At 45.3% G+C, this 142,910-nt stretch overlaps 7 protein-coding genes across 20 annotated transcripts in view; 3 read left to right on the top strand and 4 right to left on the bottom strand.

Moving 5' to 3' along the window:
• Positions 1–28,840, top strand: part of dachd (dachshund d) — a 138,556-nt gene extending 109,716 nt beyond the window's left edge. For both annotated transcript variants that reach the window (XM_047337255.1, XM_047337253.1), the window contains exon 13: positions 28,797–28,840. In XM_047337255.1, coding sequence (XP_047193211.1) covers positions 28,797–28,825 — 29 coding nt within the window. In that variant the 3' untranslated portion in view covers positions 28,826–28,840. The remainder of the gene's footprint in view (positions 1–28,796) is intronic.
• Positions 7,679–10,068, bottom strand: gpr18 (G protein-coupled receptor 18). 5 transcript variants are annotated; one of them, XM_035650990.2, is made up of 3 exons: positions 9,856–10,068; positions 9,274–9,298; positions 7,679–9,137 (listed from the first exon to the last, which is right to left on the bottom strand). In XM_035650990.2, the coding sequence occupies exon 3, from the start codon at positions 9,089–9,091 to the stop codon at positions 8,015–8,017; it is 1,077 nt and encodes a 358-aa protein (XP_035506883.1). In that variant the 5' UTR covers positions 9,092–9,137; positions 9,274–9,298; positions 9,856–10,068; the 3' UTR covers positions 7,679–8,014. The 5 variants fall into 5 exon arrangements, with proteins under 5 accessions (XP_035506883.1, XP_035506885.1, XP_035506882.1 ...); XM_035650992.2 differs by having other exon boundaries at positions 7,679–9,041; XM_035650989.2 differs by lacking the exon at positions 9,274–9,298.
• gpr183a (G protein-coupled receptor 183a) lies at positions 11,678–16,853 on the bottom strand. 6 transcript variants are annotated; one of them, XM_035650984.2, is made up of 4 exons: positions 16,469–16,853; positions 15,969–16,100; positions 14,748–14,846; positions 11,678–14,182 (listed from the first exon to the last, which is right to left on the bottom strand). In XM_035650984.2, the coding sequence occupies exon 4, from the start codon at positions 14,157–14,159 to the stop codon at positions 13,008–13,010; it is 1,152 nt and encodes a 383-aa protein (XP_035506877.2). In that variant the 5' UTR covers positions 14,160–14,182; positions 14,748–14,846; positions 15,969–16,100; positions 16,469–16,853; the 3' UTR covers positions 11,678–13,007. The 6 variants fall into 6 exon arrangements, with proteins under 6 accessions (XP_035506877.2, XP_035506876.2, XP_035506880.2 ...); XM_035650983.2 differs by having other exon boundaries at positions 16,547–16,853; XM_035650987.2 differs by lacking the exon at positions 16,469–16,853 and having other exon boundaries at positions 14,748–14,871; positions 15,969–16,193.
• Positions 19,730–22,443, bottom strand: si:ch211-184m13.4 (uncharacterized protein LOC798560 homolog). Of its 2 annotated transcripts, XM_035650975.2 has the most exons (4): positions 22,282–22,443; positions 21,833–22,193; positions 20,964–21,478; positions 19,730–20,884 (listed from the first exon to the last, which is right to left on the bottom strand). In XM_035650975.2, exons 1-4 carry the CDS (start codon positions 22,429–22,431, stop codon positions 20,720–20,722), a joined length of 1,191 nt encoding a protein of 396 aa, XP_035506868.1. In that variant the 5' UTR covers positions 22,432–22,443; the 3' UTR covers positions 19,730–20,719. The 2 variants fall into 2 exon arrangements, with proteins under 2 accessions (XP_035506868.1, XP_035506867.1); XM_035650974.2 differs by having other exon boundaries at positions 19,730–21,478.
• Positions 28,841–36,858: 8,018 nt separating the features above from the next.
• On the top strand, positions 36,859–90,355 carry clybl (citrate lyase beta like). Of its 3 annotated transcripts, XR_004796376.2 has the most exons (9): positions 36,859–36,955; positions 65,131–65,344; positions 75,978–76,166; positions 80,514–80,615; positions 82,309–82,402; positions 82,495–82,662; positions 86,807–86,931; positions 88,478–89,918; positions 90,065–90,355. XR_004796376.2 is itself a non-coding variant. In XM_035651670.2 (8 exons), the coding sequence occupies exons 1-8, from the start codon at positions 36,912–36,914 to the stop codon at positions 88,571–88,573; spliced, it is 1,032 nt and encodes a 343-aa protein (XP_035507563.1). In that variant the 5' UTR covers positions 36,859–36,911; the 3' UTR covers positions 88,574–90,355. The 3 variants fall into 3 exon arrangements, 2 of the variants coding, with proteins under 2 accessions (XP_035507563.1, XP_035507564.1); XM_035651670.2 differs by having other exon boundaries at positions 88,478–90,355; XM_035651671.2 differs by lacking the exon at positions 36,859–36,955 and adding an exon at positions 59,149–59,183 and having other exon boundaries at positions 88,478–90,355.
• A 12,152-nt stretch (positions 90,356–102,507) lies between these two features.
• On the bottom strand, positions 102,508–107,104 carry zic5 (zic family member 5 (odd-paired homolog, Drosophila)). Its single transcript, XM_035651668.2, has 2 exons — positions 105,884–107,104; positions 102,508–104,436 (listed from the first exon to the last, which is right to left on the bottom strand). Exons 1-2 carry the CDS (start codon positions 106,926–106,928, stop codon positions 103,973–103,975), a joined length of 1,509 nt encoding a protein of 502 aa, XP_035507561.1. The 5' UTR covers positions 106,929–107,104; the 3' UTR covers positions 102,508–103,972.
• Positions 107,105–111,636: 4,532 nt separating this feature from the next.
• zic2a (zic family member 2 (odd-paired homolog, Drosophila), a) lies at positions 111,637–115,368 on the top strand. Its single transcript, XM_035651669.2, has 3 exons — positions 111,637–113,323; positions 114,492–114,655; positions 114,873–115,368. Exons 1-3 carry the CDS (start codon positions 112,351–112,353, stop codon positions 115,065–115,067), a joined length of 1,332 nt encoding a protein of 443 aa, XP_035507562.1. The 5' UTR covers positions 111,637–112,350; the 3' UTR covers positions 115,068–115,368.
• The last annotated feature ends 27,542 nt before the right edge of the window (positions 115,369–142,910 follow it).

Genomic DNA, 142,910 nt, shown 5'->3' with positions numbered 1-142,910 from the left:
TTTCACGTATGCTGCTAATGTTGATCCCTATGGAAGGTGACAAGCTGCAGCTGAGGGGATAATGTTCTAACAGCAGGCGCGATGGCGGTGATAAGACAAATATATGCATACATGCTGTGCATTAGGTATATATACGTATATATACACACAGTATATAGCAGTCGGATATGTATACAGGCTGCAGAGACAGAGCTACATTGATCAACATTGACTGATTGTTGTCTTACTGGACACCTGATGAGTCAAAGCCCTTTTTGCTCTGATTTTGGTCTCCACCCACTCCTCATGGGGGAAACGTCTGTCTCTTAAGCCGCTAAATGTTCCACTGTGTTCACCGGCAGCTGTACAGTAACTTTCGGTGGATTTTAAGCAGGGTTTTGTTTGTTTTTTAAACTGGAAACAGCCACCTGCTGCAGCTGAAAATGACGCCATGACAGTGCTGAGAATGAACCACAACGGTAACAATGCAGGCCGTAAATCCCAGACAATGAATGAAAGATGTTTTCATCGCTTCTCAGTGGAACTGAGGGGGGCGGCCGTCGAATGCCGGGTTCAGTGCTACAAGCTGGCGGTGGTGCAAATAACTGTATGATCCATAATAGAGGAGTTTACAATTTGGAACTGTTCCTTATTCAGAATGACCTTTTCATTTGTATTGATCCAACATCAGAAAAAGGGAGTAAACACATAGATCAACAAAATCCAAACCCCCCAAAAAATTGCATTGTCAATTGCTCTCACTGTCGCGACACATCACCACAACGTTAGACGTTGAAGTCGCCTCGTATCTGAGGATCGGCGTCTGCGAGCTCCATCGCAAAATTACTCCCAGCCAGAGAGTATCCAAATCACCCGGGTTGGTTATATTAAGTCAATTACATTTTTTACAATTGTGAGCGAGGGATGGTTAATTTAGTTTGACCCAGGAGCCCCCCCCCCCGACACTCCCCCAGATAGCAGATGGATGAGAAGAGTGACCACAGGCGCGAGGGAGTGTGTGTCTGAGTGTGTGTGAGCCCGTTGGATTAGTCTTCATTTGGCGCCTCTGTCATGAGGGAGGGGAAGAATGAACACTGTGTGGCAGAGCAAAGGAAGCACACAGGGTCAGGCAAACACACACAAACACAAGCGTGCAGCCATTAACCCCCCCCCCCCCACACACACACACACACACCACTCCCTTTCAGCTCATCAACTTTATTTTGCAATCTTCCCTCAGAACCATTAGAATACCCTGAAGAAATGACTTTCCAATTAAAGGGGATCTAGAAGAAGAAGAAGGTTTCTTTTCTTTTTTTTATCTCTGGCTCCTGGAGTTCTTCATTCCAATAATTTAAATTGGAATTGATTTTTCAATTTACCCGCTGACTGCTATGGACACAGAGCAAGGGATAGAGCTGCATTCCCGGAATATTTGTCATGACGGCGAGATGCATGTAGATCTGCACAAGCCTTTACTAAATGGCCATATATTTAACGCCGCGAGCACAATCGGCCGGGACAACGAAATGCTGTCCTCGAGGTTCGTTCACAGATTATTCAGCAGCAGCAGGTATTTATCTCTGACTTTATCGCGTGTCGCCGATCTTCTCCTAATTGGTGTCCGCTAATCAGTCTTTTTTTTTATTCATCCATGAGAACAAACATACACCAACGCGCCGTGTCACATTAAATGGGCTCAGATAGGTAATCCGTTCAACAGACAGTCTGCTGGTGGATTTAGTGCTCAGGAGGCCGAGGCCATCACTCAGGCCAGAGACGAACTATTACACAGCGTCTCCACATGTTCTCGTGGAGCGGGAGGAAAACGGTAGTCCGCCCCAGACAGGGAGCCCGGAGCCGCGCGCGTTGGACAAACCGTACGTATATGAACTCTGCAACCGCAGCAGTTCCAGCTGCGTTCTAATGAGCATTTATTGCGTCTCGACTGCAGCGAGCGCGTTGCAGGGCCCTGGCTTCACAGCCGGCCCCCACTCCCTTTTCCCGGGCTGCTCTACAGATGCGTCTCGCAAATCCGAGGCTGTTCTTCTGTGGACGGATGGTTCTGTCTTTGGCTCCTGACAGCTGCGCGGGCTTGTTGTTCGCTCTCTCCTGAGTTGTTTTAATAAAGTTGTGCTGCAGGAGTAGTGAGGGAAGATTAATGGACGCACAGGAAGTGTGGCAGTTGTGAGAGGATGCAGGACAGAGCGGGCCAGCAGCCATCTGTTCCCTCTCCTTTACAGCTCTCTTAATGGAGAGGCAAACCAAACAACATGGATCTGAGCCCTGCAGACAGACACGCACACACGCACGCACACACACACACACACACGCACACACACACACACACACACACACACACACACCTCAGTTGCACACGCTAAACACAAAACATCACTTTATGTGACAGAGATGAGAGCTAGGCTTTTGTCATTGTATTCCCTTGTTGGATGTGTGTGTGCTAGTGTGTGCTAGTGTGTGTGTGTGTGTGTATGTGTGTGCGCGCGCTTTTTTTCCCTCTCTCTCTCTACCTTTCAGCGAAATAAAGTTGGGCGCGAGCCACGGCTGTGAGATTTAGATGAAAGACAGCCTGGACGGAACGTGATTAAGAGATATGTTCTCGAGGCAAAACAGGACTTGGCATTCGCTGAGACAAAACCTAATCAAATTAAAGCAAAGCACGGCCATTGTTGTGGAGCGTGTTCTCCGCCTGTGTCACGTTTGAAACGGAACGCCGCGAAGCAGATACGGGCCCGTCGCCGTGGTCGTCGTAGTCATCATGGTCGTCGTGGTCGTGGTCGTCGTGGTCGTCGTGGTCGTCGTAGTCATCATGGTCGTCGTGGTCGTGGTCGTGGTCGTGGTCGTGGTCGTCGTCGTGGTGCAGCATCTCAAGCACAATGGTTTTATTCCGATTTCGCACACGGGCACTGACTAATGACGATGGTGCCCAATGATGCCTGAAGCACTTTATGGAGCTGTCGGGGTTATAAAAAATGTTTACTGTGATGGAGCTGAACGGCTACACTGAGAGAGTATCACTGTTTCCAAGTTATTGTTTTCTAGATTAATTCACTCGGCAGAATTGTTAAACCGCCCTGTCCAACGGGCGTGACCACCTCCAGTCCGGTCGAGAGGGATCCGCCGCCACTTCCCGCTCTTAACCGCCGCTCCGCATTTATCGGTGGCCCTGTAATGAAATCCCAAAGTCCAACTGTTTCTCATTCGGTTTGTTTTGAACGAGCGCAGACCATGTCACGTTAAATGACAAGACGCCTCGCCCCCCCCCCCCTTCCTCCCAGTGAAGACATCTGTACGACATGATGAAGTTTCCTCTCTGAGTATCAATCCTGTAATTGAGCTCAGGGAGAGGAGACGTGATGTGCACACAGAGGAAGTGAAAGCCCTCGCTCGCTCTTCTTCGCTTCCCGTCCCTCCTCCTCTCTCTCTCTCTCTCTCTCTCTCTCTCTCTCTCTCTGTATCTCATGCACACACAGGTTAAACTCTGTGTCTTGCTTTGTCGTCCCCCCCCCCTCCCTCATCATCACACAACTCTTCCTGCTTTTTACATTCCATTGGTGCGTCAGCTCTCTTTAGATGCACATTACAGTAGCTACCACAATATATCGCTCGCCGTCCGGGGCACACTGGTCCTCGGGGGCCCAGGCCTCTCAGGCCCGAGAACAGAGACGCGAGTGGAATCTCCCGACAGCGTCTTCCCGGGCGAGACAGCAGCCCGGGGCTACGTGTCTCTTTACCCGCCTCGCGATGTTGCCCTGCCATCCCGCGTCGCCGGAATCCCGCGGATCATGAAGGAAACCGAAGTGAGACCGGATTAAATATTAACCTGTCACGGACCCCCACCGGAGCTCCTTCCCTGTGTACGCCACTTCACATGATACCATAAAATAGAGAATAAAGTGGGTGAGTGGGACGACTTCATGGAGACCACGCTGCTTCACGGGACCCTAAAATAAATCTCACATTAATCTACGGAGGACCCGACGAGGAGGAGGCCAAGGTTTCCATGCAGCCACTTAGCTGAGTAAGAAAAAGGAAGCAGAGAGCTGAGGGGCCTTACATTATTAATACGTGCTAATGGTGGCCGACTGTGTGCGAGCACGCGCGAATCAGCAACAGAACAATCTGCTAAAATAGACACACAGCTGTAATCAAGGCCTTGTGCATTTCCTCTTCTTCTTCTTCTTCTTCTTCTTCTTCTTCTTCTTCCCCTCCTGTTCTAACCGCCGGAGTCAATTGGAGTCAGTTCAGCAGCATTTGAATCTCTCGCGGTAGATTATCTCCTTTTAATGGAGACGGAAGACAACGCGGGAGTAGACTGCCATTGCCGAAGGAACAGATTACACCCCTGTAAAAAAAAAGGATTCCTGTACTGCACGTATCACTCGTACCACAGATAAGAACAATAGCACGTGTGCGCTGCCGAGTTTTCGTCCGCAAAAGGAGCCCATTAGTCTCATTGTGCGGCCCTGAAGCTCGGCATCGCGCGGGGGGGGCGGGGGCGACCCACTGCTACATCCACACACATGTGCCTCTCATTTCCTACAGCGGTCCAGGAGTATCCTCCAACATCCCATTGTAAAGTTTACCAGGGGAGAGATTGGGGCGTATTAAACGTGCCCAGAGAGAAACGCTAAGTGATGTAAACGCACGCAGCTGCTCGCTGCTAATGCCGTACAGTAGACAAAAGAGGCCCCGGCGAGGCTGGACGTGTACAGTATGTACGCAGCATCACGGGCGCCGCTTTCATCCCCTCGCGCTCTCCTAATTGGAACAACATGAAGACTGATGGTACGGTTGAAAAAAGTGTCGGGGAGCCGCGCTTCCATCCAAGCGCCGGCGACGTTTCCCGCTCCCGCCCGCCGCTTCGAAACCCGACAAACGCGTTCGCGGGCCGGGTGTTTGTTTTATTTTCAGATCCTCCCGTAAGCTTCTGCTAAATCGGGTCACGTGAAAATAGCAGGCCTATAGGCCAGAGCTTCCCCCTTCTAAGCATCCCTCCACTCTCACCACCTATTATGTTCCAAATATGTCCATTTGAATTGATTCCAAATATGTAAAATCACGCCGTGATATTTAATCATACGGTGTCATTTGTCATTGTTTGCATTTGTACTTTTTCTTTTGTACTATTTCATTGGACGGAGAAGTTATATATTCGAGAAGTCTAAATTCTATTCGGCCAACTGTTTCAGCCATTTATTCATCGGGAAACTATTTCAACCATTATTTCTACAACTATTTTGCCTTAATACCACTTGGCTGTTACTTAATATCGATTTCAAATATTAATATGTGACCGGTGGCTATCTATTTCAACCATTAATCTACAACTTTTAAGCCTTTCCACCAATTTCGTATTTGATAAATGGCGCACACAGTCGGTTACTTTTGCCTAACTCTCTCTCTCTCCACACACACACACACACACACACACACACACACACACACACACACACACACACAGTAACAAACTCTTGAGAGCCACGTTTAACGGTAAAGATGAATAGTCCAACTCGACATCATTTAGAAAAGCAAACACAACAACCCCCGTCCCTGATTATTATTTGATACTGTACTGACACGCAAACTCTATTAAGCCGTCTTCAAATATGCAAAAAAAATGATATGATTTTACAATGATTACATATTCACTTCCCCAGCTGGCTGGCTCCGAGCGTCTCCATTTGTCATCGACTATTGTGTCCAATTATATGATTAGCTTTGAACACTCCAGCACTTCGAGAGCTCTCGTGTGTTCCGCGGCGCAGAGTGATTCACAAACAAAGTCATTACAACATGTATTCACACATATCAAATAACAAAACAGATGGCCACTGTGCTCGCCGCCTGATTTGTTTTCCACACGAGTGGTATGAAAGAAGAAAAAAAAAGGGAAAAAGTATTTTGTCTGAGCTGTGCTTAATGCTGACTGTTTTTTATTCCCCAAGAAGAGCAGCTGTCTGCCGCGCTGTGAGATCAGCTCCTATGAAAGACAATCTTGTTTTCATTAATTTCCCTACAACAAAGGCACTTGTTGGGAAGATTTAGAATTACAGCTGGTAAAGCTTCCGGATAATTCATCACAGGGACTTGACAGCGAACTTAATTGTTTTAAATGCCAGTTGCTGTGAGCGAGCGCGGCCGGTCTCCCACTGATGTCAAACAGGTGGGACGGATAGATGACCCTCTGATGTTTCGTCCGACCTTTGACCCCCCCGGTTATGAATCCACTCGTAGCCCACCGGCCAGTGAAGCCATCACCGCGTGATGAACTGCAGCGTGAGACGGCCAACAGTCGGCGTCTGCCTCCTCTCGTCACGCACAGTGTAAATCTACCACTTGGCCGCTTCTTGTTGTGCGAAGCAGTCGAGAGCCGGATGGACTCTCGGTGCACTCCATCCTCTTTTTTCTTCTTTTTTTTTTTTACCACCGACTAAGCTCAGGGGGAATTCAACTGGGTTTTTTGCTCACGAAGACGCGAACAGAACGTCAACATCTCTGAGGAGATCGCTCAGTTTATACGTTAGTGTTTGCGACTGGTCCGCCGATACGATGGCAACTCGCCCCCAAAAAATTTGCTCTGGTGGACGTGCTCACACCGCGGGCGAAGGGTGCGCCGCCTGTCTAATTGCATGAGACACTACATAGTCACTCAGCCACACTGACTCACTGTCTAATCCGGTTAAAACGGTGTCGGCGTGACAGACACACTAGGTTGATTGTTTTAGCGATTTGGCAACACCAAATCAATTCTCAGCGCGGCTGATGTTTGTGCCTGACACCCGTCAAAACCGTCACGTTCAAACACACAGTTGCTCCCCCCCCTTCATTTAAATGAAATCAGTCCCCCTCACAGAGATGGAACTGTCACACATTCGGTCCGTTCTGACTCATCATCTGTCATTTGAGGGGATAAAATCCAGGATAAATTGCCGGGATCTTGCAAACATGGCGCCTGGCGCGCGCGGCAGGAGGCCTGACGTTAAAGCATCCCCGAGCAGGAAAGGTTCCCTCTCTTAAGGTTAAGGTTGCTTTAAATCTAGTAAATAGCCTCCCTGACATCTCTTGAGGATGTTACTGTAAATGCACTTCAAGTGACTGAATCATTTAACAGCTAATCAATATGATTCGCATTGCACCATAAACACACTTCAGTCCTGGTTTGGGGGGGGGCTGTAACGAGCGTAGTTAACTTCCCCATGAGGAGGTGGAATTATTATTTCGCGGCGTGAAAAAACGGAAACGTTTGCCCTTATAAAGCCGGTTGAAATATCGTATTATGCAGGAAACAGGAGAAAAGTGTGAGGAACTGCACGGGAGCGACACAGGGGTCTGGCCACATCCATCTTGCTCTGGCAGATACAGTAGATGCGATCTAGCTGCGCCATGCTGCCATCACCTGGTCAATACATGTTCGGCATCTCTCAATACGTTTGTGTTGCCTGCTATAATTACATCTTTTGTCTGTCGCCTTCACTCGGTCACGATGATCGCGAACACCGAGGTGCTGCCGAGGCGAGGTTGCACGTTGTGAAACAAGAGCAGCGACCTCGAAGAGCCCACCGTTTCCTGTCAGGCCCGTCATGGTTGTCGGGGGCGACGGAGTGAGAAGCCTGAGAGGCGTTTCAATGTCTATATTCATATGCGACAACAAAACAAACACCCAGATACCGTGAGCTATTTCTCAAATGATTACCAGCTTTATTTTCCGCCTGCATTTGTTACACCTGAGCCCAACAGACACCGGCGCCGTGTCCGCCAGAGCAAAGAAACGGAGACAAAACAAAACATCTCAAGTCTCCTGGGTGAGTCAATCAGCTCTGAACACAGATGTTTTTGCCACAACAGCAGCACGCCCATGCTGCCAGTGCAAATTACACCTCGGAAATTAATTGCAAGTTTTGGATCCTCCGGATAATGAACTATATCCGGAGTTACATTTTCAGCGTTACATTGGTGCCAAAGCGCTGCAGAGCACATACTGTACATACACGGGGGTTTGACGGTTGCCGTCTCATGTCATTGCGCTGGTCAGGTTGCTCATCGAGCGAAAGCTGCCCGTGCGCGTGTGCCTGCTCTTCCGCCTCACGCTCCGCAGATAGTTCCTGTACAGAATCACGCTGATCACCCTGTCCTGGAACTGCTTGGAGACAATGTAGTACAGGACGATGTCCAACACTGTGCTCATGTTCATCAGGAACGTGGTGAAGACCGCCCCCGTGCTGAACCCCCCGTCCCTGCCCTGCCCCATCAAGCGGAGGACCAGAAACACGTGGAAGGGCACGAAGCACACCAACACTTGGACAATGAGGGTGATGATGATCCGGATCGACTTCTGCTTCACTTTGGGCTTGAGTTTGGAGGTGCGCCCGTGGATCAGGTTGTCCACTATGACCGCGTAGCAGCCGATCATGATGCATATGGGAACCAGGAAAAAGAAGAGGAGCCGCACGATGTTGACGGCGTTGTCGTGGCGCAGGTAGACGATGTCTTGCATCTTGATGCAGGTGGTGAAGTTGGAGGTGCGATCGGGGTCGTGCTCGGTGAAGAGCAGGGACACGGTGCTGCCCAGAGTCATGAGCCACACGCCCAGACTCGCCACCACGGCCTTGGGGACATTCCTCAGCTCCTTGCCGTGCTTGGGCTGGACAATGGCCATGTAGCGGTCAGCGCTGATCAGCGCAAACAGCCAAAGGGCTATGCAGGGGTAGAAGATGGTGAGCGCGGCCATGAGCCGGCAGAACAGGTCCCCAAAGGGCCAGTGGTCCTGCTGGTGGTAAACCATCCTGAAGGGGAGCAGCAGGATGAAGGTGAGATCCACCACCGCCACGTTGATCATGTAGACGGTGACGGAGTTCTTCTTCTTGGTGGTGAGCGCGAATACCCACAGGGCGGTGAAATTGACGACGACTCCTATGACGAAGACGAAGCAGTAGAAGATCAGGCCTGCCATCCGGTACTCCACCGGGCCCTGCTCTGGCCTGACGGCGCCGGGCTCCACGGACATGTTGGAGCTGTTCACATCCAGCTTCATACTGAAACTTACAGCAGAGAGAGCGTTGTTTTTGTTAATCGTTGGATCGCATGACATCGCTGTCTGTTTCCGGCCGGGCTGTCTGACCAAAGCAGTCCCGTAACTTCATACCGGATAAAGAAAATGGCACAAAAAAAGAGAGAAGGTTAAAGGTGTCTTTGATTCAATTTCTGACTGAAATGTTTTCGTAAGATTTCAAGCTGAACAAATTGTCCGAGGAGAAAGAACAGGCAACTTACTTTTGAACATTATATGGAAATAATCCTTCATTTGTCCATGTGAGAAACAAAAAACAACAACAAAACATTGAAAAACAACTTAAAACTACACTTGTTTTTTCTTCTACAATATACACAGTACTATAAACAAGATGTATTTATGCATGTATATATATATATATATAAACATACATACAAACATTCATAATTCAATGTCAAAAAAGTTGTTGTTACTGTAAAAGTTTCCCTAAATATGTGGAAGTGCGATTTTTACTCCTAAAACAAAACTGTGTCTGTGTCTCGAAGAGAAATCATGTGACTTCTGTATTTTCTCCCACTGCACTGTCACTCTTGTCAGTGGGTGATCATCAAGAAACCCCCCCCCCCAAAAAAAAATCACCTATAAAACTGTGGAATAAAACAAACCAGGGGGTTAAAAAAAACCAAACACGTGTCAATACACACACACACACACACACACACACACACATACAGCAAGTGGCCATACAACACGACATCCAACATGTCTTGTTCCCCTCCGTCTCACAGGGTCAAACCGATCCGGCGCAGCTCTGCCAGGACAAATGAAAAGACTACACTTACCGCAGAAATCAAACCAACATCTTGTCAGGCGTTCCACCGACAGGTCTACGGAGCGGCACTGCGTTTCATCTGAGCGCTTTGCTCTCGCAGCCCAAAGAACAGGGAAGTGAGCGCTTTTTCTCAAAAGGGGCAACGTGATGGAAACGGTCGGCGGCCCCCATCACTTCCTGTGTCGTGCCGCGGCCTGTGTGTAGCTGTTCTGCACGCGAGATTCCTTTACAGTGTCTGCGGAGGCGCGACACAAAGGGCTACAGCTTTCCACAGTCTGCAATTACACCCCCTTAAAGAAAATGATGTGCCATTAGAAGTGGGAGTGTGTTTGGCAGGCAGAGAGATGGCAGATTTAGGGCGAGTTATTGATTGGAAAAGTGGGGTCTGTCACAGCACATTAGTTCTCAGGGGAGTAATCCACAGCAGGTTGCTGTGAGAAGCATCTGCTGCTGGAGAGAAGTAATTAAAAACAGGATGTTGAGGCAGTTGCCATATAAACAGGAAATAAGACGGTGGTAATAGACACTTCACGCTGACGCCGTGAGATGGTTTTACACGGCGTCGACTTAATGGATGCAAAGCGCATGGCTCAGGTGAAACGCTCAAGGTCAGCCTGGACCCCGGATTGAATACAGATGAATGTGTGTGTGTGTGTGTGTGTGTGTGTGTGTGAGTTGGTAACAGCGATGAATTAGGAAAGTTTGGCTCAGAGAACGTTGTGCAATCAAAACTTCTCCGTCCCCCACCCCCAGATCTCACAACTGGTAGTTTTTTAAATCTCCTTATGAGATCGTATTGATAAGGAAGTAAATCACACTTTCCCACGACTTGTTCCATTTCCTCTTTGTGTCGTCTGACTGCTCGTCTGTTTGACCTCGCACAAGTGCTGTTCTGGGTCAGTTGTGATTTGCCATCTGCTCTGACACTTTTTTTTTTTTTTTTTACATGATCGCTACACCATGTGTATTTTCAGAACAATGCTCACACCTGAAGCTGCTTGTTCAGTCGAATTCATATTCCTGGGATGATGATCATCCATCGGCCTGTCCTCTCGATGCGTCTTCAAAAAATCTCACGGCAGATGGTTCTTTGTGTTCTTTGCAATATGTTGTTATGACAACAGTCTGTGTGATGTTTTCCTCTCCCTAATACTTGTCATGTGGCTGCCTCAGTAAGTCCCTTGCTCCATATTAAATATTTTATTATTTACTTGTACCATAAACAATATAAGTGCATTTTAGATATCTGGAAAACGTTGAGTTCATTGGGTCATATTTTGTCTTTGTCATCCCTGAAATGATTTTTTTTGTCAAAGAGAAAAAAAGAAGAAATTCAAGAAAAGGAGAAATGTATCTCCCCCTCGTCTCGTTTGTCAATATTAAGATTATGTGTATGATGCCTCTCAAAAGCTTATTTTACTTCCTTTACTGTCACTTCTTTACCCTGATTTACACTGCCCTCTTGAGGTTGGAAAGAAATACTACAGAAACTGAATTTGTGCCCAATAACTGTTTTGGTCTTTGGATCAATCAATTTCTAAAAACTACATTATGGATTTATTATTTACAGGTAAAATGTTGTATCTGCTGCAGACAACAACCTCATATTATAACAAAATTAAAAGTCTCAGCGAGGGTCACGTCAGTAAAAATTATAAATTGTAAAAATTCAATTGCATTGAAATTTTGAGTTTTCTCAACTTTACCTTGTTTTTGAAGAAAATAAAGATAAAAAAATAAAGATAAAAAAATAAAGATAAATGTTAAATCTGAAGAAAGAAAAGACAACTGTACAGTGACCCTATACTACACACACACTTCTTTGAATAACACACATTTTAGATTTTTTTATTTATTAGAACATGTCGAACTTCAGAGCAAATATGGACAATAAAAACATCAAATTTCATGACATTATTCAAATGTATACAGAGCATATTAACAGTTTCACTTACAGTGTCTCTAACTCCTCAACATCTCTCAGAGCTCGAATGGTTTTGTAAAGGTCGGAGGTGAGGAGGCGGAGACTGAAGAGCAGAGTACGATCCAGAGGTATCTATCAAAAACACGGTTAAAAAAAATACTGGATATGTTTTTGATGAATTTCAGTATAAGGATCCCAAACACTTTTCCACACAGATCCCATGCCCCGTCACCGTCGAAACTACACCATCACACAGGATTATTTTAGATTACATCCGTTTCACTGCAGTTTTGCACTGAACACTTAGCTTCATGATATTTTTGGTTTGTCGTATCATTATTTCCGTCTTCTGGAGATTACCACCGACCGTACTCACATGTTGAAGCAGGATCTTGCACGTTGCCGTCATAAGTGTGAATCACAGGGCATTAAAAACCCAGGAAACACATGAAAATGTTGGCTGGTTTGTACAAACGAAAAACTATTGGGTATGTAAACAGATCCAGCATTCTCGACAAATGGAATGACACCGGATTTAAAATATGCGTTCATGTTGAAACGTTAACTGATCTAAAAGTAAAACTGACGTCAAACTGTTGCAACCACAACCAACCAGACTCGCTTATTAGTCATGTCCAGTTGTATCCTGAGAAAAAGAAAAAAATCTCAAGCGACCGAGATAATGATGAGATTTGACAGGTGATGACATGATGTGAACCGGCAGATTGTCGCTTTTCCTGAGATTTTACGACTTTGTGCTGAAACGAATGGTTTGTCTAGATTGTGAGTCTGATGTCATTTTGGAGTGAAACTCATGTCTACCTCCACCGAAACAACTCAGTTCCTTTGAGCTACGCTGTGAGGATGGGTTCTGAGGTCTGACAATTTTTCGTTTTTCTTTTTGGTGACTGAATTGCTCGAAGGAATATACCTGTAGATGTTCATCAATGTCCCTGTCTCAGTCGATTGTCCACCTTCAACGTGCTCTGCTTGGTAACGCCTCCTTTCTCACCTTGGATACATAATAAGCCTTCCGCTTGAGAAATGTGTAAACAGCTTTCTGTTCCTTATTAAACTCTTGATGTTGATGTCCTTCCCTTGTGTGAACGAATCTGGTCCGGTGCAGATGAATTCCTATGGATCCAGAGGCCGAGTCCATGATGACACGACTCCATTCCGATCAGTTTGTCTGAGTCACTGTCCTGGCTGAAATAGTCCCGCTGAGACTCGAGCATTTCTCATATCCTCTGCGATCCTCGGTGGCTCAGCGCTTCAGTTTCCTCAGGCCTGTGCAGTCTCCGCTCACTGGTTCCACCTGTCGCAGAGGTGTTGAGTTGGATCTTGTTGCCATCGATGATGTCCTTGGAGGAGCCCTCGGGCGACGTCCTCACCACGCTGGAGAAGGACATGCTCACCTGCAGCCTCAGCAGCTTCTTGAGTTTCCTCTTGTAGCCCTTGCAGGCAAAGAAGTAGATGAACGGATCCAAGCAGGAGTTGAGGTTCATCAGACACACGGTGACGTGCAGCGACACTTGAAAGGCCGTGAGGTCGGCGCAGTCGGGGCTCGACACCAGCTTGCGGATCATGTACTGCAGGATGTCGATGTGGTAGGGGCTGAAGCAGACGACGAACACCAGCGACACGCAGCAGATCACGCCGATGACCTTGCGGCTGCGCCCGGACTTCTCTGTCAAGTGGTTGGTCTTGGCTGTTGAGTGGAGCTTGGAGCACAGGACACAGTAACACACCAGGATGGTGATCACAGGGATGACGTAGCCCAGGAAGACGGCGCCGATCAGCGTGGTGGCGATGTGGTCGACCGTCTCAAAGTTGGGGTATTCCATGCAGGTGACGTAGCCGCCATCCTCCGAGTTCGTCATGGGCATGCCGAGGAGGGGGAGCGTCTGTGCCAGGACCAGCAGCCAAACGCCGGCGCAAATGTAGCGCACGTTGCTGACCTTCCTGAGTCGGGCGAAGCGCAGCGGCAGGACCACGGCGATGAAGCGGTCCACGCTGAGGCAGGTCATGAAGTTGACCCCCGCGTAGGTGTTGATGTAGAAGATGAGGCCCGAGATCTTACACAGCGCCTCGCCCAGAGGCCAGTGGAATCCCAGCGCGTAGTAGACAATCCTCACAGGCAGAGACAGGGTGAAGAGGATGTCGGAGATGACCAGGTTGAGGGAGTACAAGGTGGTGGAGTTCATTTTCTTCATATTGGGACGGATGACGTGGAGGGCGAGGCAGTTGCCGAGCAGGCCCACGACGAATACGATGCAATAGAAAATAGGCATGAGGACCCTGGCGTAGTCCCGGTGGTCGTACAGGGTGTTACAGACGGAGCCGTTGTTGGCGGGCGAGGTGAGAGCCACAGGCGCAGGGGTGGAGCCCATCGTGATGTTTCAGGAACCAGTAACTGCAAAAGGGAAAAAAAAAAAAAAAGCACCAGTGTTTTGATCAAAACCCTCGGATTTACATCTCGTTTTTGTTCTCTGTTGTTTTCCATGTGCATTAGGTAAAAAGGAAACAAAATCAGACACGTCAAATGCGATGAATGTTGAAATGAAACTCGCGCGTGCAGGTTGAAGACCTGGCTTTCAAAAAGGAAGTTGCAGTATTTTTGCATTACTCCTTCGCACACAACTTGTGATTTTAAACAGATGTTTCCTGATGTTTTCCAGAAGCTTTTGTGTGCACTAACATGTGCAGTAAGGGTTGGACAGCTCCGCGAAAGAACAATGGGACAGTATCAACATGATGGTTTATTGGTAATATGAAATCATAAAAAACAAACATAAATCGGATGCTTTTGTCATATAATTCCAATGAAAAGATTCCGCAACACAACAAGATGCAGTTATTTTAGTTGCATGTGTTTTACCCCCCGTCGACCAAACCAAGCCCGTGTCACTTTATGACAAGAGCCAGTGACTCACTCTGTGCTGTCTAACAGGAGTTGTTTTTGTGGTGTGTGACGCCACCTTGTGGTTGTTTTGAAGCCTGGCAGAGAGGAAACTCCACCTCGACCTTGGCCTCGGCTGCACTCGCCGTGGTTTGCAGAGTCAAGCCTCCAATTGGTCCTTTAAAGAAAAGGTTAAACTCAATCTAAAGAAAAAAACAACAATAGAGATTTCATCCACTGGGACCTGACTGAAGCTCCGGCCTTTTTATTTCTCCTTTTAAAATGAGGCAAATATAAATGTCACTCTGTCATCCTGTAGTTTGATGTACGAACATCATTAAATCAAAACAGTTCTGATTATTTTCAACTTGACATCACAGGAAGACAACAGTGGAAAACGGAGCCGATGTGTTAACCACATTTTTTTCAACCTGAAGAAAATGTGCTTCACTATTAGCACATCCAATCCACCGACAGGACATGGACGGTTTGGGGTTGTTGGTTTTTTTTTTCAACCTAAAAGTGAGATGAAGGAAGTGAATGAACAACAACACAGCTTCACTGCGATACTGAATGCAGCTGCAACACTCTCACACTCACACTGCAGAGAGAAGAAGGGAAAAAAGCTCGGCGTTGAGAGACGTCCTTGCGAAATGAGGAAGTCTGCTTCCCCAGGGTGCCCTGCTTTACAATAATGGTTGGCAGTTTGGAAAGTCACATTGTTTGAGCCAAAAATCAGAACCCATCTCCTCGTGCAGCGGTGGGGGCGCAACACATTTCCTGCGGCTATTTGGGGAAAAACGCGTGAAAAACTGATTTTTCAAAAGCCATTCTCGTCCAAACAAAAAGGACGTTACAGTCATAAATTAAGCAACTGGAAAAATAGTCATTTTTTAGGCGTGTGTGTCGATAACATACTTTTTTTCACTCTTCCCATTGTAGCTCAAACTGTCATCAAGGTGGTTTGATTCAAACTGTGGGTGTCGCGACTTTCACGCGGGTACTAATAGGAATTTTAGCCCTGAAATCATCTCGTAAAAGTCCCTAATTTCTTATCTTTCAAACTATTTTAAACAATTTTAGTTCTATTTTTTTCTATTTTTTTAAAAGGTGCCAGTGCCATGCTGTACAGTGGATACAATTTAGATACAATTTAAGGTCTTTCTCTGTAAAAAAATATACAGCACATTTCCACAAAGCGTCCCAGGTCAAAGGCCACGCACACGTGTGTGTGTGTGTGTGTGTGTGTGTGTGTGTAACGATCCAAACACGTTTCTCACTTAGAGTAAAGGAGACTTACCTCACGGAAGGGAACCGGCTGATTTCCACTGATTCCCCGGAGCCCACTGGATCCAGTGGAACATGAACCTTGATGTGCAGAGTTGATCTCGACTGTCGGAGGTTGTCCTGGCGGCACTGTGACCACACCACGCTGAACAAGAACAGCATGACATTCAGAAATCAAGATCCGTATCGGCCGCCTGTAACCATAGTGACAAAATATCCTGTTGTGGCTCTCTCTCTCTCTCTCTCTCTCTGTCTGTGTGTGTGCTTATGTCTCTCTCCCACCCTCCCTCCCTCCCTCTTTTTTAATATCTCTCTCTCTCTCTCTCTCTGTCTGTGTGTGTGTGTGTGTGTGTGTGCTTATGTCTCTCTACCGCTCGACGCTTTTTGCTTCACCTTTCAAACTCTCAATCTCTCAGTGCACACTTTTGAAACACGGCGGTGACACTGAACAGACGCGCTCACTGTTCACTGTGTGGATTGTGGTTTGATAAAGCTGCGGCGGGGGAGACATACCTTTGGGAGAGTGAAATTCGAGGGTTTCAAAAACAGCGCCCTTTGCCACGGCGGGACGTGGCCTGAGCTGCCACTCACCTCGTCGTGTTCTTGTGAAGACACTTATGTTGTCCAACGCCACCGTCCCTGGCTCAAAGTCTGACTCCCTCTCTTTTCGGTGTCTGAAATTTCCCCTCCCTCGTGGCAGAATGAGAGACCGCAACGACATGTGGAGCTTCCCCCTTTGCTCCAGAAAGCACCTTTTGCGTGGGCCTTTTCGAGCTCCGAAAAAAAAAGGCCAGGAAAATGAGATCCTCAGCTTTTGGCCCCGCGCAAAGATTTTTGTCTGAGGTCGCCGTTCAAGAGATGGGTGCCGCGTGTGTCACAGAGGTTTCAGTGGCGATTGAAAGTGCAGCTTGGTTTCAGTGCCCAAAGGCGGCTGTAAGCAAATGAAGGTCGTATGGTTTTGAGGTGTAGTGGCAGAGACATGCTATAAAAAAGAAAAAAACACTGAACACATCTGCTTTTGAGTGAGAGATCAGACACGGGTTCAAATGCGATGTGTGGTCGAACCTTGGCAGAAGAAACAGACACCAAAGGGAACGTGGCACTCTCATTCATGTTTTCTTAAATCCAGCAATTATTCAAGTGTCTTTGCTTTGGCACTATTACACCAGGGGTTCTTATTCATGTACATTGCAAACACACACATGTGATCTGCACCAACTGTTACCCTGCGGTTTTCACACCTTTGAGCTGCCTGTCAGCTCATGGGCAGCCTTCTGCTTTCCACACTGACTCAAACATATTTCAGCTATGGGACACACACTGTTCTGTGATAAAACCGGCGTCAACATCCAATCGCGCCACTGATTCATCTAAATGAATGCATATACCTTTTTTTCTTTCTTTTCCCCCCCCCTTTTCCCAGTGCCAAATGCTTCGGAGCACAAATCAATATATATCCAGAAGAATTCTAGTCTGGGTATTTAGTTTTTTACCCCGACCTTCCTCTGTTCAAAACAAGCAGAGGAAGCACTGTGTAACTTCCTCATGGCCCGGCCTTGTGGGTCTGACTCACTGGGCCTCAGACGGCCAGGTCACACCCATCGCTGACGGACGACAGGCATGGTGCTCTGCCACCGGGGCTATTCATGGAAGACAATGGGGCTGAACACCGGGAAACAAAGACACTCTGCTCTCCTGGATATTGGGCTAATTTCAACAAATATGCCAACCGATTAAATCATAACAATCATCATAATCATCCTAGTCACAGTGATCATAATCGTCCGAGCAGCAGAAAACTCAAGACTGAGGAGTCTAGAACTTCTCAGTTAAGCCTATCAGAGCTTTGTACATCCTGTGCCGAAGGAAGTTATGAGAGAGAAATGTCAAAAAGGAAATTCTCTTTTTTTTTAGCTGTTTCTGTTGAAAAATATATTTCTGCCATAACCTCAAACCGGTGCCCTTGTTTGTTTGCTGCTTGTGAGGTGTTCATATGTGAGGTGGAGGATATGGAAATCAGCTCTGAAGCGCTGTTACGCTTTGGTATGTAGCCACAAAACATCATATTCTACTGTTTTTTCCCCTCCCTTGTGTATTCAGGTTACTCTTATTAATATTTACAGTTCCATCGCTGTGTGACACTGCTGATGTCAGCGATGTCGTTGCTTCGAGGTACCAGTATGAAAATGTGTGGTTATTAGAAGTAAGGCCAATAATTCACCACGCAGACTCCTCTCAGGTCACAAACACACAATTAGACTTGTCTCCTCACGTCAACCTTGTAAATTTGAACCAAACATGGCACGAGTGTGCGTTGACTGCACGGTGATCGCAGGCCTCCCCGGTGTTTTCTGACAGGCGGTCGGAATCAGATTGCATGAGTGTGTGAAAGAAACTTCTGTGGTTGATCGTTGTCTTCAGAAAGAAAAACAACAACTCTGGTTGTGTAACAACAAACCAAGTTTAGTTTTGAAATCATTTGGTTTCCTAGAATTTGACTTTTTGCAGACACGGAATTAAAACAAAAACATAAAATCTTATGTTTGGAATCTTTTTTACACCAATATGATCGCATTGTAAAAAGAAATACCCTTTTTGATTATAACTTCTTTTCATATTTTACTACACATTTTCACCTTCGCTCTGTTTTGGTTGCATTCGATGAGCTGTGCAGAGATTGAATTGTGGCCCGTGTCTCCTAAAAGAGCTATGAAATCCCCACCGACACACACTACAACAGTCAGCGCTTCAACCTCGTGATGATGCTTTCGCTTCCAAAAACAGAAAACTGCGTGTTGGCGCATGGACCCAAACAATGACAAACAACTGCACTGCGACTGTGTCAGAGTTCATGTGTCTGCAGTGACCTCTCGGGGGTCAGTGCCAACCAGCTCCACGCGCGGCAGAGGATGTGCCGCGATGAGTCGAGGCCGCAATTCCACTTAATGCTGCTATAAGAAATGTGTCGAAAACTCTACTTGCTCATCACGATTAATTATCATTCTTAATCATAACCCCCCACAGCTACTTGAAGAGTTTCGCCTGGTGTGTGCATTCGAAATGTCGAAATATCCCCATCATCATCCTCAACGCAGAACTTTTCAAATCATTCTGATGTAAAACCAGGCGCCTCTCTCTCGGATGGACAGTTCTCTCTTCTGGTCAGAGAGGGGTACTGCAGCTGGCAGTGATCAAATGTTTGCATTTGACGCCTGTTAAGACAGAGACTTTGTGTCGTGGCTTCAGTAAGTCGCAGGATGGCAGCGCTGGCTGCGCTGGCAGAAGAAAAATACTAAGACATCGCTGCAGAGAAATATTATGAGCCCGATAGATTATCTGCAACTGCGGCCAGCGACATGTTTGACTTCTGGAATAGAATGTTGTACAATTTTAAATCGCAGGGGAATTTTTGGGAGGCATGTTGACAATAATAGAAATACTGAACAACATCACAGATGTGTTTTCATAGGTTACTGCAATGTCCTGCAATAGAGCTCATGGCTTCAGCTCTTATCTGATGCCCTTGGATCCACGTCGAAGGCAGATCATATTTTGAGATGATACTTATAATATGTAAAGCTAATGGGAGGTCCTTTACAGTCTACCTAGCAGATTTCATCGGCTCTTCCCGTCCACTTTGCATGATTGAGACCCAAGGACGGGGTTATTTCTGTCACAGTCGTTCCACCGTGGACATTTAATGTATATTATTTTCTGTTATTGACTCATTTAGAGACATTTAGGGACGCATAAAAGAATAATTCACATCATTAGTTGTATTTACATGTTTTTTTTTAATATTCAGAGCCCCGACAAACAAATTGCAGAATAAAATCTAAATACACGGGTCTACTTTAAAACCCGTTCAACTCTGCTTCAGGACACTGTTAATGAATGCTACTCTCTACTCTACTTCTTGCAAGATCATAGGGTTAGCTTTTCCAGCAACCCAGGAAATGTTAAAAGGGTTCAATTTAAATATGTGACTCTGCGCTATAAACAGACAACCTGCACCTGTAACACACGCACACGCACACACACACACACACGCACACACACACACACACACACACACACACACACACGCACACACGCACACACACACACACACACACACACACACACACACACACACACACACACACACACACACACACACAGCAGCTCCACCACGAGACCCAGGAGGAATGAGGCCTTTGAGGGGGAGCAGGAAAGGTGGGTGAGGAAGTGGTGCTGCTATTTATCTGTACACTCCCACGCAGAAGTCAGATGTGGGTAGGAAAAGTGTAGATGCACAACTTGTTCTCATTTTGGCAAAGTTCTTTCTAAAATTGCGAAAATGCGTTACACACCGTGCGGGGGAATAACGTTTTTTGCTAGTAGGAGAGCAGGACTACTGACTTTTACACACGCTGCTGGATTCACATTTGTGGTTCTCTACATAAAGGAAGTAAAAGTTGCTGTTGCAGCACATCGATGCCCACAACCTTTGTTACACACACAGATAAAAAAAAAAAACGTAGCATAGTTTTCACACCACTGTCACTGAATGGCACACATGTGATCAAGACAGGAAAAACTATAAAGGCAGTAAGATACAGCATCATGTATAAGAAATGGGTGGGGGGCTTTTTTGGTTTTATTTTTCTGCATTTTAAAGGACATCTACTGCATCTGTGTACATAGATAAACAGAGATAACTGTCGGTCTTCTCTGTGAAAGCTATTGTTGGCACATTTCTCGTAAACTCAGCTGTGGTTTCGCTCAGGTGTTGCTGCTACTATTCTCAGCTGTCATTTTGGTGGAGGCGCCGGAAGTGTAAAGATAGTCCCTGAAGAGGCTCATCACCCGCCTCTTGTAGGTCTTGATGGCGAAGAAGTAGATGACTGGATCCAAGCAGCAGTTGAAGTTCATCATTGAAACTGTGATCTGCGGGGAGAGGACGGATCATGAAAAGGAAAAAAAGGATGGAGGACTTTTGCAAAATCAACAAAACTACAGCTCCTACCTGTAAGGAACTCTTGAAGGCCCTCAATTCTTCACAGGATGGCTGGTGGTTTATCTTCCTGGACATGAACTGCATGACGTTGAGGTGGTAAGGGCTGAAGCATGTGATGAAAGTGAGCAGGATGAGGAGGATAACGGTGTTGGCCCTGTGGTTCCTCGTCGATCGGCCGGTCACCGAGCTCTGCCTGGCCGCGGCCCGCAGCTTCAGGTTGATCTTGGCGTAGCAAGCCACGATGGCGACGAGCGGACACCAGAAGGAGATGGCACAGGCCAGGAGCAGGAGGTACGGGGTGAAGCGGGAGCCCTCGAAGTCAAAGTACTCCATGCAGGTCCGCCTCTCCTGGCGCTCGCGCAGCATGCTGCGGAACAGCAGGGGGGCCACCTCCAGGGAGACCAGAGCCCAGACCAGGCAGCAGACCCGGCGGACAACCCTCACACTCCGTAAACACTGCAGCTGGTGCGGATGCACCATGGCCAGATATCTGTCCAAGCTGATGCAGGTCATGAACCCAATACCTGGGTGGAAGCGTATTGGATGTGCAAGAGAGTTTATGCTGAACACATTTGGAGCAACCGGGCGAAACAAATGAAAAAGTCCACACATAATATTCAAAGGTGGAGATCATGAACACGAGGCTAGTGGGCTATGAGAAGATGTTTTCCCTAGTCCCATTCATTCCAATTTTTGTATGTCATTTACTAAGGAATAAAAACTGTTATCTTGTGTAACCATGGATGTCTTTTTTTCACACATACAGTGGCTCCGAATGGAAGAGTCAAGTCCTGATTTAGAGGTGGTTGCAGCTATGCAGCTAAAGACACAATCAAAGGTACGGTAGCGTATCAGCAACAGCAGCCCCTTGATATTACCTGCATAGGTATTTGCAAAGAAGAGGAGCGTGGTCAGTCTGCAGAGGAAGTCGCCAAAGGGCCAGTCAAAGTGACGGATGTAGTAGGTGATTCTGCCCGGCAACGCCAGTGTGAAGAGGGTGTCGGAGAGCGCGAGGTTGACCAGGTAGACGGAGGTGGAGTTGAACTTGTGCTTCCTCTGGCAGATCACGTAGAGGACCAAGGTGTTGCCGCACACGCTGATGACGAAAACCGCAGAGTAGAAAATGGGAAAGAGGACCACGGCGGCTCTCTGGTAGACGAACACATCGCAGCCGCTCCGGTTTGGAGCGTTTAAAGCTGAGACCTGGGTGATGTTATCAACAGCCATCCCACCTGTCGGCTTGAGAAAAAAAAAAGGGTCACACGTCGTGACATTATGTCACGCAGCAAAGAAGCGCGCACAGATCATCGCAGTCTGAGATACTTACGAGAAAGAGAGACGAAGGCCGAGTTAAGTTTCCTCCCGAAGCTGCCGAGTCGTCTGAGTTGTGGCTGTCAAGGGAGCCGCGATTCTTATAAATCCCTCTGAGAAAAGTCGCATGAGGAGTTGAGATCCCACCTCTCCTTTTTGACATCATGTGTCTGTCAAATGTTGTCCTGCTGTAACCCTCCTATTGTTCATTGATGCCCTGAGCACAGCAAGCTCTTTTTGAGCTTCGTGCATTGACACAAATGTACAAATAGACCCCCCAATTTTTTTTAACATATACTATGTTATCTAAATAAATATAATAAATAGGCAAAAATAACGTGTACATGTTTCATGAGAAAATATTGTGTTTTTACCTCAATTTTTTCACTTTTTTATCACATTGCTATATCCTCTCTTTAATCATCATTAGCTTGTCATTCAAAGAACTTCAAATAGCACGAACGAAAGCTGCTACAAAAATAGAATTTGATTGATTCGTGCAACGATTTCATTACATACGAATATTGCATATATATATATATATTAAATACTGTTTTATCTTGTCATATGTTCGATTGATGCTGTTGCTGACATGCACACACCAACTCACAGCCACAAGTTGTTCTTACTTAGGAGGATTTTGGACAATACTAACCAGAAAGAATGTCAACACTCTGTGTGTGTGTGTGTGTGTGTGTGTGTGTGTGTGTTTGTGTGTGTGTGTGTGTATGTGTGTGTGTGTGTGTGTGTGTGTGTTTGTGTGGGTGGGTGCGTGCAAGACAGAGATAGAGAGAGAATAAGACAGTATGGATTGTGTTCATGTGTCTTTTCTACATACTTATATTTTCTAATTCACTGTGGTTGCTGTTTAGCACATGCTCATGTGTGATGACATCCAAATAGTGATGATCTGGATTCAAACTCTGCTCCTACACAGGTTAAATGCACGGAATAAAAAAAAAGGCAAGTTGCTTTTGAAGGCGGCATCCAGAGTGTGATACCACAGTGGCTACAGTTCAAAACCCTTACATGTATTTGCACTCCTGCTTGCAATGGGCGCAGCATGTTATATGAGATAGGCTGAGGTTTTATAATTTCGTTCCTGCCGCTGAGGTTTCTCAAGTTTTTTGCTATGAGGCAGAGGTGAAGGCAGGGGAGGCAGGGCCGAGATGGAACTGATGGAAGATGTAGGAGGAAGTTGAAGTATATTGCTGGCACTTGTATAAAGGGAAAAAAAACAAAACCTGTCATGATGCTATGAGGAGTGGATGAATCACCAACAGTTTCAAGAATGTCACATCTTTTATCAAGCATATCTCAACCATCAAAAAACATTAACTACGTGAACAATGTCAACTGAAAAAAACCCCAATGTGTAGCGTTAGATTCTGAGAAAAGACGTGGTGGTTAAAATGTGGCAATACAAGTCTGCTTCTACAGCAAAGGATATTGCAGCAGCTTCAACAAACTTATTTGCATGTTGCAAACTGCTTAAATTGCAGCCTGAAAATTACAATGACAATATTTTACTATCTACAGCTCCCAAAAAGTTACTAACTGAATACCGACCGTGTACAAGGACGGAAGAACATGGTAAAGAGCAGGGTAGAACATGTACGTTCAAGGGAAACATAGAAATAAAGTACTCTCTTACCAAGTACAGGTTAAATAATTACAGGGCACAAGACAGAAGCTTTCATAAATAGGTTTTGTCATGAAAAGGAACTAACAAATGACAAATATAACAGCCACAGAAAGATTTTCCTCCATGATAATGATTCACAGTAAAAGAACACTAGGTAATGCACAACCTAAATGGTGCTGCATGGCGGTGCAGCGGTCAGCGCTGTCACCTCACAGGAGAAAGGTCCTTCAGTCGAATCCCAGCTCAAACCAACCAGGGTCTTCTCCGTGTGGAGTTCGCATGTTCTCCCCGCGTCTGCGTGGGTTTTTCTCCCCGGCTTCCTCCCACGGTCCAAACACATGCAGATTGGAGTTTTACGTTACCCTGCGGTAAGTTGGCGACCTGTCCAGGGGGCACCCCGCCTCTCGCCCAATCTCAGCTGGGATTGGCTCTACGTCCCCCTGCCACCCATTAAAGGATAAAGCGGTATAGATGGATGGATGGATGGATGGACAACCCTACATGGCCTCTAGCGTTGAAAGAGTCTAACTTTTTGGATGGGAGGATTCTAGCTGTGTTGTTAGTGAGCGCCATGCCGGAGACCCAAGGCTGGATGGATGTGTCACAATTTGTTTAGTCCATTGACTTTTATTGTAATGCTAGACATTATGGACAAAAGGAAGCGCTCAAGATTTCTCACTGACAAAGAAGATAATAAATGAAAAAAATAAAAGCGATGATGCTTTAATGTTATTATCACTTAATCATTTCACACAACACACGTTCCGGTGGTACGTTGACGTGAAGGAGTGTACGACCGGCAGCCGGGTTTGTTTTGCCAGGCTCACAGTCTGGGTACAGTGGCGGAGCACTGGCTACAGTGGCTCATCGCCGTTGCACGCCAAAGCCTCCCAGGTTGGTGTAATTGAAATGGATGGCTGCTGGAAAGGCAAAAGGTCAGTAATTGTCACCAGTCAAATGTGGTTATAACACCGCTCGCTTGGGTCACAATAAGGCCTTCACGGAGACGGTGTCACCTGCGGGTTAGGAGCCTGCTGCACTTCGGGCCTTGCATTTCATGCTCCATTAATTTTTGTGCACCGAGTTAAACATCTCGTCCCGTCTGACCGGTGTGCCGGGAAAAGGAAAAGACAGTTGTTTGTTGAGCGCTCGCTGGGCGTCCTCAGGCTCTCTCAGCGTTGAATACGGCAGGAGCGCAGGGGGACATGGAAAGAAGGCGATGATCACTTCTGCTCATGTTTACCCTACCACCACCCCCCCCCCCCCCGCCCCCATGTCCAGCAATGTCCACCCATGTAGTGGACTCAATCTGTGAATATCATCCTGTTTTAAAGAGTCAAAACAGTAAAGAGCATTATACGTCTTCATGACAGCAGTCGAGTTCATACTGCACATCCCACCGGCACCGGGGAGAGTTGGAATGGCACACATGGCTGTGTGTGGTAGTGTGTTTGTAGTTTTCTGGGTTGACGGCTGTGTGACATGAAAGGTCTTAGGAAATTGAAAGTGACGACCCAGCGTGGAACATGCATGGAAGTCACTTCTCAGAAATGTGACCTTTTTCTGGTTGTTGAGTCAGGGGTGGGCTAAAAAAAAGAAAAGAAAAAAAGGTGGGTGGGTGGATGGATGGAGGAGAAGGAGGGGGAACAAACTGATTTCAGGAGAATTATACAATCTTCAATGGTGCGGCTGCAGAAACACCCCAGAAGGCATATCGTTTTAAAAGGCACCCTCATGGTGGTGGGACACCAGCGGTGTGTTGGTGAGACAAACTGAGGATGACTTCTGGTGTCCACAACGTGTGTGGAATAGCCAGCGTGGGCCCACAAATAGTGCCTGACCAAATTTGAGATGTGTTTTTGCTGCCAAAATGAATTGTGTATGAAACTTCCCCCACGCAGTTTGGATTTGAGTCTAGTTCATCGGGTCAACTTCACCTGCGCTGCCATCGACCCACTCAGCAGCAAAATAAAAGCAGCGATAGTGATGAGCACTGATGGACAATGATCTTTTAGTAGTATTTTTGTATATTATATTCATATATATGAATATATATACTTATTTATGTACAGATATATATATATATATATAGGGAGAGGGAGTTAACTGCTATAAAACATAACGCCACTAGAGGGTGTGCAATGATTACAAATGAAAAACAGAAAAATTATCCAGCACTCAAGAGTGAGGAAATTCATTTGAGCAAAAATGTTTCAGGGTTGTTGTTTTAAAAAAAATCCAAAACATTTTACATCCATGTGTTACATTTTTGCATCATGCAATTTTTCAAGTCAGTTCAGCAATAGCAAAATTGCATCTGTGTGTGAGTGTGTGTGTGTGTGTGTGTGTGTGTGTGTGTGTGTGTGTGTGTGTGTGTGTGTGTGTGTGTGTAGTGAGTATGTACACGGCTGGACATACCGCAGGGGACTCCTGCATTGTCAGGGGGCCTCATGTGGCTCGTGTCTGTTCTCATCATCACCATCACCACCGGCTCCTCCACCACCCCACACCCCCCGATGCACCAGCCGCCGCCGCCGCCGCCGCCTGCCCTGCTCATGGCCTGTCCCTTGCTCCACCACGCTCGCGTGAAGACTCTGCCGTTCACACTTTGCTTCACGCTTGTCACCGTTACCAGTGATGAGCTACTTGTTGTTTTGCAGCTAACACCTTTGAGCCCCATTTTGCACCGCTGCTCCACCCTGCATGCCTCATTTGGTACATCATATATGTGAAAGTATAAAAAAAAAGAGTGCAATGACACGAAGGAGGGGGGGACTGGGCGAGTGTGAAGACGCATCATTATATGTTGTCACAGTTGTCTGTGGACAGTATCTTAAAGGTTGCATGTTCGGCCTTTCATTCCATAAATAGTTGCTCATGTGTCTGGCTGGTTTGTGAACAACACGCACCAGCTCAGTGGGCCCGGTGTCCTTTTGAACTCTCCATGACTTCACACCCAATGACCGTGCCGTGACTTCCATCCTTCTCCTGCATTGAAGAACATCTCAGGCTACGTAAACTCATCAGTGTAATGGGCTCATCACGCACGCAGACACCTCACAGGAGCGCCCACAGATGGTGAGCTCTGATTGCCCATAAAAGATAGAGTTCGGCGACTTTTACTGTTCTGATCATTGGTGCCAGAAGCATCGTGTTTCCAGCGCCTCAGAAGGTGCTCCTGGGTTCGGGGCATTTTATCAAAAAAAAAAACAACGGGACAGGAAACAAAGCTTTGTTGTAACTTCAGACAAAAACAAAAAGGCTCAGTGAAACACACATCATTCGAAGCACCCGTCTCAACACAAAGCAGTACAGTGAAAACATGAAGAGCAGTGTTTTTACAAATATCCTTTCAAAGCCTTGTGGTGTCAAAAAAAAAATGTTTTTAATTTTGCCTTTGCTTTCAGAAGAAGTATGAGTACAGCAGGTGTGCTACACATCACGTATTTCCTCTGAGCCAACAGGACAACAGAACAAAACATGGACATAGAGAAAGACGGTATACTCGATGCAGCACTCTGCTACTCTAGGTGAGCTGTGAGCTAATGTACGGGCACTTTTTACTTGATTCACATCCACAGCGCTACAGTAGCTAGGAATTTTAGGTGTGAAACAAAACATTTTAAACGGTAAAACAAAATGAACTGTAATGCTACGTGCACGGGTAGTTTACGGTGCTTTCCAAATAAGTGAACTACTAAGACTACACATGCAGCATTTTGAGTTTTAAGTCCAGATATTAATCTTACTGAGAAAAACACACACACACACACACACACACACACATATATATATATATATACATGGATGTAAAAACATGCACATACTGACACACTAAATACAAATCATCAACTTCATCAGTTTTAGATTGATTATTGAAAAATAATGTGCTGCTTTATTGATTGTCCTGTCAACTCGCCCCCTCCAAAGGTGAACCAGAGGTCAGAAGTCAGTGCAGCACCCCTGTGGCTGTCAGGCATTCAGTGTGGGTTCAGGGACTAGCAGGTTTTCAGGGGAACCTGCTATGACAGCTTCTGAAACCAGTGGACCAGGAGGTTTCACAAAACTGTCCTGTCGTGGTAGTGTCGTTCGGGGTGTTCACTTTTTTTCTGCCGAAATTAAGATTCTGCTTTTAGAATCTGGAAGAGAAAAAAAAAATAGAAATCCAAATAATCCTTCCTGGTCTAGGCTCTGACCTTTGGCCTTTGCTGTTTTCCATGGCCTTTGTTTCACCCTTTGTATTGTCCTCAAGCTTTTTGTTAATGTTAATGTTTCACTGTATATATATGACTTCTGTTCCTCCGTGTGCTTTGCAGCTGTCTGTTTTGAATGGGTGATGCGTACATCTTCAAACCAGATGAATGTTCAACCCTGTTTTCGCACTTGTCGAAGCTTAAAGTGCCGCAAATTTGTCAACACGTTGCTTCGTGACCACAGTGTGTAAAGATCAAACCTCGTGAACATAAGGTCAAACAATGGCTGTCCCAACAACTGATGTGTTTGGTCACTGTTCCCCTTCACTGATGTTACCCCAATATGTACGTACTGCACTTAAACAAAGCCCGTATTCATCTGTGGCCAGTGACTCGGGCTGCGTTTGAAGACGCGGCCTTGTCCCGCAGTCCGTGCCGTGGCAGGTTTTTCAGGTCATCCGAGGCGACGTGCATACTTTGAATGTCATCTCTGCCGCCGCATTATTGTTTTATTCACAGGGCATGGACTAATTATTTCAGCAGCTCTCTTCATCGGGGAGCAGACTGACAGTTGCCGTCATCGGAGTGATCAGTCTGTTTTCTCGGACTCGGCCGCGGCTATTTGATGTATATTAACAATAATTGGTGCCACCGCCACAATGATGTTTAGTAAACCTTTGTGCTATTTTCCAGGAGGGTGCCCACGAGGAATTCATGTGTAGCTGCTTGGTCGGCGGAGACGCCCCCAGAGTCAGGACAGATGGGAGGACCGCTGTCCTCCGCGGATCAGAGACACCACGACCCTAATCATCATTATCACCTTAAAGGACATACAGTCTGTCTCAGTGTCTCGTTGTCTCCTCTGATCTACCCACAGCCTCATATCCACCTCATACACTCCAGTTTTATTACTGTGACATTTCAGATATTGAATTAAACACAATGCGGCATTTCTTATCATAAACGATTGTAAGAAACTATGGGGTGTCATCTGAGTTACGAATTTACCCATCATGTAAATGTGATGTGCACGAGTCATATTCATCAACACAATAGGTGTAATGACTATGAAGGCCATAAAAAATATTTTATTAAGGGAAATGTGTTTTTTTGTATAATAAATTGTATGATTTGTTTACAATTGCAAACAAACAAATGCTGGTAAATTCAAATAGAGGTGTTATGGAAACATTTATGAATACATGATTAACAGGAGTCTCAGAAGACATATGCCAGACAAATATTATGGCACTTTTATCCATTAAAAAAAGTTCTCATAATGCAGTTGTACCTTAGTCGTCTAACTTTATTTTTTTCTGCTTCTTGTCAACCATATCAATTCTCGTCACGCTTGGTCACTCTAGGTGGATGACAAGTCACGACTCAAAATGGGTTTGTGTTTGTTGTCGTGTTTGTTTCTGTGGTTTTCGAGAACGAGGGTTCCATCCTAATCTGCCAGCCGCGGCTGATGCAGCGAGGTGTCTCGGGTTCCAGCATCTCGCAGTGACTCCAGCAGGTTTTGAGTCTGCCAGATTCTACAAGTGAATGAGAGGCAGATGTGTGGTGACAGCGCAACGCTCATTAGGCCGAATCAGTGTCACACTGTGACAACTGGCCAAGTTGAGGCTTCTCTCGTCACTCAGTGCTCACTCCACTCAGGCGAGGACCAGCCTCCGACTCTCTGAGACCTCATTTAAAACTATTAACTGTTCTGGCTCCTCTATTTTGCCAAAAACAGGACCCTTTCCGTAAGGTCAGGTGTCTGCCACGCTGATAAACTCTGATAATCTCTCCAGCCAAAAAAACCCCATTCCTCTAAATCTTTAACCGACTCCTTCACCTATGATCCCAGTGGTATCCCTGACGCTGACCACTGGTCAACCCCTGCCCCCTCAATCTCAGCTGCCTGGTCACCGCTGGCCCCTCGGGGGCCTCCGTCCCTCGGCTGAAGTTGTTATATCTATTTCAGTCCACTAGAGACCAGGCAGCCGCCACCGTGGCTCCAGAGAATTCCCCGTCCAGCGATTAGGGATGGTAGCACTCCGTTCATATGCTTTAGCATCTCCTGTGTCCAAACTGCTTAGCATCTGACGGGTCGCTCTAAGCCATTAAGGCCAGTTTGCAATTATAGATGTGTGGCTGCTGGACACAGAAACAGATGTGCTTTGATCTATTTACGGTACGGTGGATGTGTGTGTGTGTGTGGGGGGGGGGGGGTTCATAACAGCTTATTTTCTTGCGTGGGTCAAATCACGCACCTCTGACATCCCTTGTCTCTCAGTTCACTTGACATGCACTTGTGTTTTTCAATCACGGAAAAAGTTTTGTGATGAATGGGCATAAAGGAGAGAACAGCGATAGCAGCTGCTCTGTGTGTGTGTGTGTGTGTGTGTGTAGACGTACGTGTCAGCACACATACATGATCGAGCACGTGTGTGAACGCCCTGCCCGTGTGTTTGTGCCTTTAATATGCATGTGCCAACCACGACCAAGCATGTGCGGAAGTAAGAGCTTGTTGAATGGAAATTCCGGTAATCCTGTTGCACCAAAAAAAAGGGAACCAATTCAGGCCCCATCTGCTCGAGCACCTAAATTCACCAAGGGGCAAAAGAGTTAATGTTGTAGTACATTTTTAACGCCTTGTCTCCTTCCCCCCCCCCCCCCCGCTCAACTTGAAGTGCTTTGGGTGGTGAAAAATGGAAAACAAATGTTCCGTTGACAGCTTTCCTATGCCCAGGGTGTGTGAGTATTTATATCATAAAGGTGCCAACACACCCTGGATTTACAGGCTGACCATCGCTGGGGGGGGGGGGGGGGGGGGGGGGGGGGGATTGGTCATCCTTTAGCTCATTCTGGTAATGACTAGATCAGAGGTGACTAGGCCTTGATAAGCCTGTGAGAAATTAGCTCACGACTAACTAAGTCTGCTGTGGTGTGAAGTTCATATTAACCGCAACAGAATTTAGCTTGATAATACAAGTAGCCTGCATCAATACCGAGGTCGTGGCAGGACATAGTGCAGCTCCTGTGCTGATTGAGGCTCAGCGATAACGGGACTCCACCCAAAGTTTTGAGTGGGGTACGCCTCGGTAATATTCAGCTCCGCTGCCTTTTTTCTTCCTTGTCACTTGTCTTATTGTCGCCACTTTGCTTGTATTAAAAATTCACGGGTCACTTAGCGCTTGCCTCCAGTGTACGGCACGCCCGCGCGCTAACTAGTCAAATGTGACCACTTTTCGCAGCGGCAAATGCGATTTCATAATGTTTATGGTGTCAGCGGCGGAGCCTGATGGGGAAATGGTAATAACTCCACGCTGCCAACATGAATAATGAATGAACTCATATCATTTCATAAATCAGATGGGATTCGGCAACATATGGAAATAAGATTTTCTCGCTGCTGAGTTTCGGTGTAAAGACGATAAACACTGGATTTCAAACAGCTGTTACTGCTGTAATACTTCCCGTCCTATACGATAGCCTGCAGCACGCCATGAGAACACTGTCTGCTGTACCATCAGAGAGGTGCGACGGGGTGCACAGGGGGAGATCAACGTTGACGTCGCGCTGCAAGCAGCTCTGTCCTGAGGTGAACCGAGTGTACACAGCTTTAGGTCCTCTCTGATGTAGGTGTTCCCTCGGTCGGCCAGCGTTGTGTTACGAGGCCACCGTCCCACTGTGCTTGTTCCTGCACGTCAGTGTGCTGAGAGGAGTTCTACGGGAACAGCCATCCATGAACTCACGTCCAGCAAACCACTCGCATTGGGCTCCCAGACCCTGAAAATTCAAATAGCTTGGGCTCATATTTTATCGATGGAATAAAATCAAAGTCAATGTGTACATTTATTGTTTAAAATTTCCAGACAATCAGTGAACAGCAAAAGCTCAGTCCGCCAGCAACATAACAGACGCCCAAGATGTTAATATTCTGAGGTCTGGCTGGACCTGCTCATTAATTCAGTTAAATGAAGTGAGAGAGGGGGAATCAGAGTGAACCGAACAGGAAAAAAGCCCTTAAAACCATTTCCTCTGATTTGGGTAACATGCAGAAAACTCAGAGGCACCGTATTTGTCTTCCCTTCTCTTGTTCCCGGCTCTCCTGGCACCGTGAATTGGTATTCATCTTGTTTTTCTCACTTTGGTCTTTCTTTGCATAGCTCCTTTCCCCTCTCTCTCTCTCCCTCTCTCTGATTCTCTCATGATTACTGGGTCAGTAACCGGGTGGATTGGGTCAGGGGGCTCAGTCGGGTTTTGTCCACCAGCTTCGGGCTGTAAAGGTTAATGCCTCCTGACACTCTCAGCTCCATCAGTCCCGGCCGCATCATTCTAGTAATGCAGAAGTCATCGGGGCCTGGGATTGCGTGAGGGCTCTCATCTGGAAACCCAGACAACCTTAACCTCATTGAATTCCTGTTGAAGAATGCAAAAAGAAATAATTATTGGATTAAGCTACTTCGTCTTATTGGATTACACCTTATTGTCTGGGACTAATGTGTTTTTTGGAGAAATCTCTGAAAATGTTTCCACATCAGATCAAGGTATTGCAGAAGAGAGATAAAGAATATTCCAATACATTTGCTCACGTTAAAGTCCGTAAACATACACTACTGAGCCAGTTAAAGGGATGTTGTAATTTCTGTTCAGGGGCCAAAGTTTAATCTGGATTGTGTGGCCTCTTTAGCTGGTGTGCTGGTCTTTTCCAACCATACTCCACTTCCTTTACAGGCACTCAACTGAATTGTTGCTTAACCTGCGCAGTGACCCTGCCACATGCTATCTTCGTCCCTCTACCCCAGATCCACCAGCGCACTATTGCCCTCGTAGGCGAGGATTTTGCAAAGCGTCAACCAGAGACACGGACTTGTGAAGAGAAACCTATAAACCTTGTGTTGGGGCAGAGAAAAAAAAAAAAAAGTCAGCACCAGTGCTTACTCATCTGTTAAAAACGGAGTGATCTGCAAAGTTTGTATGAGAGGGTTTTTGACGGTGCCCTGCTGCTTTGTCAGTGCAGCACATGCTGCAGGCACTGGCATCCCCTATTGCCTTCCAGGTCATTGGCCAGGCCCAGCAGGCGGTGGGCTTCTAGCCCCATGACACGTCCCTGATTCACAGCTGGATCCGTAACAAGGTATCATAGCAAATGAGTCGGTAAAACATCACTGGTTTGAAGAGCGTGAAAAATTGTCATGATATCATTTGTAATTCCTGATCTGGACTGCCGTTGGTAGGAGAAGGCGCAGTAGAGAGGGAGAGAGAGCGAGATCTGGTAATGAAGGGGGTTTTATTCCTCTTCACCATCCCCACCAGCCTCGGCCCCCTCTACTCCCCACCACCCCACGGCCTCACCCCCAATCTGATGCCCGAGGGGGGAAATCCAAGGTAATGTAAGGAGGCAATAATTAAACATCTCGTGATCCTCAGCCAAGTGGCTCATAGGTGTTGCACCCTTAACATGAGGGCTTTATGACACATTGTCCCGTTCTTGACTGTGGATCTTGCTCTTCATTGCACATGACTCATGAGCGGTCGGGAAGTGTCAGATTGGGCCTGTCCTGGCGCGTTGCAGCGATGGTGATGATGTTTGGGGAGGGAGTATACAGGATATGTACGGAGTTAGTCAGATGTCGTCAGGATCCAAGCACCGTCGCATTGGAAGTAATACAGCTCGTAAACATGCAATGAAGAGCAGGGTTCTTTTGACAATTTGTTTTTACAAAATAAAAGCTAAAGTATGAATATAAAGTAAATTGTATCAATTGTAATCTCATTATGATGAGCAATCGTACACTCAATCGTAGACATTATTTTTTTTTTTTGCTGTCTAAAATAGTTTACAAGGTAAAAATTTAAAAAACTTAAGTTATCTGAAACCATTGGACACATTGTGTCATTGTCTTTAACAAAAATCTTTATTATATGTGTACAGTCAATTCCTAATATTTTAGATTGAATTTTTTTTAACTCTTATTTATTGTGTAATAATAATCCAGACAGAAAATGAAGGTGCTATCATAAAAAAGTGTATATACACATAATGTATTATGTAATAAAATTAGTAGATTAAACCCTTGTGATCTTTAACCTTTCTGCGCCGAAAGTACAGTCGACTGTGAGGCCATGTGCAAGTTTGATGGATGCAAAGAATGGACAAACATCAGCTCCCTCTAAAACCACAATGGAGACCTTGGATCTAAATGTCATGGTTTCATAACGGATACACTGACATTTGTGTGATGGGATTTAGCCATGGGTTAATATAGCCATTGCTGGCACACCGCATTGATGTCCATCTCACTCGGGCTGTGAAGTCTATCTCACCATTTTTTTTGTGTTTTTTTGGTGCCCTCACAAAGGTTTCTTTCAAACGGATGAATTTGATTCTATGCTGGTTAAAGCCAATTATTTTAACAGAAAAAAAAGATGTTTGATATGTAGGTTTGTTTTATATGATGCTAATGCGCCTCAGGAGCTGTTCAGATCATTCTTTTTTCGGTGAGTGTTGGGCCGCGGGTGGGGGCTGTTCAGGAAGGCAGGCGATCAGCATTAAAATCAGAGCCATGTAAATCTAATCAATTATACAGTTTTTCAGATAAAATGTTGGTAAATCAAAACACATTTTCCAAAAGTCACAGTATAATGAGAAATTTAAATTGGAAACAGAAACCATTTGTTTATTATAAATGCCAGGGTAAGGTGGTGACTTGCCATCCATAAATTTCGTTATCCTTTCATATTCCTTTTATCTATGACTACAGCTTTGGCACTCGTTCAAGATTTTAATGAACCCAGACTTCTGAGGCATCAAGGCCTAGTGATGCATTGTCCATTTGGATCAGGGAGTACAGAGGGGGGACAAAGGCAAAAGGCCTGTGCCTTTGACATAATATTTTAAATTCTATTGGCTTACAGGGGGGTCATTAGGTGACTGCAACATTTAACAACATAACAGATTGACAAGAATAAACACATATTCAGCATACATTTGGAATTAAAAACCAGACTGTGTCTGTGTGTGCGTGTGTGCGTGTGCGTGTTTGTATGTGCGTGTGGCAAGGGGCGACTGGAATCAAAAAATAATTTTCTGTGCTTTATGAGGACACAGAGAACCCCCCTGCTCTGGCGCGACCTGGTGTCGGCTGCTTTCTTGGGCTCAGAGGTTCCTAGGGGAGACCAGAATGGAAGTTGAGCATCTTGCTGTGATCCAAAGAAAGTGTGCCAAATGCTATCAAAACTGGATTAGTAGACAACAATTGTGTTCGATGAACAGAAGGGGGAGGGAACAATGTAGTTTCCAAGTAACCCATGGATGGAATTTTTCGACTCCATTGCATTTTTTTTTATTCCATGTATGAATTGATGTCCACATAAGCTCCCTTTGTTTAGGGGGAAAGTCTATATTGAAAAAGTCCATGCTTTCTTACCTGATCATGGAGAAGCAGCAAGCACACACAGACATATTTCTAACTTACTGTCTACAAACCAGTGACCTCTTTATATGTGTAGGTCATTTCAGATATTATGCTCCATAAGGATCACTCACGTCTCTTTTAGTTGAGATGAAATATGTTTTTCATGTGTTGGTTCTTTGGAAGAGAGAAGGAAGAATGTCTATTAAGAGTAACGCTTGTCCAATAAAAATTGCCCTGGACTGTAAATAATACCAAATAGTCACATTAGTGGTTCCAACATTTTTGTCTTGTGACACTTAAAAGTGACATTACAGGTTGCGAGCACTTCAACCACAAAGACAGATGTTTCCCTTCTCAGATAGTTTTAAATTAAGCATTTTTAAAAGCCATTCTTCAGTAATTCAAAATGAAGACCAAAAACTTGTTAAGTACAACCCCATGTATTTACCCTGTGATCCCAGAAACACTGCGTTAAACTTACAGGTATATTTCGAAGTGAGGAAATTACAGTTTCTTTAATTGACTATTGACTGAGATTTCGTTTAATTTGATCTGTAATGTCAATGTCAAGGCAGCGAGAACAACAAATGTCATCATGGACTTAACACTTTTCCTCTTTTATTTTTAATACTCAAGGTCATGCCACCAAATACCTTTGACTCCACAACACACTTCACAAAGTACGGCCAAGTCCGGCAGCACATGCACATTTAAATACACCCTCCTCCGAATGCTGACATTTGGAGCAAATCCCCTGCTGACTTAATCATGGCAAATATTGCGTGTCATTTGTGCACCACACTTGGACCTGGCTGATGGTAGTGGTAGTAATTCACCACTGCTGTGAGAGGGAGCCCCTGGGGTGACGTGCCTTGTGCTCAAATCTCCCTTCTCTCTCTTCTCTCCTTTGATTTCCTCCCCGTTCTCTCTCTCTCTCTCTCTCTTTCGCTCTCTCTGTCGCAAGCTTCCGCCTGTCCCCGTCCCTTCTGTCTCGTGGAGCAGAAGGACACCAGCGTCATTGTAGACAGAGGCCATCTGTGACACCCCCCCAAAAAAGAAGGAAAAAAAATCTCTAGAATAAAGCAACCACACAGATATAGTAATTTTAGCTTTTATTTTATGGAATTTCTATTAATTCTTTTGAATTATCTTTTGAAATAAATAAATCACAGTGTATCATTACACTTGTTTTACCCCTTTCCCCTCCTTCCTCTCACTGCACCACCGCCCCTCTGCTTCTCTCTTCTGTTTACCTTCCCATGTGCTTGGAAGTCTCCTGCCAGAGCCCGCCCCCTTTTTCCTCCACGCGCTGACCAATGACACGGCTCGGTTTGGGAAATCGGGAACTACTTATCCGGCCAATCGCCGCTTGCGCTTTTGGCGCGTCATCAAAAGAAAAATGGCGGCGCGCATAAGCAGAGCCATCAAACGACTTGTTCCGAGGTAAGTTCTGTTTAATAACTTCTCCCTTGTTCTTCAACGTGCTCTGTGTCTCTCGGGAGGTTCACGACGTGAAACGCGCACGATATTTACTTCCTGTTGGTGTAAAATGTGGTTTGTTCCGTGTGTCTTGGGGCGGAAGCAGGTACCCACAGCTGCTGGCAGCAGCAGCGGTGTTGTCGCCTGTCTGTTCGTCCTTTCTGTTGTGACCGGACGTGTTTGTTTTTTTGTTTGTTTGTTTGTTTGTTTGTTTGTCATTGAGTGACTATAGAAATGTGACGAAGTGTAACACACTGCTGTGGTTCACTCACAGACTGCTGCTGTTCCATTGGCGCTCGTTTTAACTCAGTTGGTTGTCATGGGTTCATGCCTAAATCTCTTCCCAACGTTTCTGGTGGATACAGGTGAATTGGCGGGTGTTTGTTTTAAAAAATGAAAAAATACATATGGGCTATGTGTTAATTAATTATGAAAGTAGACGTTGTGGTCTACAATGCTGTTTACCACAGATCACATGGACAAGACTAGCTGAGATTAAACACTTCTCCTTTACACGCCTAGTCACTGTGAATACATTTAAATGCAGCTCAAAGTGACCAGATGGCTTTTCTTCCATTGACTTCATTCTTTTATGAATATATTTTTTATAAATATATATTTTGGCAGAATGTTAAATGCCAGACACATGGAGTAGATGCAGGGGTCGAGTAAACTGAGATTGTTTGTTGAGCACATTTGAGTGCCCAACAGAGAGATTAGATAATGAGATTATGTGATTGATGAACACAATTAAAACAATAAAATGAATAGACACTTATATTAACAAGAATATATCATGTTCAGTTACAGGTTTTCCCTAATCTAAGCTGCTGGCTGATTGCTTTGGCCTATTTTCTTCCTTTAAAAAGGAAAGAACAAATAATTTATATGGCACTTTTCAATCTTGAACACAATTTTTTTTCCAGGTTAAAAAAAAAGAGTAGAAATTAAAATCAGAAACTCATTAAACAGTCCTTGCTCATGAAACAGACATACACATTTTGGAACATGAAAGCATATATATATATATATGAATGAAACCATGCTCACTTCCTATGACAGTTTGTGGTTTAAGGGGTTTGCGTTCTGTAACTATTTTCTTTTCTCCCGCTACAGTATTTCTGTGCAGTGCATCTCTAGTTGTAGTTTTGGTTGCCTGGCAACGTCGCTGCGATGCCAAGATTTCTGACAGCATGATGCGATATCGCTGGAGAAACTACGACACCTTATGGTGTCCGTTTTACTCATTTCAAGCATTGGGGTCTTTCAAAGTGTCCGGCAGAAACTTCTGTGGTTTTCTGTTTGACTATTTTTTTTTTCTTTATGGTAATTTTGCTGGTTGAAGTTGGTGCTGTAAAACTGTATTGCTTTATGCTCAGCATAGTGTTGCTAATATTTAACCTACCCTCCCTGGTTATAATGGTGTGGCCGAATATTAGATCCACCTCTCTAGTAAAGAATTTACTAAACCATCAAAAGTGCTCATTCTGAAGAGTTGTCAATTCTATCCTCAGATTAAAATGTTCTTTACACATTAATATAATTTGTATATTTATCAGTTTTAAATTTCTTTTATGATTAATACTTTTGGTTATAATCATATTTTTGAGAGTAGTGGCGGCCTATAATGGCAGCAACTCTGCACACACACACATTTCCAGCTATCTAACCTGGGAATGTTAGATGTCAATGTTTGTGACTTTTTCTTTTCATATCAATTGAACAAACACTTAATAGAATTATGGTAATGAGGGATGTTAGTGTTGCTTACGGTGATTTGAACCAAAGCCAATATTAAACAGACATATGGACATTACATGAGTGACGTCTGTAACTTGAAGCAAAGGTCAGATTGACTCATAAAGGACTATGAGTAATTGCAATACTAAATTGCTGGATTTCCCCTTTTAAGAATACTAAGAAACACATATACTTGCATTCATATTCGTCTTGTCTACGTTTCTGCTACTTTAGGTCATGAGATTCAGTGACAGATGGTTAGCAGTCAGAGTGTTGCCTCATGCTCTTCTCCTTTTTGTAAATTATAACACACGTCTCATAGGAACTTGTATAATTAGAAACTTCAAACGGTCTGAGTGCCAGTTACAAAGAACTTAATATTCTGGTGATGTGTCTGTGCTGGTCAACAACGTTGTGACATGTGGCTCTAATTCAAGGCGCATGAATTTCCAGAGGCACAAAGCTGATGATCCTGCCAAATTAGAGTGTGAAGTGACTGTCGTGTGTGTGTGTGTGTGTGTGTGTGTGTGTGTGTGTGTGTGTGTGTGTGTGTGTGTGTGTGTGTGTGTGTGTGTGTGTGTGTGTGTGTGTGTGTGTGTGTGTGTGTGTGTGTGTGTGTGTGTGTGTGTGTGTGTGTGTGTGTGTGTGTGTGTGTGTGTGTGTGTGTGTGTGTGTGTGTGTGTGTGCGTGCGTGCGTGCGTGCGTGCGTGCGTGCGTGCGTGCGTGCGTGCGTGCGTGCGTGCGTGCGTGCGTGCGTGCGTGCGTGCGTGCGTGCGTGCGTGCGTGCGTGCGTGCGTGCGTGCGTGCGTGCGTGCGTGCGTGCGTGCGTGCGTGCGTGGTGATCACCTGAACAGTTTAGAGATACTATTTTCTAATTGTCAGTACTCCCTTTTTTTTTTACTTAGCATTTTCTTGTAGTATTTTACAGTGATTAAAAAGTGAAAGTCACAATATTTAGAAAAGATTTATGATATGTGATGTCTGCACTTGTTTGCAGCATTAGCATATATAATCTACCATTCTAATGAGATTCATATTCAATTTAGAGCGGTGTTTTTTGGGCAGGCAGAGCCTTCATGGTTAAATGCAGCCCTCTCAGATGGCTGGAGCGAAGGGAGGAATGTGTGCACGCTCATTTTTATGGACAGCCTAGAGCCCTCGCCCTGGCATTGGCGGCAGACTGCTCTTTGTCACAAACACCCCTGTGTCAAAGATGCAACGGCATCCTGGAGGAAGCATTGGCTGCCGCTATGAAGTCGACAAGTGATGAAAGTAGCCTAGAGGTTGTCAATTAAGCGAGCCGAGGCCTGGACCTTATAAGTTAATGGGCAGTTTCCCCTCTCAGGGCCTGCCAGGGCTTTATAGCACAAGCTTATAAAGCCCCCGAGTGTAATGCACCCCTATAATGTTTTCAATTAAGAGAAGGGGCATAAAGCAGCGCAGACGCCTGGCAGTCGAGCTAGAATGTTCATAAAGTGGCATTTGGCATAAATTGCAAGGGGGGATTTTCAATTGCTCCAGTTGTTTTAAAGCAGCAGCTACTGTGCAGGAATTTTATTTTGATGGCACTTCATGCTGACTGGAAGCATTACGGACTTCCTGGTGTCTTCCTATTACCAGTTCCTTTTAGCTTGGTCATATGGACGCACAGCCTGACGTTCAAAAGCTCCGTCTTCTCAGTTGTTGAAAGAGATTAGAAATCAAGACAATATACAATTCTTATATTAAACACTCTTAATATTGGTACTAAGTGTCATTAAAAAAAGCATTAGTTTGGCTAATTTGCATTTACAACTGTACCGTAATATAAGAGGAATTAAAATGTAATGTGCTTAGAGGAAATGAAATAAAGCTGAGCTGATTATTATAATTATAAGTTGACACAATTAGCTTTTGTACACAAGTTGTAATGCTACTAGAAATAAGCAGAGTTTTAAAAAAGAAAATCCCCTCACTCATCTGGTGTCTTCTGTGGTCGAACTGGCTTTCGACTCCTGTAAGAAAAATAAATGAGGGTTGAATAAACACCGGCGTGTTGACACCTCACTTCCTTGTTGATTGGTGGTGGAAGCCGAGCTTGAGGTGTGTGTGGCCATAATCCAATCAAGCAAGAAAACAACCATGCGAACTGTGTAACTAAATTCTGCAGCTATGGGGGGGGGCAAGCAAGTGACCACTAACCTGAGGCTCTATGCTTTTCTTGAGCTATTTAATCGTTCTGTTCTTTGCGATTGCTTCATGCTGAACTTTTTAAAAGAGCTTCTCCCTCTTCTCCCCTCATGGGACATGAAGTCTCCGACGTGGTTTGTCGGTCAAGCTGAATTAAACAACACGAGCAAATAGCGGGTAGGTGATATACCGGTTTCGTCATGTTTTAATGACGGCATTGCAAAATCCATTTTGTGGCAAAACACACTCGTACACATTCTTGTTGTAAGGGCGCACACAAGGGAGATCTACTCCAGTCCACACACAACACCTGATGAACTATGTCACAGCCATGGGTTACCTCCAGGCAACGGGCTCATTCCACTTAATGACGTGATGCATGCTGATTAGAAATGTTGTCGTGCTTTCGCTGCTGCTGCGGAAAGTCCCCAGCAAAACTTGTTGGTTCTTTTGAGTGTGGTGTAATTCCCAGTTCGGCATGGTTAAGATCACAAATGATGTGGCGTCTTTTATTTTGCAGGTGAAGCAACTTTGAAATGATAAAACGACCAATGTGGAAAACCAACATTTTTTTTACCCCCAAATATTCTTTATTGCAGAGATCCAAGTTGCTTAACGATACAGTTCGCTCCGCTCAAAACAACAGCATGGTTGTTGCACAATCGCATTAATTACTAATTAACCTACATTATGGGACAGGCTATTACTCCCAGAACAACAAAGAGCGGGTCTTTATATTAGCTTTTGTCTTTTTTGAGCCATTCAACAAATCAGATTTTTTCGTATAAGTTTCTCTGTTAGTGTTCTTTCTCTTACTATCCCTTTTAATTTTGTTATACAGTGATATCATATGACCTCAGAAAAAAAAAAGATATACGTTTTAGGCCACTTCGCCCACCCACCTTGGCCATCAACTAATGCCTGTGGATCTCTTTACTTAGTGCCTCCCCGACTTACTTTTTTGGCACATTGCCTTTTTTTTTTCTTTTAGAGCCAGTGAATCAATAAATCGCTCCGTTACCTGTTGTTGACCCAGCTAATCTTGTCTTTGAAATCTGTTACAGAGCATTAAGTCAACACATGTTGCTGTGTGAAAACAAAACTCTGGTAACTGGCGTGGGGCCCAGCTGAGTAAACGTGGCCGAGGGGGAGCAGTGTGGGGTGGCAGGAGAGGAGAGAGGCCTACACTTGTCCCAGCGCTGACCAAGGTGGATCCATACGGCCAACAGATGGATATGTTACCCCGTATCCCCATAGAAGAAAAAAAAAACAACCAAAACAAGTGTCCCTGCTCTAGCGCCGAGGCCTTTGATCAACATCACGTCTTCGGCTTCAGAGTGGGACTTCTTAGGACCCCCCGAGTGCACATGGGATCGCATCTGTATAAACACGGCACCGGGTGGAATGTGTGAACAATGCAACCAAAGAATTCTGTTCTAGAAATGCGGGGTTGGACTTGGCTAACGGGTGGTTCATGTGGTTTGGAGTTTGAGCGCGATGGTCGGATCGAATGAGGAGCTGGGGAAACGCTCTCTGTTTTTAATGATAACAAAAGTGGGAAACTTGTGTTTCTCTGCTTCTCTGCTTTTTTTCCAGATGTAGGCTCGTACAAGTGCTGTGCTGATGAAATGATTAGTGCACGATGACCTGTTCTTGTTGTGGTCATGGGTTTCTGCGGCGTAGTTGTCAAATGAATCTGTTATACATATGATGAGCTATAATGTGTTTGGTCAGTGAGAGACCACTCAATATTCTCTTGATTGACAAGTTACAGCCTGTGTTGATGTATTTGTTGAGTACACGCTGTATAGGAATAACTAATAATTTCTAAATAAAGTCTTATCTAATAAATAGATAAAGATTTGAGTTCAGTTTTACACGTAAGAAAACCTGTAGGAGCATAATTTTCCTCAGTTACTATGGGGAAATGATGTTCTGTCCTGTTCCCCTTTTTCCTCCGCTGCTGCAACGGTGTTCTGGTCTTCTCACGGCACCGAGGTTGGCTCATTGCCATGGTGATGGTCGGCTAGTTCCAGGGCGATGAGGTGTAATTTAACCAGCATTTCCTGTCTGATACACAGCATCCTAATGAGTAAGAGTCCTGCTTTTAAAGCAGAGTGTCAGTTAACCAGGCACAGCAGGTGGGGGGTGTATGTGTGTGTGTGTGGGTGGGTGGATGGATGCAATTTGGTGTGTGTGCGTGCGTGTATGCTTCCCTTGGCTTTTCTGCCCTAGCATGTTTGTTTTAAGTTCATGTACGCCTATAGGTGCGACCATCTCTAATAGTTCATGAGTCTGTGCTGCGGCCACGTGGCTGCAGTTCTTGGTTTGACCCCTCGGTGTCAGTGTTGACAGTTTGCCTTGTGATAAGGTCTCTGAGAGCAACTGATGATGCCTGTTCTACCAACTCAAGCTTCATCTTATGCATTTTCCTCATTGAAAAACACTTGTCACTGACTGACTACATCTTGTCACCTGGGAAAACGTGTAGTATTAATAATATGTGATATTATTATTATTAGTAGGAGAACTATAGAAGCATTATTACTGGTAAAAGGAAGTGGTGTTGTAACGATAAGCTTAGGTTAACATCTAACTAATATGAGGCCGCCTGACTTTTATTACATGACTTCTAACACATATTTGTTAACAGCTGCTCAGTTATGATGTTTCCTCTTCATATCTTCTGTAAATCAAATGTCTCAGTTTATTGGATGCCAACGCCTGGGCAGTTTTAACATATATAATTTATATTCATCAGCAGCAGCCCTCATTGGCTATTGGGATGAATTCAGTTGACGCTTGACATTTAGTGTTTTTTCAATGATCTAATTGCAGCTGTCACAAATATGATTGATGTATATTATTTGCTGCTGAAACAAATAGCTTAAAAAAAAAAAACGACCATAGCAACTGGGCTCTTGTAAATGATGAGGCCAAATTTCCCCTTGGTGACACGGAGGATGCTTTTAATGTGTGCGTGTGTCCTGTTATAGTTGTATAGTGTAAGTGATCTTGACATATTTCTCCAGTGTTTTGCAGCATCTGTACAGTAAAACAAAAAGAAAAACCTTTCATTGATCAGCCCACATTAGGCAGCTAGTTGATAATTGATAGCACAACCCTCGATTGAAAGCCTTCTCTCTGAACCCCCCCCCCCTCCATCATGTTTATGATTTGTCTGGGCTCGCAGAGAACAGCCGGCCGGTTGCTTTCGGTGTGTTGCCCATATTCGGAAGTGTCTTTTATAACTTCCCATCACATCACTGGCACAAGTCGCAGACAGGCAGCCTCCTGTTAGCGAGCGCACTTCATTAGAACCAGGTTCCAGAGGTACCACACGCATTCAAACAGCAGGTCCATCTCCCTGGCATCAAAGGGGATTTTATTAGAAAGGGTTGTCTCCATGTCCGTCTTCCCATCAGTCTCCGCTAATGATGCATGCCGCACACATTCGTAACATTGACACCCTCCGGTCCTCTATCACTCATTCACACTCTCAATCACTGCTTCCATTTCTCCCTCTCTCCTTCTGCCGTTCGCGGTGTTTGTTTGGCTGCTGGGTTTTGTTTATTTATTGTTTCCAGATGGCAGATGCAGACTTCATATGTGTGGCTTTCAAGTTCCCAGAGAGCTTTTTACTGCCTTGGCTCAAGCGCTTATCCTGTTTCCTCTAGCCAGGCTTTATGATGGGCCCTTTTATATGTAGCAACTGGAAACAACTGTCACTAGCAGTCTGCGTCAGGGAGGAAAGGAGAAAGCCCATAGAGAAAGTGTCTTTTTTTGGTGTGCGCCCCCCATCTGAGCATCTTCATTTGTGGCAGAGCGGTTGAACCACAGATGAGGACAATGTTTATTTGATTTTTTTTCACCAAGGGTGAGAAAAACTTTTGTGGCCACATGCAATGCCCTTGATGCTGTTTACTACTCCGCAGTTCATCTGCATCATTAAAGAAATGGGCTGAAATATGCAAAACAATTTTTTGTTGTTGTTGACATGACATGCTCACAGTAGTGATGGAGGTGGTGCTATGTTTTTTTTTTTTTGGGGGGGGGGGGCTCCTAGTCTGGGCATCATTAAGTGCCGTGACATCACCTATTTACAGGAACCCAGGAGAGCGACTCACCCAGTAAACGTGGGGGAGGAGGACCAGTGCATGTATTTACTCATCGGATGCGGTTTTGAGATGGAGCAGTAATCAAAGCTCTCAGCTACATAAAACGCTGCTCCCTTTTCCTTAAGGAGGCCTTTTCTTCTGGCTGCTGCTTGAATGAGTGATTCCATATACTGGAATAATCCAATTTCTTGCGGTGGTCGAGGCTTGCCCCCCGAAAACTAGTCACTGGTCGGGAAAGTCCACCTGTTAGTTGCGTCACATTTCTGTCACACTCACAATGAATGGGCCGAGCAAGCAGACACATTTTCTCAGTTCAAAGCCGTTCGGCGGATTTCAGGATGCCAGCTTGTATCACTGTCCCATTCAACTCATAGCACGCGTCTTGCATGACGTCACCTCTAATCACAGGGATACTTGTGTGTTTGTTTACTATCTGTCAGGGTCCGACGGCGTGTGCCAAGATGGAGGTAGTACTGCCACATAAGTCGGGGGAACGGCGGCACAGTCATTACACTAACCCGCTCGTGACCCTGCACAAGGGAATCTGAGCTGAAGTGTGAGGGGATCTGACTTTAATGTTCACGTAATCAGTGGTGTTTGTGTTTTACCACCACTGAGCGCCTGGCTGGCCGGCTAATCTCATCAGGTTTTGGGCTCTGGCGACGGGGTGAGCGAGAGGACAGCCCAGAATGACCCATATCTCCATGCCAGGGTGGCGGCGACGCTGCGGCTCTGCTGTGCACTTCCATCAGAGTTTACTATGAGGTCCTTTGCCATGGTGTTTACTACTGAACTGTCTGGCACAACAAGATAAAGCCTGCGCTAATGCCCTCTAAGGACACAGCCACTCTCACTGTAAACGCGTCCATGCTTTGCAACTATGTAATAACAGTGTGGAGCAAAAAAGATTGATATATGGACTGGGTTTTGCATTGTAACAGCTGTTCATGGTCATTTAACAAACTTTATTTTTGTCATCAAGTAACTGGAAGAAGAAGAAAAGGGTGTGAAAGAAGCAGGAGAGGATTTTGGATGCTTGTTATTAGATCAGAATTTAGATTTTCTTATCTTTTTAACTTAATGTCACCGTCCATTAGACAGCCTCACTGTACGTTGCAACTTTTCTCTAAAGCCTTAAGCAGCTTTTTGGATTTGTTTATTTTGTCAGTTGCATGGTAACATTTTACCATTTTACTTTTTTTACACTCTTTTTCATGCATGATGCCACATGGCTACAGATGCTTAGACCATATGCGTGGAGTGACATCACTGGCATTCCTTTTTATATATGCAGTCCATTTCAAGACCATTCCTATCTGAGTTGAATCATCTTCTTTCTCGCTATGTGAATCGTGACTCAACATTATACACTTAACATAAATATTTATTGCAGTGAACTTGGATTGCATGTGGTTATACAATAGTTCTGGTAAAGCAAGTGTGTATATAGCTGTGGTTGCTCTACGTACGAAGTTTGTGTCCAGTCACCCAGTAATCTGAATCAATTGGCTTTTAATCCGCGCCGACAGTTCTGCGACATGATTAAGGCTGTAGTCAGACTGAATGAGCTCCATGTGGAAACCCCCCCCCCCCCCCCCCTTGCGATTGAGAGGACAGATGAAATAATGCTGCCGTTACACTCTGTGTGCTTGTTATTGTGACTATAGTCCAAATTCAACTATAGAAATTTGAATTTATACCCAACTGATTATTATCATCATTCTCAGATGTGAAATACCCACTGTTACACACATTTTTGTTATAGCGAGCTGACTCCTTCTCAGTCCTTTCCTTTCTTTCAACTCGCCATCCATCCAATACACGCGCGCAAGCACGTGTTCTAGTTGAACCAGTGGATATTTTTGAGCCCTTTCAATCCCCCTGACGTCTCTGTGCGTGCATGTGAGGACACGGGGGCGTGATAAAGGAAGTTCCATTATGCGAGGGATGGATAGTTTTCCTATTTTGCCATCACGATAATATTCTAAATATTTATTTTTCCCCCATAGTCATTGATATGGATGCCAGGAATTGGGCCGCACCGCCCTTTTTTGTGAGCACCTCTTGATCTGCAGTTCACATTCCCTCATGTTTCATCAGCCTCGCTGGGCCCCGAGTAAAGCACACGGTCAGTATATCTATTCCACTGCATGTTGAATAATCTGAATCTGCAGAGGTTTGATTGGGCCCTTGATTTTTAAATAATAATCTATGCAGAGTACATCCACATGGGAACATGTGTTCAGATCAAAGAAAACCTTTTAAAACTGTTAAAATTCTCGCCTAGGCCTAATTATCACCTTACAGCTGATGTGGCAACAAACAAGTCATTATTATCTCTTTTGCTTCCATTAGCCCGGCCCATGAATGGAGGCACCTCTGCGTATTTTAGTAAAGGGTTTGTCTTGATGGAAATTGTCCCTGGGCGCTAAATGCTTTTACATTTATTTTACATTTTTCCTTGATTCTTCCCAACTTAAGAATTTAGGTCATTTTTGCTGTTCGCTGTATTTTCTCTCCCATATTCACCAGTAAGACATAATTTTGATAGAGTTTGTTTATTAGAAAATGCATGAGTTGTAATAAAATATTCTTCACAGAAACTTAGGTCATCTGCTTGACTTTAAACTCTATTATCTATTCATCAAACACATCAGCCTTTTCGACTGAAGGTGCATCACCTATACACTAACAACTGGTACATTGTGTTTATCCAGTGGCTTGCATTACCGAAGCTTATTAAATCAATAGATTAAAAAACAGGCCTTTGCTTTGACGTTAAAGACTGGAATACGGACATGCACACATAGACACACAAACACGAGCAGCGTGATACGGAAGCTCATCTTTGATGTGCACCGATTTGACAAAGAGACTCCCACCTATCAAAGGATTACAAAATAAACGCCATTGAAAAGACTTGTGGCACAAAAGGTGGCCTTTTCTGTTTGTGTTTGTTTGAAATAAGGGCTGTTATGAATTTGTAGTTTGTGTTTCTGCTTTTGATCTAAATGCACCACATGTCCTTTACGTTGGAATTCGTTTTTAAAGATTTCCTCCCAGTTTAAGGCGTTGAAAGTGGTGTTTTGTAATTTGGGCTTATATTCACCATGAAAAGTGGACTATGCACTGAGTCAGACGGCAGCGTAGGCCAGACCAGAAGCAAACGGCCATGCCGTTTTAGTCCCGTCTTCGATGATGCGGTACTTCCTCGGGCTTTTGTCTCCAGTTTGGGGCACAGCTGTCAGGGCTAGGTGCTATCGACGCTCCCCTCCCAGAAACCTCAGGCCACGCGCCACTGCACCCCACACACTAAATAGGAGCATTAGACACACCATGTTAAGGCTGCTGGTGTTTGAGCTGTGGCTGTGGGTGCGTGTCTTGTCCCATGGCCAGAGACATGCGCATTATCTCACACACACACACACACACACACACACACACACACACTGCAAAAGGTATCCTCTTCTCAGCACTCCTCTATAAGACAACAGATTTATTCTTTTGTGTTAAATGTCCCATTGTCCTATCGCTGACTTCTGTGTCGTCTGTTGGACGTTTACCCCTTTCTCTCTCTCTGTGCTTTTAATTTCCCCCCGCCCAGCTACAGATCTGCACTGAAAATACCCACATGGCCTTTCTGCCCATATGTAGTGTTGCAGGTTTTGATTATGCACCACCGACATCACACCTCAGCAGGGTATATCCAAACATGAAAATTAATTCACAGCTAAATGCTGCTATATGCAGTCCGAGAGGGAGCAGGGAGGAGAAATCAAACACAGGTTTACACTAGTGAACTGCTCTGGCATTAAGGAAGAGAGCCTAAAGGCAGGCAGAGGAGGCAGCGCTCATTAATGTGCAAAGTAAATGGAACAGTTACACCAACCCCAACCCCCAAAGACACACACACATGCACACACACACACACACACACACACACACACACACACACACACACACACACACACACACACACACACACACACACACACACACATATATATGTATGCAATGGTCATTTCAATGCCCTTTTGATTGTGGGGAATTTCAACGGGCAAATAAAATTGACCTAAATGAATTAGATGCTAAATATTCCTGGAGCTGCTTAAAAAGTCAAGTTAAAGAAAAAGAAGAATAAAATCAGCATAATGAGCTGAAGCTGTAAACAGAGTCAAGCACTCAAAGGATAGTCCCATCGATCAGTCTGAAATGAGAAAGTCTGGCCAAACTACTTGCCTGTGTGTCTATATAAAGCAAACTTGTGAGCTTTACAGCTATAGGGAATGTTCTCCCAACAACTAACTTCAAAAGTTATTTTTTCAGGTTCCCTTCTCTCTTATACATTTGTAAAGAAAGTTGGATCATAGATTGGCTGAATGTATTATGTAGTTGTCTATAGCTGTAGCTATAGTGTCCTTTCAGAATGCTCTGCTAGGAACTTTAGCATGAAAGTACTTGGGCATGACTTTGTCGCAGAGCAATGCAAATGGAATTGCCCCCTGATGGTTTGGAATGCACCCAGCTGGCCTTTAAAAGGTGATAATTGGAAAATACAGGATGAAGCCACAGTCAAAGTTGGGACCTTGTGTTAGTCTGAGCTTCAGCCATAGCAAAGATGGAGAAGGAACAGTAGAGATGAACAAAAAGACATGGAGAGGAAGAAATTAATACCTAACTTCTCTATTTGAATGTATTCTCCTTGTATTTTATTTCCATTGTCTGTGATATGCGGTCAGAATTCAAAACATGCTTCCTCCATGTCGAGTTTCTTCGTATTCCCAACAATGCAAATTCTTTCAAGAGAAATGCTGTGTAGAAATATTTCAAACGAACATGAGGAATAGGTTGAACGCAAACTGTGTCCAGTGATACCTTTAAAAATTTTTTTTATAGTATGTCGCATATCAAAATGGTTGCCAGTTTTACGTTTGGACAGTTGACTCAACCAACTACAGCAGCAATAGGGAATATGAAATTAGAATTCAATATAGGAAATGCAGACATTGCCAGTTAAGATAAAAACTACAACAATATATAGAGAAACAAACAACAGTTTAACCAATTGTTATGGCTAAAAAAAAGCTGACCTTAAATTGAGTTTAATTTTTTTTTACTTTATCACAGCAATCTAAACTGGATGTTGTAATTGCTTTTTACTTTTAATCTTTGTTTTACAGTTTAAGATAGTGGTTTGTGCGTGGTAGAAATTCTGATGAAAATATCCCCTTTTAGAAATCACAGAGCGGAAAGCTAAGATTCATGTCCTTACTAATTTCTAAAACCTGACGCAGCATTCCTTAACTTCTCGGGAAGGAAGTGAAGTGGGAAGGTCAGGAGGCCTGTACGGGAGCTCTTCCCTTTACAAGGCAACATTCAAAGCGTTTCTTCACTCCTCCTTGTGTTGGTCTATCCTAGCGTAAGCCGTTGCATCCGGTCTCCATTACTGCGCTCTCTTCCGAGACAACGTGACGGCGATGAGGCTCTTTTGAAGTCCTGCTTTACTACTGGCCGTCCACAGAGAGACAAAGCCAGTGGCCATGGGCTAAAGTAAGAAGGAGAACTGCCATCTGACCAAAAATGGTTTGATATTTTTTAACCACATGATTCAGAATCCCCTCCATCCTGTTTTTATTTATTCATCTGTGCAATAATACAAATTTCCATAAGAGCATTTTTGAAAAAGCAAGGCATTAGGCTACACTCCAGTCAAAACAGTCTGCAGCATGTCGACCACATGCCCCGTGTCAATCAGCAGACATTTCCACCCACAATTTGCCAACACCCATTGTGCATTCTGTTCAGGAAACCTCTTACAAACTCCAAATGGAATCTTCTTAATGACTTCCTGTACCTGATGCCTACCGTTGCTAACTAATTTCAGCAATATTAGGCCAGTTTGACTGTACTCCTGACTTTTGACCTTGACATTGCATTTTTGTTGCGTTCGTGACCACTGAAAATAATGTAAATGCTAATGATCAGGTCAGCTCAATGGGTGAGTGAACCCCCATTTAACTCGCATCTGATGCTTCATCCACATTTCTACATTTTAGTTTCAAAATGCATAACTGTTGCTACGTTTACACTACTCCTGAGTTTTGGAGCGTACGAAATGGTGAAGATTAGAAACGTTGCTGTGTTCGTTTTGATAAACTACTACTTAATCTTGATTGCCAGGCTGGTGGCAGTACATTCATGTTTTATTTTTATTTATTTTTTCAGGCTAGTCCTGAAATGAGTTTGTGTCAAACAAGCTGAAAATGTGACACAGTTAAGTTTCCATGATCCTCCCAGAAAGGGAAGGAAGGGGCACTGGCTGCCCGCCCCACCTCCACCACACCCAGTATAGGCCAAGGTAGGGTCCTGCTCTTTCCCTGTCACTTTCCACCATGTGATCATGTCTATGTTTATATTCCTGGATGTTTCATCCACCAACAACACCATCATTAGGTTTGCTACATCAGCTGTTACAGGCACTCTTAACAGACTCACATCAACATTTGACAACCATTGTCTCCTACTACAACTAACACAGAGAAGTTTGTGGAATTTAACTTTCATCATCTGTTGTGTAGAATGATAGTGTTGGTAGTATCTGTGATTGTTTTCATAGAAATGGTATGCACAAATTAGTTTTTTAGTTACAGTCACAAATGACTTAATATTTGGGTGGAAAGTGATTTGCTCGCCTTCAACTAAGCTGTTGCAGTTTCCCAAGAGCCCTGGATTAAATACTACCTTTTAAGGCAAATGATAATCATATTTGAATTAAATTTTGTCATGGATTTTTTATTTTTATTGAAATTAATAATAATTTTCTTGCTAGTTTAACAAGCATCTCCTGTGAAGGTTCCGATCTGAGAGGACCCGAAGGACTGTAAATACCATAATGTTGTTACAGTAATTCTATGGCTGACTGAAATTACCCAGACCCTCATTGGGCCCAGGTTGGGAGAAGGGTCGTGAACCCATTGACATCAGTGGCAAATGGGTTTTAATTTTTTTAGAAAAGAAATGTGTTGTGTGATTGGGTGAAGACATAAGGGATGTCACCTTTTAATGATGAGTTTGAATGATGTCCTTTTTTTGCAGTACCCCATAGATGTTGTAATTGTGTGCATCATATTGTGCGAGTGTTGTCGTTCATTGTGTCCACACCTGGAGCCAACGCTTGAATGGTTGGCAGGATTTCTCCTCCAGCAGATCAGAGTCTTAACTCCTCTCCTCTCAGCTTCAACAACTCACCTCTCTCCTAGTACGTGTCCAAGCCCTTCAGGTTGCCACGTGGAATCTTTTGTCATGCTGTGAAGAGTCGGATTAGTTTGTCTTAAATTTGCATCCACTTGGCGACTCGGCGATATACTTAAAATCACCTTTAAACAAGATTTTATGTAAAAAAAGATTAAGCTACGAAAAGAATTCACACATTGGTTTTATATTTTGCATACTATTTGTGAAACATTGAGTAACAATATCAAACAATTGTGGTTCAGGAGAATCCCAGATCACCACAGAGTGGTGAATACATGCTGTGTTGCGGTGAAAGCTAATACAAGAATTCTCTCCATGTGGTGCAAAACACCCACAGCACAGAGCTCTGACAATCTGACAATCCCAGCTTCCCATTTGCATTACTGCTTTTGCTACAGGAAATGTGTTGTTGATTCAAAGTGCCTATAATATGCTTTTTTTTTTTCCCCCCATTTCCTTTAGTGTGTCATATAGCTTTTGTGCATGCAGAAGTTCTACAAAGCTACAGCGGATTATGTCCATGGCAAAGGGAGCCCTTCGCTCACACTGAAAACACAGCTGCCTGAAATGCTTTGTTTGCATTTCAGTTTTTTTGTCTTCAGTAAAGCATCGACGTCCCCAGGTAAAGTCCCTGCCTACATATAGTTTTTACTGTCACATATGAAATATAAGAACCACAAAACAAAACAACTTTCAACATTAAAATGCATTCAGTCTTGTTTGCGACGGTGTGCCAGGTCTTGTTCATAATGACTTCCAGCATCTTTTTTGTTGTTGCCCTTTTTTATTTCATGGACCCCCTGACAGAGCCACAACAAAGGTTTGAAACTGGGATACACCCAAATACTGTTGTCAGTGCATTTTGTGGCATACGCTTAGTGCAAATATACAGACATTATACTTTGTCATAATGTTATAATAATACCACAAAACTTCTGTTAATGTGTGCTGACAAGAAACACGCCCGATGTGCAGAATGTTTAGGCATAACTCAAATCGTATAAGGTCCCTTGGGCTAACTGGACGGGCTTTCAGCTTACAAATCTTTTCATGTGGCATGTGGGTAGGGGCTGTCGGCTTCTATGGGGGGTTGTGGCCTATATAATACTTCCATGGTCAGATATTCAAGAAACTTCCTGGTGTGTCAGGATCAATCGGGCTTAAGCCAGTCTTAATTAAAGGCTTGGGGCTGGGCAGAAGTCGAGGGCAAAAGGCATCCCTGTTGGTTAAAAGAATGAAGCGTCTGTCATTAAAACACTACAGGGAGCATCAGCTTTATTATTTAAAATTCGTAATTAATAACTCTTACTGTTCTGTTGTTTAGCTATATCTTTGGTTTTCCCCCAGTAGAAATTAGAGGGGAAAGTGACAGTAGTGGGGAGTAAATGCCACTTCATATTTTTTATTGTTTATGTGGTATGTACTTCCAACAATCAACAGAACAGAGGAACATCTAACGTCAAGAAAAGTGATGATTAGCATGCTTCAAATGATAAATTATTTTGTAAGTCACACAAATTGACAGATTTGATCGTTGTGCATCCAGGAGTACCTGTATTCACAATGGGTACCATTCACATTTGAACAAATATGGTACCAGTAGCGGCACCTGGAAATCAGTGCAGGTACCCAATGGTACCTTTATTTTTGGTAGTCTACTCTTTATGTAATAAGAAAATTATATTTAAGTTGCAACACTTTAGTAATTTTTAGTTAGTTCAAACTTCTCAATTTGTAAGTTGTTTAGAAAAAATGTAGACACCCACACAACAAACCCCTCCCTCTCCCCTTCCAAACCCCTCCCTACAACCTCCAGCCTGTCAGTCTTTCAGCATGTTGGTATGGAATTCAGAACAGTGTTTTGGCTAGTAACACTAAACATGCTATGTTAACGTCAACCAAAACCAGTGGGTTTTGTCTTTTTAAACTCTCAAAAATTGTATCCACACTTTGGGCTCGCCATTGCCCTCACTCACTGTTGCTTGGAACAAGATGTAGGGGTCACAATGTAGTTATATTGTGTTTCTTTATCCTCTCAGGTACCACAATTTGGCTCTGTAGTATCAGTTCTCTGTAGTGCCGAGATAATCTGGTTGATACTCCTAAAAGTTCTTTGCTATGTTAATGTTTGAATCACAGAAGAATTTTGCAGTGCACCATCATGAAGCCCTCCTTCATTTACAATCACCTCCTTTACATCAGTTTGTTAAAGAGTATTGTGGTACAAGAAGGTTAGAGGTTTGAAACTAGAAGTAGATTTTACAGTACATGAATGAGTTTTCAATCGCCTTGGCTACTGAAGCATGGTGGTTCCACAAGTTTCAAACGGATGCATTTGTAAAGCAGGTGCAGTTATCATATTCAACCACTTGGGGGCACAGGCAACTTACAGGGAGAGACGAGGAGTTATGAGCAGGAGTGTGAATGTTGTGTGTTTGTTGGGGGTTCATTAATTGAATGGAATATGATCCAAAGGACTCTGCTCACTCGTGACACATCATGTCCCACCAGAGAGGAAAAACGACAAAAGTCGCAGATGTCCCTTTTTTCTCCGTCCTGTTTTCCTCTTGTTGTAGTTTTCCTCCAAATCCAAACGGTGGACAGACAGACAGTGCCGTAGTACGTCTCGGTCTCCCGAGTGGATCTTTCCAGTAGACCCATCTGTCGGACTTTTTTTCCGAGGTCTGAGGAGGGGTACGGGGGGAATGTTTGTGTCTGGGCTCAGATTGGTTGTACGAGTGGGGGCAACAGGCCAGACGTAGTACATATCACATCGTAGGCCAAAATATCCAATGGTCTGATCTACCGACTGATCCAATGTTCCAGTCTTATCCATATCCAGGGTGCTTCCAGGCACATCCCGGCTCAGATCGTCCCATGCAGACAATATTATGAGACCATTTTCTTTTTAGCTTGCCCATGCAATCAAGCCTTTCCCTTCCTTGTTTGTGCTCTCCTTTCCTCCCCTCCTCTGACCAAACCAGTGTTCTATCCTTCCGCAGCTGCCCCCTTCATTATTCTCCACCCCTTCTTTCCTTTCATTTGTTACCCCTTGAGATGACCCTTGACACCTGTGGGGTCAACCACGTGTCAACCACTTTAACTCCAAATCTTAGTTGAGTATATGATTTTTTTTTTTTGGTATTCAGTTTAGATGCTGTACCATGGCCACCTTGCATTTGTTTTTACTTGAGATAAATAACTTAATGGAAGTTGGTTGACATCCTGCGGCAACATTATCTGTTCAGTAAATGTGAGGTGGTATTGTTTGTGAGCAGTGAAAGAGAGGGGTTTTCACCCGCAGAACTAATACTGGTAATGCATTCATATCATGGAGGGTTATGTAACTGTGCTGGCTGAGATGGAGAGGGCAGCCACCTTGCCAGTCTTAATGCATTCAAGCTCCACAGTGTCAGATGGCCCCGTTGATCCAGGGGGCTCAAGATGGGAATGCTGTTGTACAGTCCCGATATGTGTGTGTGTGTCTGTGTGGAGGCCAGAAAATGTATTGTATGTGTGTGTGCGCGCTGCAGTGTTTGTTAGATTAGGCTCTGCTGTGTTATTCCATATGGTTTGGTGGTGACACATTTAAATCCTTCCGGCCTTTTGCCAATTGTGTGTAATAGATATTTTGTGTGTGTGCATGTGTCTTCATACTGAACCCTTCACAACCTTGAGTGTCTTTTTTGATGTGGAGTTTACATCCAAATAAGCCTATTTTCGTGATGCGAGTTGTGTATGGTCATGTGACTGTATATATATATATATATATATATATATATATATATATGACCAGAGTGTGTATCAGTATCCATTATCGGTGTGGGTTGATTTTGTGCAACTGTCAAGGGAGGATTGTCCTTGTGAACGCTGGTCTCTTTGCGTTTTCATTGGTTGAGAGACTGCTTAAAAAAAAGAAGTAAACACCCATCAATCCTCCCTGGCTCCCTGTCTCTTCTCCCCCCCTCCCACCCCCCTTTGCTGCCATCACTGAGAGACCCGATGACATGAGTTGTGGGGAAAGCTCCCCTCCTCTCCTCCGCCTCCTTTCTCCCGTGCACTGTAATCCTGACACCGAATACCGCCCCTCAGAGAACAAGTGTCAGCCTCAGAATAGAGCGTGCAGTCAGTCACCCCCCCTTCCCTTTTTTCCCCCCTCTGGTAAGCATGTTAGAGAGTGCTAATGTTGATGGAGGTGACAATTAACTATACAATGATCACAGCGATGGCGCTTGTACCGCCGCCTCACAGCCTTGCTAAAGAGATAAGTGACTGATCTCAACACAACTGGGACCGGGCACATGACAGATAAGCACATAAAGGGACAGTTACTTTGGTGAGCATAGTGTAAAGCTTGCCTACCAGATGTTCTGCAAAGCATCCTGCTGCATATTTGACTTGCTAATATCAGAAGGCCTATTTATAGTTCTTGTCGAAGCTTTGAACCCTAATGGAGCCCCAGTCATTTGTATATATGATAATAATCACACATCGTATATATGTACAATGATGTTGCTCTTTGAATACAACATTTAAGGTGTTACCCTGGAAAAAACACGTCTTTGAAGAAATGCCATGAGTTGTGTTGTGAGGATAGGGGACTCGCCTTATTTGTGCCTCAGACTGGTACAAGCGCACAAGTGCACTTCGCTGCTCCTTGTTCTCACTGCTGCTGATGACTCCTTTGCCAGGCACCCGTGGCTGACTCTGAAAAACAGGGGAAATGTTTTGGAGACACAACCTGAGATAATGACCACCTTGCAACCCCCACTGTCAGGCTGTGAAACGGCCCAGAGATATTTGCATGAAATAAATGAGAATCTTCCTCGCGTCCGGCCCTGCCACGGCCAAAGGTTTACTGTCGCAGATGCATGCTCCATCTGGCCCTGTTCTCCTCCATTTTTTTTTTTTTTTTACCGTTTGGATACACAATCACGGTTTGTTCTTGATTACGGATGATATTTGTTAGAGGTGTCATATTATAATTTTTAACTTTAGCATCTTGTGTTAAGTATAGCAGAGCAAACTATTTTAAAATCATTATCAAGTGTGCAGCATGATTCCAAAGTGTGTGTGACACCATCTTCAAAGTGAGCCATACCTCTTGGTTTGTCCTGCCTGGGATTTCGGGGGAATACAGGACTGATGAGGGTCAAGTGGTCCTCTCTCCTGAGCAAACATGGACACGGTGACAGCCGCTCGGACAACAAACCATCACGAGAACCAGGCTGTCCTGCCAACATCCCCCCGCCTCTCCACTACCAGCACAGCCCCCCACCCCCACCGCCCCTCAGCCCAGAGCTGTGTGATCCTGCATAGCCGGTATAATGAAGCCATATAAGCCTGTTATTTGCTGCTTTACGGCTTGTTTTATGAAGGTGAGCCGACAAGCAGCTCCCAGAATGGTTCCTGTCACTTTAACAGACAGCATTACCAAGAGAAAAGGAGCGTCGGGGAGGGAGGGCAGGGCAGGCTAGAGAATGGGCCGGGGCCTTTATGTTAGTCCTGCCAGGGCTTTGATGGGTAGAGGTCTGGCTGGAGGCTCTCACCGGTACATTTTACGTCTTCCACCTTTTGTCGGGCGACATTATTGACGTTTGACCTATGTTCTCATTCCCACCTCCCTCTTCACTAATCAATTACCACATCGATCCATTAATCAGACGGGGTGATGACCAGTTAAAGGGCCTGTGGGTATGTGTGAAGAATGGTGGGATAGGCCTCGGGCTATCGTGGAGGAGGGCCTTTACCTGTGGAGTGCACTGTTCAGCATGCGACTTAACATCTAGTCCTAGCCCGTACTTTAAAGGTATGTGTAGATCTTTATTCACAAGAATGGTCATTTTTCTCCTTTTGCACGAAGACTAACCATCGTTTAAAAAGTATCACGCCTGCGGACGCACAAATAAAAATATTTTTTCCCAGGCTAGAAGAGAACGGGGCAAAGATCGGCAGGAAGTGTTCTTGTTAGCAAACTGTTACTTAGTATGACTTTTGAAACTTTGGCTCAAATATGGGCACTGTCACTAAAAAACAAGGATGCTTTTTGAATAACTGAAAAAACATGTTTTTGTTCGTCCGACTGTTTCCATGGAGGTTTATTCAGTGGCATAATTGTGTTTAGGGCACAAACAGAAACAGATCAGACGCGCAGACAGCCAACAGATCAAGACGGAAGCTGCGGGAGCGGAACCCACCACGCTTTGATTTGGTCTGGTTTTGGTTTGGTGTGTTGCGGACTAAAGCCATCACCCCAGTCCATCTTTGCCCTTGCCAAGTTGTTTGCCAAAACGGGGGAACAATTTGGGAATGAAAGTTGGAGAGAGAAAAGCTGTGGGCTGTTATTGTCCACCCACCCCCCTCCCTCCCTCAGGCTGACCAGGGTCCAGCCGACAGTCACCCAGCTCTTGTAGGTTTAGTGAATTGAGAAGACACTTCTTGTGTGGATTTTTCAATTCTTCAACATGTCATTTGGCCAGGAGTGCCATTGTCCCCTGCCCCTTTTCTCCCTGCTCCTTCTGCCGAGACGAGTCGTGTCATCCCCTCGTGATCAGCACTTTTGTTGCCTTTGTTTTTGGCCCTACCTCAGAAGTCCATCTTGTCTTTTATGTCCCTGCCTTTCATGCATAAGGGAACAGTTGTGGCCTGTTGTGGGGCTGTTCCACTGCATTTCCACCAGTGGGGTTTCCTTTCATTCTCTTCAAAGTACTACAATGGGGCTCTGAAGCCTTGAATGGCCAATGCAGAGTGCACAATCCTACAGAGCCCGCTCATTTTGTTTTGCCAGAGTCAATAAAAATGCTAAGTTAAAAGCTAACCCCCTTATGCCCGCCTCGAATGGAGCGACTTGTTTGACCTTTTTAAGTTCCCCCTCTCAATTAACTTTTAAAGATGGATTCATTATTTTTAAGGTGTCATGATAAGTATATTAATTCGCACGCACAATTTTGAATTCAACCTATTTATTTACATTTTATTTCGACGATATTGAGCTACAAACTGATCAGTACTGAGTTGAATGGATTTATCGAGTTGCCAGTGACAGACAGAGAGACAGAGAGACAGAGAGAGAGAGAGTGAGAGCTGGATACCAGCTCGTGACCGATCGCACTCATGTCCTTTACATTCTGACTTTTCCCTGTCCTGAGACCGGGGATGAAGACGTCTCCGTTCTCCTAAGGAGGAGGAGTATGGGATTTAACTAGTTTTAATGCGGAGGCATGAGGGAAAGCAAAAAAAAAGAAGAAAAAAAAGTCTGCAGTCATCAATGGGCATTACGGCGCAGGCCTTGCATAAAGGCATTGTGTGCCGATTTGTGAGCTGGGAGAAAGCCGGGGACTTTGGGAAGGATTACAGGTAGACAGACATTGGCTGCTGCAGATAACCGCCATGACTTCATCCTCATTGTGTAGATTAAGGCATAAAACCCAAACTAATAAGACCAGAAAGGGGGTGGAAAGAAATGGATGGGAGGATGAGCAAGTGGTTTTGTTGATGGTGAGGGACACAGTGTCACTGAAATTAGCTTATTAATGCGGGAAGCAGGGGACAGTTTGTGATTTTAATCTGAGGAAGTAAGAACGAGGGAAAATTCAAACACTTCGCTAAAAATTTGAAGTAGTACATTTAGTGAAATGGCAGAAGATTAAAAGTTAAAGAAACATAAATCCTGATCTCTTCTGCATGTATGAAGAGTGTATTGCATTTTTATGATGATGGAACACATGAACAACATGCTAATGGGGGTTGCTTTCTTAGCTGCTCTGAACAAATTGAATGTTTTCATCGGTACAGTCATCATCAACAAGATGTTAGCAGGTCCAGTATGCTTTTGTCTGTCCTGCTCCTCCTATAGTAAAGGAAAAGGCCAGCCCCCCCGTAAACTCAGCAGCCACCTCCCGATCTCATCTGGAGGGGAATGGACTGCGCATCCCGAGCTCCAGTTTGCTTGAGGGCAAGCATTGAAAGCAGGAGGCAGAGAGAAAAGAGAAAAGCTAGAAGGAAAGTGTTTGATTCTTTCCTTTCCCTGTCTCAGGTGTCTCTGCTTAATTTTTCAGGATTTCTCTGCCGTCCAATTGTGTCCTCAGACCCGAGGCAGTGTTCCGAAAAAAAAAGAAAGAAGCAAAACATACACATACAGCATCATGCTGTGAGGCCGACCATGTGTGGGGGGATGCTTCAGCTCTCTTTCATTCTAAAAGACAAAAAGAAGTGTCAGACAGGCAGGTGGACATGAAGCTAGGTAAATATTAATGACTTTTTGACCATTTTATTTCCCACCCGCAGACAGGATTCTGCTGGAAGGGCCTGTCAGTGCTTCAACAATATCGATTCTTCCTACCCTACTCTTTATTCATCTTCATTTTCACCAAAATTTAATCCAGAATCCTAAGCGCCACAGACCCCAGAATGTAGTTTGCATATTAAGAAGTAGCTGATTATCATGGGGCAGAAAACACAGATCTTTAATTTTGTGCATTTTAGACACAGCTTCTGCCATCACCACCATGCTGGAAATAATTTGTGGAAATCTACATATTGAGAGGGAGTCTGTCGTCGGGGTCTGTTTTGGAGTGGCTCGCTGGTTATCTGCTGTAATTCATGTTGTAGGATGAATATTACCACCTGAATTAGTCTATTATGCTGCCAGGTGGAGGCTGGTAGAGTTACAGGAAATGGTGATCATCACATCATGACAATGAAGCAATTACTACAGGCTATTTGTAATACAGTTATTTACTGCCGGGCCACACTATCGGTCTACTTATTTCAAATGAAATATTTATCAAAATGTAATATAGTGTATGCTGCTGCTGAGGATGCACATTCATTAGCATTCAGTTTGTTTATCAGCACATAGTGTTGTCCGTCCCATAGGGACACGACTACATCAAAAATACAGTGGTAGTGGTAAAACATTTGTTGAGCAAGAACATTGAAGTCCGGACATTTTCCTGAACTTTTCCGGAGGGGCTGGTAATGAGAACGCAAAAGTTGCTCCGGACATTTTCTGAAACTTTTCCTGCCAGCCCCCTAGTAAAATTTCCTGAACATGTCCGAGTGAGTCCATGTGAGGATACAGGACCCAATTTCCAGGCATCACTAAATACCTAGGTCTGCGGGAAAACTTATTTTACATGCTCACAAAACCCCCAAATGTGAGAAGTCAGATGTCACACACACACACACACACACCAGACTAAAGTTTTGTATATCTCTGTAATCCTACAACCATTCCAGAGTTTGACATTTCTAGGTGACGTGCTTTGTTGACATGATTGTTGCCTTAAGAAATATCTGCGACCCTGTGTCTGGATTACATGACGGGGGATTTTTGAGAGATAAGGAGATGAAACTTGGAAGGGAAAAGCAGGAGCTGGATATGGTAAACGTGTACCGTAGTTGTCTGAGAGTGGTGAAAATGAGATGTGAAGTTCAAGGATGTGCGGTTCAAGGTAGATTTACTGTAGTGAAGCACTACAGACGCCGACTTGTGAACGTCAGATCATCAGAGGCTTTATTCTGTTGAACTGAAGATCAGTTGATGGGTTTCATACCGACGAACGGCTTTGTCCAACACACTCTCTGGTGTTGGAGGAAGACTGACAAACATATGCTTAAAAAATGCTGCTCGGCCAGCATGGAGAAGTGTGACACAGCTTATAAGAACAACGTTTTTTGGCCGTTCACAACAACAACAATCAGGAAAGCCCATGTCTAGTCTTAACGCAGAGCTAACCACCATTTCACCACATTCCACTCCCCTACCCTCATCCTCTCCCTTTCAGTGCCACTAGGCCTGGGTCTGCACTAATGAGAACCATCCCCATCCAGCACCATATAAACCCACTAACACACACTTCCCTCTGATCTCAGACCAGTAAATGTTGTCACTGTGGCTAGGTCCCACCACTTTACAGCTGCTAATATAGCCACACATCCCTCTGTTAGCATAACCTTTCATGTAAAAAAAAAAAGAAAGGAAAAAAAACTGAGAGGAAAAGGAATTGGTAACGTAGGTGCATATGGTACTTAAGGGACTGTTAATTATATGGAACACAATCGTGATCTAATAATGGGGAAATTGCATGCAGATGTGGGATGGTGTGAATAAAAAATTCCAGATTGCATGTCGTATATGGAAGTGATGTATTTAATCACCATCCCTGGATCCACGTTGGATCCATAAGGCTGCTTTTACATCCAAAACCTTTAAAATATATATATATTTTATAAAATATATATTTGTCAGACCCAAATGCTAAGACCACCACCAGATTAATCAGATCTCTTAAAATATAAAATATGTAGTGTTACTATACATCACCTAGATGTTTTTTGTTTTTTTAAGCTTTCGTGTTGTACGAGCAGATTGTGGATTTAAATATGTAAAATAATGTAAATTACTTCACAATAATATAGTGTTGATAAGGTAGGTACTTGGTACCATTTTCGGCATGTTCGTGTGCTTTAAAGTCGGAATATGGAAAAAAAATCATGGAACGCTGTACAGAAAATGTGTTGTATTTATGTGTTTAGATCATTTAAATGGCACATTGACTCCTCTTTTCAATATTTGCATAATAAGGAAGAGCAAAGAAAAAGGATCATATATGACGGGCATGTAAAATGATAATAAATACTCTTCACGTGTTCACGTTAATTTTCCAGTTCGGAAACTCATTCTTCTGATTATTCTGACACCACATGAATGCAATTATATGCTTTGTTACTGCTTCCTGTACACTGCCCTCATATATTAGATAATGAATTTTCTTTTCTTTTCTTAAGAAGAACATATAACATTACATTTTTATTAGCCGGTTGCCCTTTGCATTATTCTCATGTCAGAACCAGAAGTGGGACTCATTTTACCCGCCTCATCTCTTCTTTACCCTCAGTTTACTGTCAATTCAGGCCTTTTAAAGATGAGGAGGTGGAATTAAAGGAGAGAAATGCTGATTTTGGCCTCTGTAATTTACCCTTGCTACTACTGTACTGCCTATTGCCAACATCAAGGCACCACTCCCTCTCCCCGTTTCAGTTTCTTCCCCTTCATAATGAAAACTACTCTTAAATTACTGCCACCATCTTATTGTACTTCAGCTATATTATAATATATTTCCCTTTTCAAGTGGGCACTTAATATGGCTTTTCAACATTCCCCCTTGAGCGGTATGCACGTAATAGACAGATTTAATTTAGATCTCAACAGCCCCCCACCACCACCACCACCATCACTCAGCACTCCCACATCCATCCTCCTACCTACTCTTTTCCTTTCTTGCTTTTTTTTTTCTCTTCCATTTCTTGTCCATCAATTTGGACCCCGTAGATTATTGGCCCTAAAATGGCATGAGCTCTACTTATTTTCAGTACGGTTCACAAATTGCACGGTGTTTGGCCATAGTTATCCCTCCAACCTTTGCCATATTTCTCCCCAAGCCTTTTCATGAATACAGTCCCCCTGCTCAAATAGACTCTGTGTACCTGGAAGCACTAAAAGGCTGGAAGCAACCTGAATTGGTTTATCCGCCTGGTCCGACCGCAACGTCTCCGTTAAGATTAGGCCTTATTGGGACTGGAGGGCACGTGGAAGCGTAGTTGACAGGATTAAGTGGCTATTGAAGTGACTTTAGCTCCTTTAAGAGAGCAAAAGACAAGAAAAGAGAGTAATTCAGCCCCCTCTTGTACTAGAGGGAATACACCCCCTCCCCTTCCTTTCTATCTTTCTCTTCCCTGTTTAATATGGTCTCTCGCCGGGCTTCTGATGCCCAAAAGAGCTAGTGGTGGGATAAGTTGTTTCTCACTGTAAATACGTAAACCTGATCCTAAACATTTAGATACGAGTCCAAATGTTTCAGAAGCCAGATGGATGGAGCAAATGATTAAGATGCGTGTGAAAGGATTGTGATTATTGGTGTGCGATACACAAGCCAACTTGACTGCAAGTTTGTGATGTTGTGTGTGAACCATGATGAGCATGTCAAGTGTCCGGGATATTTCATATTGTGGTAATCCAAATGAATAACTTAAATCTCAAGGTTATAAGGTGGAACAACTTCATGCTAATTTTTGCCTTTATTTTACTTTAGCACATATTGCTTATTGAGTGTTGCTTGGAAAATTTGTAGTTTGTTGTATGGTTTTCCAAACCTGTAATAAGATCTCAAGAGCAAAAACTGACCCTACAGAAAAAAAGCATAAATAACAATGTAAATGTATTTAAATATGATATTTTCCTCTGAAATTGATTGTTTTTAACACATTGGAACAAAATCAAGGTTACAAAAGATTTAATCAATAGTTAACTCTCTTAATGACAGGAGTTCATAGATAGATAATAAAGGCACATAACATAGTCTTTAAAAAAAAAAATTAAGGTTTTGTTTTTCCATGACTCAGCCCCAGCAACTATAGTGACACCCCCTACTCATTCACTTTCTGTCCTGCCTAAGATATTCAGCAGTGTGGCCCCATTAGCATATGAGTGGCTCAGTGTTTGGGTGAGTTTGTTCCCAAAGCGCGGGTCAACGTGCCTCATGCACTTCAATGAATAGCTGAAGGGCAAACAGAACTCCCAAAATGAAACGCTTCCAGACTTTCACTCTAGTCTGGAGGATGTGGCCTCCCACACTGGCTCTTCATAGACACTGTGGATATTATGAAGATGAATGCAGCAACAACCTTTAATTATCCACTGCCCCTTAATATTGATACTCAGTTGAGTAATGTATGCACCGAAGATATGTACTTCATGGCACCCCCCGCCTGAGTGTTGTGTACATTTGTGCGGTGTACACAAACACATGTATATGACTATGTGCCACTTATACATGCATGTGTTTGTGTTGAAAGGGAGGACGGTTGGCTCCTGCCCACAGCCTGGCAGTCATATCCCGTAGCATGGCGTCATCACCATCACTCTGCAGGCCCCTCGCCGCGCTACGTACCCCGCAGGGCGGTTCTCTACTGCCCCGGCAATGACGAGCGAAAATTGAGGAAGCTGGCCTCGTTGGATGTCGACTGTGTCGTCTTGGACTGCGAGGACGGCGTAGCCCTCAGCAAAAAGGTACAGAAACACACAGATGCATCAGTGCAATGCAGCTTGGCTCGAACAGGTCAGCAAGGCCCACACAAAGAAAAAAAAATGCACGGACAGCTGTGTGATCCTGAATGGTTATAATTCCATCTCCCTCCTTCAGACAGGTGCTCGGTCTTAATCACTGAAAGGAAAACTACCTAAGTGACATGTTTAAAACAAGCACATTTCACCCCATTATGACGGCATAAAGGCAGCGGTTCCCCCCCATCAGGGTCCTTTAAAACAAGGTGACCACGTCCCACTGGGCGAGCAGCGGGAAAGCACCAGATGCAGCAGGTTAAAAGCATTCTCCTCCCGCCCACGCGACCTCCCCATTGGCCCTCCTGAACTGCCCATGAAATTGTGATTGGTGAGTGGGATAAAGAAGGAGCCTGGGTAAAAAGTTAACTAACAAAGGTTTTTAAGTCATGATAATAAAGATGATTGAAGTGGCTCGAGGCTGTTCCTGTAGCAGACAAAGACAATGAGAAGATGCCGTGTGTGACTGACAGGCTAAATCTGTGACCCCGTGATGGAGTTTGGTGGTTGTCAGAGCTTCTGTCTTTATTACGTTTTAGGAGGGGAAATGTGGAGAGGAATGCAGCACTGAAACGGCCATTCAGGCTTGGGGAGAATTTCAGACATTGGGATTCTTGGGCTGTCAACATGTGATGGGTTCACGTCTTTGTCTAACTTTTTACAAAATCATCATCATCTTCATCCTATTGCTATTTTTTTACAATCACGTATTTCACATAAACTAAAATTGACGAAGCTATTTCCAACTTTGTTTGCGACAAACTATTGTAAATAGTGACTTTAATGTAATTTTTTTTTCTAGAGAATAGTATAAAACCCTGTATTTGCTGTTAAAAAAATAAAGGGGAAAGTTACATAAACTACAGGAAGAGCTATACGTATAACCCTATTAATTTCTTCTTCTTCTATGAGCCAGCTGTATCAGTACTACATGGTACAAAGCACTGGCAACAGAAATGCTTTCAGCCATTCAGTCAACACTTGCACACAAACCCAGTAACCTAACCATGTGTTTGCTAGGTCATACTGTGTAATACATTTTTTTTTTGTCATCTACTCAATGAAAAATCCACCTTTCATACTGGCATCCTTTCTTCACTTCCCACACTCCCAGCTTCTTCCTCCGCTGTGGCAATTGGAAATCCATGGGGGTTGTTGTGTAGTTACAACTTCCCTTAAGATGAATTTCTTTCCTTTTGGATAAACAGTACTCTCTCTGTGTGTGTGTGTGTGTGTGTGTGTGTGTGTGTGTGTGTGTGTGTGTGTGTGTGTGTGTGTGTGTGTGTGTGTGTGTGTGTGTGTGTGTGTGTGTGTGTGTGTGTGTGTGTGTGTGTGTGTGTGTGTGTGTGTGTGTGTGTGTGTGTGTGTGTGTGTGTGTGTGTGTGTGTGTGTGTGTGTGTGTGTGTGTGTGTGTGTGTGTGTGTGTGTGCGTGCGTGCGTGCGTGCGTGCGTGCGTGCGTGCGTGCGTGCGTGCGTGCGTGCGTGCGTGCGTGCGTGCGTGCGTGCGTGCGTGCGTGCGTGCGTGCGTGCGTGCGTGCGTGCGTGCGTGCGTGCGTGCGCTAAAAAGTCGTATTGAGAAAATACTTTGTATTTGTAATCATGCAACCTGTATTTTACAGTGTTAAGAGAAGCAAAATATGTAGTGAGGGAATGGGAATTTATATAGATATACTCTGCAATTGATTTATCATTATTGAGTAAATTAACATTTTAATATCTGGGTGAAAAAGGTATGAAGACTTGTCTAGAGGTATATCAGCTGCTCCTTTTGTGTTGTCCATCTTATGCAAGTCTGGCACAAGCCTCTGTTTTGATCAATATAGCCATTTTACAAAGTGCTAGTGACCCAACACAATAGCACTCTGCCTGAACACATCCTGCATACACTGGTGGAACACTGAAGCGGTGTGTCTAATGAACGATTTATACTACCGCGCTTGTGTAGACATGGTGTTAAAACTGCAGACAGAGTTTTATTAGGTAGAGAGAGAGACACTATCGTTTGGCTGAAATGATGACTGTGTTGAGGCAGTTTCAAGCCTTCTTTATAGACTAAAATGGAAAAAAACAAAAACAAACAAAAAAAACTTTTTACAATACTTTAAACCAGTGAAATTCTTAAGCTAAACGTAATCCTTTTCTCTGCTCCTTCTTGCTCTATACATCATTTAAAAAGAGGGACACCTTTTTGCATTTACACCCTTATCCAACGATAAAAAAATCTTATGATATGAAACCAAAATGCATGTTGTTGAAGGCTAACAGCATGGTGCTTATCCTAAAGGACATAGTAATCCACATGGTCAAAAGCATTAGGAAGATCAGTACATTTGGCCCCTGTGAGATTACCACTATCAGATGCAGAAAAAAACTTTTACATTATAATGTGTTTGTACAGGCAATTTTTAATTAATAATGTATATGGTAGCTGCAATCATATTCACCATGACAGCTGCACAGTTGGCACTGTGCGTTTGCCAGGAGATGCCAGACCTCAACCAAGTACTCCTAATGCATGTGTGGTGTTTTCTGTGGAAAGAGAATTGGAGCAAAGCAGAGAGTGAGCTTACTTAATGCCATCCTGAACCAATGTTTTGACGAAGGAAACAATGGGTTATGCCTTTAAGTAGGGGCTACTGCCCCAAACCACCCTCCTGTTAGGTGTTCATTAATGTATTCTTTTCATTATCTCTCACCTTCACCTTAAAACAGGGAAGGATATTCATGTCAAAAAGGTACGTGATGAAGGTCAGTCCACCCCCTTCTGTTGAAAATTGAAATCCGGGAGTGCCCGCTTTAATTGCCTGCCGCTTTGACTCAGAAAAACGTCTATGCCCCATCATGGCAGTAATGCTGGCTGCTTAAGAGGCAGGGAGATAAGAAAGGGAGTAAAGGGTAGGAGCCACCCAGAGCTTGCTAACTGTCACCACGGACCCAGAGGGGAGAGAAAGGGGGAGGAGAGAGGGGAGGGAAGACAAGGCTGACTGCTCTAACACTCTTACACATATCATCATATCTGTATGATCAGTGGGGTGGAGGAAGAGGGAGGGCAGGTTGAAACCCCGGAGCGGAACTGACGGCTACACCTGTCCTCTCTTCCTCTCTCCCTTGCCGTCTTGTTCTTCCTTTGTCCCTCTCTCTCACTCCTTTCCCCCCTCCGGGGTCTTCAGGGTTAAGATTGTTTATCTCTCTCTCTCATGTTCTCTCTCTGTCTCTTAGTGCCCTATGGTCCAGTTTTCCTCCTGGCGTTTCTGTCTGTCTGTCTCTCTCTCTCCTTTCCCCACATGGGTCCCTCCATCCTCCCTGACTCCCCCCTGCCTCCCTGCCATAGAGATTCTCTCCTAATCCCTGGAAGTTTGGAACTAATGAACTAACTGCTGAGCCACTGCCACGGAGCTTGGTCCCAAACTATACTGTACTTCACACTCGATTTCCTCTCCAGATGGCATGGTGGAGTTGCCGACGCGACGGGAAGCACCTCTCGCACGCGCCTGCAAAAGCACACAAGACATGCAGAACACGAACACGAACATGCACACACACACACACACACACACACACACACACACACACACACACACACACACACGCACACACACCTAAGTGTGCACATGTAGACACATACAGACAGACATTCTCACACTAGCGTACGCACATACAAGAAGGCGTGCACGTACACAACTTGTTACAGTTGATAGCCCCTGTCCATCACTCAAGTACGACACACAAGTTTCCTGGGTTCCCTGTCCGTACGTTACAGAACCAGAGCCACTTGGTGGTGCTTAAAAAAATGTTAATTCATTATTTATTCATCTAAAATAATCTCTGATGGCACTGATCAACACCCTCAGTTGCTCTTATGGCAACTGGCCCATGTTGAAGCCAGAAACCAGTCACTCCTCTATTTCTACAGTTTATATGAGAACATTGGCGACATTACGACCATTCAACATGCGCGATTCTGCCACGTTTTGTTGATGCAATTTGCCGCAAACTTTAGACTTTATGTGATGGTTTGCTTCAGCTAAATTACAGAAATAAGAGGTGCGGTGGAGATTGATTTGTAGACGGTGCGCAGCAAGGCATCTTCCAAGTTGAAGTCGATCGAATGAGCGGTTGTTGTTGTTTGATAAAATTGAAATAGACTTCTTCCATTTATAGTTAGAAGACATCAATAAATAAGTATCTCATAGCTGGTACGTACAATAATAAAAACGTACAATAATAAAATGTCCCTAATTCACTTATTGAAAAAAAAAATATCTTTCACATTGTTCATATCACATTTCCCTGTCATTAGAAATGTTTCCTACTCTTTTACTCAAGGGGTGTTGTGCGTTTGCTTTATGTTCTTTCATCCGTGAATTAGAAACAGATTTTGACTTGTGCATACATATATATAGTGGTGGTTAATGAATATATTGACCGTATCAACTTTCAATTCAGCACAGACTTTTTTTTAATTATTTCACTCTTTTAGTTGTTGTCCCTCCCTTGGTTACACTACTTGCCTCAGTCCAAAGATACGCCTCTCTGGCTGCTGTGAGAGCAGCTGAGGGAAGAAAAGAGGACCCCATTGTTGAGTGGATGACATTATTACGGTCTATTACCTTTAGGATGTCGCGCAGTCAATGTATGAGCCGTGGTCCACGCATGAACTATGTCTGACACCAGAGATTTTCAACTTAACATAAATTATGCAGCCAACTGTCAACTGATACATGACCTCAGTTCAGTGCTCACTGTGTTATTTCAGAGGACACTGAAAGATCGGCTCTCCATTTAAGTGGATTCAAATGACTAAACTCTTGACAGAATGAACTCCTGGGAAATAATGTTAGCCAGTTGAATTATGAATACTGAACATTTGTATTTAGTGTGTCAGTATGTGCATGTATTTACATCCTTGTATATATATATATGTGTGTGTGTGTGTGTGTGTGTGTGCGTGTGTGCGTGTGTGCGTGTGTGCGTGTGTGCGTGTGTGCGTGTGTGCGCGTGTGTGCGTGTCTGCGTGTCTGTGTGCGTGTATTTGTGCTCAACACCTCAGAGGACCCCGGAGACTTGAGAGAAACTCCCAGTCAGGCTGCCAAGACTCACAAATGGGATGTGAGCTGCTCAGCCAGAAAATAGACCAGATCAGAAAGACCTTCCAATCCAAAACTCAGCTGTCGGTCACAGGGGATGTGTGTGGGTGTGTGAGTGTACGTGTGTTAAAGCAAGACTTTGCGTAACTTTCGCTGTTCAGTGGCAACAGTGGCCTCTGCAGCCAATTACAGGACGCTAGTACCTTACATTCTCTTGTGCTCCGAGTGATTAAAGCTTCTGGAGGCAAACTAGGCCTAAATTTTTCCGAAATGTTCCTGCTGTTGTGAACGCATCTGACCCAGACGGCCTCCTGCTGTGTTCCTAATATGTGAACGGCAAAATCCGGAAAATGCCCGTAACCAATTTTCTGGCATTTTTCCGGACCAGAAACATCCGAACTGACTCCAGATGTCCATAGTGAGGATACCAAGCTAGCTTCTTCTAATAGTTGGCGGAAGACCCGTAGTTGGTGTTGTGTGACACAGTTAGAGGCGCCATTCTCCCTATTCGTAGTCGGTGTACCATCCAAATTATTAAGGTGTTATTTTGAGGTTAAATAATTGCAGAATTTTGCTCAAACTGTAATTTGCCAGGTATTGACGAGAGGTCGCGGTGCATAGGAGTGATACAGCGTGGTGATTAGTATTCTTTCCTCACGATCAGGTCTTGGCTTGTGTTAGTGAAGATGGAGACTTGAGGGATTTAAGGGAGTGAATGTTTCAAAAATTGTGTGTCAAGTAAATTTAGATTCAATAGGAGATTGAATAGATTTCACAGACTATAATTCCATCTTTCTCTGGTCTTCTGATTGCCTTCTGAAACACACATTCTTCCAGCAGCCCCAGATAACGCGAGTTAAGGGTGAAGATTGTGGCCAGGCAAGGGATCAGAACATTCTGAGACACAGAGAACAGAGAGGACCTCTCTCTCGCTCCCATTATCCTGTTACACTCCTGTGTTTTTACTGGCAGAGCCGCGGCTCGCTCTGCTCTGTGCTACGTGGGGCTGCGCAACACACCCAACACTTGGATACTACTAACCCTGGTAGGAAGAGTGATGATGGAGAAGGTGATGAAGAGAGGGACACATGAAAGGATGGGAGGAGGAGGAGGAGGGGAAGGGAACATGTGGGTGCATGTGAGGGGGAGAAAATAAGCAAAGTCTTATCTTTGCAAGGGATTTATTCAGTTATCCTTTATTTCAAAATGAGAGGGAGCACCCAGCTAGCTATTTAGAAAGAAAGAATATAAATATATATAAATACTCTTTTTTTCCTTCTCTACTAAAACAATAATAACAACACATAGAGGAGAATATTGAAGAATTAAGCTAGTTTTTTTTAAATATATCAAAACATTAAAATAACTGGATGAGCTTTACTGCCTCAATTTTCCCCACAAAATGGGCTTCAAGTCTGGTGAATGTATTTCCTGCAAGCATTGCAATGCAACTTGCGATGGACTGTAACTAAAGAGCTCTAATGAGATCTTTTCATGGCTAATTAAGGTGTAATAGCTAGCTGCTTTCCAGCTCAGGCTGTCAGTTTGGAACATTATTTTTTTTACAAATTCCTCCTCCTCCTCCGTCCTGCTAGTTATGTCTTGTTGTCTGCCCTGACAGGATGGTGGATAACACCGAGTGCTTCCAGCTGACAGAAGGGAATGCCTGAATCTCCTTCTGCTACATCTCAGTTATCAACATAGCCTGATATAGTCAGTCATCTCACTCACGCAGGATGTCACTTGTCAAAACCCATCCTCGATGACTTGAAGCCTGCTAACCCCCCCCCCCCCCCCACCACCACACACACACACACACACACACACACACACACACACACATACACACACACACACACACACAGACACACATAGTGACAAAGACAAATGAGCAAATGCGTGCACAGTCACACTTTAGGCAGGCAGCCTTCACCTGCGACAGGCGGCGGCTCATTGTAAGTGGCACCGCGAGTTGCACAGCGGGGCGCAAAACGCCATCTCTCAAAAGGTAAAAATATATAAATTAAATAAAATGGAAAAACAGCTACGCTCATTGTGACTTATGACGTTCCCGTCTTTCTACTCCAAACCCGCGCACAGCATATATTTACACTTTCAGAATACAAGATACAGCGCTATAGTTTCTGTAGACACCATGTTGGTGAAGAAAGGTGCAATTTACATAAACGTTGTTTTTGAGAACCCAGACACGGCTGTAGAATCATAGATTTAAGTAATTCATTAAATTTTTTACCGCTGTTTCTTGATGCTGTCTGCGCAAATGTTATTTTACTACACTAAATAATATCCAGCCCTATTTATTCCTTTTCTAAAACACTTCTTCACACCCTTTCTTGATATACGATATTTACCGGAGCCCACTTCACGCAGACTGTTCAAGGCAAGAATGGTGCGTATTTGTTCTGCCTTGACGTTCTGTATCAACTTATGGACACGAAAAGGGGGAACGTCGTTGTTGTGCCTTCATCCCAGAAGGAAATTTAGTCGAAAAGCTGAATCGATGTGTAAAAGATTGGACAGATACATGTCACTCACTGTGATTACGTAGCACCTGCATGTTAAATCACACATGGCGTGGCAATATGCCTGCTTGTTTAGTTCAGTGTAAACAAGCAAAGGCAGCTTAAAAAGGGGTCTTATTAATGGCAATAAAGTGGGACCTCTTCATAAAAGCAGATCTAATCGTAATTGAATAAAGTGACAAAGTGTAAACGTACACCCATAGTCTGTCCTGAGGCGATGTGTGACGTTGCTTGTTTCCAGCGGCATGTTGGCGGGGCTGGACGTCCATGATCTGATGCCGGAGTGGAAGGTGGTGCTGCTGTGGCCTGTGCACACACATCAGTTTGGACGCTCCAGTCTGATGTGGTGTCTACAAGGCAGCAGCCACGCTGGGTCCCGCATCCACAGCACTCTGTAGGATCCTGGGCGTCCAGTCTCAGGCTGTGTGCTAAGGAGCTGCCCTCGCTCTCCTGGAAGGTCAGCCTCTCTGCACTTGAAAAGCTTCACGTGTGCATCTATGCGTTCGACAGCCGCGCCTGCTCGGCCGACCGCTCGCCCGCCCGCCTGCCTTTGTGTCAGCTTCTAATGATGAGGATGATGGAGGAAATCAAAGAGGAGATGGAGCTGACGTCGGGCCGCGCTCTCCGTGGGACTCCGTGTGATTGGGGAGGGAGCTTTGAAGCAACTTGTTGGTTGGCTGTCCATTAATGTAAAATATCTGTTTTTCAAAGGGCTTTATTCAAGCTCGGAGTAGCGGAGCCCATAGGGGTCAAGGTGTCTGGCAGAATAATCTCTCTCTCTCTCTCTCCCTTTAGATGGAAAGAGAGATAAAAGACAGGGTAGTGCACAGTGACCTGGCCATCTCCTTAGCCATTCCTGGTGTCATGGTTTCAGAAATGCAGTCGCAAAAGGAGAAGAGTGCAGGAGACGATTCTTGCAATGAGCGGCCTAATGGTTACATGTAAAGAGTTTTATATATGTCCACGCTGCCTATATATCAGGCTGAGTTTAGAGCCAGAGACTCAACCATCTCCAGACTATTTTTTTCCTTTTTTTTTTTTTTTTTGATCACTTGGATCACTATTTATTTAGTTTGGTCAGGGATCAGTGTGACTCCCGGTACGCGAAGCAGCCACATATCAATTTCCTCCAGTCACCGCGAACTGCAGAGGGACAGACAGAATATTATCCACCAAGTAGCAGGTTTATGAATAGTGAATTACGGCCGCGTAAACTCCTGCCCCCCCCTCCGTTTTAAGTTACCGAGATACAGTCACGGGTCTGTCTCGGCTTATGAGAGCGACAGTAATGGAGAGCAACGGAGAGGTTACAGGAAAACTTGAGTACGAGTCAAAGATCACAGCGCACTCATCATTTGCTGTTACAATCCCTCTTGTCTCATTCAATGGGTGGGAGACGTAGATGACACACCGCAGTCCAGCCTGCTTATGACCCCTATTAAATCCGAGCAAATCTTTGATATGTACTTTGATACCGTATTTTATTGATACTGAAGGGGCGTTCATAATATCAAGTACAGTTCTGCATACCAGGAGATCAGAGCGGGGGCTGTTCTGTCTCAGAAGCTGTCCCGTGACCCCTGAGGGGCTCCCCAATAAGATCTAATACAACTCAACCTATAGGTCGACTGTAGTCTCCTTTTTAGTTTTTACAAGAGATCGTGATGTATGGGCCGTCCACGTTATATCTGTCTACAGTTTCTCACGACTGCACACACACACACACACACACACACGCACACGCACACACACACACATTGCTCCAGTGATCAGTCTGCTAATGATCAGTCCGTATGGATGTTCCACTCAGATGTTGACCGGACAAATGCAATGCAGTTGCATCACCAAGTTGCCATCATGATTTCCCTTCACATAACATTGTGTGTCATTTCCGTCTTTTCGCACATTATTATTATTATAACTAAACCTTTCATGTTGTGGTGCACACAGCAACTGGTATTAAAGAGTTGAGAGTATTTTTCCTTTTAAGATATTTTTCAGGAGCATAAAGGGCGAAATAAAATCTCACTCTGAGCATCTCCAAACTCACACACAAGCACTCAACAGCTCCAGCCTCTGATCCGACCTGACAACCCATAAGCTACCATTTCCTCATGCCGCTTAACTCGGACCACATTTTCCCAGAGAGCCTTCTCTCCTCTCATCTCACTGGCTACACCTCTCCACCCATTCCGTCCCTCTTTCTCTCCATTCTCCGTTGCCCAGCATCTGGTTTGAATATAGCGGCGTGTGCTACTGTGTTACTGATAGGAGCTGGGACTGTAGGCTTCTCTTTGATATATAAATATATATATATTTATTTTTTTCCCCATCCTCCTCTCCTCTTCTCTTTTCCTGCTCTGCTCGTACAATGAGTACGATGAAAGTACAAAGTTCAGTTGATTTGTGTCACACTGTGTGTGGATGGACTGCAGGAAGATTACAGATGTATAATGACGTCTGTGCCTTTGTATCATGTTAGTGTGTCATCTTGATGTTTTTAATCCCAGATTTGATCTACGCTTTGTCATTTTCCCTCTTTGACCACATAGTGTCTGTACATTGATTATAGTCATTGTGGGAGCTTCATAACATGCTGAAAGCCCAAAGCAATGAATAGAAATAAAAAGCCAAATAATGATAACTTTCATAGACATTTAATGCTGATTTGCAGGTATTTTTCCAGTCCCATTCAGAATGACAGACAGCCATCTGCCAAACATAATCAGACGTTTTTAACCTCCTTTTTTCCTTTTTAAGAATTTAATGTACCTATTTCAGCCATCGCATGTTTTTACAGTGCTGTCAAAAGGTATTGTTTTGACTCTTACGACTCCACAAGGTTGAGAATGAATGTGCGTCTTTATTAGCTACTCCAAACTGCAATCTGACAAAATGCATCACATTAGATAATGAGGATTTCTGTCTGTGTCTTATGATTATGTTCTGCAGACAGAGGCCAGAGAGACCATTCCCAGGATGTTGGTAGAACTGGATCTGGGCCGGACGGAGAAATGCGTGAGGGTGAACTCGGTGTCCAGTGGTTTAGCCGAAGCCGACCTGCAGGTCATCCTGCAGGCTGAGGTTCTGCCTCCCGCCATCATGTTACCAAAAGTGGAAGACACGCAGGAGGTGCAATGGGTAAGGTTAGACATTTTGGCTAATTCAAAGTAAGATGAATAGAGTAATTTAAAAGCACCACGAATAAGAAAGTTGGAATACATGCAAAAACAAAAAGACATTTCTCTCTTTCACCTCGGGATGTCTTAAAGAAAACCCCAGTGGTGCTCTTACACAAACTCATGAAGTAAGAGGACACCGCGGGAATCTTCAAAGCAATCATAACAAACTTTTCCATTTCCCAGTAAAAGCGGGAATCGATCCCTGTGGCAGGACTCGGGAACAGACGTGGTGTTTTTCTTGGCCGCGGCTCAAGAAACGGATGACATTTCTTCAGATTAGCCTGAAGAAGCCCGATAGCTTTCTGTAACGACACAGAGGTGCCTCCCTTCCACTGTTGAACTTACCGGAGTTAAAGTACTCAGGCTGGTATAATGAATGAGATTATGCTGCTGCGATCATGCATTACATTACAGTCTTTAGATTGAAAGGATATTTCAACTGTCAGCACATTCTGCAGTCACACGGCTACGGGGGTTCTAGTGTTTGAGGAGGATCATGTGTGTAACATAACAAAGGTTAGATATGTTTTAAACAAAGTTTTAATGATTGCCATCTTTTACTCTTCTCATTTATTTGTTGTTCTAAATAAATTTTTGCAATTTGTTCATACTTAACCGGGCCTGTGCCCTAGTTAAGAGGTGTTTCTCTGGGCTCTGCCCATCCCTCTGGCTCTCTATAAAGGGGCGCTGTACGGATGTCAGGGCCTGAAAGGTCAGGAGACAGTGACATCATTAATTCGTGCCTTACTGATCAGCTCCATATGGTTCACCTACCAGGAGGAACCAGCGTCGCTGTCTGCCCTTTTTTACTGTTTGTGTGTGAACAGTTTTTTGCCGATTAAGAAAGATGAGGGAATTGTACATTTGTATCAGCAAAGACTGTATTCACATAAACAGACAAACTAAATATGAATGGGGTGTGGTCTCAGACTTTTGGGCCGACTCTCTCTCTCTATTATATAAAATATAATTTGTAGTCAGAAAAGGTATTGGCGAGGAGCAGGAAGTTTTTAACTAGTGGTTTTAATTAGTACACGTCTATTTCCTGCTGCCCTTTCTTTCCTCCAAGTGAAATTGCTGACAGGTGTTGGCTAATTCTTTCCCTGTGCTCGGCCGTTTTTTTCCCCCTTTTTGCTGCTTTTTCCGTACTTAAAAAGACACTCTTGCTCTGCGTGAATTTATTTAGAAAACAATGTAACGAATATTAATAATAATAATAATACCATCGGTTTTTGGGCAAGAAACACTTTTGTCGTAAACTGTAAATCTGTTTTCAGATTCCTTTTTGATTTACAGTATGTGTTTGGCTGCGTGTTTCTGCGTTAGCAGGTGCATGTGTGCTCCTGACACAAGGTCAAGTTTGGAGTTCTGCACGGGACCTCGATTCTTTCATGTTTGCCCATTAAATCGTACCGTCCTCCCAGCTTTTGCTGCGTCTGCTTTGCATATGCTTTCCTGTGCGTCTATTTGTGTAGTCATGTTGTAAACATGTGTCAGATTTTTTTTTCTTTCTCCCCCCACTCTTGTAAAACGGTGCAGTAAATCCCTCACTTGTTTATTTTTCTCTCTTTTTATTGATATTAGCACAGGAACCTCCAGACTGATTTGTCGCTAAAAGATGGACTTGCTTGTTTCCCTTTGTGTGGAAATCTTTAGCTCTGCCTTCCTCCTCTCCCCCAGCCCCTTGTGTGACTGACAGGCCTTATTGGGCTATAACAGGCGTAACTCCCTCCTTTGTCTGGGGACAATTCTCACACAGATTCGGAGCCCATGTGCATTCTTTGCCCACCACACTATTTGGTGTGCACTGGGACCAAAAAGAATCGCACCCTGTCCTGCTCCGCCTCCTCCACTCCTCCTCCTGTCCCCTCCCCTCCGTCCCTTTCTCCGCTTCCCCTCTGTGAAATGAACACTTCAGCAGGCCGGAAACATTTAATCTGGCCCCCTTTTGAAGAAAATTAATTGAAACTTGTCCCACTATAGCAGCCTTTCTCTGGCTCCGTCTCTCCCTCCTTCTCTTTTCATGATTTGGGTGGTGAAATTGTCGGAGGGCCTGTTTGTAGCGTGGCTCTGAATGGCAAGAAGAGGTGTTATTTCTTCTTTTCTGTCTCCCCCCCCCGATTCAGCAGTGAATGACAAATTAAAAGGGCCCTAGTTTTGAGAGCCATTGACAGCTAATGGTTTTGCTGTACGCGCAAGAAGAACAGCGAACGAGGACTATAGTATCTCTTATGCAGCGCAAATCAGGCCCTCAAAAGTGTATAATGGCTGAAGTGGCGAGTACAGCAGAGGGGACAGAAACATGTAATCAAAGAGCCCTGGAGGATGTTTAGTCGGCGGTGCCGCATTGAGCTGTCATTTGTTTTCCCTTGGCCGAATCCAAGCGGCCCACTTGGCTCGCCGCAGCCTTGTTAGCGCTGGTGACTTTGCGCGGCGCAGCGCAGTCGTGATAATCTCTGTGTGTAATATCGGCTAGGTTTCCCCCACAATGGGCCACATCTACCTAGTTTCCTCTGTCACAGAAATAGGTTTATCTACACCCTCTTTTCAACACTCCCTTTCGGACCCCTGCTCCCGCCCTTTCCCGTGTTTGCGAAGGAGGGCGGGGGGGGGATATTATGCTAAGCCCCCAGCGTTAGTTTTTATGTTGCCATAGCAGCCTTGCTCCCACAGGGTTGTGACCTCAGATGATTACAGTACAAAGCCTATTGGGTCTTGAAAACCGCTTTGAAGATGAAAAGTCTTTGATGGTTTGTATTTATGCAAATCTCTCAGATATGATTTATCCGACTGAGATTGAATGGAGAGATGATTAAAATTGCCCCTATTTTTTGGGGGGGTTTTTTTGTTGTAGAAATCCTTCAATGGAGGCCCACTCTTTCAGTTTTTGTGAACAAGAGTGGTGAGTGCGAGCACGGGGGTTATTTTTTTTGCTCTTCGTTTAGGAAAATAGCGGCGCTGTATACCTGAGGTTATTTATATCTGTCTTTTTTCCTGGTGTGTCAAAGAGGGAGCGGGGGGAAGAGGAAACGGGCACATGGAGTTAGACATTTCTACTCTGAGCTTTATTATAACTCCCCTTTTTTTGTGTGTGTGTGTGGGGGGGGGGGGGACTGGCTTTGAAAGGAAATATCTGACGGAGGGGGCTTTTGTGTGTTTCCAGATGATAGATTTAGGAATTTGGGGCTACCCCACTGGCACTCCAGGGCTCGCTGTGAACTGGTCTGTTGGAAAAAATTGGAATGCTTTGGTCTTCAAAGAATTGAACTTGGTTTTAAAGGCCTACTTAGGTGAGCTCGCATATTAGCAGGAGTCGTGCCGAATAAAGGCCTCGGCAAAAGTGTCACATCACACTCTGATTGTTGCTCCGCTCTCCCTCTTCCTTACCGTGGAGGGGGGGAGGCAAAACCGAATAATGTAGGAGTACAACACACTCAGACATTCGAAATCTTGTTTCTTCTCCCCTTTTCATTTTTTTCCTTCTTCTTCTTCTTCTTTCTCTGCTTTGCCCGTGTGTATGCATGAGCTCATCCGTGCATGCGCGCATTTACATGTGTGCACACTCTCTCGGGGGAACACACGCTGTAGTAGTGCAGAGCCTCTGAAAGAAGTAAGAGCAGAGGACTTCAGACGACGGGGGGAAACCCTGGTGATAATGTAAAATATTTCATTTCCCTTTTTCTCTTTTGTTGCTGCTCTCCTGTGCTTGGCTTTTTTCGGCTATTTGAACCCTCAGCAGACGCGTCTCCGAATGAGCGCTGCGATGGGAACATTGTAGGTAATAGAGGTGTCAAGACTCGTATCAAAAGTGAGTTTTTGAACTATAACACCCCCCCCCCCTCCTCTCTCTCGGTCTGGATTTTGAAAGATGTCATATCATTTATCCTTGTTACCGCTGAATATTTTTATGCTCAGAGTTTCAGTTTCCAGTTTATACTATAAGAATAATGCGCTGATTAAGTCAGCCGACGGTGGCACCAACACCTCTCTACTACTTTCAAACAGAAATGCAGCCCGTCGTTTTTTTCTTCAACGTTATCAACGATGTCACAAATGGATCCGAGTGGAAATAGCTATTTCTCTAACTCTAAAAAAAGAAGAAGCTATTGCTATAATGGCAAGTGCCACCGAGATTAAATGTGCTCTAACAATGCACAAACACCATCACGATGAACGTGAGTGGTCGTACAGAGTGGTGGGAACAAATGCATTCATTGTGATTATTCTGAAGGTTTATTGTTTTTCATTCGCAGAAACAGTGGGCGTTGTTAATGAGCTGTGCGTGAGACTGTCCCTGTGTGTTAAGTTTGTTGACAGGTTTCAGCGCAACTTGAAAGGACGGGCACTGACAGAACCCATTCGCCTGGTCACCTTTGTGGAAACCGCTGTGGGCCTGCTCAATTTTAAGGTAAATTACAAACAAATACCCCCCCCCCCAAAAAAAACCTGCCTGCGTAAGACATTTTGCTGTTCCTCCATTGTTCACTTTAGATTAAAGACGGCATCAGCGAGCGGAGCTCTCCACGTGTCCAAAATGAAAGGCTTTCACAGCTTTCGGACAGTCTCTCAAAATGAGCCCTTTTTTTGGTTTCCTCTCTGTCTGTGTGCGTGTGCGTGTGCGTGTGCGCGTCGCTCTCTGTCCCTTTCAAGACATGCTGACATTTTTTAATTAGAATTGTTTTAATATCATCATAGTGGAAAAGTTCTTGATGATATTTTGGCAAGCATCAAAGCGGTTCCTGTTAGAGTGCAGCACGACCTTCAGCTACATGGGGGGAAAGAGGGCACGGTTTTGGGCATTTGGGGAGAAACAAGCTGTCCAACCCTTCCTTTGATTTGTCTTTTTAGCTCCCAACTCTTAATTCTGTCACTGTGTTTGTGCTTGTTGAGTGTGTGAGCCTGCCTGTGTGTTTTGATGACAGGGGGATGCCTCTGTGTGCTTTCTTGAGTGCACCCTGCCTCTTTGCCCAGACTGAACCCCGGGTTACAAGCATGACAAAAAAAAAAGACCAAAAAAAATCGCACTGGCACAGCTAGTGGTGAAATTAATTTGGAGGCCAACAAGGCAGGAGACGTGTTCTTATTGTTTCATACTCTTCACCACAGAAAATTGCATTCCGTATTTTATTTATTTTACTTATTCAATAGTAATTGTAGCCATTAGCTCATCTTAGCAATGGGGCTTGTTATTGTTTGACGTTTTTCCGTACAGACTGGTATTTCAATTTTTCTCCCTTTGATTTTTTTTCATTTAACAAATGAAAACATGCGTTTGTAATTAATGTTCTCTTAACACAAGAACTTTGCTAAAAGGAAATACAGTCTCAAATAAGCCAAAACAAACATTTATATCAGGGAATATGTGGCAGTAGAATAAGTAAACAAGGCTAAAGGTCTAATGACAGCTTTCATTACTGGTACCCAAGAAGTATTCTGGTTTTAATACCCAGCCCTAAGAAACAAAAGCTGTTTTCAGACATGAACTTTGGAAAATGTCAGTAATATTTGGGCCTGGACATTTTCCTTGAGCACAGCAGGAGATTGTGCGAGTCAGACGCGTTCACAACAGCACAAAACATTCCAGAACATTCAGGCGCCCACTCGCTCGCCATGCATATTCCAAGATTTTTCCTGCTGTCTGCTCAATTGGGCTCACTCTGAAATTTTTTTTGGGGTCGCTGGCAGGAAAACTTCCGCTAAATGTCCGGCACAACATTTGCAGATATTTGCCTTCTCACATACAACCCTTCCAGAAAAGTTCAGGAAAATGTCCGGACATCAGTCCATGTATCCTGTATGTGCCTGCAGGTGGCATACTTAGCAGATGTACATTAGTAAATCAGTCTTCAAAAAGACAACGCTAGTGAAGATTATTGTTTGACAGTTTATTGACATTAGTTTGAGAGGATTGAGTGTGACGATGGCTGTTTTGCTTCTCTGGCTGCAAAGGAAACATGGGGACCGTTTTGAACTGCTGTAGGAGTATAGGAGCATAATTCAGCAGTATTTATGCCGAGATGTCTCAACACTACTTCCCACCTTTGCAGACGTGTCACTTTTAGTCAGCCCATATTATGCTAATATCCGTGTGCTCTCTCGAGGCGGTGTGTGAGGAAATCCGCCGGCTCGCTCCCGGGGCTGGTCTCCAGCATGACGGCGTGGTGTTCGGCTCCGACGACTTCTGCGCCAGCATAGGTAGCTGTTGCACCTTCAGATGAACTCTCTCCCATTAGCTACAGTTGTGCTACTCTCACCCAAAATAACCCCATACTTTTTTTCCCCTTGAGGTGCAACACGGACTAAGGATGCCAAGGAGCTCCTTTACGCCAGGCAGAAGGTGGTCGTGACCACCAAAGCATTTGGGCTACAGGCTATCGACCTGGTCTACATAGACTACAAAGATGTGGAGGGGCTGAGGCAGCAGGCCAGAGAGGGAGCACTCATGGGCTTCACAGGTGAAGTTCCCTTTGTCTGCATCGCAAATGTGTCCCTATCTAATCATGTGATGTCCCGATGTCATCATGTCTCATTTCTGCAGCTGGTTCACATCATTCAGAGATCTTTATTTGTGTCCCTTATATTCTTCATTCTCTCCCAATGGCACAACTTACTGTGGCAAGCAGCGTTCAGGCGATCCTAGAGTTTGCACTCCCCCTTCCCTTGGTTACTTTGTCTTACTCCAAATCTTTGTCTTTTTTAGCACTTTCGGTGATGCTGAAGTTAATTGTTGGTCTGACATTTCTGTACTGTCTGCCATGAATGGCAGTGTGTGTCTGTGTTTGTGTACTTGGGCACGTGTGTGCAAGTATGATCAAAGGGAGTTATTGGAAGCGCGTGGCAGCTTCTACTTTAACAGCCCTCTGTGTGTCTCTGTAGCCAGGCAACACTTTCAGAATGTGTGTGTGAGAGTGTGTGTGCGTGTGTGTGCGTGTGTGTGTCAGAGCCATGCAGACTGCACGTAACAGACCACAGAGGGCAGGACAGCTGTTCTGAAGTGGATTTTTAGTCAATTTTTTCATTCAATTCCCTTAGATATATTTGTTCTGGCATTTTTATCCCTTGTCTGATTAATTCAAATTTCCCCCGGTGTGTAAAAATGTGGGATGTGGGATCAATGATTGGAACAGAACAGCGTTAAGCATTAGTCGGCTCTCATACAAAAGATGGAGTAAACGAGGTTCTTGGCTCGAAGTCAAGTCATGATTCCCCCAGTACACTCTCCATGTTGCACTGGCCTAGACACGTGTATGAACCTGCACTCGACATCATCACATCATCCGGTTGGTGAGACACTCGCTGTCTCTTACAAGACACTTGATTTTCCGGATGACCTCATTTGCCACCTCTGCTCTCATAGTGCTGCGGGCTCGCGTGAGTGTTTGTGCATTTCTCTGTGTTTACTTCAGAGTTACCTCAGCTCTTGTCATGCAATTTTCACCATTTCACTGCAATTTTTTTGCAGTTCTCTAATGAAATATTTACCCAATGAAATTCAACATACATGAACATTATTGTCAATGTGCAAGCACAACAGGACAGAGGGAGGGATCACCCAAACCCTAACCCCCTTAACAGGTATAAAAGCTAATGAACGGCAACAGCCACTCGATGAAATAAGTGTTCAGATTTGATATGGAAAGCGACGTTCGAGGCACTGGATTAGTGGCTTACAGGCCGTGGGCACTCTGTAAAGTATAATCTTAGCAGCTATTACTGGCCTGAGTGTGCTTAAGCAATAATAAGGTGCAGCCAAAAGCTTCTGCATGTGCAGTAATTGACCTTGGCACTGCCTAAGCCGCATACATCAGCACCCATTAGCACCGAGCACAGAAACGCAGTGGTGGAACACAGAAAAACTGGTGTTTCTCACTGGTAAATGGGAGGGTGTGAAGGTAAAATCCAACAGATTTCATAGAACAGCGTCTTCCCTTTGTAAGCACCTTATTTTACGTATAATAAACCCTGTGCTTTTATTAAGACTCAATGATCCTAGTAAATATGTTTGCCACAAATGTAAGACAGTCGGACAAAATGATCTGCTTTCAGCGACTCTCATTTCACTTCCCATCCCCGGGACTCTGCCCATCATTCGCCTGAGAGCACTTTGCTAAATAGCGGCCCTCCAATGAGCTGCCGGCACCACATGGCCGGCCGGGATTGGCTGGAGGGTGTGAATGATGCATTTTGGGATAACCAATGGGCTGTAACTGAGGGCACCTGAATCACCCCGTCTGTGTCTTCACTCCGTCATTCTCCTGTTGTCCTACACACACACACACACACACACACACACACACACACACACACACACACACACACACACACACACACACACACACACACACACACACACACACACACACACACACACACAGTGGTAAAACAGGTAGAGGAGAGAACAAACCCTCTTGCCTTATTTCTCTGAGAATGCAACACTCACCTCAAAACAGATTCACAATATTCACCTAGAAAAAAGTTGGAGAACCAAACTACAATTTTTTCCTTTTAAATACTGCAGACAGGATGATGCACATGCATGCGCACAAAAACACACAGTGTGGCCCTGGGGAGTCCTCGGGCTGTTTGTTCAACAGAAAATGTGCAGTTACAGCAGGGGGCCAACCTTTTTCTTAACAGGGGCCATTTCAGTTTTTATAACATCCTTCGTTGGCCTTACTAAATTATTAAATGCATATATCACAAGCCTCTGACGTGATGACTGGATCTGCTTCTCTTTGGCAGGAGGTGGTGATGATGATGATGCAACTCTCAGCTAGAGATCTCACCCCCCAAAAATGGCTAGTTTAGTCTTTTTTTCATTGTCCTTCAACGTTTTTCAATATCTTGTGCTGAATCAGAAATCCGCTCGTTTCTTCAAGACAAACTAAGACTTCAGTAGCAATTCAACTTTGTCCGGTTGAAGCAGCCACAAGGCACTCGTTCACAAATTATCCTTCTGAAGCTGAGCCAAGAACATTTGCCTTTGCAACTCATCCAGTTTATCAGAATTTTTCCAGCAGTAATGATGCTCTGGCTTTTCTTTTTACTTCAATGAAAAAAAAAAAAATTTGTCCACTTCTTTTAGAAAGCATGATATCTATCTGCATCTACTTTTTTATGATGCTCAGCAATGTTATAAAACAGCCATGTCTGAGTGTTGTTCATCCTGGCCTTGACCTGACAGGTACACAATCAGGTGCACTCTGAGAACAAGCTACTTTTACTACTACCGCTCTTATTTTCACTACTATTTTATTTGTTTTTCTGACATGCTTTATTTGTATTTATGAATTGTCTTATTGGCCCCATATATACGATCCAAACCTGATTTACAGTCCTGTCTGCTTCACACAAACAATCACATCAACAACCGTGCGTTGGCAGTGACCCACAAACACAACATTGCTTTTGATCACAGTTAGTATTATGCACACGTCCCTGAAAATTATTTATTGGTTATAAACCTGCAGCTTAATTCATTACATTCCCTCGCCAGTAATTGTTCAAGCATTTAACTGCAGCGTGTTGATTGTGTAACGTTGGTTTGTGTTTGTCGGAGGTTAAATGGGGTGAGCGGAGCTGGATGAAGGGAGTGGATTCTCTCCTCCCATTTCCTCTCCTGTCTTGCCTCCTCCTCATCTCCTCCTCCTTTTTCCTTCTCCTCCTCCTCCCGTCTCATGGGCTAATTTTTTTTCTTTCTCCCCCTGTGCTCCCCGCCTGCTTAGCCACCTTGAAGGATTTGTTGTCAGCGACGGAGCTAAGCCCTAAAGTGTCGAGTTCCTGCTGGCTGCCGCTGAGCCGTCGTTCTCACCAGACATTTTCATAACCTTAACTTATCGCTACAAGTTTGATCTGCAAATGTACATGGGATTATGTCTGTGGCGTTCGCCCACATTTGACTGAGAGGGAGTGGGAGCAGGAGCAGGAGGGTTGGGGAGGGGGTGAAAATTGTGTCAGAGCCTTAACCCCATTTTGGGTTTCAGTTTCATGTTCTTGCTAAAATAAATATGTATATACCAAACAGAAAGTGCGTAGAAACTAAATAGTTATTCATTTATAGAAAAGACAAATTTTCTTCATATATACTTGGTCAGTTTTGGAATATTTGTAGTTAAGATGCTTTAAATTTGGTTTATTGTTTTTTGGACATTTTTCGTCGGCTGTTCTTTTCACCACCAGTGTTTGGATCTGTCACATGCTGACGTCTAACTGGGTGTTCAGCAGAGTCTCACCTCGACAGCAAGGAGAGAGGAGACACTTGATATCCTTCATGACGTCCCTTTGATTCCCCTTCAGCGGCACTGATCGCACCGACACATACACACACGTGCAGTTTGGTCTTCATGCGTTTCCTGATTCCCTTGTCACGTGTGTCTTCAAGTGCCAGCAAACCACCTTCCCAGTTCTCAGACATTTTGTTTTAATTTTCCCATCTAGTTCTTTACAGCTCTTTGCACATCCATTTTTTAATTAAAAATATATTTTTTGTTATAAGGGCAAATGGCATAAACTGTTTAAAAAAACGTAATTTTCTTAGCTCAAACGGCTGTTGTATTTCATTTAATCTAAATTTCCCTTGCTGTGTGTTTCTGTGTGCAGGTAAGCAGGTGATCCACCCGGGGCAGATCCAGGCTGTACAGGAAGAGTTCTCCCCCAGTCAGGAGAGGGTCCAGTGGGCCAAAGAGCTCATTGCTGCTTTTGACCAACATCAAAAGGAGGGCAAGGTAATTTTAACATCCTCCACCAAAAGTAAATCACATTATTTTTGGAATATAAAAAACAAATAAGAAAAATAAATAAATTTGTAGAGTAGTATTTTTGTCTAAAATTGCTACCAGTTGCTCAAAAACGGAAATAAAGTTAAATATCAGCATGTATAACTTGAAAGGTGGTTGTATTATTAGCCTTAAATGTAATTTTGCCAGCGAAGAATGTATTGATAACTTAAAAGTCATAGCCCAGTTGCTGTTGCTTTTTATACTTTGTTAGCAGTTGTACTGGCTTTTGACTGGATATTTTCAGTAATTTTACATGTCCTACAACCTCATTTAAATGTCACTTTAATTCTTAGATAGAACAGTAGATTTCTCCAAAATCAGTAAAAAGATGCATCCAGTTCATTAACAAATCAAGAGGATGGAAGTGACCCTGAATAATCATATATATATATATATATATATGATTATTCAGGGTCTCTTCTATATATAGATAGATATATGTATATACAAACACACACACACACAAAACTTTAACAAATGCATGTATCATGCATTATATAATATTTGTGCTGACTGTGTTTTGGGATGACGGGGGTCTTCCTCTGCTCTTGGACTCGGACTGATCCTTTGTGTTATCTCTCACACACCTCTGTAGTTCCAGAGAACACATACTGTACACCCCTGGGTGACTCTCAGAGACATCATAGGAGACGAGGGGGGTTGGGGAGGGTTGGGCAAATTAAGTGTACAATATTATTGTTCCTAATTTAGTGCATGGTTGGATCCTGTGTGTTGAGCTCTGTGGGCTATCTGCTGAGGTAATACACAATCTGCTGCCCACACCTCTCTCCCTGCCAGGGCTGCTCGCACTAAGCATCGCCCGAGGGATTCATATCCTTAACCCATCCCTCTGCCGTGTGTGTGTGTGTGTGTGTGTGTGTGTGTGTGTGTGTGTGTGTGTGTGTGTGTGTGTGTGTGTGTGTGTGTGTGTGTGTGTGTGTGTGTGTGTGTGTGTGTGTGTGTGTGTGTGTGTGTGTGTGTGTGTGTGTGTGTGTGTGTGTGTGTGTGTGTGTGTGTGTGTGTGTGTGTGTGTGTGTGTGTGTGTGTGAAGGATTGAACGGTGTGCTGGGTCAGTCTCTTTGTCTGACAGCACGACAGGTGCTTGCTTTTCATAATTCTCACCTCAAGCCATTGACTACATTTTAAAGTCAGTGATGTCTCAAGATAGTGTTTTATGCCAGAAGATTATTATAATTCAAAAAATGTTCACGTTAAAATTTCCTCTGCAACATCCTGTTGCTGAAATTAGTTGGTTTCATGTAATTTATTACAGATTAAAAGGTCTGACATTCCAAAATGAAATGAGACATCCTCATGTACACACAAAATATGACAAAATATGATTTCTGTCAAAGTGGCGTGCTATGTCCTTTTTTTTTACACAGTAATCTACTTTAACCTCAATCTGAGAATATTTCAATCCATTTGACTTTGAATCTTTGGTCTAACGTTTCTCTTTTTGCCTCTCACCTCTGTTGGCAAACCTGTTCAGGGTGCGTTCACCTTCCGCGGCAGCATGATTGACATGCCCTCGCTGAAGCAGGCGCAGAACATCGTAACGCTCTCTGCCGCGGTGCCGGAGAAATGACACGAATTGGGGGACGGAACCCGGAGGAACCAACACCGACTAAACCCCGATCGCAGAGGTCAAAGGGACTGGAAATGGTTTGCGGGGTCGCATGACAACAAAAGTTTTAATTTCAGTTTTCAAATAATTTGTTTAAATATTTCTTTAAAGTTTGTTTCTGTGTTATGGCAGTTGCAGTTGAAAGTTTTACTTCTTCTGCTGAGGTTCAATTTGCAATCATGACTCCACCCTGAGATTTATCCTCCAATTCAAACTCTGCACAACAACAAACCTTTGGAATCCAGAGTGTCGAAGATTGTCGCCCTGCGAAGGCACATTCTTGGCAGTGTGTGTCATCATGACACTCTCCAGTGTGTGTGAGTGTGTGTGTGTGTGTGTGTGTGTGCCCGTGCCTCCCATCTCTTCCCAGTCATGATGAATGCTCTTGCATCTCCACGGTCCAGGCAGCTGGGCGAAAGGGTAAACAAACACAACAAGCCACTGTTGTCGATCTATTCATCGGGTCCCGGTCTTCCAGTCAGGGCCTCAGCCCCCTGCCCAGGGCCTAACTCACAAACATCAAAAGTCCTGCTCGCTGAGAAAAAAAAAGAAGAAGAAAAAAGAGCCGCTGATGGAAGTGTGTTAACTCACGATTTAGCTTTCCTTTTTTTTTGTGTGTGACACGCAGCTCGCTCTGTGGAAGCTGCGAGCCTGTGGTCTTGATGGAGAAGGCGTGCGGCGTCAGACACACCATGACCTGCGCGGAAAATAAACACCGCATACATACGCACGCTGCGACAGTTTTCTTTGCCCCAGTCTCTTATTTAACACAAAAGTTAAACTGGGATTTTCAGCTACGTGAGTTCACCTGCTTTGATCCTTTTTATCAGCCACGATAATGAAGAAGAAGAAAAAACCACGACCTCCCGAACGAGATTCAGCAAACTATAGTTTGTTGTGCGGACGTGAATATACAAGTGCGACAAACGTGGCTCTGTGGGGCACTTGTGCACGTCTGACTTCCAGAGACAGTGAAGTGGGTGTGATGTCGGAGGGAGACAGATTAGTGGCCATGTTGCTCCAGCAGACCAGGACCGGGGGCTTTGTCTCTCTGACTGTGGATGGGAGGATAATTGGGGGGGTGTTGAATGGTTAATAGTGCCATTGGTGACCATGGTAATGAAAGGCACCTACCTCCCCTTACCCACCTCATCCACTCTTCTCTCCCTCTCTCTCCCTCTCCCCTACTGTATGATCCATTGTGTCTGGGGCAGGACTGTGATCTGTGCCAGGCCAGGCCAGACAAAAAAAAAGAAAAGAAAGAAAGATCGAAACCACTCCTGCACCATGCTCAAAGACCAGAGCAGTAAGCTTTCTCTTTGGCATTTGGCCACATATTTCTCCCACCGATGGCTTCACCTTTTTATTTCCTTTTTTTCTGTCACGATTTCACCATTCAACCTTTTTGTTTTGTTTTCCGGTTTTCACCAAATCTCCTCGTACACCCTGAAGGTTGGTGGACAACACTGCTGTCATGTGTGCGCCGTTATTTTGGGTGGAGCCATTTTGTGAAGCACTGCAGAGTAGACGTAGGACATGCCACATTCTGAAAACTTGGAGGACTTGAATGGTAAAATATTTAAAAAAAAGATGTTTCATACGTTTTTCTTTCGCCCGATTGTGAGTAGTCTGTACAGATTGTTTAAATCATAATATATAAATTCAAAATATATCCTGTTTTACTGTTGCTTTTGTGATTAAATGAAGCTGTGAGGATTTTGATTAAACTCATGTGACATTTTTCATTAGAACTCATTAATCGTTTGTTGCAGCCATATTTTTGCAGTCCAATCTGAAATGAAGTTTTCAAAATAAAACTAAACTTGAATTCTGTTATGAATAATTTAATGTTCTGTCAGATTTGCATTTCATTTGCTCAAACAATTAAATATGGATTCCAGCTATTCCTATAGGAGTGTGTATATATATATATATAGATAACATATTGCTTTTGTCACTTTTTTGTTGTCTTTTTGAATTTCAGCTTTTTAATACTTTGGCATTGAGATATAATAAATTCTGTCCCCTCACATGTTTAACAAAACAGCTGACCGTCCCTGTCCAGCCTCACTCAGGATGCCAGTTTCACACGGTTGTTAATGTCCAGCTCTCAGAGGCTCCCTGGGTGACTTGTGTAGCGGTGAAGGAGATCAGTCTGACGGGGACAAACTTGCCCCCCCCCCCCCCCCCTTTGAACTGCTCTGCACCAACAGGTGTCCACGCAGGACAGGAAGAAAGATCCCAAAGCAGAGGAAGCAGCTCAGGGCTTCCTGCAGAGGCCAAACAAAACATCCCCAACTCTTCTGAGGATGATTAGGAATTTGATCAGTTTTTATTTTGACAAAACAAAACAAGAGTGTTTAAATGGGCCACACAAATTATATTTTTTTTCCTCCTTCCCCCCAATAATCTAGCTCGTATTTGATATTAATATCCAGGCCTTTTTGTGTCCCTCCCTCCTTCCCTCCCTTCCTCCTCTGGATAAAGGTGAAACAATCTATGTCCTTTTACAGATCTCGTTTTCTTCTCTCTCTCTCTCTCTTTTTCTCTCATCTTTCTTTCCACTTCGACGACCTTGCAATCCAGAAACATCTGGGAATAACAGAAGAAGAAGACGTATTTCGGTGACATCTCTGTAGATTAGAGGAACGCATCCCCCGTCTGCCACGCGCTGTGTAATTCTACATGACATTTCTATTATGCGTGGAACCGATATAATCTCCCTCAGTCCGCCCGGCGCTTTTATTTAAACACATCTCTCCCGTTATTCCCTGAGAGAGTAAATTACAATTAACACGATTAGAACCTCGCAAAAAAAAACAACAAAAAAAAATTTGTGACGGGAATCAATTAGGGCTGCGAGCAGCACTTCACGGGCCCGGTAATGTGCCGGCCGAGATTGCTTTTCATAAATGATGAGGGCCCCGCGCAGGGGCGGAGAGAATGCGCGTATGCAAAACACCGTCAGAGAGAAAATTAAAACGAAATGTTTTACATATTTTTCCATTAATCTAAATGGGACCCGTGTGGCAGAGATGGTTTTATTCTAATTCCCCGCCCGGGGATTTCCCCCCCCCCCCCCAATAATGACTTGATGTTTTAATAGACTTCTAATGACAATATATGACAAACTAATTGCAGCAAAAAAAGATTATTGCGGAGCAACAATAAAGCTCGTTCTCTGTGGCACAGTTTGAGTGGAAGAGGGAGTGGGGCTATTAACGGAAGTGGTGCGCGGAGCTGATCAACATTAAAACATTTCGTTTAAGATAATTAACTCTTGTTTCAATATTTGGTGGATACAGTTTAAATAAATTAGGACATTCATTTCCTTGGCGGCCGTTGTGACGAAACCATAGTTTCTCATTTTCAGAATAGATCACATCTCTCGGGCACACAGCAAAATATGTTCTTATTTTTTCAGTTGTTATTTTTAATAATTATAAAAATAATAATAATAATAAAGGACTTCTGAGATGAGCATTTAACCATTGAAGTTTGAAAATGAATTTGAAATGATACAGAAACAAGGAAACTGCACCTTTTCGAAATGTAATTTGAGAGTGAACTGGGCAATTATTACATTTGGAACGAAATTACGATTAATCTAAAAGCTTGATCTATTAAATGAAAATATATGTTCACTTTTTACCTATTGCAACAACAGGCGAACGTTCGTTGCTGCGCACTTTATTTTTCTCAGTGATATCGACATTTTTTTTATTTTCTGAGTGTAAGATTAATATGTGGTGGTTATTTTGATCAGAAACTACAGCGACGCGTTTTTGTTCTTTAGCCTTTTCTATTTCCCCAGTGCTGACAGGCGCATGTCCAGCCTCCTCATCCTCATCCTCCTCCTCCTCCTCCTCCTCATCCTCCTCTTCTTCTCTCTCTTGTTTTCCCTCCAGATCGTTTGCATGATATGAAATTCACCGCGGCCTGTCTGTGCCGCATGAGTGATCTGGCACATGTGGACCATTACTAACTTCATTTGAGGGAGACCCTTTTGTCTGCGGCAAGTCTCCGTTTGCACAAGGGGGGGGGGGGGGGGGGGGGGGGGCAGTCCGAGGAGACAGAGAGCTGCGTAGCACGTCAGGATCAGAGGTGAAAAAAACAACAACCCTTCAACTCGTTTTCCCTCCCTCCATCTTTATCTGCAGTCTTTCTGATAAAGTACATCAGCTATGTTGGGCCCATGGTCGTGATATTAATCGTTGTTGTTTTTTTCCTTGTTTTTTTTTTTGGCACTGCGCGTCAAATGTTGATCCACAACACCAGGCAGGTATCACCTTGTGTGTGTGTGTGTGTTTATGTATTTTAAACCCAAAATGCACCAAAGTTGTCATGGCCTCTGCATTTGAGGGAACTCTCGTTCTGCTTGCAAAGTTTAGCTCTGGCGGATTTTTAAGTCCTGTGTGTGTGTGTGTGTGTGTGTGTGTGTGTGTGTGTGTGTGTGTGTGTGTGTGTGTGTGTGTGTGTGTGTGTGTGTGTGTGTGTGTGTGTGTGTGTGTGTGTGTGTGTGTTCGGGCTGGACCGATCTCACATCTCAGAGGTGTTGAGTTGTTGCTTGTTTGCAAATCAAGAATTATGTCTCAAAAATGTGGGGTATAGGTATAAGTAAAAAAAACAACAACAAATGAAATCCAAAAGTGACTACCTTCCCGCACAGCCCTCCTCCTCTTCCAGCCGGACTCCCCCTCCCCTCTCTCCCCAGACTCTCCTCTCCTTAACGGGCCCAGATCAAAGGCTCACCGGCCCCGGCGGAGAGCACTAAAAAACCCGCCCCCTTTGTCTGCTGTTGGCAGGACGGAGGAGGGGGGGGGGGGGGGGTGACATGGTAATGAGACTCGTTACACACGCGACAAAAAAGTATCTGCAACTTTCCACCCCCCCCCCAACCTCAAGTGTCCATCATGTTCTCACACCTCACCCAAACAAAGTTTGCAATTTTATTTCTATCTCACTTTACTCCTAGTTTTATTTCAGTGAAATGACCGACAGCCCGTAGGTCGCGTGTATTCGGTAGCATCTCGCAATCAAGAGAGTATTCATAATTAGAATTAGAATGAATGAATTGACGAGGTAGAGAAGCTCGAGTCTTGTTCGTGTTGTTCCTTGAACGCACCACGCAGACCTGAGACAGACCGGTAGGAAGTTTACACGACTGACAGACGGTGTGAGGAGAGGGGGGTGTTAACATCAGCTCAGAAAACGAACAGGTCTGTGGAGGTCAGCGGTCAATCGGAGAAAACTCTCGATTTGTGAGGGGGAAAAATCAAATACATCTTCGAATATAATCGACGGAGCAATATTGTAACCTTTCCGGCAAATCCAAGTGTGTGTGTGTGTGTGTGTGTGTGTGTGTGTGTGTGTGTGTGTGTGTGTGTGTGTGTGTGTGTGTGTGTGTGTGTGTGTGTGTGTGTGTGTGTGTGTGTGTGTGTGTGTGTGTGTGTGTGTGTGTGTGTGTGTGTGTGTGTGTGTGTGTGTGTGTGTGTGTGTGTGTCCTTCTCCTCTGCACCGTCTCTGTCTTTGTTCCGTTTACCTGGACGGCATCACCGTCTGAACATCCCCCGAAAGACGCGTTCACGTGGCATCGAACCTCCCTAAGTTTTATTTATTTATGAAAATATATCTATTAAAAAAAAATGTACAAAACGCTGCACTTAACTTTGTTGGGGGCGTTGGTAACTTTTGATACAGCACATTGAGCAGGTCCGTCAGTTTTCAACTTCAGTTCAAAGATCAAATATTCACAAACATATATATTCCGTCCCTCTTTAATTCAGAACTTGCATCAGGTTTCGACCTGTAATCTTTTCCTCTTTTTTTTTTCCAGTCTTCCGACGTCTTCTTCTATTTCAGATTTAAAGGTTGGTAAAAAAAAAAAAAATAATTCGGTGATAATTTCCCATCTCACTGCACAATCGAGAGGCGAGCTTCTGATCTGCTCCAGCCTCCCTCCCTCTCTCTCCCTCCCCCCCCCCCTCCTCCGTGCCGTCGAGCAGGTGGAGGCCGCGCACCTGCACACGCAGCTGCGCGCACCTTGTTATTGCTGCCGCCGCTTGACGCACAGATGAGCGCAGCGCGCAGCCGCGACGACACCGCAAACCTCTGCAGTGCCACAGTGTCTCGTGCCCTGCAGCGTGTTCCACTTCGGACACCAAGACGTGGGCCCCTTCCGCCAACGAGTATGTATATATAACCGCACTCTATCTAGAAGAAGAAGAAGAAGAAAAAAGGGCCAATGACATAGCTTTTCATTTAAATGGTGCTTGATGGCATTAGGGTTGGATAGGGACGTGTAGCCGTTTTGTCTCTCGCCGTCTCTATCTCTTGTTCTGTCATGCTCCGGACTCCGACACGACCCCGTCTAATCCAATTAAACACGATAACCCCGGACTCACGTATTATGCTCTTTCCCTTTTTCCCCCCTTCGAGTTGCTGACAAGCACTCTTGGTTTTGTGTGAAAGGGGAGAGCCAAGAGCCCTCTCCTTAATCCCGGGCACGACTAAAAGTGATTGAAAAGTGAAAGAAACCCCTTCACTGGTCCTCGAGCTGAGACGGTGTTTTTCTTTGTCCGGCGGTGTGCTCTGGCCTTTTCTGTTTTGTTTTGTTGCGCTCATCGCGCCATGTAGCACTCAATTCATGTGTAGGCCCTTCAAAAAGGAGAGATGAGGAAAATCACCTTTCACTGAGCTGGTGACAGTTATATGTACGCATCAGAGACCAAATAAATAAATGTCAAATGGGGTTTAAGACACTCATCATATGCGATGTTGGACAAGGAGCGTGCGTAATTAGTCGTTTGTCCAAAAATAGTTTAAGGAGGTTAGATGACATTAATCGCAGGTAACATTCAATCCTCACTTTTCCTCTTGCTTTATTTAGCGCACCCCAACACACACACACACACACACACACATGCACATACATACACACACACACACACGCCAACATAGGAACTGGATAAATTACAGTTTTGTGACGTTAAACCGCATTTCGAGTAGAAATTTCAACAACACCTCTAAAAAAAAGAAGATGCACAATCAACAAACATCAGAATTCCAGATATTAAATGTTTCTTTTTTTCTTCCTCTTAAAGTATTCTGAGAAAACTACGTGACGTGTTCCTTTAAAGCCGCGCGGGCGTCACGAATCGTAGGTGTTATTGGCGAAATGACAGGTAATTGACATTAATCCGCTCTCTCTGAGACTCAGGGGGGATCTGAAGTAAACGGGGATACGGTTAATGAAGCACCACTTGCCCTTTGGATCTCTGTCACAGTGTGCAGCGTGGAAGTTTCCAGAAACTTCATTCGTTAAAGGCTCCATCACACCCGAACGCATCATAAAATATGACGAAGCGACACGTAGCCAGGATGCGTAATGCGTCAAATTCGTGAAATTTAAAACTCTTCAATAATTGTTGCAGGAAAAAAAAGAGGTTCTGACGAGGATAACTTTTTAAGTTTTAAGTGATGACTCAGTTTATTGCTCGCGGTTTATATGACATCTCAGAGGCGATGTGAAATTTGATGCTCGCCTTAACTGGCTCGACTAATGCGCCATTACCCCACCCCAAAAAAATACTTCAGCAGCCGCACTATTGTTATTATGCTTATTATAATTCATATCGAGAGGTCCTCCCTATAGGAGCTGTGACAGACAGACAGGGGCCATGGAGGGAGAGGTAGACTCCGAGCGCAAGGAGTCGCGCCTCTCCTCTCCATGCGCACCGTCGCTCGGTGCTACAGGGGCCTGCGTAATGAGGGCACCTATGGGGCCCCTCCTGGATGGAGAAGTGTCCTAACCTCGCCGCGGCCGGTCAGAAAATGAAGCGCCGACACCTGCGCGTTGCCCCCTCCTCGATCCTGCCTGGCTCCCCCCCCCTCCCTCCCCGGGGCAGCGCCTGCCACAGCCCCCGAGTTCATACTCTTGCGCACCAACTTTTTTTGACAACGATAATGATGTGCATGGTGATGCCGAAAATCTAAAGGAGGGGCTGCGGTATGGAAATGAGGAGTCTCTCCGTCGCCTGCTCCAGAGGTGGGGCCCCTTGCATTTTCTCCTCAGGACCAAATTCACCACTGATGGAAAGGCTCCACTCTGCAGCGATGGATGCTTCAGATCCCTGCGATAAAATGTGAAATAGCAGACTCAGACAAAACATAAAAGCAATATTATTACCAGGCAGATTCGCTTACGCAAAAAAGGGTGTACGTTTTGTAGTCCCTGTGGCAAATACACTCCTCCTGAGAGTTTACAGCTTATGTTTTATGGATTTCCTTGGTGGACCATCAGTCACATTGATAAAACGCTGCCATCTCTCAAGGTTTGTTGTCACCAAGATGGATACCGCTCTGATAGTTTGCGAGATACACTGTCATTTACCACGGCAAGTGTCTGCAAAAGGGGCCAAAAGGTGCCCCGTCCCCAACGGAGCCGGCCTAATTATACAATTAGTCTTTCGATTGGGAAAGTCCAGCGCTAAGTGTCCTGTGGGACGAACCAGACACATTATGGCTGTCGTCATCAGCATCTTCACAGCGAGTACTACGAGAGCTTCGGCTCAATAAGGGTGCTGCTCGCGTCCTTAGATGAGGCGGAGGGTTGCGATGTATTTGATTCAACATGTCTCATGTTTCTTCAACGGCATTTAATCAACGCTAGTTAATGCCAAACATCTCACGAAGCAAAGAAAGGAATGGAAATGTGGATGGAGAGATTCATCCTGGACATTAATACCATAGGTCATCTTGGTATTCAATCATTTACGTCCTAAAACCTCATCTGGGGCCCAAGCAGGGGCCAAAAACCGCACATCTCTTTGAAGCCATCGGTCAGATGGAGACCCCCATATCTCAATCTCATTGCCTATCCAGCCACATTTCCTTTCTGGCTTATCCCTGGTCAGTTGGAGAACATCAAGACGCCACATTTTTCTTCTGCTCATCCAGAGCCATATCTGTCGCGGCCAAACCCCGCAGCTGTGTTTAAGAGAATGGGTGTGTGTGAGGCCTGTGATGTTCAGGATTCACGCGAAGGAGCCTCCGCAAAGTCAGAGGGAGGTCCGAGCTCGGCATGGGTCGAGGAGGCAGTGTCGCCTCCACGCTGGATGCTTGGCCGCCATAGTGCACTGGTTTATCGTATTGGATTAGAGCTCCTACTGGGAGACTGGAAGCTGAGATGATTGGTAACCAACTTCACCAGTTGTCCCGCGACGAGCACACAGCGGCGCTTAGCTAGGCGAAGACACCGTCAGGAGGCCGTGGGCCCGAGCTGGAGCAGAGAACCCCCTTATCTGCTGTTGGCACAGATGGCCTCTTGTCTTTCTTCTGGAATGGATCTCGAGTTCCCTACCCGCTCACGTCAGCTCTCCCCTTACCTGGACGTGACCCTCTTCCCTCTTCCGAGGATGAGCCCCCCCTCTCCCTGGCTGTGGCCGACCTTTTCTGCAACGAAACCAGATGCATTCAGGGGTCAAACCCTCTGATGTTGCAGATGTGATATAGTTCTGCACAAATCTGGCACTGATACCAATCGTTGGCCCACAATGGAGACGGTTATGGTAAGAAAGAAGAAGCCGAGTGGGCGGTGGATTGAAATGCTGGACTGGCACTATGTTGTATAAATCATTTTTTGATCAATCATAGATATATATATATATATTTTTAAGGATGTTAAGTTGAAAAGGCGGTGGATACGTTGGTTTATATTGAATCACCTAGGAGTTTGTTGGTGAATGTAATCCATTATATATGAATAGTTCAACAAAGGCCTCAATTTCATATTTTGTCCCAGGTTGGTTTATAGGTATGATATCAAGAAGTTTGCTCTTTTACCTAAAACCAGCCTTTGACAGAATAAAATCCTTATCCTAAAATATGAGTGAAACAGATTTCAAGTCATCGCAGATGGGGTTTTTTTTGGTTCTTTTTCACGTGCCAGAGATGAAGCTGCTTCTTTTAGTCCAGTTCTAAAGTGCCCTGTAAGCAGTATCCTCCCTGGGCACAAGTCAAATATACCCTACACTTGTCCATCTGGTTCTTCTTGACAGAGTGTGTACAGTTCACCATTTCCCCTCCACCTGCTCGGCTCCAGTTTCCAAGTACGCTGAAGCCTACATCCTGCATTTAGAGGCTTTTAGGAAAAGCCCTGTCATTCAATAAGAGACGACCGAGGCAGCATGCTCACGCTTATCTGCACTTTAGTTTCTACTTTCTGGCCGGCTGGGCTGTATGAGGGGCCCCAGGTAGCCGGGGCCTGGCTCATGCGGTTGTCCGTGGACGACCTTGCTCCCCTCACCTACTGCCTTGGAGTGGCTCCCAGTCCCGGGATGGGGCTTTTGGACCGGCACCAAGTCTCCCACCCCCACAGATGTTAACCCGAGCCACCAGATATTATGTCAGCTTCTGAGTGATGCATCACGCTCGCTCCTCTGAGTAGCAGTGGCGTGACCAAAGTAGCCATGATGCGCGTGGCCACATTAAAACCAGTTAAGGAACCTGAACCAAAATGATTTAGTCATGATAAAATCATCATGGAAAAGAACATAAAGAACAAAAATGCTTACTAACACAAAAAGTAAACAACATTTTTTTTAAAGATTACAGCAAGATAACACCTGTTTAAATATGTTGTTGAAAATATTTAATACAGCTCATTAAATATTTTAGTGCAGAAATATTGAGGCCTACCTGTTATCGCCCTCTATTTTTCTTTCATTTCTTTTTCTTCATGTCTTTTTATATTTCTTCCTCACAAAAACACAAATGTAGAAAGATATGAGTCATGTCTTGACTGATGAAACAAATATAGCAACACAGTGGTGTGTGTGTGTGTGTGTGTGTGTGTGTGTGTGTGTGTGTGTGTGTGTGTGTGTGTGTGTGTGTGTGTGTGTGTGTGTGTGTGTGTGTGTGTGTGTGTGTGTGTGTGTGTGTGTGTGTGTGTGTGTGTGTGTGTGTGTGTGTGTGTGTGTGTGTGTGTGTGTGTGTGTGTGTGTGTGTGTGTGTGTGTGTGTGTGTGGGGCAAGACACACTTTGTAAGTTATTAAACGTATTAGTTTGTTTTTTTTAATCCCACTATTCATTTTACTAAGTTTGACAGTGTGCAATAATATTGTGCCATTTAGATCCGCATCATATTTTCTTCATGATAAAATGGACAAATGGACAATTTGACAAATCAAAGGAAACTGTTTCCCTAACGTTTAAAAAATCAAGCCCCTGGTCGAGATATTTATCATATCCTGCTGTAACTTTAATAATTGGATTAAAAAAAATGTATATGCCAAATATATTTTACTCTGCTATATAAAACACCAGCCTATAACTAAAAGCCTCGTTTACTCACACTCCATATTCTTAATTATTGGAGTTTGCTCTTCTACTTGTAGGTCAATTCTCAGTATTCACCTGCCAGGTTAATTGAGGAGCAAGATATCTCTGATTTAATTGTTCTTTCTATTATTTTTGTGACGGAGGCCACAGATTTGTCAACATGCTGCTGCTCTGTTGTATTTCATATAGGAGGGCTCTCCACCATAGTTTTTTTCCCCCACAAACAATTTAAACAATACAGTTAAATAAATATCCTATCCAAAAAAACACATCAGCCCCCCCCCCCTGGCCCCCTGGCCCCCTACTCCATCCAGTAGGTGAGCACGGCCCCCGGTGCGCTCAAGGTGCGCCCCTGCACCGTTCCAGGCGCAGGTGCCTCCGGATCACATGATGCGGAGTTTTGACGGGAACTCTTATTAACTTTTGGTTCGACCAAAAAAAAAAGGTGACAACACGTCACTTCACAAGCCACTTCTTCGTGCATTGTGCCGGCGGCATTCAGGGAGATGGATCATGCTTGTAAGGTCTGACAAGACGGCGTTTGTTTGGCTCCTTACGCTCGCCCGAGGAATTATCATTCAACCCCTTTAAAAGGGCGCAATTGAGAGGCTGCGGCCGTTTTCACTGCGACTTCTCGCTTTGTCCCCCCCCCCCCCCCCCCAAAGTGGCGTCTGCATGTCTGACTCTGCCGGTTACTGATTTGCAGGCGGTGTGTTAAGGTGGCCCATGTAAGTGATTTCCACGGGCGTCCCACTAAAGGAGAACAAATCGCTGACAAAGGAGCGCCTTCCCCATTCAGCGGCGTCGTCGGGGACAACCCAAAAGTATTCCTCAGATAATAAGTTCTACTTCAAAGCGGGGTTTTTTTTTCTCACTGAAGGGTGACCGCTTCACTCACTTTTTATTAAGTCCCCCCCTCCTCTTTAATGTCGAAAGGATCTGCTCTCTCTCTCTCTCTCTCTCTCTCTCCCCCCCTCTCTCTCTCTCTCCCTCTCTCTCTCTCCATAGTTTATTCTCCGTCGTGTTTATTTTGCAACATTCATTGGGCACTTGTTTCCAAACAGGACTTACAAGAGCAGAGGGGCTGCTGCTCCTCCTCAGGCCCCTTCACTCCACTGTAAATGTCGAGAGGAGGCCCACAACTCCTCGTCCTCTGAATGGAGCAGCAGATTGAGTGTTCTTTTGTTTTTTTTAAATCCTCAGAGGGCAGCTATAAAAGTGATAAAGGCCCTATATATATATATATATATATATATATATATATATATATATATATTACAGCTCTAGACAAACCTGCAGTTGTTGTATTTTATTAAAGCCTACATGCTGAAGTGATTCCTTCCTCTTGGGTTGTAAAATGCGGTTGATATTTGTGGTTGTCCTGATTCCAGTGATGATCAAGTGTGTGTGTGTGTGTGTGTGTGTGTGTTATATGGCCACGGTCCCGCAGCATCCTCCAGGCTGACCATACAGTCAAGTGCGTCTTAATTGATGCAGCGAGGAAGCTCACAATCAAGTGTTTCTTATATGCCTCCATTTGTTTCTTATGAATTTTGACACTGGGCAAACTGTGGAGCCCTGCGTCCTACCTGGCGGCGGTGTGTGTGTGTGTGTGTGTTTTTTTATGGTAACACACTTCTTTCTCTCTTCCTTTCTGTCTTTCTTTCTTTCTTTCTGGAGAGGGGCTGCATCCTGCGCTTTGATTCTAGCTCATTTAGTGGCAGTTAGTGCTTTTTCATCCACACACACTGGGGATGTGAGCGTCTCGCTGCCCCAATGTGCCATAGAAATCCCAAACGCGCCGTGAAGACGTGTCCAAAGACGCGCCGGCCCCTTCTCCTCGCGAAAGGCTGCAGCCCCCTTTTTGAAGTGGTGCAAGCAACTGGCGTTGGTCAGTGTTTCCCATTCTATAGGTCCTGGACAGGCAACTCTTTGAAAGTGAGCTTGCGCGTTTTTAATGGAGGGAATAAGAGGGTGGTGGGGGGGGGGGGGGGGGGGGGGGGGGGGGGGGGGGGGGGGGGGGGGGGGGGGGGGGGGGGGGGGGGGGGGGGGGCTTGTTTTTCTACACACTCCGTATACAAGGCCCTGCGAATTGTCGAGATATCTTTTTATCTTTTATTTTTTCTTCTTCCCATGAATGATTCATGCCTCGGCTTGCTTTGTTTGCCGTCGCGCCCTTCTCAGAGTATATATCTAGTATATATCTATAGATATATCTAGTATATATCTAGTGCCATCAGGGGGCTATAAGTTTTCCCATTAGCTCAGTGATTAGTTTGTACCATGCGCCTCCTTTGGCCCCGCGTCAGGGCCCACGTTCTGAGACAGGAGACGGTGGTTTTATGAGACATGTCAGTGTGAGAAGAGAGAGCAGAGCTGCTGTTTCATTTGAGGAGGGAGGGAGTGACATTCATGGTGTTTTGTTTTTTTTGTTGACTCTTATTTACAGTTCACATTTGAAAGAATCCAAAATAGAATTCTTGTATAAACAGTCCATGTCCAAAAACCCTTATTAATACAGTTCACACATACAAATCATTAAAAAAAAAATAAGTTTGACACTTGTTAATTATTTACTGTATACGTACTGGTAATTTTTTTAATATTTTTTTTTTTTTTTAAGCAAGATTTTTTTTATATTGTAAATTTTGACAGCAATGGTCTGCAACAATCGTGGGTGATTCATCTCGTTTCTTGTTTTTTTTTTCTTCCATCATGTCCAACAGCACCATGCAAGAAGAGAAGAGAAAGACAATTCACTAAACATAAAGGCATGCGAGGAAGGGACTTTTCACATTACACAGCCTATTCAAGTAAATTATTTTTTTTTCTATTACAGAACACAATTAAAAAAATTGTTAAAAAAAAGTAACAAAAAAAATTAAAAAAAACATCAGCAGGGTACTATTCATCACCAAAGCTGATATTATTATTCTTTGGTGTTTCTGTAATTCCAGTACAACATTGATGCCAGCAAATAAATTACAATGTACAAAAAAACAACTTATTTTTTTCTTCTTCCTGTAATTAAAACTACACAACGTTCACGACAAGCATCAGTTACAGTTACATATGTACAAATCCTACAGGGCCAAACGCCCCGTCAGTGTAGACATTTAGGGTCTCGGGGGACTTCGCTCGCACTCTTTTGACAAGCGTAACACTTGTGTACTGTGCATAAAATATAGTCTTAAATAGTTCTTAAATATTACAAAAAATTCCATCCAAACACACGTGTTGTATAAATCTGAAAAGATAAAATGAGAACCCCTTTAAGACACACAGATGTTTGCCCCCCCCCCCCCCCCTCCCCCTACTCCTTCACTGGTTTATCAAAGTCTGTACAACATCTCAAAGAAATCACATGAAATAATACAAAATAAAAAATGACTCAACTCTATAGCCACTAGATTCTGTCCATTAATAATAATTTGTTACCAGTTGTGGCGTTATGAGCAGTACCATTTATTTATTTTCCCTTAAACGTCTGGGATGTGACAGTGATTGATAGCAGCCCAGTTATTAAACTGCGAGGGGATGATGGGAGGTCACATGGACGATGTCACCTCGGCACACCAGTTGAGTCTTCAGACATGCAGTGAATTAAACCCCTGCATACTGGTTTTGTAAAAAAAAACAAATCAGATTGGAAAGTTCTATGCATAAATTTGCTCACTTAAAAAAGAAAATTGGTCCTTGCAAATAAGAGATACACACGTTTTTAAGACGCTAATTTCAGCTCTGGTGTCAGTTAAGTGTTTTATTTTGACAGTTCCGATCTAGTTTTTTTTTCCAGAAAGGTCAGGAGGTCACCCCTCAGAGGCATGCCTTCATCCACGCTGCTGCTGGTTTCAGCACAGGCGGTTTAATCGCACTACAGCGGAAACAACTGATCAATATACTCCGACGACGCGTGGATCACCGTGGATCACCAACACACTTTACACTGACAACGCATTAGAGAGTCACGTGGTCGCGAACGGGGGGAGCGGGGGGGCCACGGGGGCCCGCGGGGGCCCGTCAGAGCATCGTCCGCGGGTCCGAGTGTCTGAACGAGTCCTCGTCGTCCGAGTCGGACGTCGGCACGTCGCTGGAGGGCGTGTGGAGGTGGCTGTGCGGGCCCCCGCTGCCCTGGCACACGTACCACTCGTTCAGGTTGGTGACCTGCGGCGACAGGTTCGCCGCGCGGTTCCGGTGCGGCGGCGGCGGCGGCGGCGGCTCGGGGGCGGGCGAGAGGGGGTCGCCGAGGGGGTTGGTGGAGGAGGAGATGTAGCCCACGTTGGTGGACGGCGGCGGCGGCGACTTGCAGTGCACCTTCATGTGCTTGCGCAGCGAGCTCGGGTGCGTGTAGGACTTGTCGCAGCCGCGCACCTTGCAGTAGTAGGGCTTGTCGCTCGTGTGCACGTGCGAGTGCTTCTTCCGGTCGCTGCTGTTGGCGAACTTTCGGTCGCAGCCGTCGAACTCGCACTTGAAGGGTTTCTCTCCTTGAAGGAAGAAGAGAGAGAGAGAGAGAGAGAGAGAGAGAGAGAGAGAGAGAGAGATGCAGTCAGTGCCATGTACAAGGATGTGCACATAGATTTGACATGTTTGCGCAACATTGGCACTCATGTCCCCTCACTCGATGGAGCACAGTTTTTCTCAACATGTCACCTCATACGACACGAGGGCACTTTCCCCATTAACTGCACTCCTCCCCGTGGGGCTCCCTCTTCAGCAAAACTGTATTCACTAAACTTCTACTATATAGACCCACTACACACACTTGTCCAGATCGTTTTCCTGTGTGAACATGTGTAAAATGCCTTAAGGGCCTTCTGGTTACATGTGTGTGTGTTTGTGTGTGTGTGTGTGTGTGTGTATGTGTATGTGAGGGGGAGGGAGAGAGAGGGGCCACTCGTAGGAGACCACCAGGAGCCGTTTATGTACTGTGGTGGACTTTGCTATAACTCATCTTACACTCAACACACACACACACACACACACACACACACTGTTATGATAAACTGTTATGTTTTAGTTTGGTTTTTTTTGATTTATAGGTCATATATGTAAAATTCTGCAGTGTGTCTTTTCAAATTCCTAAACAACAAGAAGTTTTATCCTGGACGTATATATTTTTAGTATTCCACACCTACCCATTTCCCTTTGGGATTTACCATCACTCAGTGCGGTGTGTAGAGGCCCACCTATCTGTGGCATGGAGCCAAAATGTTATAATTTTTGCCAAAACACAATTTGCATTAAACCAACAAAACATATCTCAGGGCAAAGTTGATCTCCTCACTGCCTTGAACTTTTAGTCTCTCTGCAACTCGCAGCCTTCCACCATTTCGCACTTATTTTGTTTGGACGCGACCCAGTACATTGTGTATGTCTCTCCTCACAGCAGCAGAGGGGCTGCAGCCTGTACAGCTCATGCTCCTAGCGGTTACCAGTGCAAATAAATCCGGCGTATATCTGTGTAAAGATGTCGTGAACCACGCATGAGCACAGTGCCGGTCGATACATAAACGGAGCTTTTTTTTGCGTAAACGTGCTGCTACGCCTGAAGATAATTACTTTTACGCGTGCACCGGCGCTGCCTCGCATGTGTACGTAAGCACGTTTTACAAATCATATGCCCCGTAATCCTCTCGCGCCTACCGCAGGCGCCTCGGTGAGTAAAAAAATTAAAAAAGTTTAGATGTATGAAAGATAATGAAAGACGTTTACTCACAGGGCGAATACTTCACTAAATAAATTTGTTTTTTTTTCGCTCTCTCGTTCGTGCGCTCAATTACGCACGGTCGCGCGGTCCATCCGTTTGGGATGTGAATAGTAAAACGAGGTCGCCTCGGACGGGGCTACAAATGCAATGCATGCGATCAGTGATATATATTTTTTTCTTCAGACTGCAGCGTGCATGCTCTCCAGACAATCATAAGCACTGACCTGTGTGAGTCCTCTTGTGAATCTTTAAATTCTCCGAGCGAGCGAACACCTTCCCGCAGCCGGGGAAGGGACACGGGAACGGCTTCTCTCCCGTGTGAACTCGGATGTGATTGATCAGTTTGTACTTCGCCTTGAAAGCCTTCCCCTCGCGCGGGCACTCTTCCCAAAAGCAGACGTGGCTGCTCTGCTCCGGTCCCCCGACGTGCTCCACCGTGACGTGGTTGACCAGCTCGTGCATGGTGCTGTACGTTTTGGAGCAGGGCTTCTTCTGACTCTGCTCCTGGTCGATCCACTTGCAGATCAGCTCCTGCTTGATGGGCTGCCGCATGTATCGTAAAAACGCCCCCGCCGCTCCGTGAGGAGCAGACGCAATGTTCACATTGAGGTTCATGGAGTTGTAGCTGTGGAGAGAAGAGGGTCCATAGTGCTCCGGCCTGTGGCCGAAGTGCTCCGGCCTGCCGTAGATGTCGCCCGGTATGCCCAGGCGCATCTGCCCGTTGAGGGCATGGTGGTGGTGGGCACCTGGGGACGCCTGGTCGTGGAGTCCAGTGAAAAGTGAATGGGCCCCACTTTCCGCGTGCCCATAAGCACCTGTTGGAGAGATGAACATGCCATGGTGATGAGGGGAGGAGGCGGAACTATGCTGGTCGCCAAGTGCATGCATAGCAGAGGCTGAGAGTTCTCTCCTGAGGATGAAGTCCCTGCTGCTTGAGTAGCCTGAGTGGGGGTGAGCCACGGGGAAACCAACTGTGGTCTGAGCCGAAGTGAAAGATGCCGCGGTCTGGGCTTCGTGGTGGCTCTGGATGTGCTGCGATGGGCTAAGTTTGAGAGCATTTGTCTGTGCCATGTGCTCGGGTCCAAATGGAGTGAGTGCCACTCCGGGGTCGTTGCCCAGCTCCCCAGGGTGGAGGTGGGCATGGTGGGAGAGAGGGTGATGCCCCCCTAGCCCCGGGAAGCCTGTCATATTCTGATGAGGAAGGGGTTGAGTCGCTGCCAAGTCCGCTAATCTTATCGCTGGATTCCTCTTGCTTAAAGGGGGCTCCATAACTACACTGACAAGTCCATCCGCGCGCACCGCAATTGTCTCTCGCCACACCACGCTCCCTAAAACACTAGGGAAAAAAAAAATATGTATAATAATGGGTCTATAAGTTCTTTTGTCCGGCTTCTAACTCCGCTTGCTCCCCTTTCCCACTCTGTCCTCAAGCGATTGGCAGAACATACAACAGTTGGAGGACACAGTGGGGAATACAGTTTAGAAATGGCACCGCGGGTATTGGACGGATTTCGGTGACTGGCAGTTAGGGGAACGAAGCGATTGGCTGTCGTTCAGCGCAGGGGCTCAGCAGGGTTCCGCCCCCTCACTCTCTTTATCGCTGTTGACTCCAAAAAAGTTGTACTCGCGGAGTTACACCAGCAGTTGTGTTTGTGCGCCCCCCCCCCCCCCCCCCCCCCCTCTGTTTACTGGCGCTGCCGCATGTGGACGAGCACGAAATGTCGTGGTTTGGTGCAGCCGAGTTGGTCTCGCCTGCGTTCAAATGTCTCGCCATTGATTTTTTTTTCCTTCCCATATCGCCATATGGGGAATAAAGAGGGGACATAAAGCGCGATGCTGGCGCATGTTATGTGTCCATGTGTTATTAAACCATCGGCGACGACTCTAAGTTTTATTTATTTGGTATTTGGACATTTTGGTGTCACCAAGAATCATGCAGCTTATAGACACAGCCCAACATGATTTGTCAGGGAAATTTATAAAATGACAAGAACGCAAATGTGGAAATGCATAGCATTGCCAAATGATGCAATGAAAAAGCAATTTCAATATAAAAAAAAAATTAAAACATCTGAGAAATAGGTTTGCGTCTGCTTTAAAAAAAAAAAAATCAACCTCTTTCCCCCGCAGCGATTATTATTAATCGTCATCATCAGTATCATAGGGGTATGATTCATTCTGTGTGTATGTGGATAAATAATGATATTATTACAGCACTTGAATTTGAAGAAGCTTTAGGCTGAGGGGGATTTGGGGGCCTGTCGTTCCAGTCGCAACAGAACGCTGAAGTTGGGAAAACCCATACACACGTCTTAAATATTAAAAAAAAAAGGTTAAACTTGGCTCATGTACATGACAATTTAAGTCACAGAGTTACACATGTTCAACAACAAACTGGAAGACGATATTGTTACAGTGTAATCATTTTCTTTTTTGCAGTGCATTTATCCTTCAAAAGGTCACATGAATAGTTTTTTTTAGGCAAATAAACCAAATATTGTTTATCATTTATTTTTAAATGTTGGTTATTGAGAGTTTGGCACAAGTCCCCCACGTGACGGATCATCTGAATAGTCCCTGTTGACAGCAGGACGTGCGTCTGTCATCGATATGTCTCCATCCGGACACCTTTCATATTGATTTGTGATAGTTTGGGCCTCGGACTATACAGCAAATCAACACGACAGCTAGTACTGCGAATGTTGTGAAACTTGGAACAGGAGCTGACAATTTAAAAAAAAAAAATATAGATACATATTTACAATAAATTAAAATCTGTCGACACTGAAAATCAGCAATTGACCTCCATCCTGTGTGTGTGTGTGTGTGTGTGTGTGTGTGTGTGTGTGTGTGTGTGTGTGTGTGTGTGGTGGTGGTGGTGGGGGGGGGGGGTGGTTACATGTTATGGTCCACTTGCACGTGCTGATATATGAACTTGATAAGCAGCATCTGAAGTGAAGGCTTTGGCAAGATGTTATTAAGACAAAACTTTTAACAACTTGATGTAAAACGTGATATAGTTTTACAACACTAACAATACAAAAAAGAAAAGGAAAACTTTACAATCAGATATGACCGTTTCTCCTGGTGCTTTTTTTTTCTCCCTGCTCATCCATCAGTTTATTTAACAGCTGCTCAAATTTAATTTTTTTCATTTGACCTACCCCAATGATCCTTGTCATAATTTCATATATTTTTTTCTGGAATAAAAAAAAATACCCCAGACCACTTAAGTTCGGTTGTCTCGGGGTTATTTTTTTTCTTTTTTTTGATAAATAACATTTCTCCCTGCTCCGTCGTGAGAGCTTCAGGGACCCTGTAAATCACAGAGAAGCGGTGGCTGCATTGTTCCTCGTTTGCTTAAGGGCCCCTGTTTTCACACGTGGAAATCAAAACGCCACATGGGTCCTAATCCATACACACTGACAAATTCAATCATTGGGTTTGATGATAATTGTCTTCTAATATGTATATGCACATTTTTGAAACCGCCATAAGCGTTGAAGTTCTTAAAAAAATAAATATATGAAGAAACAAAGGTTGACTCTGGAGGTTTTCAACTTCTGCTCAACTGTTGACTTGTGGTGTTCAAGTGACCTGAAGCTGTCGACGCCTCGGAAGGAAGAGGGGGACGTCTCATTTCTCTCTCTCTCTCTCTCTCTCTCTCTCTCTCTCTCTCCCTCTCTCCCTCTCTCTCTCTCTAAAACAAAGACGCTTTTGTCATAAACAGGGTTATTTTACCAAACGGAGTCAAGGGGCCAACATATGTGGTCTTAACGGGTCACAGGTCAAACGTCCATGAAACACAAGGTCACGCGGAAGCCACACAAGAAAACCCGTCCATTGTGTCAACATATTGATATTGTCAGACAACAAGAGATGGGAAATATGTCTCTGCACCCCCCCCCCCCCCCTCACACACACACACACATTATTATTAAAACCCATAAGGAAAAGCGACCTGGATGTGATCATGGACTATTGGCCTTCTTGATAACCTCTGCACACGCTCCTATAACTTCACATGACACCCTTGAGTGATATTTCATGTGATTCGTGTGTGCTGCTCCTAAGAACCTGTTGAAATACTGGTCTTTGGGGCCATTTTCAATAGACCCCCTTTCTTTTTTCCCTCCCCAAACAGAAGTGAAAACCGCTCAGCCATGTGCCGGTACCCCTTAGATTTTCTCTCTCCCTCTTTCTTTAATTCTCCTTTGCATTTCCCCCCCCCCCCCCCTCTATCCTGCATGGGCCAGGTTTTGTGGGTCTCCCAGAGAAATAAAGAAGTTCTTCTAAGGGGTCGGCAGACGTGACTTTGAACTTGGATCAGCTCCTGTGTTTCCCGTGGCGCGGGTCGAAGTAGACTGGGGGAAGAATGCGCGCACACAACGCGCAGCCTTGTCCCGCTGTAAAGAGACACATTTTCCCCCTAAAGAGAAAGAAAGAAAGAAAGAAAAACAGTTTTTTAAAAACGTTTCCTTCGGTCTTCGCCGTCCTTTCTGCCGTCGACAGAGCACCGGAGAGGGCTGCAGGCGCTGGGAGAGAGGCGGACAGTGGTGGTGCCGTGTGTTGGAGAACGGGAGAGGTCGTGGGATGATTTTTTTTTTGATTTGGTGAAAATGTGAGTACAGACACTTCCTCTGACTTGCTGCGGCGTGTGGCCTGTTCAGGTTGAACGCAGTTTCAGTTCATGCCTGTTGTGGAAAGTTGCCAGTATATGAGTCTTTTATTTCCCCCCTTCTCTTTTCTTTATTATCAGTTTTTTTTTTTTTATGTTTCTGTCTGAACGTGACCCAAAAAGAAAATCCCATGGAGGACATATTAGTATGCTATTGTTTTTCTTTGAGGACATATAGTTGCCAAAAGGCCCCATTCATAAAGCCTTAACTCAATATCTTAACTATAAAAAGACGTGACTTTTATTGCCATAACTTTTATTATCCTGATTTGGGGGGGGGGGGGGGGGTGGGGGAGGGGGGACTCGACCTCACAGGTCACTTAATGGTTTTCACTCGGATCTCCAAGTTGCCGTTCACCACCGTAACGTGTCACTTAATTGATGTGTGGTGAATGGGAGAACCACCGAGGAAGCAGAACCATGCAAACATATGGAACCATTAAAGAAAAAAAAAAAGGGGGGGGGGGGGGGGGGGGGGGGGGGGAGACCGACCGACAACCGCCATGTGTGAGGCAGCGGTGTACCACTGACGGGCCCAGTTGTGGTTCTTGCAACCAGAGAATAAATAATAATAATTTTGGACACTAATGCCTTTTCTGAATTGGTTAACCAAATCTTGATTTGGGGATAGATTATCAGGAAATATCATATTTATAGAGTGGCTCCAGACTGGTTACATGTATTATGATATGCACAGTCAGGTGCCTCAGCAGCACATTGAGTTTATTAGAATATTATTTGAAGAAAATATATTTTTTTGTTTTGCAGTAGCCTATTATATCAAGACAGGGGCTGTTTTCCCATTCGCCCTTTTATTGCAAAAGCAGCTTTGATCCGCCCTCACTAGACTTTTTAATGAAATCATTAAATATCCAAGCAGTGTGTGATGTTTTTTTTTATATATTTGCAAAAGTGCCTGTGCGTAATTCTGAAGTCTTCCCTGCGAGTCGTTCCGTCATGCGTAAACCGAACGTATAGTAAGAAGGTCCGGTTGTCATGGTGGCTTGTTAACGTCGTGTTCCTTCTCTTTTCATGTGCGAATATTAAAATACAATAATGCAGTTGCTTTATACATTTAGATAAAGTGACAAATTTCACATCACATTCTTTTACCCTCTTCGGATCTAAGTATGTATCTTTACGCAATATTATTCGGGTAAAACATCTCCTACACACAACTAAAACCTACGAAATATAAACAAAAAACACGTTTGCTCCTCTTCCCCAAGTCGTGCTCCCTTTTCGCCTGCCTGTATATACCCCCCCCCCCCAAAAAAAATCTCTTCTCCCTCAAAGTAGGCGGTAATTATCGGTGGAAAATGGCGTTGCGCCATTAAGTCGCCCGAGCGCTACCTGCCATTGGCGGGGCACCTGGGATTGATGAGGCGCGGCGGCCAATGAGACGGCGAGGAGCGAGCACACGGGCTCCAGTTAAAGGGGGCGGAAGAGGAGGTAGAGCCAGTCCACGGAGAAACAGGGACCCTCCGCGATAAAGACGAGGCGAGCCCAGAGAAATAAACACATACCCAATCGGAACGGCGAAATTTTTTTTTTCTTCCTCCCCGAGATGCTCCCGACTACTTTCGCTCCTACGCAGAAGGACACCTAGTAAGATAATTATTTAATTTCTTCCAGTGTGCCATTATTCTTTTTTCTTTTTTTTTAAAAAAACGCAACCAACTGTCGCAGTCCAGAGGAGGGGGACACGGAAACTCTTCACTTCGTTACATTTGGATTTTCCCCCCAGTCACAAGTTAATTTAAATTCCGCTGTTCGATAAGCAGAGCTGATTTTTCCTCCTCTCTCCCCCCTCTCATGGTCGGAGCAACGTTTTGAATCACACCTGATATGGTGTTTCCAAGGTTGGAAGTTGAAGCGTTGCGCACCAGCATTTGATTTTTTTTTTTCTTCTTCTTCTTTTCTTTTTGTCTTGTAACTTATTCCCTCCGAAAGCTGCACTGATTCGAAACACACACAAAAAAAGAAATTTCTTTTTCTTTCTTTGCTGAAACCATGTTACTGGATGCCGGCCACCAGTTCCCCGGACTGGGAGTGGGCTCGTTCGCCCGGCATCACTCGACGAGCGAGATGCAGGAGAGAGACTTGAGTTTGGCACAGAACAGCTTCGTAGACTCCGCGCACATGGGCGCGTTTAAGCTCAACCACGACCTCTCGCCGGGACAGAGCTCTGCCTTCTCCAGCCAGGCGCCGGGCTACCCCGCCGCGGCGCTGGGCGCTCACGCCGCCCATGTCACGTCGTACGCGAGCTCGCCGTTCAACTCCACCCGGGACTTTCTCTTTCGCAGCCGCGGCTTCGGAGAATCCTCTCCGGCGAGTGGCCAGCACGCTATTTTTGGCCCCGCGGCGGGGTCCCTCCATCACTCCCACACAGACTCTCAGGGCCACATCTTGTTCCCCGGGATCCACGAGCAGCACGGCTCCCACGGGTCCCCGAACGTGCTCAACGGGCAAATGAGGCTCGGACTACCCGGCGAAGTTTTCGGACGCTCCGACCAGTACCACCAGGTCTCCAGCCCGAGGACCGACCCGTACTCGGCGGCGCAGCTGCACAACCAGTACGGCTCCATGAATATGAACATGGGCATGAACATGGCAGCCCACCACCACCCCGGTGCCTTTTTCCGCTACATGAGGCAGCAGTGCATCAAGCAGGAGCTCATCTGCAAGTGGATCGACCCCGAGCAGCTCAGCAACCCGAAGAAGTGCTGCAACAAAACTTTCAGCACCATGCACGAGCTGGTCACGCACGTCTCCGTGGAGCACGTCGGCGGCCCGGAGCAGACGAACCACGTCTGCTTCTGGGAGGACTGCGCCCGCGAGAGCAAACCGTTCAAGGCGAAATACAAACTGGTCAACCACATTCGGGTGCACACCGGCGAGAAGCCGTTCCCGTGCCCCTTCCCCGGCTGCGGCAAGGTCTTCGCACGGTCGGAAAACTTGAAGATACACAAGAGAACGCACACAGGTAAATATCATCCATGCAGTGCGACTCTATGTGTGCTGGTTTTCATTTGAATAGAAGGTAGAACGAGGTGGTGGTGGTGCTGCTGCTGCTGTTGGTGAACCGTGCGTGTGTAATTATTGTGCTGCGGCTGTTCGGGTTAGAGAAATGCGCTTTGGCCAAGACAAACACTCATGGAGATCTGATTACCAGGAGCTATTTTCGGCAGCTAAAGTCGATAGTAAGAAAGTAATGAACGGAGTAGATTTAGGAGCACGTCCAGGGAGAGAACGAGCTTATAGAAGTGGTTGTCATTTCATTCTTCAATATATATATATGTGTGTGTGTGTGTGTATATATGCTGTTATCCATGCGTATTCCAGCATCTCGTCTTGTGCGCAACATTTTCCAAAAACGTGCTGAAAAAAAAATCGATTGAATTCCGTTAGTGGAGTTTTCGATGGTTAGTGTGTGTGTGTGTGGGGGGGGGGGGGGCAAACTTTAAAAATGGGTCAAAGTGGGCGACTGTACGAGCGCGTCGCGTGCACCGCAGGGCTCGTACAGTAAATCAGATCAGTAGCTTCTTACTGCGCGTTTTTATTTTTATTTTAATCCCTCATCACCCCCCCCCCCCCACGTGCGTTGTCTTACTTTGGTAACACCAGATTACAACATGTGTGCTTCTATTTTAGAATCGATTTGCCCTCGATATTTGTTCAGGAGTTGTGTGTGTGTGTGTGTGTGTGTGTGTGTGTTGTGGTGTTGATTTTAGCCCGAGCACAGCCCCACCACCAGCAGTAGGAGTAGTAGCCGGAGGATTTGCCTTTTGTTTTCCCCCTCTATTTAGAGAATGGGGGCTGCGTAAAGGTGCTAGACGCGGGGCCATCACGCAGGCCCCCCTTTTATTTAGGCAAAATAAGATGTAGCAACCCCCCCCCCCCCCCCCCCCCCCCCCCCCCCATCTCATTTACAGGAATAAATACGCGTATAACTTTTGCATATAGGCTAAAAACAATTCGTACCACGATATGAGTTGCTGGGATTTTGTTTTTATAGGGAGCACATTCATAACTTTTACGCACGGAACGTCGAGCACGTCTCCCTAATGTTACACACTGTGCCCGAGGCATCTCTCTGGGAAAGAAATATATCTGACTCTTGTTTCTTCTACATCCCCCCCCCCCCCCTGAAGGAGAGAAGCCGTTCCAGTGCGAGTTCGAGGGCTGCGACAGAAGGTTCGCAAACAGCAGCGACCGAAAGAAACACATGCACGTTCACACGTCGGACAAGCCTTACCTCTGCAAGATGTGCGACAAGTCCTACACGCACCCCAGCTCCCTAAGAAAACACATGAAGGTAAACACACCCCTCGCCTTCAGTGAAATGTGCTGCTGAATATACTTTTTCTAATTTGGTTAAATGTTTGTTTTGACACATATGTGCTGATGTCTGTGGGGACTTTTGTCGGGGGTGTAAATAATTCATTCACATCTGAGTTTACATGCTCTTTTTTTTTTTTCCTTTTTGGTCAGATTTTTAATACATATTTACTTTTTTCTTCAATTTCCTCCAGGTCCACGAAGCCTCTCCACCAGCGTCCGACTCCTCACCAGCAGCCAGCTCCGGGTATGAGTCCTCCACGCCCCCGGGCCTGGTGTCCCCCACCACCGAGACCCAGAGCAACACCACCATGTCCCCAGCCTCGGCTGTCCACAACACCACCAGTCACAGCGGCCTGTCCTCCAATTTCAGTGAATGGTATGTTTAGGACTATATGAGACGAAGGGAAAAAAATGAAGCCACACACACACACACACACACACACACACACACTTTTTTCTGTTTCACAGCACTGGATGGCATCCAGCAGGAGATTTTTTTTTTGTGGGGGACACACAAGTGCACACAAGAGGCACACACTAAAACATTTTGTTTATTTTCTATTTTGTTACTTTCTGCTCCGCCAGGGGAAGACAATGATTATCCGCCAGAGGAAAAAATATGTAAAATAGTCGAGGTTGTATTTCATATTGTAAATAATTATTAAAAAGCCCACCCCCCCCCCCCCCCCCCCCCCCCCAACATTGGTTGTGATAGTTTGTCAGTCTTTGGTGTATAGGTGTTCCTTCAATGGTAGCTATTTCTCTAACTGGACTTTTAGTGCACATATTACAATAAAAAAAAATTGTACCATAACGTTGAATATTGTGATCTTAAAGGCAAATTGATTGTACTATACTTAACACCTATAAACTGGAACCGAGTGCCAAAGTTAACACTTAACTCAAAAACAGACCACAATATTATGCTTGTGAATGTATATTTTTTAGTTCTGCTGGGCTTTTTAACTTGTGATGTTTTCGTGCTTTGCAAGTTTCGAATTGTGAAATACTATCTGGAAGATTTGTGGGGAGGAATAAACGTTGTGTGCCGTCGGACCTTTTCTGTAAACTATACATCCATCCCTCTTTTTTTTTTGTAAATATCAAACTGCCATATTTATCCATTTGTAATTAAATTATGGTATTTACTTGCTTCAGATGAAACAGTATTTATAAAGAATGTTTCTTTACCTATAAATATGTACAATTACGAGCTAAACATGGGGCAGTTGTTTCGTTATGTGCTTTTGTTCAAAGTTTTAAGAGGTGTTTCCTTCCTTATTGTGATAAGAATTTTACTGCATACAAATATAATAAAAAGGTGTTGCAAGTGCTAAATATTTCCCTTTTTTTTTTTTGCTTATTCCTGCTTCGCGTTGCCGGTGCTGCTTAGTGGGTTGTGTCTTGTTTTGGGAGGCGTTTACACCTAAACTCAGGAGAAAAAAAATTATACATACTGTATATTCTTCAGTCATCAAATTCTTACTTTTAAATTTTTCCCCCTGGGTTTAGGAGCATTGTGGCGTGTGTTTACCTGCATCTTTGCAAAGCGTCGCTTACAGGCCCTGTACACCATGGGGCTGTTGTGACGCTGTGCATAGACCAGACACTTGGGAGTTCATTTGAGATGTGTGAACACAGTCAGTCTATTGAGGGGAAGAAACATAAATAAATAGGGAGGAATTCATTTCTCGCTCAATCTGTTCTTGAGTTTTCTTCATTCGTCTAAATGAAGAAAACCCCGAGCATTGTCATATTGCACACCCGGAGCTTTTGTGTGCATATATGCTTTTCTCTTCCATAAATCATATCTTGCCACTTTATATATCTTCTAAGGTCAGTTACAATTTTTTATTTTTTAAAAACACAGCCATGTACATGTGCAGTGGAGAGTCCGGGGCCTGTGCACTCGACTGCACAGGAGTGGGTTCACAGGCGCAGTCGTGAACTTGAACTTGACCTGGGATTAGTCCTATATGGTCAACGAGAGTCCGGTACTCGTGCTCTGGTTATGGGAGATGACCATATGTTCCCATAGTCCCTTGCTATTAATTAAGATGTGATTTTTTTTGTTGGTGTGTGTTTGTGTGTGTGTGTGTGTGTCTGTGTGTGTGTGTGTATGTGTGTTTTTTTGATGGTTTCTTATGCTGTGGGTGTAGATAATGGCACACGGTGAACTGTCATAGCATGGAGGGATCTGAGGACACCACGGTCCCAGCAGGCCTCACTAAAGGGACTATAACCTTAAGATGTATAATAAGAAAAAAATAACAACAAGTGTTTGTCAGCTGTTTGTTTGTTTGTGGTTTAGCGAGTCTTCATGTGCAATGACTCCAGTGTCTTTATTGTGATACTAGTTAATGCTTTGTGGATGTCCAGATATATTGAGGGACTTGTTATAGTGATGGTGGATGTCGCTGCAGGCCCAGACTCTCCACTGCAGCAGCAGCAGCAAGTGGCACTCACTCACTATTTCTGTCTTGTGTCTCATGGAGCGGCTGCCTCCTGTTGCACAAGCTGCTCACATCCACTTTGGCTTCTGGGACGATGTGGTAGTGGTGGTCAGATCTGAGAATGAGATCAATTCAAATTAGTTATAGAGTCTCACCAGAAATTGTGTTCTTTTTCTCTTGGAAATTCATCTTTTAGCAATTTGGTCTCGTTTTCCCAAGGTGCACCTCGTGTATTTAATAGTGTACACCTCTCTCTTTCTCTCTCATTTTTTTTAAATTTTTTTACATTTTTTAGCTCAAGTGAAAAAGTGTCGATGAGAAGAAAAAAAAAAACCCACTACTTTCATATGCAGCTTATTTAGTACTCGAGATCTCCCTCCTACTGGGCCCCTTCAGAGGCTGGCGCCGGTGACCTCTCCGGCGGAGGAAGGTATATGACCTGTGGGGAGTGGGAAAGGTCAGCCGCACAACAGTGCGTCGATGCCGGTTCCTGTTCGCCTCCCGCGGCGCTGATATTGATCCGCGGAGAAAGGGAAGCACTTTTTCTCTCTTTACCTCTCACCGCTCCTTGTACATTGTTCACTACACTGTGAAGACACAGAGCTCCACCTGCTTCACTGGGCCTGTAGCTTAATTCGGATTTTTTCTTTTTTCCTTCTTTTTCCTGGCTCATATTTGAACTCAGGTCAGAGTTCGGGCATTTTTGAAGTCCAGAAGTTCATTGCGCAATTTTGGGCGACGTGCGTAAAACCAGAATTAACACACTTTTTTTTGTATTTGTGTAAATAAAATAATTGAATGCCCATGGGGGTGTGGTGGTTTTAATTTGTGGCATAATACCGCGTTACAGACATGGAATATTAAATTCAGGCTGGTACCTTTGCTCCTAAAGTCCACCGTTGAATGTTCTGTCACGCTGTTCTGTCTCATCCGGTTTCTGATTCAGAGACCAAATCGACAGGGAAGAAACAACTTCTTCAACAGCTTGTAGCAAAAGTTATTGTGTGTTCTTGGAGTGCAGACTGAATGACATATATTTTACTTAATGAATCTCTTACTGGAAGTGTCACTGGCCACGACGTACTTCAGTGGTGGGAGAGAGGGAGATGGTGGTGCCACAGGCCGCATCTGTGATCCGCACCAGTTGACAGGGGCAGCACGGCGATATTTGGGACAAACGTTGTTTCGAGTGAAGCGTCGCTGCGGTTGCAGTTCACTCAGTGTTGATGTGGGAGGCGGGTTGGAGAGTGGATGAGTGAGTGAGTGAGTGAGTGAGAGGGCGAAACGAGCGAGGAGGAGCGGTTCGTGATTGTTGGCCTCCGGGGAATGAAATCTGGTCCGGTGCGTAAAAGTGATGATGCCCTGCAGCGGCAGCGGGAGGAGAGTGACTGCGTGTCCCGCCGTGGCTGCACTTGTTGGACACCCCTGTCTCACACACACACACACACACACACCCACACACACACACACACACACACACACACACAGTACAAAACTTGATGTGCATTAAGTTTTGTAACGAACAAAAGAAAATCCATATCATTTCAAGGTGGCAGCGTTTGTAAAATAAAATCAAAATTCTAAAATCAAAAACCGTGAACCCCAGCAGGCTGAAGAGCCTCGATTATTGCTCTTAATCATCTATAATGAATCAGATATGGCGGCCCTACAAATGTTTTCATTTGTCCACGTGTCTGTTAAATGAAAAGCATCGTTTTTGTTTTATTTATTAAAAAAGAAGAGCTGCTGACAGAGCTGCACCTCTCCCGCCTTCCCCTGGTTAGACGTCCACTTCGAGTCAAATATGATTCATTTGATTCGATGTGAGACACCAGGCGTCATAATTCACAGTATGAAGGTCTTCGTCATCATTTCCAGCACATATGAGGACTATTTGTGAGACTCAATGGGCTTTTGAATCTTTTAAAATAGGGGCTGTTGTAACCTAAAATATTAATTTAAAAACACTCATGCTGTTGGTTAACAACAACTTAAAAATAAAACAAAATGTATAGACAGTCGATAAACAACCGGCCCTATTGCACCATATCAACACCGCGATGTGATTATTGTGATCACGATTTCCCTTTTTTATGAAGTTTTTAAGTTTGAAAAAACTAAATACATTTCATCCTGACTAATACTACTACTAATACATGTATTAATACTACTAATATTAATAATAATAATGGTCAAAAATATATAAACCTTTGCCTTGCTCGCCTGAACGCATTTATTTTGTGTTAATCTAAACTCCTTATTGGTGAAAACAATTTTAAATTCAACTTGCTGTTGTCAGGACTTCCTCTGTGTGAATAGCGGCATCTTTATATTAATAATAAAAAAAAACTATTAATGCCAGTATTTCATCTGTCGAGGTCCGAGCAACAACAAACTCGACTTCATTGTGATTTCGTGCCTTTTTTTGCACCAAATTCGTTCCTGGTCGTGACCCCCCCTGGTCGGGGGGGGGGGGGGGGGGGGGGGGGGGGGGGGGGGGGGGGGGGGGGGGGGGGGGGGGGGGGGGGGGGGGGGGGGGGGGGGGGGGGGGGGGGGGGGGGGGGGGGGGGGGGGGTCATCCAGGGCTGCGGCAACAACAAGAAAGAAAACTTTTTCAAACAAAAAATCCAGATCCTCTGATTGAATTTGAAACCTGCTCCGTTCTGTTATATAATTTATAGTCTCACAGTGTCACTGAAAAAAACAGCCTGACCCCCCCCCCCCCAGAAAAAACCCCAATTAAAATGTAACACAATGTTCCATAAAACAATACTTTCACTTATTAAATGTAATGTAAAATGTATCATTGTTTTGATGAATAAAATAAACGGTTTTGTGCTCGATGTAGATTTGGTTGTTAATAGCAACACAAACATGTAGAAAGTGGTTTAATGTAATGATTATTGTTTATTTTGAGATAATGAGATGCGAGGATGTGGAGGGATGAGTCCATCTGTGACAGGCCCCTCATGACAGACCACCGTGGTCCATAGCATTATATATAATGCAATAAATGCATGAATCAAATCTCAAATATCAGCATAATAGTTCCCTTCCTTTCTTATTTGCTGCTTGTCTTCCTCCCTCTTCCCCTCCCCTCCCCTCCTCCCTCCCCTCCCCTCCCTCTGTCTGTCTCTCTGTGACATGGCTTGTGTTGTGTTTGTGCCGAAGTCGATGTACAGTCTGCGCCTTCCTGTGCAACGCAAAGCCCCCGTGGCCTTTCATCTGAGCTCGCCGGCCGCCTTTTCTCACACAGATGAATGTGTTTTCTGTGAAAGGAGCCGGAATGGCTGTCACTTCTCCTGGCACGGCGGAGAAACAAACAAACCCCCCCCCCCCACACACACACACCACCACCACCCCCTTACTCCTTTTTAAGGAAGCTGGCGCAGGCACCTCCCATCGGACACAAACACTACAGAGGCAGAGGCACAAATAGCCTCAAAAGCTAAACACTCTCCCTTTCATGCAGAAAGCCTGGCATGGCTGGTCCTCTCATGCACACAGGGCCGCACAAAGTGGAGAGGTGCAGAGCAAATGACATACTTGAGCTCGACTGAGGTCGTGGTTATTGTTGTGGGCCCCCCACCACCCACCACCACCACCCCAACCCCTCTCCCCAAAATTGTTAGAATTCAACTAATCCCTCACAAACTCAGCATCCTCCCCCGGTGCTGCCCTTTTTTTTGCAGTGGGGTTCTCGACGTGGCTGCCACACAACACCTTGCCGTCTCTGTTTTGCTAATAATGTGCCTCTAATGTGAGAGAAGTGTTTTCATGCGCACGGGAACTTTTGTCTCCGTGCAGCCAAGGCCCTCGGAGACGAGAGCGGCCGCGCAATCAGAGGCCCGATTGTCTGCACACAGGAGCAGGGGCACACGGGGGGTGGGGGTGGGGGGCTAATTTCACATCATCCTATTGTGGACATCATGGTTATTGTCATAAGTGTCCACAGTTTGGGAACATCTTTGGTATGGACATACGTTCAAATGCTAGAATATATATGAGCAAACTGACTGTCATGACTGCCTGTCCCACACACACACACACACACACACACACACACACACACACACATGATCGCAGACTTCCTTTTCCAGTCTAAACCACACTCAGCCAAGGAAATTTTCAATTTCCCAACACCTGTAAACATGCTGTTTTACCTCGGCCGCTTTGATCTTCAAACAGACCAGAGCCGTGCCCTGGGGGACACCGTGTGGAAAGGTGACTGGGTGGTGGGTGTGTGTTAGTGTGTGTGTGTGTGTGTGTGTTTTCTGTTTTACGGGAATGCCGGCGAGTAGTGGAACATACCTTTTGGCCATTTTTTTGGGTCGTTTTTCATATTTTAAGCTGCTGGTGGGAGCGTCTGGCCCGCCATCGCCCTCTTGGTCGTCACGACGACCTCAGGACAAGTGGAGGTCAACAACGTGGACTGAAACTGACACCGTCTCACGTGAAGGCTGCTGAAAACTTGAATTAGCTCCGAATCCACTATTTCTCCCTCGCGAGGGGAAAGGAGGGAACAAACTCGAACATTGAAAAACCAAAACAAGTTTCGCATAATTGTGCCTTTAAGATGTGAAAGGAAAGTGTGAGGGCACACGAAAGGCTTCTTTTTGACACCACATGGGCTCAGTGTGTGTCGTGTGAAAAACTGATGACAGCCTAACTAGATCAGCGGCGAGATGTGAACCTACTCAGCATCTTTGTTTTTTAGAACGCAGCTGATTCAATTAGTGCATTTATGATTTCATGTCATCCATTCATAGTGAATAGCATTTGACGGGCCTTCTCTGGTGACAGCGCGCTCAAAAGGTCTTGGTCTAAGAAAGTGTATCAAGACGTTAGAGAGGTGTGACTCATTATGAAAATCCGCTCCCTCCCGGTTGATCCTCCGTGTCTGAACATTCCCCGTGACACATGAGGAAGGAGGTTTTTTCCAAGGACCATTAAAAAAGAAAAGAAAAAGAAAAGAAAAATCAAAAAAACAACTCATGCCAGTGAACCAAGGTGTGACCCCCCCCCCCCCCCCGCCGGCTGTCACTCACATTCTATTCAGGAGTGATCAGAAAACAAAAGTCTCAAAACAGATTTATATGACATGACACAGGAATGAGTTGAATATGCCCCCTGCTACTCCCCCCCTACACACACACACACACACACACACACACACACACACACACGCCTGCAATACTTTCTGTTCTTTTCAGATATTTTCTTTTCTCCCCCTCCTCATATCTTGACATGAGCTTAATTTGAATGGAGCCGCCAAGTGGGAGGTTTTTCTTCTTCTTCTTCTTCTTCTTCTTCTTCTTCTGGTAAATCCCCCCTTCATTCGAGGCGGTTTAATTCCTGATGTGTTGTGACGTGGCTCGTGTTTCGTGTTTCATGTCTTGAAGCACATCGGTGGCAGAGGGGCCGTCTGACTTCCACCGGTTGATCTAATGAGACAGAAATGAAAGGGGGACGGGGATCAGACCGGTTGCGGTCCCCGCGCATGCAGACTCTCATGCAGTAAGAGTCATTATCGCTCTGATCTGAACAGCATTTCCACTGTCTGCTGCTCTCCGGAGGGTTCCATTCACCGGAGGGGACAAACAAATAGCACACGGGCGCCGGCTTTGTCACATGCAAATCAGCAGCGCTTCTTTTTCTCCCTCTCCCCTTCCTTTCCAGCATTTCAGCCAAACCCAACATTGGGTCGCTGTGGGCGCTGCTATCGGGCTATCGCGTCCTTCCAACGGGCACCTAGGTCCATCTGTATTTTCGTTGGAGATGCAAAGGAGTCGGGGGCAGTTGCTACAAGGTTCATCAGTGCAAGCCGCTCTCCGCGGGGGGTGGGGGGTGGGGGGGGGCTGCTCAGATTGCACCCCACAGACATTGCCAGTCCTCTCAGAAGAGGCTCTGGTTGCTTACCTCCACCTCTTGAGTCTAGTGGGCTGGAAGGAGATAATTTGATTGACTCTCACCTCCAGTCCCCCCCCCCCCCCCCCCCCCCCCCCCCCCCCACCACCCCACCCTTATACCTCGCGGTCCCTTGACAGTGAGAGACCTTTCTGGTCAGTGAACGTATTGACAGGCAGTCATTTGGCACTTGACATGTCAATGCCCCGTCCACTCCGGTCCTGTTGGATTCCGGGTGTTTTTGTACATTTTCCCGTCGACGGGATTGATTTTATTCGCCGGCAATCCAACAGACTGTGGCAGTGTTAACCCGCTGTGTGGTTAGTTCCCACTGTGGCCTACGAGAGGTAACATTCATTAAAATCTATAGCTCATTGTTCTATAGTGGACCTCGGAAGGAGCTCATTACATATTCGTATATGCTTCTCCTACAGCCACTTTCAATTTCAATTTTGAAATGTGAAAGCGACCAGAGGCGGTCAACCTGCCCTGGGCCCTCGGGAAGAAGACGGGAAAAGGAAAAGCAAGGTTATGTCGATAAAAGTTGTCAGAGTCTTACGTTCTCCTTAATCCCGTTTGGTGACTTGTTAGTTATTCAGTGCAAAAAAAGTAACTCCAGTGACAGTAAAAAAGTTCCGGGGGCTTTTTGAAGCTGTGATTTTTTGCTTTCATTCAGTGTTGTTCCAAGAGGGAGGCCGTGCCGGGACTGAAGCCTCACTGGGTAGTAGTAGTGTGTTGTGTGTGTGTGTGTGTGTGTTGCATGTTGCGTGTGCATACGTGGAATGATGGAAGTGGAAAAGTGTCAAGGTGCCACACGTTTGTCAGTGTGGTTTAGGTTTTCTCTCTTTTCACTGTCGGGTTTGCGTATTTTTTTGTTTTTTGTTGTTGCAGGAATCCATATTTGTCTTGCAGAACATGAATATAAACATGACTCCAAAAAACACCTCACGTGCAACTCTTTTCACAGCCGTTCCACAGCTGACACCCCCCCCCACCCCCCCTCCCTTTTTTTTCTTCTTCTTCTTCTTCAATCGCCTGCAAAGGAGGCGTTGATGGGTGTGTGTGTGTGTGTGTGTGTGTGTGTGTGTGTGTGTGTGTGTGTGGCAGCCTGTTTCAGGTGCGTTGGCTAAGTTTATTTCCCACCTAGAGTCTCCTGAGCTGAGGCTTTGCCTGGCCCTCTGGAGCCCCCCCCCCCCTCTCCCGGGTCGAGGAGCGCCACGCGGGATCCTCCCTGTCCCACCAACGCCTCGAGAAATAAATCAGACACACCGCTGACAGCGGAGGAGGACGGGGAATTACATGAAAAGAGTGGTATTCATGACAGATAGTTTTCACGGCTGGTGAACCCCCCCCCCCCCAAAAAAACCCCATTTGATTTGGAGGAGTGGGAACCGTTTGCAATTTAAACGCAACCCGGATTGAATGGGGAATTCCCCCGAGCGCTACAATGTTTGGAAAGACAAAATCACACGCCACGACAGGGAGCAGCGTCGATGACACACGGAGAAGAAGCATCCTCGGTCTTTCTGGCGTTGCACTGACAACAACAATGGCCCCCTCTCCCCTTCCTCTGCGCTCTAACGCGAGCCTCCCGCACGGCCCCCAGATGTGACATATTCAAATGGAGCGCTGTCGACAGGGGTGGTGTGAAGCTAAGCGTGGCATTACCAGAGCCCCAACGCCGATACCTTCGGGACTCGGGGGCCCTAATCAGGTGGCTGAGGTGGCAGAGCCCGGGGCACGGGGTAGTAGTCTGACGATTACGGCGTGTTAGCACATGTCTTGGGGTGGAGTGGACAAGACAGACAGATGAGTTCATCAGCGGCGGGATTAGCGATGGCTCCCATGCTGATCGGTAACTACCACCCGGCCCTCGCCACGTCCTCACGCACAGTGGCCTCTCATTAACGGGCCGGAGGGAGAGCAGTGGTCTGTGTGTAAACACAGGTTTTTTTTTCTCCCCCTCAGAATCGTTTTGGACGTTAGCGGTAACGCGATTCGTGCTCGTCCATGCTTTTCTCGATCCGCCCGAACCGAAGTGCAGGGAAGTCGCCGTCCTCGGGGGACAAACGTCACGAGCTCGGCGTGACCAAGAGGGGCCCTTTTTTCCCCCTTTTTCATGAATTTTTGATTTTGACTTTGTAACGTGACTTTGGTATTTCAAAAAAAAAAAAAAAAAAGGCCCAACGCCAACAGGTAACCTTTGGCAAAAGGCGGCTCTTTCACATTGAGCATTTTCAGCATGTCCCTTTCAACATGTGTGTGTGTGTGTGTGTGTGTGTGTGTGTGTGTGTGTGTGAAAACATTTCATGCTTTCTGACCGTGCGTGACCCCTCATTGTCAGAGAAAAATGCACTGTAAGCTGGTCGGCATGTCAGGGCCCAGTATGGGGTCCTTACTTGTGCTATAATCCCAGCCGTGGCCTCTTAACCCCTCTGTGGCTCGCCACCCTCTCCACTGCTCGCCCCTCTCCCTCGCACCTGACAGTGGAACACGGAAAAACAAATGGAGACCTTGAAAACCATAAGGCACCGCTTGTTTGTCCTCCGAGTCTCGTTTTTTGTCTTCTTTATTTATTTTATTTATTTTTTCCACTTTTGCAATAGAATCGCAGTCTGTGTTTGCTCGTACGTTTGCCGGCGTTTTGTTGAGAAAATGTAATGTCTTGAGTCGGAGCTGGCCCCCTTCTAAATTCGCAGACAGCCCGGGGATGATATTGATTTGCTGTTGGCAGAGTCTGTCTCCTCTGATGGAAAGGCTGCAGCTTTCTTCTTTTTTTTTTTCTAACTCAGGTAAATGTTTTCCCCTCCTGTCAGGAGCGTCTGTGCGTGATGAGGTCCTGCATCGCATTAGGTTGAGTCTTAAGATGCAGACGTGTCTTTTACAGTTTCATCCCGCGACTCTGAAAAGATACACCTGAGCTTATTTGTAAAAAAAGAAAAAACAGAAAAAAAGAAAACAGAGAAATCTCCTTGAAGTCTTTGTTCAAGTTTTGGATGACATATTATTAGTTATGTTGTATTTTCTTATTCAAAGAGAATGCCCTGCTTCCTCCTCCTCCTCCTCCTCCATCTCCTCCTCCTCCCTTCTTTTACTAATAAAGCCACATTCCCCGCTGATGGAAAATTGTCGGTTTACCTCGAGCTGCGGGGGGCCTGGCAATCAGTCCTTAGAAAAAGCAGTGCCAGGTTAACCTGCTGTGATAGTGGACTCTAGGGACAGTGCCCCACCTCTGCTTGACATGCAGGGGCTCTGTTCACCAATAAGAGGCATGCCCGGCACACAATGGAGTTGCTCCCGGCCTCTTCAGTTCCACATTATAAACAACAAGCCTCTGGTCAGACCTGTGCACGCTCTAAAAAAAACTAAAAAACGGTTTCATTATTTTTCATATCCCCGAAAGTCTGATTGAATTTCTGCTTGTGATTGCGACGGGGACGTCGCATTCGCTTCTTTCTATCAAAGCGTTCCTTCCGCTTCCTAATTTCATGTGAATTGGTTGATTGTTGTGATTGCCTTGCTCCGTGGCTAAGCCATCAGTGGTGCCATGCATTAGAAAACACAAAGGCAAAGCTCTTTGAGAGTCAATCTCACCCGTCTCCTAGAGGAACTGTTAATGGGACACTTACAGTATTGGGGGTTCACAAGTCTGGGGATGGAGATGCGCAAAAGCAAGTCACATTTCTACACCTCTGCTGCAGGGCCGGGCTGAATATAGGGAAGTGCACGGGCTTAATAGACAGTAATCAGAAGTGGTCCTTGAGCACGCCGACGCATTCTCTAATGCCGACGTTTGAATCACAATGCAGAACCGTTAGGGCACTGGAATTGGACAATTTACCTGCCGTTGGATTTCAATTTGCGTCTTTGCAAAGGGAGCATTTAAATCACAATCCACAGGCATCAGCGGGGCCCGCCATGCAAATTTGCTTTTCTTGTAGTTGTGGAACACGTTGGGTCGCTCAGCCGTTGTTTCCAGCCGCTGATGGAGCAGCACTTAATGTCCACAGACGGGGTCATTGTCACTCAGGCCGCTCAACATTGGGGGATTTTAGCTACTGGGAAGTTGTGTGTGTGTGTGATCAGCAATGCTGTCAGGAATCAAGTCGTCATTGACAAGACAGTCACATTTTTCAGGCTCTGCCACATTTGGCCACATTTGATTTGATGTACTCTATGAATTGGGACTCAATTGAATTCAGGAAATAGATTGCAAGAGAATTGGACAATACACCAGTTTGTGATGTTTTACTATGAGCGTTGTTTTATTTCTGTCTTTGTCCCACCACAACACTTTTCTACTTTGATATGCGCAGTCATTAGCCATTGGATGGTTCCTTCCGTGGGCTAATGTTAATAAGGGTCATTACATAAATCCTTGCAAGATATCTGAGTAAAGCATTACTTAAATTGTCAGACTTAAATTATACACTACAGCGAACAAGCTTGCACCATGACTTTGTTTCAAACGGAAATAGCTCAACAATTAAACTAATCATTTGCAATTATTCCCGATTCCCTTTTTGTTTATTGATTTTCGACATTCATGCTGGAGGATGAACCCTTATGGATTTTTTTGGGGACGATTCCAGCTCCACAATCAGTTTGACGTGTTTGGCTCACAGTGAAATATCTATTGTACAACTATTGGATAGTTTGAAGTGAAATTTTCCAACACACCACCGAGCCTGTTGATCCTTTTCTTCTTGCGATAACATGAGGTCGACGTCAGTTGTACATTTTGAGCGCAAATTAGAAATTGTTTGCAAAGCCAACATGCTAATCCAAGATGGCTGCCGCACATCAGCGTGTTAGCAATGTCATTATTTGCGTGCTACTGTTAGCATTTTGCTCAAATGACTGGTGTGTATGCTATACATCTGTGTATAAGTACACTACTACATGATTTTTCCCCTCTTATATCGTGGTGGCCGTGTCTTTGCAGGTTATCGGCTATTTTGGCAGAACAGATTTTCTGTGAATATTCAACTGAAACGTGTCGGTGTCATCATATCTGCATCTCGCGGTCATGTCCCTTCTCCACAAAGGAAAAGCATGGAGTTAAAGAGGAATGCTCTGTTTTCTTTATCACTGTAGCACTTGGGGGGGAGAGAGAGCAAGGAAAACCAACGAGTTGATAACAAGCGGCTTATAAAGTGCGTGTACTTTATGCCGCTGCCGCTCTGATGAAGTTGGTGATGGGTTTCCCGGCGCATGCCTCCCCTGTGTGTCGTTGGCTGTCGTTTAATTAGCTTCCAGTCCCACCGCCACATGCTCCTCAGGTATACGTGTGTTTGCGCTTTCGTGTGCACAACTGAGCGGCTGCGTGCGCTGCTTGTTTGTTTTCTCTGTTGTAATCGTCGTGTTTATGTTTGCTGATGCACATCGTGCCGGGGGAGTGAGGAGGAATTACAGACATTTGCCTGTTTTCGTCGTACGTGTCGCGTCCGGATAATTTAATCAGCGTGTAAATTACTATGAACATAACGTTCTCTGTGGAAAAAAAACACGTGGCAGATTCGCATTTTGAGAACATATTTGAACAAATAGGAGGCATGATTATTTTTCTTTTTTTTTTTTTGACAAGAAAAACCAATCAAAGTAAGTTATTCCATACCATATTAGAAAACCCTGGACGAGTCCGGAATACATTCCCCTGCTTTCCCCGCTTCGGATGAATTCGTGTTTACCCTTCTCTGGCCCCTGGCTTTAATTTGTGAGCGCGGCTGACCTGACACTGTGTTGGGATATTCATTGCATCCCTTTTAGTCAATTCACTTAATTATACCAGTCTTCGCAGGGTGCCAGCGCAGAGCCGCATCGGAGATGCTGCTTCTTCAATCTGCATGTATAAACAATGTCGGGGGGGGGCTCAGATGACCAACACGCTCGCTCTGGCACGTCGGACGCTTCTCGCGGCGATGTCTTGTGCGAAAGCGGCCGCGTTCTTCTCGGAGAACTAAGCGGATCCGTGTGTGCGGAGCGAAATGGCAAGAGGCCTCCTCTGCACCATAAGAACTCTGTTAATTGGGAGGAAACAGCAGTCGAGGTCGGTGTGGAAAGGGGATGAGTGTGTAACCATTAATAGGCTCCCCTAGTTCTTTCTGGGAGTAGTAAAAACACATCGCTTTCACACTTATCAGTGACAGGAATTTTTTTTCCGTCTCTCATGTTAGCATCTTTTGTGACATATGTGAGATCATACAGTCCTCCTCCTCCTCCTCCTCCTCCTCCTCGCGAGGCTGTGTTGCACATCTGTGTGGTCCCGCTGTTCAGTTCAGTTCACACGTGCGCGTGCTTGCAGCAATTTAAATTACAGGGGAAATAAAAAAAAATAATCAAACAGGCAATATGTGGTGACAGCGATCTTTCAAACAGGTAGCAGCAGCCCGAGCGCTTGATGTGAAGCAAAGTGGCTGAGTGAGTTGAAAAAAGGAAATCCCAGAGATCTTTTTTTTTTGGGCTCTTTCACTTAGAAGCGGTTCATTTTTTCCGCTCGTATGAGTTCAGATCTTCAACGGGCGGTGACACGACGTTCCCGCCAAGTGGCACATGGATGTTAATGCAGTCCTCTTCAGACACGTGCCAACGGGCCCCTCCACATTAACATTGCCGGCACAACCCATCGTTTGAAGTGGCGGCTTCTTTGACTTTCAGACACACAGGTGATTTCCTGCGTTAGGAAAAAAAACAACCTCTTGCTCAGGCTTTAACTCATATGACATATGACTGCACATTTACAGAGAGAGAAAATAGGAGCCGCGTGTGCTCGAACAGGTTCTGGCACCTGTTGCAGGGGGGGGGGGGGGGGGGGGGGGGGGGGGGGGGGGGGGGGGGAGCGCGGAGCCGCGAGAAAGAACAGCAGGGGAAATAAAAAGATGTAATGATACTAAGGGAGGAGGACGGTCGCGGCTCTTAGAAGCCAAGTTGGTGATGGATTTTAAAACTTATTTCGCTGTTGAAGCCGCGATTAAAGCTCCAGGGTTGAGGGATGAGGGGCCCCCTTCTTCTCACAGTGACTCTACATTTAAATAAAAAAAACAAACAATTTTATTTACATTTAATCAAAACCGTGGTCTTTATTGTTTTTCGCCCCAACCTGACCACTACCTTGAGATGTGAACCCTGCTCTGATGTGACCTTATACACCCGCCACACAACCACATTAATCAATGTGGCACTTCATTCATTCATTCATTCATTCATTAAAAATGAAAGAAACTAATACATCGGAACATGATCTATAGCCACCAATCACATCGCCCAAAATACATATTTGCCGTTGCAGTTTAGTTGTATGGGAGAATCATTTCCGGCGGCGCAGGGTTGCTGACAGCATCGAACGACAGGATGGTTATGTTGATGTGACAGCGCTCGTTTCAGGACTTGCTAAATAGTGATCAGATTAACATAAAGAGGTGCATGCGGCATTGTCAGCATGTCAGATGTTGATATTAAACTGCAAGTGGAGCCGTTTGGGGCAGAGATCGATAGACTTCAGCGCCGGAGCCGTCCGCCTCGAGTAAAAAGTCTATTATCTAAGTATTGCTCAAACGGAGGGGAGATTACCGGTGCTGAAAAATACAATGCGATGTCTCTTTTTTACACAGGATAAAACCCACTATTATTCTGTCGTATCGGTTACAAAAGGATCGTGTGGCAAACTGAATATATCTGTCTTGGTTTGCATTAAACTAGTATTAAACTGAACTGAACATCTTGTAGGCTCTTTTCCACCCATCACTCACGTTGTCCGGTATTTGCCGATTGATGGTCAAAACTCCACAAAAACAAGCGGCATCCATTCACAGAGTTGCGGTGACGGTCATTGTTGGAGGCGCGCACGGCGGACATTGTGTCCGGCGGTTGAGAAAATGGCGGCGGCGGTTTGCTCGGATTGGCCCGCTCCCAAAAAAAAAGCCTCTCTGCGGCTGCCACAACATGGAAGCTGAGGAGAAGTAGGAGGTGACGGGAGGAGGAGGAGGTGGAGGAGGAGGAGGAGGAGGAGGAGTGTAGAGGCGAGCGCAAGCTGTGAGTCTGAAAGAGGCCAGATTCGGCTCTCAGCCGGGGCAGCGGCTTAGACATACCCCAAACTCAGAACCCTGGAAACAGCCGAGAAACATGGCCGTGGCAAACAGGGGAACAGTGGGGACGGAGCAGACGCAACAGACTGATAGAAGTGAGAGGAAGAGGGTGTGCAACATGTGATAGAAATTGAGAATAAGGACGCCTTCATTTTTTCACATGGTTTCACTTGCCTGCTGGGAGAAAAATTCAGCGAGGTTTTCTGGAGTGGACCGAAAGGCGAAAGAGTCACTATGGATACATCACGTGAGGGAGTGAGGCGACGGAGGACAGCGGGCGGATGTAGTTGTGTTGTGCAGTGACGGAGCCGTCAAATATCGATGACTAATCCATATCACTATATTCGTTATCTTAAAAGATATTCCTGCTCCAAGCCCACCGCCGCCACCCGCTCATTACAAAAGACACGCGAGCACGTTGGCACATCTTCCTCCTCACTCCACTTGCATGCAGAAAAAAGGTATATATTATGAGTGAATTTAAAAGGCAGAATAAATTATTTAACAAAACATGGATGGGGGGGGGGGGCAACAAAACCACGGCGGGTGGTAATTCAAAGCAAAAAGGAGAACTGAGACCGGGCTTGTGTTAACGGAGATTATGCTCCGCGGCTGGAAAAAATACAGTGCGGAAATTCCACCGTCTCTCGCTTTCATGTCGAGGATGAAAAAATGAGATGTGTTGAACCAAGACTTGCAGTGGGGAACATGGCAATAAACAAACAAAACGCCGCACGAATACCCAATTAGTGCTTTGAGCGAAAGCCCCTAATAGCATGTTTGGGTGGTTGGAGCTACCAAAAACCACCGGCTCTGGCTCGACTCAGGCCTCGTCCCAGTTCACCGTACACGCGGCGGCGGCGGCGTGCGCACAGCGGAGATTCCACGCCGCTCTGTCCCGACGGCCGGCGCCTCGCGTGGACATTTCTGCAGACACATTCGTTTTTCGGTCAGGCTGTTTCGTCGAGACAATAGGTCGTCGAGACGCGAGATCGAAAAAGAGCGGACTCTCTCCGAGGAGGGACGTGTTGGAATTGGCGGATTTGTGCCGCGTGCATTTGCTCGGCTTTGGGAATATCTCATTCTTCGTGCCGAGACGGTCCCCGAGCTCTCGACCAGTTTCCTGGCGATGACTCTGAGGAACAAGTTGTGTGCGTGTGTGAGCGAGCGGTTGCTAATTCTGCAGCTGATATCGAGCCAAATTTATAATAGGGGTCAGGCGTCCTTTATTGTCTTTCTTTGGTTTTGATTTTCGCAGTGCCCCACGTGCAGCTGTGTATCTCTGTCCCTGCCATACAGGCAGAACAACTTATCTGAAGACAAAATGCCGAGAAGAATAGACAAAGAGAAAGAATGACAAATAATTTAGCAATTTCTTGGGGATATAGCGCCTCCTTGCCTCCGCCCTCATCTAGTCCGTTTCATCAATCCATCAACGTGGAGCTTGGCGTCATCACCGCTGCCTTTGTCTGCGGCGGGGACATTTGGTGTCGAGTTGTCCGTCTTGCCTCCGTGATGATAACCTGTCTCTCCAGAGGTGTTCTAATGCGGCAGATGGTACTAATTATCAAGGGTCACACACGCACACGCGCGCGCAAACACACACGCACACACACACACACACACGCGCACACACACACACGCACACACAGAGTACTTAAGGATATTCATGGAGTGACAATGCCGCTTAATATAGCTTCCAATAGAACCTTGCAGATGCCAGAGTTCACACCTAACACTGATGATGAGTTACACGATGTTTAAATGCCTCAGCTCTGGATATATATTTTCTTCAACTAGTCGCTCTTCTCGAATTGAGTTCTATTTCCGTGCGCTGGGCACTGTTGAGTTAACTCAATTTCTTGCGCTTCCAAAGGGAAATTAAGGGATTTTTTTTTTCCTTTTGAGTTCTCACCTTCTCTTTCAATCCCTTGTTTCGCTCACGAACCCGTACACCTGCACGCGGACGCGTTCACAGTGTGGGCCGTATTCTTCGGCTGTGCTTAAATGTCCCCCACTTAACGGCGTCTGCGGTTCCTGGTTCTGCACATTAACCTTTGCAGTGGTATTTAATTAAAGGTCCACACCTGTACCACCACCTTCTCAACCCCACATCCTTCACCTCCTCCTCCTCCTCCTCCTCCTCCTCCTGCTCCTCGGCGGAGCGGAGGGCTAACCGAAGGCATGCTGCACATCCCTGGCAATTAGCATGACCTTAAAAACACCACGAGAGCCTTGGCACTCAACCCCCCGCACATTCCCCTTTGCCCTGTGGACCACTAGCGCTGCCTGTCCTCCTTTCTGACCCCGTTGTGCCGCGGCTATGCTCACGCTCAGTGGGGTCCCGCCGATTATTGTGGGGTCCTCTGCTCCATGGGGCCCCGAGGGTCCACATCAGGACACGAGTAGAGGTCACAGGTTCCCCTAGGTTCCTTTCAGGAGCTTCCTCGTGTCCTAACCCCCAAATCATCATTACTCAAATGGGGAAGCACATGAAGCGACTGCTGTCGGCCTCAAATTGTCGCCCCGAAGGCCGGGCCACTTGGAGGCACGCTCAGACATTGATCATTTTATTTTATGCGGCGCCAACGGGGGTCCCTACAGCCGGTTCCCGTGCCCCTGAAATTACTTGTTAGCAAGGAATGCTTGCATTTTACCTTGTGCCGTCAGTGCAGAGCAAAAATAACTGTAATCTCACGTAGAGGAATAATCTGAAGTCAAAGGGCTGAAAAGTTAAGTGGACCTTTGAGCTTGAATAAATTAGTTACACACTGTTTCCAAAGGTCACCGTTTCGTTCTATAGATTTTTTTTCAACAGAATGACATTTTCTAAGCAATGTATAGCCATTTATATTTCATGTTCTTTTGACCTAATGAGGAAATGTTGGTAGTTATCACAGCATGTTGATACGAAACATGTCAGTAACGCATTCCAATTGTTTCTGATACAACGTCTTCGAGCAGCAACGGAAGAAAGCATGAAACCTTCTTCACGGTTACGCGTCGGCACTCGGTTGGTGGAAGGATCATGATCTCGGTTGGATGTTTAAAAAATGCAAAAGTGACTTGAGGCTCGATCCATGATCTTTGCTTCCCCTCGTGCTTTTGCAGCCGTGACCTAACCACGGGCACCCTGCGTTACTTGTGCTGGACCTAAACATAAACACACAGACAAACCAAGACAACAGCCCCACCCAAAAATATAGATGGAGAAAAAAAGAGTATATGTATAATTTCTCTGAGATATGGTTGAAGGTAAAGAATACACGTCCAGGCTCAAACACCAGTCTCCTCACTCCTTGCGACAACCGAGTACAACATCCTTTTTGATTATTGCATTTAGAGAAATATACACAAATAAACACGCCCGAAGCACATCGCGGCCATGGCGGTCGCGCAGACATCGAGGTAGCGTATTACTGGATGCCGCAGGAAGAAGTTGATAAGTGGTCAATTCTACTGGAGTGAATCCATATTGGAGGCTTTTCACAATTGCTTACCGTACAGTGCAGGGGCTGCAATAACAGTGACAGCACTTATTGACCAGATAAATGTCTCGAATAGAGTCACAAGCCCACACATGATTAGCCACTCATATGTGCACCCATGCACATGTGAGCGTACGCACACACACACACACACACACACACACACACACACACATACGTACACCTCTCCAGCCCTCCGCGGACCCCCTGTGAGGTCAGGAGCACCGGTGTCCCTGTGGTGTTCTGCCCTATGGTATCATGCTGGGCAGATATTTCTGTCTGCTCGGATGACTCCTTGACATGGTGTTTATTTGGATTGGCAACTTGTTTTCATTTGAATCGATATGCAGCCCAGAAGAAGAGAACGGGTCGGCGGAGGAGGGGGAGTGGCCTGGAGGAGCGGGGTCCGCTCGGGGCCCTGGCACGGAGAGCGTGCGCCGACCGTGGTCGGCCGGATTAGGGGAAGGATGGAGGAAAGTGTCTCCATTTCAGATCTAAAATTTAAACCAAAAAAAAAGAACCACCATCGCTATCAGTAATGAAAATGCTGTCCCTTTATTGCACAGAATAAAATTTGCTTTCAACCAGTCACAAAAACGCGTGGCGCGAAAAACCAGCACGGAAGGTTTTTGCTCCGTTTTGAAATCCCCCCCCCCCCCCCCCCCCCCCCCCCCCACATTTGAATATAACGAACAGCACAAATAATCTGTTTTCTGAGGAATCGCTTACCTGCCAGCGCTGCCAAGGGAAGGCTAATAAAATGTCATCAGAGTGAAATGAGAGTTAAGTGGAGGGGAAAAAGCTGAATATTCACACTCATTTGGCTGACACCTGGGGGGCCTGCAGTCACTCATGGCTCCATTGATATGCATTGTATTCTGTGCCCCTCGCTCGCTCAGACTGACAATCAACAGCTTTAACACCTTTGCTTTAATTTAATTAAAGCTGTGATTGTCAGGGTGAAAACTTGGTTTGCACACGCGCCCACGTGGGTGCGTGTGCGCGTGCGCGTGCCCTGCTCACACTCGTGCACCAGACGCACGAGGGTCATTGTGCCAGGGAGGACGACCAATTATTTTCTGTGCGGATAATTAGACGACTTAAATGATTGTACCAGTGGAGCAAATGTGGCGGAGAGAATGGGGGCCGCGCGGCCGACGCGTTCGCCGTTGAATCGCGGGCCGTTTTCCTGCTTTGGCGTTAACAAGCGTCCCGGGTGATCCGGTCACAAGCAGACAGCTCCGAGGACGAGTGCGAATGCACGATGCAGCGACGTATAATCGCCCAGAATGCATTTGAAAAGGTGGCTTGGGGACCAAAAGCATGCACATTTTTTGAAGCAATGTGTAAGCAAATATGTCTTGGGTCACGTCAGACAGGCCCATGCTCCTTCGGGAGCTGCTTCCAGACACGCGCTGAAGTCTTGAGTGTTTTCCGGAGGGGCTGGATGCCAGAGTGAGAATGTCTGCGAACGGCGCCAAATTTCCGCACAATGTCTGAGTGAGCTCACGCGTGGGAGAACACGTTCCTGGACATTCAGGCGCTGGGCGACGCCTGGGCTAGAGGGGGTGAACGCAATCTGACCTCGACAATCTCCTGCCGCGGTCGTCATACGTGAAAGGCAAACTCCGGAAAGTGTTCGAATCCAATTTTTTTCCGCACACGGAGTTCATTCAGTTGGTTTTCTCAAAATTGCATTAGCTGGTTTTTGTCCTTTATGTCTGAAAATGATGAGAAAAAGGCACAGAGCTGTCCTATGAGTCCATCAAACATCCTTCGGGCGATGTGGTTGGCCTGGAACAAGCCAAAGAAAAGACTCTGCCTGATTTGTTCCTCTTCCTTTAATTTCCGGCAGACGTTGTTTAGTAATGAGCTGTGAACTGGCGTAGTTGGACATGAACAGGGCTGCAGACAGTATCTACATCAACACTCTGAACGGAGCCCTTTCCTCAGGCCTTTCCCCAGATCAGAACAGACCAGGCGCTGCCTGGAGGCTCGTCGGTGAGATCAGCATTCGAAATTCAAACTGATCAGATGCAAAATGTAACCCGCGTATGTTTGTATCCAGAGTCTGTATGTTCCCCATCCGGTGGCTCAGAAAACGCCCGTTGAGCAAGTCATGAGTAAAAAAAAACCAGAAGAAAAACAACAGCAACAACATGCGGTTTCTCTGTTTCATTCCGCCCATGAGAGAGAGAGAGAGAGAGAGAGAGAGCTCACATACTGGAGCCTATAAATACATGCAAAACTAATAGGAGCTAAGTGTCAAACATTTCTTAAATCCGTGGTCGTCTTGTAATCTTTGCTCAAAAAGACGGACTCGGTGCACATTAAACGAGCAGAGACAGAAAGAGGCAGCGATGTGATGAAGGTGTCGTCGGGTCTTTTTCCCCCGAGCGAGTGGGATCACTAGGCCGGCTTTTTCGTCGCCGTCTTTGATTGCCGACTGGTCTCCTAGACCCTTAATGACCACATGTGTTTTTTAAACACTGATCCCTTGTCAGTTTTGCTGCATTTGCTTGCAAGTCCGCGACTCAGTCCGAGCAAACGGATGCATTTCACGGCTCCAGCTTTGCATTTCGAAAGTGCAATTTCTCCATTTTAACAATGACAGAGAGGGTGGGAAGTGAAGTGAAGAGAAGACGCACGTCTCCTCTCCCTGCCTGTGACACACAGCCCCCTGTCCAAATCCAAATCATTTTGTATCTCTGCTTACAGCATACGCATGCACCACCACGCTTTAAGTTTGTTTGCATTCATACATTAACTCCCCACCTGAGGTTGAGAAGAACTCTTTCATATTCTGCCCCCATAGTCGTCGCGCCCACTCGCCCTCCCCTGCCCGCGACCTCGTCTCCCTACAAATTCACCTCGTGCGCAATTAATTTGCGGCAGAAAATATGTTTGCGTTTCCTCCGAATTCCATTTGTGATTCCATCGGGGGGGGTTTTTAATATGTGAGGAGTCAAACGCGAGTTGAAGCCACGAGGCGAGAAAGCCTCATTTAACTCTGTTGTCCTTGAGCCAAATGAAATTGACGAAGCCTGATCGAAGCCTCATCAGTATGAAAGGTACGAACACGAAACGGAGGGGTCATCGTTGTTTCAACTTTTTACATAATGCTGGGCAATATAGCAGGAATCTTCTCGGTGTGAAAGGGACCGTTGTCTATGAGGCCACATCCACACCACGACGGTCTGGTTTTTAAAAGGCATCGGTGCGTTCACACCTGTAGTCCACTCCTCTCGCGCGAGGACAGTTTGGAAAGAGCGTCCGAATATGAACCAAGCAGAATTCATGTTCCTGCCATATTGTATTTGTCTGAGCAAATTAGTGGAAAAGACTCGTCCCCTCCGGGAGACACGGTTGTTACCAAAGCAGAGCTGCCATTAAGGGGGAAGGAAGATTCGTCAATGTGGCCGGGTGATTAGCTTTTGACTTCTGAAAGCTCGGGAACCCCGCAGCCGATAACCCTTTGACTTCTCACTCACGCGGCCCTTGTCTCCATGGCAAACGTGAGAGAGCAGATATGTATCCTGAAAGCGTTACACGGAGACTTCTGTGTCATTTCTGATCTGTTATGTTAAAACATTTACCGGAGAAGTGTTCCAATTATTTCTTTAGTCTTTTTTTTGAAAAACTGTAAAACCTTCTGCAGGATGTGCACGCACGCACACACACACACACACACACACACACACACACACACAGATCGGGTGTATATAAACACACATTCCCCGGGGGAAGCTTTCCCCTACGCTTCCCAATTCTCACCTACTCCTGCCTTCTTTCATGTGTGTCTCATTTGTCACAACATCCGCATGTTACACTTTGCTCCAATTTGACGTGTGAGATGTGCAGTCAAAGTTGCGGCGCCCCGAACGAGCCCCGCGAAAAAAAGGAGCCCAAACAATGGTAAACATCTCCCCCACTGTACACGTCACCTCCCACTCAGCCTTCACGGCCGTTCCCCTTAAGAGCAAAACAAAAATCAAATGGGAGCCGGCTTTTGTGTTTGGCGTTTGGCTCTCGTCCCACAAGTTTCCTACTGGCAGCTTAATGATTACCTTTGTGGAAATGGCAGGTTAATCTAAACCCAACTTCTTTTCTTTCCCCATCTCCTCCTCTTCTTTTCTCCTCCCTTCCTGCCCACACCAGGTGAGCCGCGCCATTTGCCTATACACCCAGAAGGCTGTGTTGTGGGCTCGCAGGAGCGGAGAGGTGCTGCATGGAGTGAGGAACAATCCCCCCACCACCACCAACCCGCAGGAGCCTTATCTCTGGGATTGTAATGTAATGAGCGGTCCCCTTGAAACAAAAGGCCTGACAGCTCGAGCAGCTCCGCGGCTCCCCGGGACCACGGCATTGTTATTAGAATCCCCGGGAGTGTTTGTGCACAGGCACACGCTACCCTCCTGCATCCTTGTGTCAACAAGATCCCACTGAAATACTTCTTCCAGCGGAAAAATATAGCGCCAACCGTGCGCCAGAAATGCCCAATCCAAATGTGTCCTTTAAAAAGTCCCGTTAAAAGGCCGTTTTGCACAGACAAACGTCCTGATGTGTGCAGAAGAGAAGTGAATTCATCACAGCCTGGGGAGCTGTTGCCCTATTTTAATGTGCTAATGCTGATGGATGACGCGAGTCATATGGCTTAGACTTTAGCAGCGGACATCCCAGCGCTGACCTCTCCATCTCCCCACTCACATTGTCCTTGTCCCTGGCGACAATGGGCCACCAGCGGCTCTGACATTCATCACCTGTTTGCTCCACTCATTCGTATGAATATGCCACTCAGCTCTGTTCCGTGCCCTGCAGGATGATTTCAGGGCATGGGTGAGGGGTCGGCGTGTGTGTGTGTGTGTGTGTGTGAGTGTGTGTGTGTGTGTGTGTGTGTGTGTGAGTGAGTGGGGGGGGGGGGTCTGGATTAAGACAAGGAAGGCATGTCAGGAAAAACATCCTCTGAGCGAGATAACAGCCCACATCCACATGGTGGGTCAATTAAAAACCGAAAGCTTTTTGTGACCGGCTGCCAAAACGGAGCTTTTTCCCAAAAAACTCCTCCAAAGTGAGATCACTCGAACGCACAGATTTACAGAGTCAGTGGATGGAAGAACAACGTTTCAATAAAAACTACTGAGCGTTCGTTGTAACACTGAGTCTTCCAAACCGTCAGAGAATAAACTTCCATTTAATCTCAACATTTAAATCTATTTCAGAATAATCTCACTGAAGTATGTCATTTGCAGACGGCACAAACAGATGGGTTGCAACGAGGACGCGCACATTTTAGAATTAGGGGAAAAAATATATTTTTAGGAAGAAGCTTTAACAGGAAGCCAGGGGCAACAAAATTGAGATGCTCTGGATAAAACTCCGTCCAACCAAAGAAAAAACTTGGACCACTGTATGTTATTTTTTATATATATATATATATATATTATAGTTTCCCCTGGTTTTTAGGGACCGGTGTCTGACATTTGAGCCAAATAACTTTCCGCCAAAGAAGTTGAAGGTTAAATGGGTCAAGGGGACACGACAATTGCTTTCATTTCCACTTACTCCTGGTAGTTTAAACACCGTGAACAAAATGACATACCGTATAGAAAAAAGGTATGTAACACGGTTCGAGCAGGACCATTGGCGGGCGATCATGGACATGCGTAGACGTTTTTTGTAGTTTTTTGCCAATCCACGGAAATGGTCAATAACTGGCGTGCGATTGCTGATGGAAAGTGCGTGCAAAATGATCTCCAAGCGCGCGTTTGGCTTGAACCCAGCTCAACGCAAAGCACATTGTGATTAACCAATTGGTGAGTAAAGGGAATTGGTTGTTCAAAGCCGCGTGTCGTGTCGCCGCCTCTCCAGCGCGTTGGGTAAATAATATAATATCTACGAGCTAAGGAGTCACTCGCCGATATGATCGCGCGCGCGTGTGTGTGTGTGTGTGTGTGTGTGAGGCCCATGTGTGTGTTTGAGGGCTGCTTTGTTTTGCTAGCTGACAGCTCCCCTCCCCACGTTGGGCCCAGCAGATGTAGAGGTGTCACCATGTTGATTAATTGTTTACGGTCACCTGTCTGCGTGGCTGCCTGTCTGCCATGTCGCCGCGTGCTAGGGGGATTCAGGGTTGTGGGGTCGAAGTGAAAAAAGGGAGGAGGAGTGACGGGGAACGGGGGGGGGGGGGGGGGGGGGGGGGGGGGGGGGGGGGGGGGGGGGGGGGGGGGGGGGGGGGGACCTTGTGCTCGTGTAAACGCCGCCGCGCCACATCAACCCGTCGTCTTCGGCTGCGAGTGTCTAAACAGCGGCGGCGTCATGTTGAACACGCATCGCAGCCAACCGCGGCCCGGCGAGGGGCCGCCGGGTTCTTGCGCCGCTTCACCCGCCCCCCCCCCCCCCCCCCCCCCCCCCACCTACGGGGAAAAGAGGAGAGGAGTAAGATTACACCGAGAGAGGGGAACGGAGTGGGTGAGGTGCAGAAGTTTGCGGGAGTTTCTCTTCTCAAACAGACGGTTATTTAGCACAAGTTCGCCCGCTGGGTAATTTGAAACCCCCGATGACTGCGTGCGTTGTTTATCCCCAAAAAAGAACCGGGGCCTCTCAAGTGTTGCGAGGGAAAACAATTTCGTAATTATGATTTTAGAAGACCCACAAAATCGCCAGCAGTCACTGCGGCAATCCAACAACTTGTGGCGGCGGCACGCGGCCTGTGATATACTCACCATTGGTTAGTGGTTTGTTCAAAAGAGGCTGAGGGAGATTTTTGATCTTTTTTTCGATTTTCCCCTTTTGCTTTCTCCGTCTCTATTCTGTGCTCTCTCTCTTTTTTTGGAGTTGGAGGATATTAGAGACGTGACACGAGGAGGCTCGACGGCACTGTTCGGTGCCGTGGTTTTTCCTGTGCCCTCATGTAGCGAGCAAGACGCGCTGGACCTCTGCATCATTGAGAACACATATCGTATGCGGTTTGAATGCCTTTTGATTTAGCCCATATTATCCATTACTTACTTATTCATAGGCCACTAGGTTTTTCTTCCCTTCCATCCATTCAAATCAATATTGCAGAACCCAGTTGTGAGTGTGGGTTGGGGTTTTCTTCAAAGTGGCAATTCTTCCAACCATCTGCGCCTCTCTCTCTCTCTCTCTCTCTCTCTCTCTCTCTCTCTGCACGTTTTTTAAACCCGCCCTTAGTAACAAGCCACGGAGCACCAATCTGTGCCGTGATTCGGCCAAGCCCTGCCTGCCGACTGGGAAGGAACATCATCAAAACTATTCTGTGTTGCCATGGAAATAGAGACCTCAATAAGTTCATCTTTTTCATGTGTGTGTGTTTTTTTTTTCCGGGGGGCTCGCTTTGGCATTTGGTTGGTTGGGTGGATTGGTTGGAAGAGTGGCAGAGCTGCAAGCTGTTTCCCCCCACAGGGTTTTTTTTTTTCTCATCCCGGCTTCTGCATGTAGCGCGTGTTTATTTATTTAGTCATCAAAAGAATAATCTTTTTTCACTCCAGTCGCACACCACCAGTATGTGTTTCAGGCTGTGTACAGTGTATATATATATATATATATGTGTGTATATATGTATATGTATATTTATATATGTAAAGGCATGCACATTACATGTTATTGTTGCACTGAAATATTTAGAAACAGGTGGATCGAGAAAGAGGGTGCTGCTGTGAGGCTCCCGCGTGCCAATTTGAATAAGAAAGGTGGAAAATGCTCAGCTGGATGAACGGAAGGAAAATGGGTCAGCAGAATACATTTGCTACAAAACAATTTGCGCGATAGATGTTTTCGACACATACGTTACGTTGCTCAGTTGTGCTTGTGCCGTGTGCGTTTGACCCCCGAGTGCACCGTGGTACCGGCACTTGTAATTCAGCAGCGGCGTCTTGTCAGTGTTGCGGAGTAAGTAGTAGTAGTAATGGAAATGGGTGCTTTGAAGTAACTGGAGCTCCCCCATACGCTGGGAGAATACCGATGTATGTGAGGCGTGTCAGTATATACGATATACGTTTGTGCGGGAGAGAGGGATGAGAGGAAGGAGACAGAGAAGAGGAGGGATGTGTTTTGGGGCATGTCGCAGCGACGTAGGATACGGCTTGATCAGATGGCTTCCAAGAAATTCCCTTTGATGGTAATATTATTCATGTGAACCCTGTGAGGTAGTAAACGCCGGCTCTCGGAGGGGGGAACGTGAGCAGTGTCTCCCGTTCAAGCCCTAATTCACCGAAGGAAAAGGAAAAGAGGGAAAAATCACCGCGACAACCAAACTGATCTTTGCAACAGCAACAACAACA

This window comes from Scophthalmus maximus, chromosome 14, assembly GCF_022379125.1.
Source record: "Scophthalmus maximus strain ysfricsl-2021 chromosome 14, ASM2237912v1, whole genome shotgun sequence".
NCBI classification, from domain to species: Eukaryota; Metazoa; Chordata; class Actinopteri; order Pleuronectiformes; family Scophthalmidae; genus Scophthalmus; species Scophthalmus maximus.
Note: the sequence above shows the minus strand (reverse complement) of the source record. Positions and strands in the feature narration are given on the sequence as shown.

Bases quoted from the DNA above. Each gene is read 5' to 3' on its own strand.
- zic2a (XM_035651669.2), top strand. From the start codon at position 112,351: ATGTTACTGGATGCCGGCCACCAGTTCCCCGGACTGGGAGTGGGCTCG. The intron at 113,324-114,491 runs GTAAATATCATC...CCCCCCCTGAAG, and splicing joins ACACAAGAGAACGCACACAG to GAGAGAAGCCGTTCCAGTGC. The intron at 114,656-114,872 runs GTAAACACACCC...AATTTCCTCCAG, and splicing joins CCCTAAGAAAACACATGAAG to GTCCACGAAGCCTCTCCACC.
- clybl (XM_035651670.2), top strand. From the start codon at position 36,912: ATGGCGGCGCGCATAAGCAGAGCCATCAAACGACTTGTTCCGAG. The intron at 82,663-86,806 runs GTGAAGTTCCCT...TTCTGTGTGCAG, and splicing joins AGCACTCATGGGCTTCACAG to GTAAGCAGGTGATCCACCCG. The intron at 86,932-88,477 runs GTAATTTTAACA...AAACCTGTTCAG, and splicing joins AACATCAAAAGGAGGGCAAG to GGTGCGTTCACCTTCCGCGG.
- si:ch211-184m13.4 (XM_035650974.2), bottom strand. From the start codon at position 22,431: ATGATGTCAAAAAGGAGAGGTGGGATCTCAACTCCTCATGCGACTTTT. The intron at 22,194-22,281 runs GTAAGTATCTCA...TTTTTTCTCAAG, and splicing joins GGCCTTCGTCTCTCTTTCTC to CCGACAGGTGGGATGGCTGT. The intron at 21,479-21,832 runs GTAATATCAAGG...GCTTCCACCCAG, and splicing joins CTTTGCAAATACCTATGCAG to GTATTGGGTTCATGACCTGC.
- gpr18 (XM_035650990.2), bottom strand. From the start codon at position 9,091: ATGTCATGCGATCCAACGATTAACAAAAACAACGCTCTCTCTGCTGTA.
- gpr183a (XM_035650984.2), bottom strand. From the start codon at position 14,159: ATGGGCTCCACCCCTGCGCCTGTGGCTCTCACCTCGCCCGCCAACAAC.
- zic5 (XM_035651668.2), bottom strand. From the start codon at position 106,928: ATGGAGCCCCCTTTAAGCAAGAGGAATCCAGCGATAAGATTAGCGGAC. The intron at 104,437-105,883 runs GTCAGTGCTTAT...TCTTCCTTCAAG, and splicing joins TCACAAGAGGACTCACACAG to GAGAGAAACCCTTCAAGTGC.